Here is a 144,179-nt window from a genome sequence, read left to right on the forward strand (position 1 = left end):
GACACATTGAGACCTCAAGCAGGGTGCTGAAAGGTCAACTTGTTTGGTACCAACTATGACTCAAAAAGATTATTCTCCTGTGAGGTGAAGGAGAGGAAAGAAACGGGGACAGTGAGATTTTCCAGCCACTCCACCCAGAGGGTAATTAATCCAAATGCAACTCGGGTGGGTGGAACTCAAACATCTTCCATGCCCATTCGATCCTCGCTTCCACCCAGGGTTACTAGAACAGAAGCGCCCTTATCAGTCTTAGGGTTGAGTCCCTTACTCTCCCGTAGAGACCCGCTCTGGAAACAGTGACCAGAGGAAAGGTCATGAACACACCGGGGTCCGGAGGGGCTGGACGGGAGTTGCGGACCTAGTGCCTCCGGTGGAGACGGCTCTCAGCCAATGAGATCCTGAGATCTGGGGATGATGAGTGCGGGGCAGCGGCTTGGCCAATCAGGCTCCAGGCGCGGCCAGGGGCGGGAGGAGATGGGAGGAGAGGCCCGGGGCGATGGAGACACAGCTACATCAACAGAAGTTTCTCACCTTGGAGTGCGAGGGACTCTCCCGCATCTCCTGCACATCTTCCCCAGCTGGTCGCAGGAGAAGAGTCTCAAGCTATTTCTTCCACCTCCTCACACTGCTCCCTGCAAGCGATGGGAGGCTGCTGAGAGCCCCTACCACTGCTGGCCTTCTTTTTATGTTGTCTGCAGTGAGGAAGAGGACGAAGGACATCTTAGTGCTGGGGAATTGACCTCTGGTCTGGCGGGCCTCTGGGCTGGGAGGACAGAAGAAGAGTGGCTGGGACTGGAGGAATCCATGCGGGGGCCATGGACAGAGCGGCGCTCCTGGGACTGTCCCGCTTGTTCGCGCTTTGGGCAGCCCTGCTCGCGCTGTTCCCTGGCGGAGCCCAAGGAAACTGGATGTGAGTATGGGGGCAGCGGGACGCACGGAGTATATGACAAGTCAGGTACCCCACCTCAGGGAACTTTAAGCTAAGGAGGGAGCAGGTAGAGGCGGAGACCCTAGGGCTGATGACCTAATTTTGGGGAAAACATTTGGGATTAGGGAGGGCAGCAAGAGAGCGACGTACGATAGGGGCGGCCGTGTCTTACAGGTGGTTGGGCATCGCCTCCTTTGGGGTTCCGGAGAAACTGGGCTGCACCAACTTGCCGCTGAACAGCCGCCAGAAGGAGCTGTGCAAGAGGAAACCGTACCTGCTGCCCAGCATCCGAGAGGGCGCCCGGCTGGGCATTCAGGAGTGCAGGAGCCAGTTCAGACACGAGAGATGGAACTGCCAGGTGGCCACTGCCGCCGCCGCCGCCCCGCCGGGCACCAGTCCCCTCTTTGGCTACGAGCTAAGCAGTGGTGAGTTCCGGGACCCACGGGGCTGGCGCGGGACGGAGGACAACTTCTCCAATTCCTGTATATAAAATAGTGCTTGCGTAGTCCTTTTGCTCTCTAAATTCCAAAAGAGGTCATTTCGTGGATGAGAATTGGGAGCTACCGAAGGCAGACCCAGGGTGCAGGTGTGGTCCTGAAGAGGGTGACTCCCCAGGTCCGGAGCCAACGCTTGGAGACGTAGCTCTTCCTCCTTCCCGCTGTGCCCGGTTGAGTTGGGGAAAAACTTTGATACTCCACCCCGCCGACCCTTCGGACCCGTAGCGCCCCCCTACTTGGGTCACCAGCTGGAGAAACATGATGTCGGCAGCAGGGAATGCTGCTGCTCCATCTGCTTTGATTTAAGCGGCTCCGCTGCTCACCAAGCCCCGGACAAGTGGCTAAACGCAGCGAAGACCCACGTTTATTGGCTCCTCCGAGCACCAGGTACACGGAATAATGATGATTTTTAAAAGGGATTGTCCTGTGCAAACCAACGTGAGGCTCAGCCGGGCACCACCGCTTTGGCTGACCCTCAGTTCTCCTCTCTCCCCTCCTCTGCGCGCAGCGGAGGGCGGGAAGCTGCAGTAAAACAAAGTTCCACGTCCACGTGCCTGGTGACTCGGTAAGGTTAAAGGAACGGAGACCCAGGGTTGTTCCAGGAATATTAGCAGATTCACAGAATTTTAGGACGCGGGCGCTGGAAGATTCGTTGCTTTTCACATTCATTTCCGTTCTCCCTCCACCTTTGACCCTTCCCCACCGGGTCTCTACACCCACAGCCGCCAAAGCATCGCCTTGGCCCTGCTGGGTTTTGGCCGGCACACCCTTCCTAAGGAGCCCTGATCCCCTACAGGGCAAGGGGTTGGGGGGGGGGGGGGCGGGAATATGTGTTCCTCACAGTTGCTGAAATGCAAAGGCATCAGCTGTTGAAAAGGTTTATTGGACAACGGGCGTGAAATTGTTTCTACTCCAATCTAAACATCTCGAAAGAGAAAAAAGTCGCCTGCGGAGTCTCTTCTAGTCCATTTTATTTATGCTTTAATGAGCCTTTAATTTTCCAAGATTTTAGCTCAAACGCTATTGCAGGTGTGCTAAATACACATTCCATAATATTCCATAACATTTTTTGGTGACATTTCAATTGTCTTTTCATTTTAGTTATCTTTAAGAATGTAAGAGGATTAGCCAGTACTATATAAAATATATCATGGTTTCATGTTATTCAATAATGTCAGGACTGTTTTTCACGATGTCCTAGAAAAGAGCAGCCTTACACGTGAAACTAAATTATAATTTATCAACTGATTCCTTTATTGTTGGTTTAATTTTAATTTGCTTTCTGATATATGTTATTTATGTGAACAAAAATTGCACCCAATTTTTCAGATTGTGTTTTGGGAAAACACATTTTAAATTTAAAAACAAGTGTAATCTGGACTCTTTGGGAGCATTGTATACCGTTTCCGGTATCCACTCAAAAGGTTTTTTTAATTTGACGTGTATTTATTGAGCTTTGATTGTCTATTAGGCACTGAACTAGGTATTGACATACATTTCATATTTTAAATATTTTTAAGTATGAGAACAGTGATATCCAATATATGACAATCCCCTCAAGCAGGATACTCAAAATTAATGCTGCTTTTTTAAAAGACTAGAACAATAGGAAATCATCCTTTCTAAATATGTATTCATTAAAGCATCCATTGTAAGCAATTGAAAAATTGCTTCCCTGGCAAGAGGATGAGTAGGAGGCTCCATTATAAACATAAACAGAGAGTGATGTGGCTCTTTCATTTAGCGATTTATGTCTTATTCTAGGCACCAAGGAAACAGCATTCATTTATGCTGTGATGGCCGCGGGCCTGGTGCATTCTGTGACCAGGTCGTGCAGTGCAGGCAACATGACAGAGTGCTCCTGTGACACCACCTTGCAGAACGGCGGCTCAGCGAGCGAAGGCTGGCACTGGGGGGGCTGCTCCGACGATGTCCAGTATGGCATGTGGTTCAGCCGAAAGTTCCTAGATTCCCCCATCAGAAACACCACAGGAAAAGAAAGCAAAGTACTGTTAGCAATGAATCTTCATAACAATGAAGCTGGAAGGCAGGTACGTATTAGAAAATGGGATAAAATCCAGTGCTTTTAGGTCAGTAACACGAGGGTTACACTTGTGCATGAATCTGTTCAAGTAGTTTTTAAAAATACCTGCAGAAATATATGTGCATGTGTGTATACATATTATTATACATGTGTGTGTCATATGTGTAACTGCATTTATATATTTTTTTCTTTCATGCGCCTGTACTGACCACACTGACTTAGTTTAAGTTCTCCATCTAACATGAGTTCAATCTTGTTACAGAATGTGTTTGTGACTGTACACTTCGTATACCTAAAACATGAATTATAAAATGATAAGGTGTACACATGCCTGCTGGGTTATTTGGTTCCACCCTCTTGGCTGATTAGTGGCAAAGCCTAAATAAGATCAACAGTATCTGCCTTCCTAGTGGGACTGGATCAAAGTTCACTTCCTCAAATCTGAACTTTATTATTTTATATGTATTTCATAGTGGGCAATGTCTCCTAGACTTGTTGTCAGTTTTGCCTTTACTTTCTCTAGCAAACATTCTTGAATACGTTCAGAATAGACGATATTTAACTAATTTTTTTTGTAAAACAAAGTCTTTTAAGGGAAATAGATATTTTATTATAAAGCTATGTAGATTCATTGTAAAATTGATATAGATAAATGAAAAGAAGTTATAAGTGTATTAAATATATGCATATTTAAAAATACAGATAAAGATTCAGCAAGAGCAAATTTGAAGTAGCATCATCTAATTAACCTCTTTTATGAATCCTAGCTTTTTTATACTAAATTTTCTTAAAACTGAAAAACTTGTAACTTAATTTAACTTTTATATATTTATCTTAATGAATATTGACACAATAGCATTTGACTTCTGCACTGCAGTTGAATTACTTGGTAATTCATAGTGACTTTCTTGAAACAGCCCAAACTTTTTTATGAATATATATTTTCTATCTTATAATCTTTTCTGGACAGGAATATCAGCACATATTGTATATCACTGTACATGCCCAGTAACCTGTGAAAGTCCCAAAGTTGTCATTGCAATCTGTCACATCCTCCTGAAATAAAACAAGTTTCAATATCTCCCAGGAATAGTTAAAGTATATGTTGCATTTGTTTTACATTTTTTGGGAAATGAATAAATGGAACCTAATCAGAATAGTTTTAAGTTTAAGCCAGTTTTTTTTTTATTTAACCATTTTGGTTTAAAATACAAAAACAGAAATCTCAAGAAATACATCACTATGACACATGAAATTCAAATTTGACTTTTCAGTTCAATTTGAATATTCAGTTAAAAGGTGCAAAATAGAAAATTAGTAAATAGCTATGTGAGCTTTTTATATTTTTGTTTAAATTTTTAAAATTTATCTTTAAAATTTTATTCATTTTTTTTAGAGAAAGACAGGAAGGGTAGGTGAGGGGTGGGGAGAGAGACACATTGATTTGTTGTTCCACATATTCACGCATTTATTGGTCACTTCTTGTATGTGCTCTGACCAGGGATAGAACTTGCAAACTTGGTGTATTGGATCAATGCTTTAACCCACTGAGCTACCTGGACAGGGCTTGTTTAGAAATTTTAAAAGTTAATTTACATCACTAAAGTGACTTGCCTAACACTATAATTATGCATATGTATCTTCTCCTTAAAGTTTTACATTGAAAAATTAAATAAACTAGTTTTTCCTTTATTTTAAATATTATTTAATAAAGGATTTTAATTGTTTCTAATATATAAATATAAAACGATGAATTATAATTAACATATGTTCTTTAAAACTCCAGAGTTAAATCTCCAAGAAAAAAGCACCAAGATGAGTGAAAATAATATATTTTTAAAATAAGAAAACAATTAAATGAATATTTATTATTAATTTAAATCTTATATCTTTTTAAAACATTCTTTAAAGATTTTGTGAGAAATTTTTAAAATTTTAACCAGGAAACAAAACTCAAAAACTCATATTATGATTCTCCTGAATGTAATCAACTCCAAACTTATGAAATGTCCTAAAGTCTTCTAAAATATATTTTATTAATAATAGTAGCCAGCTATTTAGCTTTATTCTTGTTTGAATTTTTTAACTAAATAACAGTATTAGTCTTTGTAACTATTAACTTAGATCTTAAACTATTATTTATATTCTAATTTTATTAAAAACATACAACTATTCAGCATCAATATGAATCCATTGTTGGCAAAACACCATATTATTATATTCTCTGGTCTTTGCTATTATTCTAATCATGCAGAAAAAATTAGCCTATACATTTACAGACATTTTATGTAAAATTTAAATTTTTCTACTAAGATTTTAGATTCTCTAAAAGATTTTCTACTAAATCTTTTTTCTCACATTAGTCTAGATGGTAACTTAAAATATTAAAAAATATTACCTGGGTATTTTGATGTGTTTTATGGTTCTTTTCTCACTAAGTATTGCAATTCAAAGCACTTTTGTATTTTTTTTTTCTTTTGGTGGTCAAAAATATAAAAACCACCACCACTGCAACAACAAACTAACCAAGTTTCCAGCTTATTATCTAACATGGAAGGATAATCAATTCCATTTCTGATATTGGCAAATAGAATTTTAATTTAATGGGCATATTCTGAGCAAAGTTTAAGGTCTGCATTCAATTGAGTTGATTTTCCTAGTCTCAAAATCCCAAACTCCAAATGTCGAAAAGCGTTCAGAGAAATGTGGGTACTGGCGCTTAGTAGTGCTGTGAGCAGGATAGATGATTTTCTAACCGCTGACCTTAAATTCCCACTTGGTTTCTGACACCATTCCTAAAGTTATGACTCCAAGAATAATGTTGCTGAATGGTGATTGGCTAACAGAATGATGTGATGTCTTCCAGGGGCAGAACTTCTGGGAATAATGTGACTTGGAATATTTATGGGTATTTCTTTTGGTGTGCTTAAAATATTTCCATTCTTCCCATGTCCACCTCATAAACTTTTAAGTTTCCCTACCCCATAATTTGTTTTATGATGACTAACTCAGAAAAGTGGGAAGGGCCCAACCCCAAATTTTCATTGACCTGTTTCAAGAATATTTATAAGTATTTGAACAACACATAAGTGTTTTGCTTTTCAGCAGATTCAAATATATTTTTGGACTAAAAGGCACAAAGTAGGTCAGAGGAATAGGAATTCCACATATATCATCCAATCTTATGTCACAGTTTTTGTAAAAACTTAAATCATCTGCTGGTTGACAAAATGAAATGCTCATCACAAAATGTTTCACGACAGTGTTTTGGTCATTTCTGTAAAGTGTGGGTTGAATGACACACTGGAAAACAGTCCCTGCCTGCTGCGTTACCTGAGTCAAAGTTGTGGTACCGTCACTCCTTAGCCCACTTCTCAAACACTTTCTATTTTTATCTTTAAGTATTATGATTTGCCTTTCATATTTCACTTGATTAGAAATGCATCAAACCAAAACTTAACACAAAGGAGCCCAGTAGATTAAATGTTCCCCTCCTAATTGCTCTCCCATAGTTTGAAAATATTCCACCAAAATGGGCACATCTGTTTGCAATAGTTAACAAAACATTCCTCTGTTAATATCGTTATAAACCTTAACAACTCAACTAAAGTAGAGAAAGGAATTTTCTCATAACCACATACAACTCATTCGGTTGCTATTCTCTTACTTTTCCCATTCCCCCAAAATGGCTGTACTATCACTGTGGTTGAGAACAGCTATTTAGCATTAATTAAGAATCGTAGCTGAAAATCTCCAGGATATACTTTTTTTGAAGTGTTATGCAATTTTATTAAATATAATAGCATTTTTCTCTCTACTAAAATTATCCAGCTTCATATAAAGATTTTATGTCATGTAACACCAACTTTCCTTATGTATGACAAATGTCTTAGCCACACTGTTTATTTTTCTGTAAAACTGGAATACTAAGTACATGTTTATAACTACCTACATTTCTTCCTATAAAACTAAATTAAGTAAAATATTTATGAAAATGTACTCTGAGACCACTAAGCTCCATAGTATGTGTGTGTGTATCTGCCTTGAACTCAGCATTTCATCAAATTCTTGTAGAAGTCATTACATTGCTTTATTTTAATCCCTATCTGTCCAAGTTTCTTCCTTGGACATATCATTTAAATTGCATGTCAAGTTATTCTTCTCCTTGAAGTTGATTTGTCTTTCTATGCAAGAATATGTGTATGTAAGATAAAAACACTCTTTCTTTTTTAATACTTATTGATAGGAACAAAAGAGGAATAGAATTAAAAAGTTCTTTAAATACAAGTTCTTTAAAATGTTAACCCTGAAAAGTTGTAGTTAACTCCAGGTATTTAACAGGGCTAGCTTTCTAAGGCAGGAAAATCCCTTCAAAGTTTTGACACATTCAGCATATTATATTATTGAATTTGAAAGTCAGTCTCTCTCTATATTTCAAACCTATAAAGCAGTGTGTCGCTCTTATGGACTCCCACTGTCGATCAAGTTCTTCCAATACCATTGTCCTGCCAGCAGTGACTCTTGTTTTAACAAAGTGGTTTTTATTGCTTCTTCTCAATTCGGATTACCAATAGAGGATGAGTTAAAACCATCTCAGAGAGCGGGACTAATTATTCAATAAGTTTTTGGTGAGCATCTACTCAGTCCACTATGCTTTACAAGTTGGCAACACCGTACATGACATTCGAACTGGTTTGTAAAAAAAAAAAAAAAAGCCAACTCTTCAGTCGTGATCCCGAGCTAAGGGCAGCATTAAATCACTAGGTGATGACTATAAGGAACATTGATCAGATTTAAACACATAAATATACATCCTTAGTTTGGGGGTTTTCTTTGGGCAATTTGTTTTGTTATTACCTGGCATTGATTGAGTGCTTTTTTTCTCTTATGTTTCAGGCACTTAAAATCTGCACAGAAATAGGCAGACTGCATTAATTTTAACATGTCTGTGCCTAGAGACATTTTAAAGAATTGAAGGCTTTGTGAATATCAAATGCCCTATATTTAACCAAATAAGCCTGAGTGCCATACTTTATAAATTGCTTTCATATCATTGAAAGGTACTGTTGCCTGAGTTAATAAAAAGTACACATATCTATTAACTTCTCACGTTTGTGAATTCAAAAAGTGCATACGCATATGTGCTGCAGTCTATAAAGAGTGGGGTTTAAATACTATTCTGTTTATTATTTTAAACACCAGTAAGAAGTATCAAATATTGCCTAAATCAATACCATATGCTCTCATTCAAGTTGCAAATATTATAAACTGTTTGAAATATTCTGTCTAATTAGATGTTCGGAGACTTTGGTTAATTCGTTAGGAAATGTAACATCCCACAAACATGTCAATGTCAGGTTTGGTACAAAATAAATAGCGAAGTCTAAAGCCCTGTCATGTTATAGTTTTGATAAGAACTGTAAGTGGAATTTAAGCTGTGAGGTTTTTCCTTTATTTGGCGAGATTACACACACAATTTCCTAGTTATTGAACGGGGAGATCAATTTTTCACTTTACCCAGCATGTTGACAGACGTCAACTCTGCAGCTAGCCCTGACGATTTATTAATCTGCTCTGCCATCCTCTGGAGGTTGCAGGAAGCTATGCTGACTAGCTTGGTATGCAAGAGATTTAGAGCCCTAAAACTTCTTAAATCTCTTTATTGTTTTTGCACTGTTTTGCCTATTTGAAATTTATCTCCATTTTTACTGTACCTTCTTCAGAGAAAGGGGGCATTCATTTAGACCTTCATGTGTGCCAGGCAGTGGGCTCTTACAGATATTTGTAATCTCATTTAATTTACCAGTCTACATAAACTAAACTCAGCACACAGAAATAAAAAAATACATAGATATTAGCCCCTTTCTATGTTAGAATGGTGTTACTAATCCATTGAGAACAGGACATATGTTTTGAATTAATTTTCCAGAGGAGGGGAAGGATTTTGCAAAAAATCACACTCTTCAGCCCCTTTTTCTTTTCATCCAACTTAAGCTGATGAGTCAGGGTTTCTCATGGGATCTGCGACCAGGGGATAGCATCTCCCCCAATCTCCATGAACGTAACTGCCGGCTACAGTGGTCAGACCTGCGATTTCTCAGTTCAGTCGGGAGGTCTCATGCCTTGGTGAGCAACAGAATCATCTGAGCAGCTTTGTAGAAATACTATTACTGACCCCTACATCGGCCAGTTAAATCAGAATCTCGGCGGCTTGAGCATTGTAAGGTTCCTCTAATGTTTCCATGCACTATGTGAGTTGAGGATGACTCCTCTATCAGTGCTTCTCAACTTCTAATGTGCATATCTGAGTCCCTGAGGATCTGATTAAAATGCAGACTCTGATTCTGAAAGTGCACATTTTTACAAGTAATGCTGGCATTGCTGGTCCCTGAACCACATTCTGAGCAGCCGGGTGCTAAATGGTATCAGGAAATGGAGACATGAGTGAACATTCCCCCACACCAAAAATTAAATGAGATTAGAAATAAAATAGTTTTCCTTTGTTATCTCAGATAATCTCTAATAACGATATCAGCCTTGTCTACTACCTTAAATTCAACACGGAAAGTTTTGCTCTACAGGGTCAGGAGAAGGACAAAACATTTGAACCCTAAGCAATCTGAAAGACCCTTTATGCTCAAAATCATCATTTTTATATAAGAGGGAAAAGACCTAGGAAGTTAAGTAATCAGGTTAGTTTGCGTCTGTTGTTGAGTGAAAGCACTTCACGAGTGATATTTAACTAGTTCTTGTTGGTTTCAGGCTGTGGCCAAGCTGATGTCAGTGGACTGCCGCTGTCACGGGGTTTCCGGCTCTTGTGCTGTAAAAACATGCTGGAAAACCATGTCTTCTTTTGAAAAGATTGGACATTTGTTGAAAGATAAATATGAAAACAGCATTCAAGTCTCAGACAAAATAAAGAGGAAAATGCGCAGAAGAGACAAAGACCAGAGGAAAGTACCGATCCACAAGGATGACCTGCTCTACGTTAACAAGTCTCCCAATTACTGTGTAGAGGATAAGAAATTAGGGATCCCGGGGACACAGGGCAGAGAATGCAACCGCACGTCGGAGGGTGCGGATGGCTGCAACCTCCTCTGCTGCGGCCGCGGCTACAACACCCACGTGGTCAGACACGTGGAGAGGTGTGAGTGTAAGTTCATTTGGTGCTGCTACGTTCGCTGCAGGAGGTGTGAGAGCATGACTGATGTCCACACTTGCAAGTAACCACTCCGTCTAGCCTCTGAAAACACTCCTCAGTGACAACAGCAGAGTGCCATCGTGCAGGGCTGGTGAAGCCCACTGGCCTCCGAATCCCCAAACCCTTGACCCCTCTCAGAGTTCCCTTTACCTGGTCCATGTCCAGTCTGTCACACACTGAGTATATGCATTTGGAGGGATTCTGCAAGGTTTAGGTTCATATTTTGGTGATCTGGAAAATACATATTGACATACAAGGAATTTGGCTCCTAAGCAACAAAGAATCAGAAAGAACCTTCATGTAGAAAGACCTGGTGCATCCTCAAGATAAGATCCTTGACTATGGAACTTAGTTATGGAACTCAGTAGTGGTGGGTGAATATCAGTCACTTTTAAAAGACACCTCTTATAGCAGCAAGGAGCAGTACACATGAATCTCATTTATTCATTCTCTCAGTACTTTAGATGAAGAAATTATATTAAGTATTTGTGCATAGAAACAGGTGTTGAAAAGTTAACAGAAATGATGGGTGCTTACTTACCCTTTCATGCATTTCAAAAGGAAGGCAATTAAAATGAATTTTCACAAGTGATACAATATTCCTAAAAAGTGTTTGTTAGAGGTAATTAGTGACAAAAGGTAAGAATCAAGATGTAAAAAAAGTAAAATGTATAATTTGGATTTTAAGTGGCTTTTAAGTAGAACTGTTCCTAGAAAAATCTCAAGAAGGTATACATACAATAGTAACCTTTGATCTTTGCCTTCATAGTTTAATTGTAGACCAGTTTCCACTATTAAAAAACCCAACTCTGAATTACTGTTAGAGGAAGGGCTCCTGAAGGCAAGTGGGAAAATCAGAGGTAAAGGACTCGCATCCAGTATAAGGAAAAGCACCCATTAAAAGTGTAAAAACAGTATTTTGTATAGTATTTCACTTTAAAAAGTTTTATATTTTGTAAATACACTATTTAAGTTATGATATATATTAAACCTTAAGACATTTATTGCCAAAACCTAAAAGCTAAGGCAATAAAATTATCTCAGAAATAATATTAGCTTCTGTTTCTTTTCATACTATCAACTGACTTTTTTTATATATTGAAAAAGAAGTTATTGAGTAGTTAGTTATATGGATGTGTATTTTTTGCCAAAATGAGTTTTATAAGTGTTATAGATTAAAATATGCTGCAAAATATTGAGGATTGTGTTATTTCAGCAGTCAGATTAGTTGAACTCTGTTTTTAATTAGTTAATGCTTAACTTGTAAAATTATTATAGTAAATTATAGAAAAAGTATAAAAGTCTTAACTGGAAAAAAAGAATCTAAATCAGAATAATGATCAATTTGTGGATTTGCTTTCCTGGATATTTATTATGTTGTATATAATGCTGCTTTTCCATGCAAACATTGAATGGCGTTCCTTGTCTTGGTGTTCACACGTGTATATTCATCATATTTTACAAGGTTCCTAGTATAAACTACAGGGCTATATTTAAGGTTGTATTTTCATGTAAATGCTTAGTTTTTATGAATTGTTAAATATTTCAGAATTATATAGAAAAATAGATTTCTAAGTTCAGAATGGACAAAGAAAGAATATTCTTTTTTTAAAAAAATAATAAGCTAAAGAAATGTTTTCCTGTCCCCCAGGTCTCATTCTATTTCCTTTCAATCCCATTTCCCAAGGCAGAACAATAACTTATGGAAAAGAGTAAACACATGGAAAATGTTTCAGGTCTAATATTAAAGTCAAGGCTAAACTTTTAAATGTGACTCTTAAAGTTTAACAAATTATTATTTGTTGAATGAGATACTCAGAAATGACAAATGGGCAAACATAATGCTTATTTTTAAAAGTGGCTTACCATTGTCTGGCATCCACTGATTAGAATAACCTTAAAAATAGATGCTTATTCTCATGCCTTTTTTCACAAAGTAAATCTATTTTTCCACATGGAAAATACTCACTTTTTTAAAAAAGATGAATACTGTAGCTCCCATTAATGACCAATTTTTTCTATTAGCTGGAAAACTTTTCATAATTACCTTACCAACCAATTGTGAGAATCAGGCAGCCTCTAATTCACAAATACCTGATACTATGTATTCATTGCTGGGCAGGAACTCCTAACTCCCAAGGCCCATGTGTTTAGGCCTGCCTTTTCCTTTTCCTCCCTGGCATCACCATGGAAGCTGTCTGTGAATCTCTCACCTGTTTCACTGACCAACAATCTGGCTTAAGCTCATTTCCTTCCCATTCCGCATCATGGGGTTAGCACAACTGAGTTCTTGAGTACAAATTTGGAGGCCCAAACATTCCTATCCACTCTAGGCTATTTTGCCTGCATAGTTCAGGTCTCTCTATGTTGCAAGTAACAGGAAATGCAACCCAGACTGACAAACATAAAAGGAAATGTATTGACTTAGTAACTGAAATAGTCCAGAGCTCTGCCTGGCTAAAGTGAAGCCTGATCTTCTATGGTGTCATCTTCTACATCAGGCTCCCCCACCCCCATCCAGCAGCTCCAGGGTCTCTGTTTTTGTTTTTGTTTTTTATCATCATGACTGCCACACTTCCAGACCTCATATCCCTCTACCACTCATTCAGCAGCGAGAGGGGTTCTATTCTTTGGAAAGAGAGATCTTTTTTTGTTTTGGCTGCTCATACAGGAGAGAGGAAAAAAGTTATTTCTTAAGAATGCCTAGCAAAGGTCATCACTGGCCCTGATTGGTTAGTGTGCCCATCCCTGAGCCAATCGCAAAGGCCATTGGTTGTTGGCATTGGGTGATACACTGATTTGATGCATGCAGGGGGACTGGCAGTGTGGTTTATTCCAACTAAACCCACATAGACTGTGAATAGGAAAGGAGTGAGTCCGCAGAGAAAAACTAGGGTGTTATTTTACTGTGAAAGGGTATCTCTATATTGGGCAGCACAGTTATTAGATGTCCACAGCTCTAGTGATGTGTTTAGGAAACAGCTTTCTATGGTATCATAAGGGTCAGGCTCACAGCCAAGACAAAGCACTATGGGTACAAAATTCTTTGATTTGTTTAAATGCCCTTTATGGTGTTAAAAGGGAAGAGGAGATAGTTTAGTGTATTAATTTTCAACTTAGGAGTTCAACGTTTTTGTAAATTTGAAACTAAGAGAAGCGGTGATCAGAGCCAATGATGACTCTTGAAATGAGATCAAGACAAACATATCAAGTGGCATTTTCTGTAATCTCTGAATAAGGAAGTTGGCTAATTGAAGCATTTTGCTGATAGTAGTACTTTACAAAACATTAAAAACACTTAAAATTTTTAAAATATAAACAACTGCATTATTTCCTTCTTCTTAATCTAGAGTGACAGTTGTGTTGTTTTTGTTTTTAAGGAAATGATGATAGTTATAGTAAGAATAACAATGGATTTTTATTACATAAGTTAGATGCTGTGACTATCTTGTAGCTTTTGTAACCATGAAATATTCACAGTAAAGATTTTAGAAACACACTTTAATTTGCTGAAGAACTGTCAGTACTCATATGTTTGGTTTTACTCAGCTTAAAATGTGGAACCAGAAAAGCTTTCCATCAAAATATTTATTTATAGGCAATGTGGTGAGCTGTGGGTCCTGTTGCATCACCTCCCAGAGGCCATCAGAGACTGAAGAATTAAACCGACCATTTGGAGCCAGTTAGTTATTTATCCAGAACACTGTAATCCACTTAGCTGACTTGAGGGAAGAAAAATTGCAATCACATCTCCAGGAACCATGAATACTCTTCAAGACAAGCCTTTTTTAAGGAAAGTTGGCTAAGATGCCTTGATTAAAAAAAAATTAGTTTCACTATAGACCAGATGTGATAAGTCATAATATTTCTTGGAGTGGGATGATGCAGTAAGCTGAGAATAACAAATCTGTGTGGCATGGCATGAAAGGGGACACAGGGGTACCCCAAGGACTCACTTCCTGTGAAAAAGAAAATCATGTTAGTAAACACTTAGGTAGCACTTACTATGCACCAGGGGTTGTTCTAATTATGTATACCTAAAGACATTTGATCTTCACAATAACCTCTGAAGGTAGGTACCATTATTGGGGTCCACATTTCATACATGAGGAAACAGACACCGTATTCGTGAGTTAGGCAGCTAACCCGACGTTTCACAAAATGGGCTGGCTTCAAGATCTGTGCCCTTGACTATCCTATCATTACTGTGTGTCTTGCAGCATAGGATGGTCAGTACACTGTGTTTACAGTATGTCATTTAAGGAGTTTGAAGGCTTTATGAATGTAATGCAAATTGCAGGATGTTCCTTCATGGTTTGGTTTTATAAACTTGGCTGAGGAGTGGGAGAGTAAAGTGATGGGAGAATGGAGATCTTAGAATACTCCATAATATAATTAAAATACACTGCCTCTTGATTTCTAAGCTCAAAGTGATTTCAACTGCCTGCTATTTCAGATCCCAGTGCGACTCACAGTTGGATTCTGCAAGAGCCTAACAATCATTCCAAAAGGAAATGACTAGGGGTATAGATCAAGCTAATTTAATGCGACGTTAAATAAATACTTACATCCTTTTTATTGTTGAGCTTACAGCCAATTGTTACATAAGGTGTTATTTTTAATAGATGGGTGAAATTTACCATTGGTAATGGTTTACATTCACATCCAAAGAAAAACCACGAGAGATGGTTCGCACGATTAAACTGAAACGAAGTCATGTAGAAAAAGCAGCCTCTCCCACTGGTTGTAAAGGGAGAGTAATAATGAATGTGGACCGAGTCAACACAAACTGAAGTTTTATATGTGACTTTTTAATTTTCAGAATAAGTGAAAGGATCTGATTTGTGGAGAATTGGAAAAGCAGAAAGAGGTGGATCTAGGGCTGCCTGTTTCCCTCTGTCAGACTGCCAGTGAGACCTCTCAGGGCTTCATCTCCATGGAGGCCAATAGCCTCCCCTTCTGCATGTTAGTAACAACCGAACGCCGGCCATGTTTGACCATGCAGCTCCCGATTACTCTTTGATTAAAGAATTATCAGCAAATTGAACTCTATACATTTACACATACCTCAGGCTCATCATGAACCGAGAAAGGAGTAGCTATACAAAATGTAAGTCAGTAACTACTATTACTATGTATTTCTAATATATAAGCCCTACTTTTAAAATAAGCTCTTAAAATTTTTTCCAGTTGTATTTTTTTCACAGGTTTGAGATATAATTAATATAGAACATTGCATAAATTTAAAGTCTTATTCATTGTACTTGCTTCATCTCAAACCCCCTGCCAGAGAACTAATATCTCACAAGGCTCTGTGCAAGGCAAGAAATAGCATGTGATACAATGGCAAAATGGGAAAACTTAAAAATGAGTTTGATCAATCCTCCTTAACATGCCCCCCCATTTAATAGGGACAGGCTAAATAATTTTACACAATAGTGAAAGTAGACTTTCACTATTCAAAATGAGGAAGTCTTTCCTTTGCTGGATTGGACCCTTTTTCTCCTCCCCACAAATGCCCAATTTATTATTTCTTGAGAAGCTACACTTTAATAAAATTTGTTGACTATAAGAATGACAACCTCAACATTTCAATTGCCACAACTCCTGTGACTGTGCGAATGTCCCCCACACCCAGGGCTGTGATAAGGAATCTGCTCCAACAGAGTATTTCTATAGTAGAATTTTAATACCCCCTTGCAAGGTGTTAACAGGTCCACAAGAATTGGCTTTCAGCCTCATTCCCGAGTTAAAAGTTTCAAATTTCTGTAGCAGTCAAGGTAGAAACTCATTTACTGATCTTAAGCTTCAGGTCCTCTCCCTAAAGGAGAGCAGGAAGTTATTGGGGGGCAGCCTGTGCTCCCCTTGATAAAAGACACACAGGACTTAAGGGCGGGTGCGGCTCCTCACACCCAAGGAAATTCTCACCTGTGACCTTCCACGTCTCCCACCAGGGCCTGCCCACGAGAAGCACAACTCTCAGGGACTACCTACTACTGCCTTCTCCACGAACTGAACCTATTTTGAACTATAGTGCTCAGCACTGCTTGCTTTTAAATCTCCCCTCTGTTCAGAGCTTGCACTTGCAAGACATTCTCCTTGAAGTTCATTTCTGCTCTTGTCAAAAAACCACACAGGTCTTCTCTAATCAGGCTTCCCATCCAGAGGGGTATACAGAAGTCGGTTTCCAAACTGGCCATTGTATTCCACTGGTGACACAGAAGGCTCAGACTCGGCAGGGAATTTGCTGGTCCCAGTTTTGAGCTTATGAGCTTGTTCATCTCATCATGCCACATTCAAGCAGTAGTGACAGCGCAGTGGACAAGCAGAACTGCATTTGAATGCATAATGCATTGCTAAAAATGTGCTTGAACGTCAAATGTATGAATTTCAAATAACAGACTTACTGTTGTGTTGATCCTAGAAAGCCAAAAAATTTCAAATTTCCCATTTAGGATTCCTCTCTTGCCCAGGCTGCTTTGGGTAAGAACCTTCACAGGCCCTCAGCACAAGAAGCAAATGCTAGTGTGCAAGGGTGCTCAGTCCCTGCATCTCCTTCGACCTGATGGCTATCCCACGCGCCCCTGAGCAGGAGTTGGGTGGGTAGTTAGATACTAAGTGCAGGAATCAAGGTCTGTCATTCTGTGCTCCCCCAAACTGGGCTTCAGCAGAGTGTTCCCCTATAAGGATCCTCTGCTGGGGTGGCCACAGAAGAAATCAGAATACACTGCCTGTTGTACGACCATGTGATGATTTGAAATGTTAGCCACCTGGAAATACACAAACACTTGAATTTTGTATGGGATAGGTAGTTTGTGGTCAGTGTGCAGTGAGTGGAAGGGTAGGTAGTATATACTCTGAGGCTTGGAGGTCAAGGGGAACCTCAGGTGAGTAGCTGGATCTTCTCCTATAACCTTAGTGCCCAAGTTAATAATGGTTCCCTTGAGGCTTGGTTTCTTAGTCCCTTGAGGCTGCTCTAACAAAACACCATAGACTCAGTGCCTTATAAACATCACAAGTTTATTTTCCAGTTTTGGAGACAGGGAAGCCCAATATCAAGGTGTCAGCAGATTTGGTTTCTGGCAAGGGCCTGCTTCCTGGTTGACGTACAGCAATCTTCTCGCTCTGTCCTCACATGGTGGAAGGGGCCAGAGAGCTCTCGGGTATGGTTTATAAGGGCACTAAACTCATTCACGAGGGCTCCACCCTCATGACCACATCACCTCTCACAGGCCCCAGCACCTAACACCATCACATCGGGGGGTTGGGTTTCAACATACGGATTCCCGAGGGGAGAAACAGCCCTTCAGACCATAGCACCTGGTATGATGGAACTGGAAAGCTCTAGCTGACTTTTCTCTTGGGCTAAACATTCCTAGTCTACAAGAGCCATAGTTAACGGTTACAGAAATACAAGCAGTTCTGTTTAATGAGTAGTGCCTGCCAGGCACTTTGGTCGCCACACAGTATCATTCCTCCTTTACAGGTGAGGATACCGACTTTCTCAAGGTCCTCAGGTAACAGTGGAACAGAGTCATGCTCAGGCAGGTCTGTACTCTTCACCAGTATGCTGCAGTGTCTCATTCCATAATTCTCTCCTCTTTCAAGTTCTAGGCACCTTTTTTCTCTGGCTATCAAGTGAAACAAATATGGTCTGATTATATGGGACATTAGGAGCTTTTAGGTTCATAAATCAATTTTTCCTAAAAAAGGCAGTATCTTCTAGCAACTGAGCCTCAGCTCTTCTTTCAATATTCCCTGCACTCCAGTGGTAGGCGTAATTTATGCAGAGCTGAGTGGTGAGTTTAGTAATGGCAGCAAGTGGTACCCCTGGACTCCGTGCTGGGGGATTGTCTTCCCTGTGTTGATTGCTTACAAACTGCCTACGGAACAAACCCAAGAGAAACCCTTCTCCTGTCTGTAACAGAAAGGCTGGCCAATCCCGTTCCCTTTCTCAGCACTCCTGGAAGAGACACCCTAGTGTGGAAAGTGTTTCCTGAACGTAGCTGCCCTCCGGTGGTCTGGCCCTCACCAGGCTGGCGGAGGTTCGGATTTCTGGGTGGGCTCTCACCGCGCTGCCTGCACTGTCCTCTGCTGCTCCCTCCAAGCTGCCAAGAGACTGACTGACATTCCCAAGCCACCGGGGTGTCTGCTTTTCACACTATTGCACCCTCATATTGACTGGAACTCAAAAGGGGGATGGGGAACGAGGCAGTAAGCTGTAGGAGAGGACAGGCCTACTTAAATTGAGGAGCCTTGAGGAAAATGGAGATTAATTAGCCATTGGCATGTGACAATGAAAATCTAAGTATATGACAGAAGAGTCGTCCTGGGAAGAGACAGCAAAAGAATTCTTCTTAGGAATGTTCAGAAAAGGTGAAATCGGGCGCTTTATTCCACAACTCAGTTTCCCTGCACTGACTGCTGTCCAAGGCCACCAAAGAGGCGGCGAACCTCTTCCCTGATGAACATGAGTGATTTTTCCTTTTCCTATTTTTAAGTGTTCAAAATACATTCCAGTCTCAACTGCTATATTAATACAAGACAGAAGTTTATCATTTACAAATGGGGAGTATTGCCCTGGCTGGTGGCTCAGGTGGTTGGAGTGTCATCCTGCGCAGTGCAAGGCTGTGGGCTGGAGCTCCAGTCTGGGCACACGCTCGGGAGGCAACCAACCGACTAGTGTTTCTCTGTGTCTCTCTCCCTTCCTCTCCCTCTAATACACGGATCCTCCGGGGAGAATTAAAAAATAAAAGTAAAAAATAAATAAAAATCGGGAGTGTTAAACAAGCTGAATATAACTATCACCTTTTTGGGGATGTCAAATTATTTATGATTTGTATAAACTGTTAGTGTATAAAGTGCAATACAGGCTGAATGCACTGAGCTTCATCTCACAAAGTTATAAAATATTAGCTGATCCATTTAAAAATAAATACAATAAAATATAGGAAGAACAATGATGAACTTTGCTGTAAACAAATTAAAGGCAGGACTATAAAGACTGGCTCAATTTTTCTTTAATTTCCCAAATGATCACTTACTGTCCTACTGTCTTTGTTCAGCATTAGCAGACATAACACCCTTGCTCTGGGAAAGCACCTATGATTACAAATAAAAAAATATGCATTGATAGGTCCTTAAACATGATTTCAAATACCAAAGTGTCCATGCCAAATTTCTGGTTTTAATAAAGAAAATGTTTAACATTAAGTATTGTTTCATGTATAATGCTGATTTTCAAAAGGCATCTGAAAATGTAGTAAAATTATTGCTTCCAAAGTTAAACTGGCACAATCTATTCAAGACAGAATTGAAACAAAAGCAAAATGCACCAAAGCGATTACATAACCAATCTTTGTCCCTTCTTTCAACATTTTATACACCTTTTCAAAGCTATGTATCATTTTGTAATCTTTATCTTGAAAGGGATGTCCTGCTACCTAAATAATTAAATTCTATACATGTTAAGATATATCCTGAGGATACTGGTATGTTTTAACCACAGGAATGAAGTACATTTTACACATTAAGCAGTACAATAAATACTTGGCAAACCTTAATGTGAAGTTCTGTAGGCATATTATTTTGCTAGACAGTACAAAAAAATCACAATGGAAAACTGAAAGTATTTTCATTATCTTCTTTTAAAAAATGCAACATTTTATTTCACAGTCTCTGGAACTGTAAAACACTTCATAATTTACAGAATTAAGGAAAGTATTTTAAACATGAAGATACACATGCTGAACGTGATTTAGCATGTAAGCACCAAAGTCTGAAAAGTTTACAAAAATTGTTGAACTTGTAAGGTGCATTTATTCATGAACTACACTCAGCTTGAGGGGAAAAAAAGTACCGCAAACCTCATTAGTATTTAAGAAATAGCTGAATAGCTTCCAACTTGATTTACAGCAAAATGAAAGATACTGCTTTTAGTTTTTTTTATATAAATTATTTGAAATTCAGATTCAATTTTAAGTGCTGCCTTTTAATGTGAACAGAAGTTTGAACATAAAATCTGTTTGTGTTCCAGTTTAAGATACTTCTTACATAATAAGCATTTAACGGCCTAAAAAAATAAAAACTTGAGTCAATTAGTGAACATCTGAAGTTAACAAAAACATTAGATCTCTACATTTTTATCTAGGATTGGGTAAAAAGTTATTCTTTTATCAAATAAAATTATTTTGTAAATGTTATCAGTCTATTCAGTAAGTAGGTTTTTTTCCTCAATATGTCACTAAATTTATCTTCTGGCAAAAACTGCTATTATGAAGTTAAATGAAGTAAATGCAAATTAATTTCTTGGTTTATAAATCACAATTATTGTGATATTAAAGCATGCCGCTTTCCAAATCACTTTGTTGATGCCGACAATGATTAAATAAGGAAAATATGTCAGTATTGCTCTCCACCGACAGGGCTCAGGGAGGGACTTGGCGGGTTTCCCTGGTTCCGTGGAGCTGCCACCTCCACCCTCTCTCTAAATGGCTTACCCAAAATCAAGTTACTCACATTGCTAAGACAAAATCCAGCAAGCTATAGTCCAGAAAGCCACCTACATTTATATATTTACTTTTTACTGTGTACATTAAAAAAAGAATTTTATTGTGCTTTTCACATGTCTGCTACAAGTTTTCCCATCATTGTATTTCTAGGTTTCCTGGGAAGGAAGGGAAAGTCTAATATGAGAGGTAAATCGAGAGCCAGACTGAAAGTAACACTGCACACACGACCAGCCTGATGTCTTTGTGACTTACAAGGTACTGTCATCACAGTCTCCCTCAAATCCACATTATTCCATGGCAGAGTTTCACAGCAACCAGTATAGGTATCAATACACTTTTCACAATCTGTTCAGTTATTGATCGAGTATGCTTTCAGAATTAAAAGATGTCATTTCCATAGCAGTCTAAACATTGTACTATTTGAGAAATCTGCTTAGAAATGTTACAGTGATTCACTCATTGTGACGACTATTTACAAAGGAATCTATTTACGTTAGCAATAAATAATCCTGATATCAAAAGAGAATGCTCATGCACACACCGAGATGGCTGCATGCTCCTAAAATATGTACATGTGGTTCCTCCACTGGAGCTCTCTCAAGAAGAGTGAAAGTGCATGTCCTTGGATTTTCCCCACGTTAGTCTTGCTTCTGGGGGACGCATCCTTCCATTTCCACCACCTCCGGCCAGCCTTCGTATTTGTTCGTGTCCTTGTTGTTCTTTATGTGCTGGGGGAACATGATCATGGGACACAGTTTAAAAACCTCTGTGGGTTGCTTATCTGTAATAACATACTTCAGTGCCCTCATTTCAATAACACTCATGTCAACAAGGAGTTTGTATAAATTATTATTCAAGATATTAAATGTGCAACCCTTGGGCCTGGCATGTAGTCGCAGACCTTCAAATAACAGCTGGAAGAACTGAACATTGCAGATGTTTTTTAAAGGATCATCTGTTAGCCAAAAAGTAAAGCTTATATTCTATTAAGTTCTAAAGTATTTCCACACTTAGTTGATTATTACCATTAAAAGCTCAATTAACACTTTTAATAACTGATGCTTCCTAAAAGGTATAAGGTAAAAGGAGTCATATGCCAATGCACTATCCTGTAGGAAAAAAAATCCCATGTACAACTTGAATTTTTAAATTTTGAAATTAAACAGTACCGTGGTTATTTCAAATAATTGATTACCAAGAACTTAAAAAAACAACTGACCATGTTAAATGTCTGCTCTAAGTTTCAAATAACTGGGATTAGACTATGTACCAAGCCCCTCCACACAATTTGCTTTTGTCCATTAATGATGAAAATCTGAGACACTTACTTGTTCAAAAGGGCTTTTTGTCTTAATGCCTTTCCCACCGCAGAAGACCCAGTTGTCTCTAAAACCAAGACTGGTAATGGATGTGCTCCCCAGTTCGGCAATGAGCCTCCGCGCCTCATCGTTGAGTCTGGGAGAAAAAGCACAGCACGATAAACACAGTGCACTGGCATTACCTAAGTGACCCTGACTAGGCCAGGATATTTAACATGTAACTCGAGATAAAATGAGGAAATGTAAGCTTAAATAAGACAACGTAAAAAAGAATAAAGACATTTTTTAGAGTAACGGTCCTGCTTGAAGTTTGTTTTTAAATTTAAGTATAGTTGGTATATGATACTCTATTAGTTATATTAATTTCAGGTGTATAACATAGCGATTCAATATTTTTATACCTTACATTGTGACTGCCCCATTAATTCCTACTATTTGAATTTTTTAGTGACAAAAGACATGACATCTAGCAATTAATTTAGGTTTATTTAATTAAGTACCTTTTAGGTATCTTTGTGTCATAATAAAAATTAACTTTCATCTATGCCTGTCAAATACGTAAGGGACACTACAGTGAGCAGATGCCTGTTGAGGCTGATGCAAGGCCTTCGGAAGCCAGTATCTTTGTCAAATTAAATCACTTTGCATCTCCACTAACTCCTCTAAGAAACAGAAATCTAGCTATTTCTAATTCTGTATTTTCTTTACAATAAAATGAACTTCGGCATAGGGATATATTATACTTCAGTAGTAAGTGCCATGTGGTTATTTAATAAAAATGAGAATATTAACCACATAGCAGCGAGGAGGTCAGACAGTGGCAAAAGCCAGCTGCCAAGGAAACAGCTCATTGAAAGGTGTCATCAGTGAGTTTTGTGCAGGTTGTTAGGTCATCATCCTAATGTTGAGCGGTTCTCAATCTCCCCTCTGTCTCAAAGGGAGAAGAAATTCAGCAGGCACATGCCAGCTGTAGAGATGGGAGGGAAAGGAAAGAAAAGAAGACGACTAAAGGCCTCCTGTGCAGCTGCTGCCAGTAAGTCCTTTATTCGCCAGAAAGACGGCCCTACGGTCAGTTTGAGAGGTTTGCTCTGTTAAAAATCTAATGCAAGTTTGTTGGGGGAAGGGGTGGGCTAGGTAAATAGTGGAGGGTCGCTACCTGAAAATAGCATAAGGGTCAGCAAGGAAGGTGTGCAGATATCTTTGAAGCATCCCATGCTAATGCCAGTTAGCATGTTTAAGATAAAAAAAACATTCGATTCCCAGTCAGGGTACATGTCTGGGTTGCAGGCCATGACCCCCAGCAACCGCACATTGATGTTTCTCTCTATCTCCCTCCCATCCCTCTCTAAAGATAAATAAATAAAATCTTAAAAAAAAAACCCACTAGGTCCAATAGTCCTCATTTAAATAACTTAAAAATAAATGGAGTTTTTATGTATATGTATATATGTAGCTTCATAGAACAAGAAAAAATTACATCTATTATTAGTGATTTATGCACCCCCCTCGCCCGGCAGCCAAGGCAGTGGAGCTGTTTTTAGCCACAGCCTGGGTCCTGGTGTCCTTCTCGGGGAGGTTCACTAGAGTCAGCGACAAAATCAGCTGTTGCCCTGGAATGTTTATCCTTTCAGGCTGAAATTTACATAAAGTGAAGCATTTATAAGCGAGTGAAATCAAAATAAACGAAACGGATGTGCCAAAGAACCAGGGGAGTCCCGGCCTCCTGAAATTTTAAGACCTTCACATAGAACCTGGGGCATGTGCCCATGGCTTGCTCCCCAAAGTCGGTCTGGAGCCCTTTCCTGTGTGCATCCTTAACTTCATGAATGAGCTATCACTTCTCATTTGCTAGCGCACTCAATAAACAACTCTTGTTTTAGAGGGGCTCTCCCTGGAAGTATTGCCTAAACCCCATTTTCTTATTTGCAATCAGTGTTAGCATGTATTGGATCTAGAAGGCAGTCAAATTCCACTTGTTAGTTTACCCAGTTCTTCTACATTCTGGCTACTTTCTTAGAACATCTTACTTGCACCATCAGCACTAGTAAGTGGGTTCTGTGGCTGTGACTAGAATAAATAGTACTGAAGTGCAAAGGTTGGGCAGTCAGTTCATTGCAAGGCCTAGTGATGACCTCCTTGCAGAGAGGCCTCGGGGCAGGATTCACAATTATGTCTCAGAAAAATCACACACTGGCACCTCACAGGCTTTAGGGTTGCTCATAAACAGCTGAATGTTAAGTTCAGAAATGCTGAGGGACAGCTATGCACACAAAACACTGCTTACAAAAGTAGGTGGTTACCCAACTGCAGGCCTGGCCCCCTGCAAGAAATTATGTAAATTCTTCCTTAGCTAAGAATTTTGTATCACTTAAGAGATATATTGAAGGGCTATCACTGTTACTTCTGAACTTCTGATTTTCAAGAGTGATCATTTTAATCTGTAGACATAAACTAAGCCAATTTAGCCAGAGATCTAGAAGCAACTTGAAAACTTAGCTTCACATTTGGACTCTGCTGATCTCTTTCCTTACTTTCCCACAAGAACACCCTTGAGCCCAGTGCAGAAAGGCGTTAACAGAGCAGGCCTGAGTTGGCAAGGCTGGGGCTTGGCTGGAGCCTGGAAACTCAAATTTCGACAGGCTTCCACCACTCCCAGAAGTGATGAGAATAGTTCACTGGGATTAAAATGTAAAAAACAAAACAAAACAAAACAAAACAGCCCCAAAACCCGAAATGCAGTTTATGATAAACACCTACTTTCTTTCTGGAAGTCTGGAGTTTTGGGATGTGTTGTACAGTTGGTGCCTATGTGAGTGACCAGCTTCCCAATAAAAGTCCTGGACACTGAGTCTCTAATAAGCTTCCCTAGCAGACAGAGTCTCAGTGTTGTCACAGTTTGTTGCCAGAAGAATTGCACACACTCTGTGTGACTCCACTTGGGAGAGGAATCTTGGCAACGTGGGCCTGGTTCCCCCTAGACTTCACCCCATGCACCTCTGTCCTTGCAGATTCTGCCTTGCATCCTTTTGCTGTAATGAACTGTAACGAACTGTAGCCGTATGTGTGCAGGTCTGTATGCTGGGTCCTGAAAGTCCTCCTAACAAATCTTCACACCTGGGGGTCATCCTGGGCATTCTTGCCACAGGTCCCTACCCATGTCTATCTACCTAGTTTATAAGAAGATACTTCTAAACTTTTCTGATCTGCTTATGTAAGTTTGGTGATTTTATTATTCCTCTTTGATATTTTCTATTCAACTAGATAAAAAAGGACTTCATATTTCAAAAACAATTTTAAAACCACACAATGTAGCTAATATTTCAAGCACTGGTTAATACATGTAGGTGTAAAAATGTCCCATTTTTTTAAAAGGCAGAGTAACTAATATAGTCATACACAGCATGAAGCTCAGAGAGAGGCTTTTTATTCTGCATAGGAATACCATGAGCTTATTACATTTGTTTTAATCTTTACCAATGGTCTTAATTAGCTACACTGCTAAAAATTTATATGAAGTAAGTTATTTTAGTTAAGAATTTTCTTTAAAATACCATAAATACATTATCTTGTAATAGACCATAAAGTAGACAGACAGGAATCCAGTGTCTCTGGAAAAGACTCTGAAGCCACACAGAGTCTCGAGCAGAAAGAGAGGAAGTGGGACGGCAGGGGGCTCAGCTCTGCCACCCGCTCTGCTCTGCGGGGAGAGGCGGGCCATCTAACCAAGCCCGGCTCCCTTTCTCGAGAAGTGCAGAAAGCAAGGAGGAGACCTGATATTCTGGCCTCAATTCTGACTACAGGGGAAAAACCTGTGGGGAAGAACCTGTCAAAGAGCAGAAGTGTCAGGCAGGAACTTTGGGAGAAAATCACCATGTTACCTCAGGAAGACTAGAAAGCTCTAGGCATAGGTAACCATTAGCTGAGACTTTAAATTTCATCATGTGATTGCTAATAATCTCAGGGAAGAAAAAGGAGGATAGTTTCTAAATTAGTGGTGTGATTAGAGTGATCTGTGATGTGCTTAAACTTAAAAAAATGAAGTATGCAAAAATGCAGGGCAAACCCTATTCTACTGATAACAACTCTACTAATGACAACTTTCACTACTACTACCTGGAAGGCCTATAGTGCTTAGAACGTGATGAGACTCATAAGGGCTTAAAGAACACAGAAAGAACTGCTGCTACTGAGTATGAATAATGAAGTGATCCACTGTTTCACAAGAATGATATAATATCAAGATCAAAGCACATCTTTTGCAGGGAGGCAAACACTCTTTGATCAACATGAAAAGGGAACGGTAGTGCAAGAATGTCCATGTAAGCACTCAGAAGTAAATCACATCTCCAGGCCCATGCACGCCACGCACTAAAATTTTTAAGGGACTTGTTAATATAATCTTCAACGTAGTGCAGTTATTTCAGAAGCATCATGGGAAATGGAGTTGCAAAGACATTAAAAGTTAATTAAACATTCCAGCTTTTTAAGAAGATAAGGAAAATTTTAGAAACAGTCCAATAAAACCAATTTCAATTCCTAGCAAAACTCCTGAATGAATTACAAGGAGATCCTGTGAGCATTAAAAAACAGAAGAAAAGAAGAAATATAAAACAGTAAAAAAGAGTAGAAAAGAAGGTAGTGGGAAAGAGGGAGGAACAGTCAAGTTAACGTCATCTCAGCTACTCCAGCTGTTGAAAAGGTTTTCGGGCAGTAGATCAGGGCACTGTAATTAGCACAGTTCATGATTTCCAAGTGAGCTTCTTGATAGTCTCAGAAAATAGCCTCTCTGAGTAAACTAATGAGCCAGCACCTGGAGGGCATTGCTATTAGGGTCCATTGGCAGCTGTTTGAAAAGCAGTTTCTGCACTTGATTCACAGACAAATCTCTTGCAGGAGGCCTCCAGCAGGGTGGCACACTGTGCTGGGTAGGCATCCTCATGAGTGACTTAGACATCAGAACAACTCTGAGAGCATACAAAGCCTGGATCACGGAAACCTCATAGGACAAATGTCAGAATCAAGGCCAAGTGGGCCAAAAATAGGCAAAATTAAATTTAATGAGGATACATGAATTTAAAGTCCTTCATTTAGATGAAATAAAATCAAGTTCTAAGTGGGAAGAAAGACCTGACTTGGCAGTGGTTAAAAGAGGAAAGTCCAGGATCAAATGAAAAGATCAGAAAATTGAACTTAACCAAAAACGCATGAGCCAAAAATGTGATGCGTTTAAGGAAAACTAATATAATACGAGTCTGCATGAATATTCAAAGAAATGTCATCTCCACAACATGGTAAGCTAGCATCTCCATGGTACCCGGGACAGGCCAGACCACACCTGGAACACACTGTGCAGTGTGGGGCAGCGATTAGGAGACAATAATCAACTGCAGAATGCCCAGGAAACGTGGCCAGAAGGGTAAACTGACCTAGAAAATTAACACAACTAACGGTTAAAAGAGCCTTATGTATTGAGCCTGGAAAAGAGACCACTGAAAGAGAAATGCCATTTAGCTTCCAACACTCGAAGTATCAAATGATTTGGGGAACATATTTATTGCTTTGTTGCTTCATTTACCCAAGCGAAGGACTATCAGGTGGAATTTAGAGGGAAACAACCCTGAGAACATAACATTTACTTCAGGATAGTTTTTGTTTTGCTTTATTTCAAACAGAGAAATGACAAGGGTACTGGAGCCATCATGAGGCGAGCAGCTCAGTGGAGGGATTCACAGAGAAGTTCCCAGGGAATCTGGCCTTAAAGATCCCTGACTTCAAGACATCATTTAAATGGTTCACTTAGGCATGATGCTGACAGGTCATGGTGCATTCTCTCCAAAAGGAGACATATGACAGCAAAATTTAGCTTGCTCACTCAAGCTATTACATTCTTTACTAAACAAAAAAAAATCAACTTACTTTAGAGGGGCATGAGGTGGAAAGTAAGCACCATTTGAGACCTGCACTCCCTAAAGTGTAAGTTTTTCTTGGACGTAGGGGTTTTATTTCTGTTTTTTTTTTAAATGTGTTTCCTGGTTGAAATCAAGAAACACTGGGATAAACAAAGGTAAAGTGAATTCTTTAGGACAAAACTTCAGAGCCCCTTATTGTAAACCCCTAAAAAAGTGCAAAATACCAGGCATCATCCCCAAACTTATGTGACCACCAGTTTTAAAGGACTAAGATTCCACTGGAGACACTTGGAAGTGCTGTGATGGAGCCCAGTCCCAACGGGTCTGCTGAAGATTGGAGTATGGCCCAGGGGCTCACAGTGTATGGCAGACACTGGGATCAGAAAGGAAGAACTATGGGGAAATGAGTCCTGCCTTCCATAACCAACACACATACCAACTCCCTATCTTGGAGAGAGCGGGCACATCCATTTTATCCTCTCCACTCCCTTCAGGTATAAGGGGGAGAACAAACCATTCCTTAGCGGGTAAAATGCAGCAGCCTCATGTAAGGAAAAGCCGTAACACAACAGAGATTTTCATTCCCTTATAAAACTGGGCATACCACAACTGATGAATCATTTCCAATGTTCAGACACCTGCCAAGATACATGGCAACATCCTGTTATGTTTAATAGAGGTAGATGGCCCTTCATAAGGATTGTTTGTCCATTTCCATATAAAGGACATGATGCTTGTAGTTTATTTTACTGGTATTTAAAAGAGGGAAGTATTTGATACATCAATTAATGTTCCCCAAATTGAAAATGTATCCAGCTGGAATCCATTTAAATGCACAGAAGTTGACAGTACATTTACACAATAGAATACTATACAGCAGAAAGAAAGAACTCCTACCCTTTGTGACAGCATAGATAGATCTGCAGAATATTATACTAAGTGAAATAAGCCAGGTGGCGAAAGACAAATACCATATGATCTCTCCTATAAGTGGAATCTAATCAACAAAACAAGCAAGCAAAATATAACCAGAGACACTGAAATAAAGAACTGAAAGTAACCAGAGTGGAGGGGGGCAGGGATAATAGGGGAAGGACTATCAAGGAACATACATAAAGGACATATGGACAAAACCAAAGGAGGTAGGTTCGAAGGTGGGAGGTGGGGATGGGTGGGGCAGGGGGCTGTGGTGGGGTGAAAATGGAGACAACTATACTTGAACATCAATTTAAAAAAATGCAAAGAAGTTGACCAAGTGTAAAGATCAAAGTTTAGATTTTTGCTTTTGCCTTATAGGTTGAGCCCTGGTCTGAGGCTGCTTTTGGTGCTTGCGATGAATGAACACCAGTATTAGCAGCTAAACAGATATCATCCTTGCCTCTGTTCTTAGGTATGGCTACAATTTACTATTAGCAGAAGGGGAACAGGTCTGATGCCTATCAGGTATAGTAATGAAGTTACCTGGTGAAAAGGATATGTCTATTCAGGAAAGACTTTTAAAAAATTTCTTTAAACTTCAAATTATCCATGTAATAGCCTCATCTCTCAGCAAAAGCAAATAGTAAGGTACTTGTTTTTGATAAAGAAAGCCTATTATAGTCTATCTAGTTCTATCTAGGAAAATAGCAACGGCTGAATATGCCTGTTTTATTTAACCTTTGAACTATATAAGGAAGTACCTCAAAAAAAAAAAAAAACAGAATTATTTTCTGGAGGGCAGGCCCCTTGTAGTACAGACTTCCCCCACTAGGTCAGTGGTTCTAGGAACCCATCTGTGTCAGTGTACCAGCTGTTCTGAGAAGCTGCATTTGGCTTCAGTTGATTTTTTTTGAAGACTCTTGCAACACATTTGCCCATTTCATGATGGGTGATTCACAAGCACACCTGCCCACATCCCGCTGAGTATTTAGCAGGTTTTGACCAAAAAAAGGCATGACCTCCACCCCCCCCCATTTACTCGATCTTACCCCTAGTAACTTTTTTTTTGTTTTCCTAGATGAAAAAAGTCCTCAGAGAGAAATGTTTTGCCAATGTAGAAGCGGTGAAACAAACAAACAAACAAAAAACAGCAGAAGCACTAAAAGGCGTCAAAATCGACAAGTTCAAAAACTGCTTCGAGCAGTGGAAGTAAGGTCTCAATAGGTGTACTGCATCAGATGCAGAGGATTTTGAAGGTGACTGAAATTTAAACATGTAAGAATAAATACACAATTTTTTATAAATCCATTGTTTTTTGGGGGGGTCCTTCCTTGTAAGTTTAACACATCTTTAGTCGAACCAGATAAAATACACAATGTCAATGAAACTGAAACATTCATAAAATGGCACTGCTTTCTTGGTGGAAATTAGCAATAATGTAACTACACATTAAATATATGTATAAAAAAATCAAAAAGTAGAACAATATGCCATATTCCTGTGTGGAACTTGTAGTTGAAAGGCTTTTCAATTAAAATATGTAAGAAATGTATTTTTACTCTTGACAAAAGTCATCCGAGAAAAGTATCATAGGGAAGGTTTCTGAGAAAGAAGACTATTAAATGGGAGTTTGCCCCACCGAAAAGGTATTAAGTGTACTTACTTTATTTAAATAGTTATTAAAAACTGAAATAGTATCTTATTGAAGCAGGAATAAATAGATGAACAGAACTTCCAGAAACAAAGTCAATTCTACATTTGAAACAGCATCACAACCCCAGGCCAGATCCCTGGCACCTCTCTGTGAATACCTACCTCCGCTGAACAGGCATTGTAAGTCACTACTGAAAAGTCAGTTACAAGGGGATTTTTGAAAACATGTAAAAACAGTGAAATCACTGGAAGAGAAAAATCTACTAAATATTGAGTTTGGAGATAAAAAAATACTTCTCAAGTATTGTATTAAAGTAGAAAAACTAAAAAGGAAAACCCACAGATTCAACTATATAAGATTCAGTCTAAACATCTAAATGTCAAAACAATATAAATTAATAAAATCAAAAGCAAACAATATGCAAAATATTACATTTTAATAGAAGAAATGGTTAATGCCCTTAATATAGGAAAGGCTCATAAATAAATGAGAACCAATCTGAATGGTCAAAAAACTATAAAATAAAGACCTAAAAATATGAAAAAAAATACCATCTCACCAATAACCAAAGAAAGGCATATTAAAACAAAACTCCTTTCTAAATCTGCTAGAATTGGAAGTATTAAAAAATTAACAGTGTCATGGAACTTCTGAAAGACACATAAAACTGGTCCAAACTTTAAAAATCCTTTTAAAAATTGTGTTCATCCTTTAATTCAACAACCTTACTTCAAGTAAGAGTTGTGAGATGAACTGTGTCTTCTTTGTGCTTTTCTGTATTTTCTGAATTTTACAACATATATTGTACGGTTTTAAGTAAGAAGTTAGAAATTACCATCTATTAAACAGAGAATATAAAAGAGAACAGACTTTATGTACGAGGGGATCCTACTTACTCACCAACATATGCATAATGAATACACAGAAAGACAGAAAGAAACAACCTAACAAATGTTCATAGTGTTCATCTGGAACTCTGTTCTATTTCAGATTTTTTCTCAATGAAAATATATTACTTTCATAGATACAAATTACAGCTCAGAAAAGTTGTGCAGCCTTTAAGTTTACATACTTGGTTGCTCCATCATCGTACGTTGCCATTAAGACTATCGTTCCATCCTGTATGGACTTCAGAAACTCAATCAATGGGGCCACATCTGAAGAAGAAGATTGAAGTTTTTGTTTTTAAATGACTGGGTAAACATCATGATAATCTGTAAAGTTAATAAAATAAAATACTAAATTTGTGCCCTGGCTGGTGTGGCTGAATGGATTTGAGTGACCGCCTGTGAACCAAAGGGTCGCCAGTTCGATTCTGGTCAGGGCACATGCCTGGGTTGCGGGCCAGGTCACTGGCCGGCAGGGTGTGAGACGTGACCAGTTGGTGCATCTCTCATAATTTGAAGTTTCTCTCCCTCTTCTTCTCCCTCACTTCCCATCTCTAAAAATGAATAAATAAACTCTTTAAAAATATATATTTTAAAATACTAAATTTGTAAATAAGTTCTAATGTAGTGAAACAAGATAAATCTTATGAACATGTTAACAAATTAAGTTTGTTTCTTAATATCATGCCACCATAACTTAAAATATCCCACTCTGATTCATCCTGTGGGTCTTCTGTACAGACATTCAAGGGGCCAAATGAAAACCCCACAGAAAAGTCATGGTGAAGCATTACTTATAACTTAAAGTAAGGAGCTCGGAGAGCAGGAGAAATGCTCATGGACTCCCTCAGTATGTGTAAATTTGTTTGTGTGGGTACTTTTCTAAAAAGAGGGTACATAAATTTGATCCAATTCACAAAAAGATCTGTAATTTTTAAAAAGTATATAAATGTGTATACTGATTTAAGGGATCTTCTGGGCATAGCTACTTATTATAAACTAAAGGAAAGAATGTAGGTTAGCTAGGTGATGTTTTTGAGGTGAAAAATCATATGTAAAGGAGTCAGTTTAGTCAGTCCAAAGGGCTTGGTTATGCCCATCTTCAAATTACTTATTCTTTTTTTACAATTTCAGACAGAAACCTAAAGGAGTCAAAGGTTTGAAGTAGTTGTCCTATAGAAAATATAACTCAGATTTTTTTTTAGGCTCTGAATTTTGGTACCACTGTTCTTAATCATATACCACAAACAATTTTTATTAAAAAAAATATATATATGATATGACTGATCACTTAAACATAGCTGGACATTTAGTGAAAAGAGAAACAAAGCAAACACAAAAATGAAGCCACACGGCTGCCATTAACAACGGGCTACATTACACCGAGGCGACGAAAACGTCAGCGCTGGCAACGCACCACCACTCACCACTCACACTTACCTCCGCCCCACATGTCAAAATATTTAGTGTCTAACACTTCTCCTGTTTTTCCTGAAAGACATTGAATTCATATCATATTATGCAACTGAAATACACCCCACACTGTACAAAACAAATATTCATAGTCAAAGACTCATGTAAATTATCTTGAGAACGACTTCCATTCTGAAATTTACCATCTGAATTATATATCTCTAAAAGGTAATATTTGGATAGTCTCACTAGTCTTGTAAGCCAAAGAGCAGCACACAGAATTCACAAGTGACTGCGGACAATTAATTCCAGTGCAAAGTTAGACATTGTAGACATCCTTTTATAAAACTTACACTTATTTCCCTTTGTAAGTCTTTTTTTAATTAATAAATAGACAAATAGGTATGGAACCTTTTACCTAAGAAACTGAAGAAACTAGAAATGCAAAATTTTACTTCTTGTTCTGAAAAAAGTAAAAAATATTTCCCTACATTATGGACCAGGAAAGGCAGCTATGTTTTAATCCCCTTATATAGCTTTATCGAGGTATTACTGTAGCAGAGAGAGATCAGCATGCAGGAGGCCTCACTTCATGGGTTCATATTTTCAGATTTGACTCAGGGTCCATAAACTTATTTACTCTAATGAACTTATCAGAAGAATGTGGACAAATATTGAAAAGCCTTGTTTTCATTCCTCTCCCACCCCATCCAACAGTGCATCACCCTTTGTCCTTGACACCCTCTCATTCGTATCAATTTCTCTTCACATGTTAGGGTTCCAACACTGGCAGCAGGATGTCATGGATTTAACATGAGATGGGTTGTATCCTGACAATCCCATGGCAAGCTCTCCATATGCTGCCAAAGAAGCTGAATGCTTCCAAGAAAGCATGTGAAAATCTTCAGACATGAAGCTCCACCTAGAGCTGGATTATTTTAGGGGGCAGTCAGGAAGGCAGGTAGGGTTTTACTGTCAAGAGGGGCGCCTTCTGCCCTGATCTGTTGGTGTTGTTAGAGTAGATTTTACTTTGGAGCATACAAATACCCACCAAATACACCCATCAGCTAAAATAATTATCCTTACCATTTACCAAGGCAACATTGATCCCTCTTCCAACATTATTCTTAACACCACTCATTAAACTGAAGGGGAAAATATCAAGACAAATTTAGAATTAGATATTGTACAAATATACATCAAAGAAAAAACCTTCCAAAAAAATAAAAGGTTGGGGGTATTAATATATATACAATTGTTTAGTACTGCAGAGAAGATTAAAAGGTCTCTACTAAGTCAGAGAAAACAGCCCAATAATACCTTTAAAGCAACGTCCTTAAATAAAATTTCACAATGTCCTTAAATATATACTTCACAGGTAAAAATATGTATTCGAAAGAATTAAGGCAAATTTTTAAAACTTTCTTGCCGCTCTGCTTCAGATGATGAAATACCATTTCAGAAAATCCTTACAACACGAACGTTACGCACACGTTCTGTACCCCCTCCAGCACTTTCTGCAGGACCAACTGTGACATGAAAGCAGAAGTGAGGCAGAGGCTCCCCACACCTTCCACAATCTGAGAGCAGGAAGAGCGGGGAGCACTCTTCGTGAGCGTTTCACCTCACTGTGAGCAGGCTCAGCGTCTAGTTTCCCTATACCCAGAAGAACAGCTAAAATAAAATAGTGGCAATATCAAATAGTGTCAAGTATGCAAAGAAACTGTATCTCTCAAATGTGCTGGTGGGAAAGTAAAATGGTACACTCACTCTGGAAAATATTCAGCAGTTCCTTACAAAATCAAACACATGTTTACCACACAACCCAGGATTCCTGGGCACTGGATGGAAGAGAAGTAAAAGTGTATGTCCACATAAAAACCTGTCGTTCACAGTAGCTTCACTGGTAACAGCCAAGCACAGGAAACAACTGGAATTGTTTGGTTGAAGACAAGAGGTGGTGGATAAACCAACTGTGGTATATCCACACCAAACAACAATGCTCAGCAGTAAAAAAAAAAGAGGGATCAGGTTATTAGTGTGCACTAGTATTTCAAGAGCATCATACCAAGTGGAAAAAGTCAGTCGCAATTGTCACATACTGTATGATTCTATTTCTATGACATTCTCAAAACATCCCAATGACAGAAATGATAAACAGATTAGTGGTCACCAGGGGTCAGTGATGATAGGGGTGACTTATAACAGGGTAGTAAGAAAGATCTTTATGGGGATGAAATAGTTCTGTATCTTAATTGCTGTGTTGGTTAGATGGGTCTACACATTTGATAAATGGCACAGGACTGAACACACACATTGCGCCAATGCCAATTCTGAGGTGCCAATACTGCAGTATAATGACATAAGAACGACCCGCGTGGAGAGAATGCAGGACCTTTCTGCATATTTTTGCAACTTCTTGTGATTTCTATAATTATCTCAAAACAAAAAGTTAAAAAAGACTCTACAATGTCATTTCAAAAGTATTAAGAAACTAAAAAGTGTAAAAATTTGATTTTTAAAAAGTTAATATCATTTAACTATTTATCTACCCATACTAGTTGCCTATCTGCCTTCAAGATTTCACTTGTCATTTTCTAAAATTTACATGTAATAAGGCACAGAACTTTTTATGTATGTGCAAGACCAGTCCTGAGGTGGGCCCAACGATTCTGCTCAACAAAAGAGGGAGTTTCAAAATGCATTTGTTCTGTTCCTTTCAGAAATATGTAAGTGAATTCTATTATTAATTCTATTATTAATAGGCAATAGCTGTGATTAACTTGTTACATTAATAGCTGTCACAGCGTCTTCTCCAAATATACATCATTTCAGATGCGGGGTCTTTTCAGCTAGACCCCTACGCTGCGGGGTCTATCACAGAGCCAAGAAAAAAAGGCAACAAAGAAGCACTGTAACATGGGCTTCCCACAAGAGGGCAGCAGCTTACCAATTTTTGAAACTGAATTCAATCAGGGAAACATGTAATCAAAGACTTTTAAACATATAAAGCTTAGTCGTCACTCTTACTAACACAAGTTGAAATATTTCCTTTTATCCTTCATGAATACGAAGGTTCCCACTCCCCTACCACTCCTTATCTCCAGGCAAAAAGCTAAAGAAAATGATCATATGATCATAAAACCTATAGATAGAGTACATCTTCGGATATAGTTGATTTAAATACCTACTATGTGTTTTAGGTACTACTTCTTAAGACAATTAGTTCAGAGCAGGGTTTAACAAACTACGGCTCATGGGCCAAATCTAGCCACCTGCGGAGTTTGTGTGTGTACGTGTGTGTGTTCGTGTGCACGTTTTAGTTTACTGTGCACAAGTTTAAAGTGGCTTTTATACTTTTAAATGGTCACACGTTAAATAATTATACAGGTACTTGCATAATATTCTTGATTTTACTTCTTGGCCCTCACAACCAAAAAATATTATCTGACCCCAGGAAAAAATAGAAATCTCTTAAAACAATCAGCTATATATTCCTATACCAAATATTCAGATTATATAATAAAAGGTAAAGTATTATTCCTAAAATCAGCTTTTATAAACTGAAATCAAATGAGTGTATGTCCATAATAAAAGCTACATCCTGAACATAAGTTCTATGGGTTCTCTATACAAAAAAAAAGGTACAATTTTTGGTGTTGACACCTTATATTTATACCCAGAATTTTGTGTTTCTAACTAATGAAATGCATCTTAATCTCTATAATATATATCTTGACTGCATGTACTTATCCTTAAAACCACAACCACGACCCTAATTGTAACTATTGTCTTTTGTCCGTATTAGGGTTTCTAGAACTCAGTCGATTTTATGGGCCTGACAATTCATGTGGAGGGGCTCTCCTGGCCCCTCCCCCCCAAGTACACTGCCACAGCTGTGACAACCCCAGATGTGTCCAGATTCTGACAAAAGTTCCCTGGGGAGCAAAATCACCCCTACTGAGAAACACTAACAGTTTCTGAAGTGAGTTGCATGTACTCAGAACACATGTAGGAAAATATTAAAATACCTACTTATGCATTTTTAGTATCTACTTACATATTTTAGTGAGTAACATGTAAAGTCTGTTGCCGATAGTGGGGGCGGGGAGGGCAGGGTCAAAGAGCCGTGGCAGCCAGCCCTTGGCCAGGCCAATCACTTCCCTACCCCACTTCTCTAACCATTTTACACAGCAGTCAGAGGACTGCTTTTCTATAAAAGTGAAATCATGTCACGCCAGAGTTTGAAAACCATCCACAGCTTCTCATTTCACTCAGAAACATACCCCAAGTCTAAGTCCTTACCAGCAAGGCCTACAAGTTCCTACTGGCCTGGTTCTTTATTTTTTCTTTCAATTGCATTTTTGTACTGGTTAGAGCAATTTTCAACCTTTTTCATCCCATGGCACACACAAACTAATTGCTGAAACTCTGTGGCACACAAAAACATATTTTTGCCAATGTGACAAAAAATAGGTATAATTTTGATTGATTTACAAAAAATAATAGTAGTGATTAATTACCTACCCTTTTTGATCCAAAGTGACTTTAATTAAAATCGGATGCCTATACTTGTATATGAGGATTTCTGATACCAAAAACTAACCAATCAGATGCAACCTTATTGTGCAACCTGCCCAATAAGATGCAACTCTATTATATGACATATATTTCAGGTTCAAGATCAGGCATTCACACTGGACAGCTATTGTTGTGTTGGCTGTTATCTTTTTCAAAAATTTTTAAGTCCTCACTCGAGGACATATTTATTTTAGAGAGAGAGGGAGGGAGGGAGGTAAAAAGAGGAAGGGAGGCCCGGGAAAGAGAGAAAGAGAGAAACATCAAAGTGAAAGAGAAAGATCAATCAGTTGTATCCCATATGGATCCAACCAGGGATGAAACATACAACCTTTTGGTGTATGGGAAAATGCTCCAACCAACTGAGCCACCCAGCCAGAGCTGTTGTCAGTTTTTTATTTCACAGTTTAAGGGAAAAGAGGTCAGTGCTCCTGACTTCAATAGTCGAGTATTGAATTTTTAAAAAATTCCTGCAGCACACTGGCTGCAAATTGCTGGTGTAAGGTGTATGCTCAGTGGTTAGACAATCGTATGCAAGTAAATACTTTACACAGTGTTCCCTTGATATTTTCAGTACCCACCCAGCACTATACAGTTATTATGATATTAGTGACTGTATTTCCTATATTTTACTTATATCCTCCTGACTATTTTGTAACTACTAGTTTGTACTTCTTAATCCCTTCACTTCTGGCCTGATTCTCACTCACTCCTTTCTAGCTCTTACCCATCTTAGTACCTTTGAGCATGTCTTCCTTCTGTCCAGAATGTTCTTCCCCTACTTTTCACTTGGCTGTCTTCCTCCTTACCCTTCAGTTCTCAGGCTAACCATCATCCTGTTAGAGAAATTATTCCTCAACTCAATCTAAAGTAGGACGCCTCAACCTCATCTGAGTCCTGCATCCACTCACCCTGCAACTGCACAGCTTATGATGTGTCTCTGGCTTAGATATCACCACCCCTACCAGCTGTGAGGCCCATGACAGCAGGGATGATGCTCAATAATCATGTGATGAGTAAGTGAATAAATCATGCTAAGAAAACTCACACTCTTTCTTTAATCTTTTTGTTGGAAAAACTTTCAGTACAGAAACGGAAGGTATTGGAAGAAGTACAGGTCCCTGAAGTTTATCCATTGGGGATGTCTAGCTAGTCTTTTACCAGGGACTCGATTTCATGACCAAGGCCTTGCTATAGAATCCCATCAATTATTTGAACGGTGGGACAATTCCCACAATAAGGAAGAGTAGGTGACCTGCCTCAATTTTACAGTAAGAGAAACTAAAACACAAATTCTACATGACATTCCCACAAACTAGAATACCCTGGCTCTGAGCCCAGTATTTATTTTACCAGACTCCACTGCCTACATACTTTTTTTTTCTTTTTGGCCTATATAATCTGTATGTAGAAAACCTGGTAGTAAAGAGTTTGATCTCTCTTCTTTGCATTAAAACTTACATACTTCTGGTGGGCAGGGGAAATCTGCAAAGACAATCCCATGCACCAGGAATGCTAAGAAAATTTTCTTACTCTTTTTCAGAATCAAACTTGCAGCCTCTCTAGCCAAACAAAGTAAGATAAGAAAATGGGAACATTTTAAGTTAATAGGAAGAGTATTATTTAAGGTAAGATCTACAAACTAAAATCCAAGTGCTTTTTTACATAATTCAGTAAAACAGAATTATTATAATGAGAAATCAGAAGACAAGGAATTAACAATGGATTATTATTAGCATAAGGGAAAAAAAGCAAATGAGTTGGGACTTTAAAGCTCAACTAGCTCAAGCCTTTAATTTTACAAGAAAAGTATTATTATTACAAGAGGCTATGGAACCTACCTGTAGCTAACTGGAAAAGGGGCTGAGGTAAATATTTAAAAGTTTCTCTATTAAAAAGAAAAGACAAATGAAATTCTCAGAGAAAGAGCCTAGTTTCCTCCCCTCTATCTGTAAAATTACCTCACTCTTTAGTTTCATTATTAATGGCATATTTATTATTTTACATGAGGCCTAAATAAGCTCATATATCTAATTTTCTACGCAAGAACAGATTAAAAGGAAACCAGCTAAAAGAAGGTTTTGTGATTTCAGAAGCAGGAACGTGAACAAGTGACAACTGACACTGAGGTAGGAGACTGAAAAAATCTAAAAACTATACTTTGCAGAGCATCTCGATACAGGGAGCCACTCAGCTTAGCGCTGCTGCCACCCTGAGCCACGCTGGGCTTGAGGCGATTACTGGGTCATTTCACACTTCAACGAGCAGCACTCAAACATTTAGAATGAAAGGTGCTGGTCTGTAAGATAAAGTGCTCATTATCAAGGGCACAGCTATCACACAGGACAGCAATTTTCAACCAGAGTGTAAGAATTTTTCAACTATGCACTACCTGACTGACTATTTAGTCAGGAACCTCTTTCCCCTGAGCCTGTCAAATGAGCCTGGCATGGAAACATGCCAACAGCCAACACAGTAGAGAGCTGGTGTGAGCAAATCAACATTATACCTATTTTTCTGTCAGACAGGCAAAAAATATATTTGTTGGTGTGCCACAGAATGTTAGTAATTAGGTTACGTGTGCCATGAGGTGAAAAGGGATGAAAATCGCTGAAACAGGACTTTGCAGGGACGGACACACTCACTCTCGGCGCTGCTCCAGCCGCAGGCTCAGGCCACATGTGGCTGCTGGCACCTGAAGCGTGGCCAGTGTGACCAAGGAACTGAGTTTAAATTTTAATTAATGTACATGAATTATCCTTGTCCTGTGATTTAATAATCAAAGCATGGGTCTATGGCTACCATATGGGTCAGCGCAGATCTACAGAATTCACTCAGAAAACCCCTCATCTCTCCATGAAACTGGGTGACCACTGCTCTATGTCACTCTTTTCAATATGAAATTCAAGCACTTTTCCCATTCCTTAAAGGCAAGGGAAAAATTGTATCAAGAAAATGAAATCACTTTTCTTCAGTAAAAGCATGCCCAATGCATATTCAAAAGATCCACTACATTCTGGTTCAATTTGCTGTAACTTTATAGCACATCTTATACTTCCAAATGGATAAATACTCACACATTGTCCTCGAGGCAGATTTTGGGTCCCACTACATTGGCTGCTCCACTTGCCATTTTAAAAGCAAAATGCTTCTCAGGACAAGCTTTTGAGATCCCACACTTGTATCTAGGAGGTTTTGTAGCTTTGGGGGAAAAAGTAGAATTTTTAAAAGAAAAGAATGTTAACAGACTCTATAATCAGTTTATTTCAAATTTCAAACCACAAGGGAATTATGTAAATCACCAAGATCTACATTTGATAAAACACACCCTAGGATTCCCCCCTCCCCCACCACCCCTGGGGCTTTCCAAGAGTCTCAAAACAAAACAAAAAGCACTGAGGGACCAAGCTAATAACTGACATTAATGAACCAAATAATATGATCTTGATGAGGGTAAATATATTTTACCTAATTATCTTTGTTTACTTATTGAATTCAGGATGGGTGGTAGGTTTCGAACTGTCACTCTGCATTTTCAGAGCATAAATGCAGAACAAATGGCTGCAAACTAAAAAGCCTAATGCATCACTGAATAATCTGCTCACATACTAGTTCTTTTTACACACTTTCTGTACTAATCATACTGAAGCTAAAAACACTAATGAAACAAAACATTCATTATGAGTAAATACCAAGAATATTGGGCTATCCGATCAAATAGCATCCTTGTAACTTCAGAAAGCAATGTCTACATCAGTTGTGCTCACACTGAACTATCTTTAGTGTTTGAAGGTGAGTTCTCATGTGCCTAAGCGGGGGGAAAGCAAAATACACCATCTGCAAATTATTGGGATGAAATACTTACAACGTGCAGCTGTGTCCAATGCAGACCTTGCTAAGGAAAAAAAAAAAAGTTATCTGTTAGAAGGAATAAGGCTACTGGCAAGTACCTACTTTTAAAACATATTTAGAGCTAACAGACCTATAAAAATAAAAGTGTTTGAATATTGCTCAATATATAATGAATAAAACATGAATATCACTTTAGAAAAACAGTGAGAAAGTAACATTAGGCTACATAATTCAGTATAATCAATTAGTAAAGAAACTATGGCTGGTAGTATTTTATTACAGATAGAACATTTTATGTTTACATTTTGATTTTATTTTTAGTTACTATACACTTAATTCCCAGTCAGAAAGCTATTCTATGAACTTACCACTATTTTAATTTTTTAATATTTATTATTTTTTTGAGAGAGGTGAAGGAAGAGGGAAAGAAGGAGAAAAACATCATGTGAGAGAGGAACATCAATCAGTTGCCTCTCGCACACACCCCGACTGGGGACTGAACCCACAATCCAGGCTTGTGCCATGAGGGGAAACTGAACCAACCACCTTTCGCTTTGCAGGATGATGCTCAACCAACTGAGCCACACAGGTCATGGCAACTTACCATTAGTTTTTTTAACTTATGTTTTCACCTTTATTGAGATATAACAGACACTTAACACTGTACAAGTTTAAGGAGTACAACTTGCTGATTTGCTACATTTATAAACTGCAAAATGATTATCGCAACAGTATCAGCTACTGCTTCCATCACATCACATAATTACCATTTCTTTTTGTGAGAAGACTATTTTAAGATCTACTCTCTTAGCAACATTTATGTATCACAGTATGATAAAGTATTAATAGCTGCAAACACCAGGCTGTATATGAGATTCCCCAACCTGTTAACCTTGTAACTGGAAGTTGTGCCCTTTGAGCCATGGCCCCCACTCCCCCACCCCCACCCCCGATCACCACCATTCTACTGTTTCTCTGAGTTTGTTCTCAGACTCCACATCTAAGTGGTATCATATGTACTTCAAACTTCCTTTTAAATAGCTTTAAATGTATAGTTGGTGACTATTAGGGTGTTTAAAAGTTGCTGCTGCTTTATGGTGTTATGTACATATGCACATAAAGCCCTGCAGTACATACATAAACCTACCTCAGTGCTTAGGCTAGGAGATTTGGACAGTGGGAAGAACACAAGAGGGATGGTGGTTGCAGACAGTTTGTCTCAAAAACAGAAACATATTGTATATAATAAAAAAAAATAAAGGGCATTACTAAGAGTTTTATAATTTATCAGTTCAAGGAAGCCAAAATCTTCTGATCAAATCTTAACTTGAATTCCCCAGACTTTAATCTGATCATCTACACTTAGAGATTTTTAAAAGCACTACCATCTGACCCTCACCCAGGGATTACAGTTCAGAACATCAGTAGCGCTGTGGACAGCGATTTCCTGAGGCGGCTAAAACGTATGCAGTGTCATAAATGTTTGCCAGCTGTTTGACTATAAACACTTAGTTTTTACTTCTGTACTATTTTGGATGATTGTGAATTTCCTGTATCTAAGTCCAGTACTCAAACTAGAGAACAGAAAGTTAAAGCTTAAAAATATAATGTTTAAAAAGAGAAAAATAACCAAGTAATTAAAGACTCATTAACTCTATAGAACACTCAGAATATTTTGCAGGACTGAAGTCGTAAAGGCACTGCAGTAACATAGGAAATGTTAATGCATTTGGAATAAAGCAGGAAGCAAACTTTATCTGCATTAAAAATATTCATGGATACAAAGACCTGAAGGAAACAAAAAACTGGCCAGTTAGTAAATTAGGGTACTGGGGCTTGTGCTTTCAATTTTGTTAATTATGTCACTTTTCCTTAATTATGTAACAAGTGTGAGGGACGAATAACTAAAGAGATCACCTGGTCTAGTGTACTCACTTTTGAAAAGGAGAAAACCCATGGGGCTATTAGCAACCACTGACTAACAACATGTGAACTAAAAATTGTCCATTTTACTTTGTCCCGAACAAACACGTTTACCATGAGGCTCCGGTTTTAAGCTTCTTACAGGGGAACGTTGTTCAAATCAGGAATTGTGGTCTTCCTAACTCGAGGTAGCAAGATTAGAGGAAATGAGGCAGGATGGGAACAGCGTAATGTAAGCTGGGCTTCCGTGTGAGTGACCATGGGTACTTCTCTAACTCGACACACCCGCAGGAAATGGGGGAGGGGCCTGAGCTGTGCAAGCGTCACTGGAGACCTCGCCCCCTCTTGCCAAACATAGTGGCCAGAAGCAGGCAAAAGCCAACAGGGCCGACACAGGCTTTCACTGGTTGGAAGGCTGAGCACTCCCACTTGCTTTCGGTGCATGGGATTCTAGGAGAGGACTTTGGAAACAGAGCACACTGGAAAGCAAAAAGGCAGTTGGTTCTTTCCCCTCCCCTGCTAGTGTGAACGGTCTCCAGCAGGCCTGTGCCCAGAGACCTAGGGGCCGACACTTCAAAAGATGCCTAGAGCTGCACAGCAGCTACAGACCAGCTAAGTAAGCCGCCTACATTCATGATACTTTTGGGTGGGGAAAGAGGTTCCTGGTGCAACCTTGAACTGAGCTGGCAGAGGGTAACAGGGTGATTTTTCTCTGGGTGTCTCAGAGGAAACAGGCTTTGAGGCAGAAACTTGCCATTATTTCCAAAGACCTTTGTGATACCAGTCAGCACTGTGAACAGATTTTTATTCTTGTGTTTTCAGTTTTTGAACCTACGTAGTAGTTATAATGACCGACTCTGACTTTTCCTTTCCCCTTACTTTTGTTACCCGGGTATTTTAGGCAGAAGCTTGCCATTAAATTAAAGATTTTTTTCTTTTCCACTGAACTCCATTTTTGGAGATTTGTCTGGTAGGTGGTGAGTCATGGGACGCCCCCTACTGTTTGGGTTCAGTAACACTTCTGCATATATTATTGGTTTGAGCATCATCCCTGTTTTAAAGAGAAAAAAATGAGAACAGAGAGGTTTACAGATTTGATTTGTTCTAAATCATAATTAGTAATTATCAGAACTAGTTTCCAAAGCCGTATGTCATTCTAGCACCCAAACTCATGTTGCACCACCCCACAAATGAGAATGTCTGAGGCCTTATGATTACATGTACAAAAACTGCTAGTAATGCCAGGAGCAGAAAGCCAAGACATGGAGTTTTCATAACAAGCTTTCTGACTTTCAAGTGTAGGACAGACTGTACAGGGTTTAAGACCTGAGACAAGGAGTCCACATGGATGCTGCTGAAGTAGTCCAGGTAGAAAAGGGTAGCAGTCCAAACAAAGGCCATGAAGGTAGGCTTGAAAGAAGTAGGCAGGTCCAGAACAACTAAGGAAGCAACACTGATGGGACTTGAGAATAGACCAGATAGAGGGATGATGGAAAGAGAAGAATCAAGTTTGTCCCTCAGATGTTTAGCTTTAGAAGCATTCGTTTATTCATTCACATGAACCAAAAATAAATACATACAAACATACATACATACACCACCATCTCTGAATTCAAGATGTTTATAATCTAGTGAGGAGATGGGAGTGGTGGATGGACAGTGAGTTCTGTGTTGGACTTGATAATTTTAAACACTTGGAGAAGATCCAAGTGGCAAAGTCTAGAGGCCTAGGATACCAATATAACTAGAAAATTAGCCAATGACTGAGTGGTGCCACCCAAAGAGAGGGTATAAAGTTAAAAGAGGGCTGAGGCACCAATAAGCACCTAGTGCTCAGAAGAGACTGGTTGAAGAAAGGGAGGTAGAAGGAAAACCAGGGATGAGCCTCGAAAATGGTCAAATTAGCTTGCTTATAAAATTTAAATGTAAAAACAGTAAATGCTACTTAGTTCAAAAAAATTTATTGGGATACATACAACTTTGGAAAAAGCAGTTTCTTAATGATCTGGCTTTTAAGGAAATAACACTACCTCCATTTAATTTGTGTATAAGGGGAGATGCTTAAAGATAAAGAAACATGTGATGTTGGGAACCGCCCTGGCTGGTATCAGAAGCTGAACCCCCCCCCCCCCCCCCCCCGCCTAGGCTAAGGCAACGCCCTTGGAACCGTAAGCCAGCAAGGAGACAAAAGCTTATCTCCCTGGCAGGAATGCTGCTTCTGCTGCTTTATTCATAACTGAACCCCAAAAAGCTTGGTCGGTTAGCCAAAGACGGGTAAGATTCCCCACGGGGGGAACGACCTAAGACAGGCACGATCACGTGGGAGGCCCCCCAAAAGAAGGACTTGGGGCGCTGCAGCAAAAGGGGGTGACGGACCCTCGCTCCTCGGCTTTGACATAGCCTGAGTTCTCATCGTCTGGGAGAAAATCTCCTTATTGCCTTAGTTCCCTTGCTCCAGCTAAGCCTGAAACAATGACAGGGTGGTGTAGCTCTGTGCTGAAAAGGGCGGATTCCCCGGGTGATCATGCCTAAGAAAGAACATGTAAATTCCTGTGAAACCTTCTTTGTTTAGAATGCTCTCAGTTGAATGAGAGGGGTCCAAGGAGGAAGTTAGTTTGTTCCTCAAAGTCTTACAGCTCTTTGACCCCGACTCAATAGACCAGCAGAGTTCCTTGTTTTCTATAGTTCCTTACTTCCCCCTGATAAGTACTGTACTTTACCTGAATTATTATGCAAAATGAGCCCAATAAAAGCAGGTATGGACGGTAAATCGGCACGCTCCCCACTAGGGGGGGTGGCCATTTCGTCCCTACTTCCCCACAGAAACTGGTCTGTCTCTGTGCATGTTCTTTCTCGCATGTTTTCGGCGAGCCATCCGCAGCGTTCTGTGGTCACTGCTGGCTGGTGACCCATGCAACAATGTGAAAGACTTTTCTTTCCAGATGAAAACTATTTTTTATCCAATACTCATCAACACTGAAAGCCCTCGACTAGCCCTGCAATTCTGAAAATTTTAACACCTGGAAGCCAACAGGGTTAATTTTCATAAATAAAACAGGATTATTTCCCACATGCAGCACATAAGTATAGCACACAAACACAAATCCTACCTTTTCTGCAACTTTTATTCCTCAAACTATCTTGATAGCCTTAATTCTTAATTTCTTTCAACACATATAACTTTTCACTTCAAGGAACAATAACAATAAATATTTCTGATTTGTTTTCATCAATGAATGTCTTTCAACAAGTCAGGCTAAAGAAATCAGACAATTATTTTATACTTTAGTTTTTAGTAATGTGAAGTAATTTATGTATATACTATTTCAATGGTAAGTCTGAAAGGGTAAAAATAAATCAATTCAATATAACATTAAGTACTGCAGTAATATGCAAAAAATAACTTGGACTCTGTTCATTACATTCAACAGATGTTAAGTATCCATCCTGAACACTAACACTACATTAAATCGCAATCATAACTAAGACTGGCAGACAGCACCCATGCTGACAGCCTGGTTGTGACACTGTATGTAGTTTTTTTTTTTTAAGATTTTTTATTTATTTATTTTTAGAGAGGGAAGGGAGGGAGAAAGAGAGAGAGAAACATCAATGTGTGGTTGCTGGGGGTCATGGCCTGTAACCCAGGCATGTGCCCTGACTGGGAATCCAACCTGCGACACTTTGGTTCGCAGCCTGTGCCCAATCCACTGAGCTACACCAGCCAGGGCACTGTATATAGTTTTATAAGATGTTACTCAGTGAAAAACTGAGTAAAGAGTATATACAATCTCTGTGTGTTATTTCTTACAAATGCTTGTGAATCTACAGATAAAAAGTTTTATTAAAAACTGTTTTTAAAAAATCACAATCTACTTTGATAATTTCAACTACTAATTGTATGCAACATTTTTCATTCTTCCTTTCTAGAAATAAGTTAATTTTATTTTTCTAAAGCAGTACTATATAATATACCTGAATCTAAATTAATGAAACTATTAAGATATTATATCAACATGAAAAAATGGAAATATTCACCACCAAAAGAACTATAGTTATTAGATTTACCAGGGTGAATAAGTTATATATGTCTAATCACTTATATATATATATATATATATATATATATATATATGTTGTATACCTGAAACTAATGAAATATTTCATGTTGATTGTAATTTTAAAAAATTTTAATTTTTTGAAAAAAAGACACACAGTTAATCTCATGATTCCCTAGATACTGACTTTAGAAACAATCCTAATGTCCAGTTAAACTTGTTACCATTGGGTAAACTGTCAGATGCTAAACAAATGGCAAAACAACTGTATCTCTATCTGTGCTCCATTATTCTGAAATGAGAAGTAAAATATAACCATACAAATTAAATTTTCACCAGCTCAATAGACTGGAATCCAAGACAGGTTTGTGGATATGGTGTATGACTTAAGTTACAACAACAACATCAACCACTTGCCCTAAGAATGCCTCAATCAAACAGCTCAAACACATACTATGAGACCCTGCAGGTTCCAACACCAGGAAAACTCAAAATGAAAATGAAGAGAAACAACTCTCCTAATTCAAGGGGCTCAGCATTTGCTCATAGCTGATGACCAGCAGCTTTTCAACTAACACAGCTTTAAATGAATCCCACTTTGGAAATACTCTTTTTCCATCTAAAACTCCTAATTCGCAATTACCTACATTCATTTCCCATTCAATCAGCATTTATTATTTATGGGTCCAGCACTAGATGCTGGGTGAAGCATCAAGGTATTATTGCCCTCAAGATTTATTACCTGGTAAGAGAAAACAAATACATAAAAAAGATAAAAGAAAAGAAACTATAATATGAGGCAGAATAAAACCAGTGTCCAATTGAGATATAACTACTATGCATTAGGACAAACAGTACAGAAACAGGAGCAATACACTCTAATAGGGAAAAGGGAGGTTCAAATGCAATTTCTATCAAGAGGACAACATTGATGCAGTTTTGAAAATGGACAAGATGAACAGATGAAGGGAGACGAGAAAGAAGTGCGGGGTGAGGCATCTGCAGGGCAAGGGCAGTGGCTAGGGCATGAAAGGGCAGGATTTGTGTCCCTAGATCATGTGCAGATTGGCAAAGTGAGTATGAGACACAGATGGGGAGGAGCAGAGAACAGGTGAGAGAAGCAGAGGTAGGTTGGGGGGTCTGAATGCCATGCTGAGCAGGGAGTGTAGATTTTATCCTTTGGTAATCGGCAGTACTAAAGGTTCATGAGTTTTAGTGACTCTGGCACTGGTGAGATAGGCAGATATCAGAGAGAAAGAACCCCTTTGATGGTGACAGAAAGAGTCACCATCGACAGGCTCGACAGGAAGATCCCAACTAGGGTAAACACTGGCTTCATCCAGACTCTTCTCTCAGAAAACACTGGGCCTTTTCCCCAAAGTTCTGTTTGTACCAATGGTCCTGTTGCCTTCCTTCTCTCAAGGATCCTGCTTTTTGTCAATCTCCACCAGTTTGTAATTCGCTGAATCTTTGTCCAAGGCCTCTAGACAAATGAAAGTCTCTCCATGACTTCAAAAAAGAAAAAAATGTTCAACTTGTTCCTGCCTCAAACTACCATCCCATAATCTTCCTCCTTAATCATCAGCCTTTCTTAGAAGAATTAGTTATACACACTCTTTCCTCAGCAACACTGAACAAGTCCTCAGTGCCTTCAGTGTCTTTCCGCCCCATCATGCAACTGGAACCAGCTCACTCTCCAAGGCCACCAGACTGGGCCTCTGTAGTAACAGAAATACCGTATACAAGAAGGAGTCAGTCAAGGCTCACTACACTTTGCAGTAACTACTCTATGATGAATCTATGTTGAATACTTCATTTTAGGACCTGTGCTGAAAAACAGACAGTTCAGAAGAATAATCACTACATTAACAGAAGTGATTGAAAGGGAAGCTTCCTTAATTTGATAAGATAAAAACTTAAGATAAAAAGATGACCTGAAGGAGTATGACTACAATTTAACTATTTGTGACATCATTAATCTGGAAGAGAACTCCAGCAGGTAGAAGCAAGTGAATTGCTATTATTTACCTGGGAGTATAAAAGGCAGAATTTAGTGCAACACAAGGAAGTACATTTAAGTAGTCATTGTAAGAAAGTCACCTAAAAATGTTTATACAGAAATTGATGACTACACATCTGAATTGTCTAAAGCCTTGACACTCAGAATGTGAACCATGGACAGGAACCTCAGGTCTACCTGAGAGCATGTTAGAAATTCAGACTCCCAGGCCCCACCCCAGAAAATCATTCAAAACCTGCTTTTGCCAAGATTCCCTGGCAATTCCTTTGACAGCAAAGCTTGAGAAGCACTGGTTTAAGAGAGTCTTCTTGTAGTTGCTGTTGTTTTACATGAACTTCAAAATATGTTTATTACAGAATATTTATTTTTTTCATGGTAGCCTTGATGACTCTTTTTGGTGTTTTATCAAATATTGTTGTTTTCCTTTTCTTGTCTTTTTCAAAACTAAGTTTTAGATATATTGGAAGAAGAACGTTGAAAAGACTTTTATAAAAGTTTGCTGCAATTAAACTGACTTGTAATTTCATGTATATTTTTTAGAGATTATAGAATGGTATAGAAAAATGATATATGTTTGTTTTTTTTTTCAGTTTTCTATCATTGTATTTGTTTGCCCAAAGCATCTTGTGCAAACATTAAAGCAGATAAAGAAATATAACAAGAAATTTAACAATCATCTATAATCTCACTCCCACATTTGCTTCTAGATGGGTTTTTTTGTTTCCTTTTTTTTAAAGAAATAAAACATAAAGCTCAAGTCCCCTTACCTAATACCCAAGTCCCACAGATAACTAAGGAATTTGGTGCTTAGCCTTCCCGTTAGTGTTTTTTAAATTTAAATATTTTATTGTTTATGCTATTACAGTTCTCCCAATTTTCCCTCCTTACATCTGAAGCCAGATGTAAGGGGAAGTGAATTAGGTCTTGTGGTTTCCTTCCAAATACTAATTTATGAAAAACAAAATTCATTATTCCAGAGATCTGAAAGCTGTTTCATCCACTTTCTGCCTACTAGGTCAAAATACTGTTAATTGGTTTCATAGCCTCACCTTTCAAGCAATTTTTTAATACCTTCAGCAACTGCCAGAAATTATGCAAACATTTTAAATGTCAATTTAGTTTTATTAATGTAAATATTTTGTTAAAAATTGAGTTAAGGTAGCTTATAGTGGAGTGTTTACAATATAGCATTAAATAAATTGGTAAAAAGAAAAATGCTGCAGAAGGAAAATAAAGGTAAAAAAGCAGAATAGATTTCCGTGGCTGGTATTTAAAATGCATTATCATGACTCCTAACCACTTTTTAACTGAGGTTTAGGTTCGGTTCCAAGTGTTCTAGCAGCCAACTCAAACAGTGTGTGGTACCTTCTGGAATGAACATTTAGAATGTAATGAATAATGACCCTAAGCATGTATGAAATAGATTCCATTAAATGTATTCAGAATGTTGAATGGAAGATTTATGTTTTATACTGAATTAATTTTAAGACTTTCTATTGTGCATTTTATAATATTCTAATGAATCATGCCTGCTGGTATAATTACATTTGCTTTTCTAAACAGACTAAAGAGTAGTGACTCAATGTTGATAAGTAGTAAAGAAACAATTACATCAAAAACAAGATTTAAGAAAGTGAAAAAAATGGAACTTACCAAATAGACTTCCTAAACTTGCATCCATTTTTATTTCAAATACTTGAGAAATAACGTAAAATGTCAGTAAAAATACTGCCACAGCTACCACCAACTTCGCAGCACCTAGGTAAAGGGCAGAAACGAGCTTATGAGCCCACAGGACTTTTATTATATAACATTTCAATGAAGAGTATAAGTTTACAGAAAAAGTTTTAAGACTAACCAATTTTTACTTTCTATCTATTGAACTTAATTTCGCTTGAGTTACAACAAAAATTGTACCAAATATCCATCAAGATAAAGGATTTTCCTGATCAAAGAATTATCAGATTGGCTAGCAATCTGGGCAAAGCACTGCTTGAGTCACCTGCCTGCTTTTACATAGGAAGCCTGACCTGCCAGCAATGCTGGCTGACGTCACAAAGGGTTGTGGCTGATGGAAGAATGTCCCTAGGTATGTTGGCAAACCCATCCCTAATTCTTCCAACTACGAAGGGCAACAGTACTATCCAGGATGACACCAAACACTGAACCTTCTGCAGACACTAACACAACAGAGCAGACTGTCCCCTAACAGGGAGTTCTCAAGTGAAATGTCCTATCACCAACTGACCTTTCTCTTGAGGTGCATGTATGCTCCTGGTATACTGAAGAAAGAAGTATTCCTCCTCACACTTGATACCTAGCTCAAGACAGGCCTTTCCCACTCCTACACAACTTCATCCAGCTCCTACCACAGGTGGTTCACAATGTGGTTACAGGGTAAGCTCCATGAAGGCAGACTCTTGGTCTTCCATACTTTTATATCTCTAACCATTTCTGAGTGCCTTACAAATAGTTAGCATTCCTATTAACTAATTAAGTGCTTAATATTAATCATCATGTGTCCTTTTTCTCCAAAACTATGTAAATCTAGGAAAGCAAAAGTAAAAGACAGGAAAGGAAACGGAAGGTGACAGAAAGGAAACATCTTCCTCTGACCCTACAGATTTCATAGCCATCTTGTTAGGTTATTCAGGAACAATATGAGTATTTCCCTGTCCAATCTCCATCACTCTCTCTTACCTAAAGTTCAATTTATATTGCTACCAAAGAGGTAGCCCTGGTCAGCATGGTTCAGTTGGTTGAAATGTTATGCCGTAAACTGAAGGGTTTCAGGTTTGATTCCCAGTCAGAGTACATGCCCAAGTTGAGGGTTTGATCCCTGGCTGGGGTGCATAGGAGAGGCAACTGATTGATGTTGCTCTCCCTCACTTCCCCTCCCTCTAAAATCATTAAGTGTGTCCTTGGATAAGGATTAAAGAAAAAAAAAGAGGTAGAAAATATCATCAGTTATCTCATTCTCCTTAAGGGAACAAAGGTCCAGAGGTGAGGCAGCTGCCCCAGACTACAGATGCTGTAGAGGCAGCACAGGGACCAGGATCCGGAGGTCCTGCCACAGCCTGGCACTCTGCATAACACTGTTCGAACCCCAAATTACTACATTCTCCCCAAAACTACTGAAACTCAACTTACTGGGTAAGGAAGAATAAAAAAGCACTATACTCGTCTAATTCCATGAATCTAAAGAGATGAAGACTACATCCTCAAGAGGAGGGGAAGGAATGAACAGAGGATGCTCCAAAAGGCCGAGGACGCTGAGAGGCAGCAGTTTCAGAGCTGCTTATTTCTGCTGAGAAACATTCTAAATATAGAAATGAGGTGACAATAAGAAAACCTAACTACTGAACTTATCAACCTCAACCCACTTCCGTTTCCTATCTTCTCCCCTCCCAAAACTGAGCTTCCTCGTTTCAAGAGCAACTGCAAGTTGCCTATATCTGTAGTACATAAGACAGTGAAGTTCCACGAGGCTTTGAAATCTTCTCCCCACGGGATCTAGCAGGGTACCTGGCACATAGTGCTACTCTCAACAGGCCTTTCCTACACAGAGGAATGGTAACAGGTGGCATATTCCTTCTTGATCATTTAAGACCCCTTGGTATGAAGATTATATATTTTCATGATAGGTTAATATCCCATTTCCTAGCAAGCATGGGCCAGTGCAACTAGAGATTACCTTTCCCTGCCCTCTAAAGCAGAGAGATGAAACCCTTGCCTTTCAAGATTGAAATATTAAAATATCAAGTTTATAAAATATAGAAACTCTAGGCTAGATTCAATACCAAGCTGCACCTGAATATACACTAAACAAACTATATACACCATATATACATAAGAAGGTCTATCCAGAAAGAGTCCAACCATTGTTAGTATAAGAATCGTTTGTGTGTGACCAATGTAACCTGGCAGCCAAGGAGTGGACTGGAATGTGCATGTGTGAACAATGATGACTTCACTATACTAGTCAGTGGGGGTGGCAGATGCCACTGACTGAGCATGTGTTCTTTGTAACCACTGCATTCAAAATGACTGAGTGAGGAGAGCAACAAATCTGCATCAAATTTTGCATTAAGCTTGAACATTCCTCCACGGAAACTATTCAGATGATTCAGAAGGCCAGAGGTATGGGCAACTGGTGATTGGCAGCTTCATCACAACAATGTGCCTGCTCATGCATCACATCTGGTACAGAGTGTTTTGATGAAATATCAAATCACCCAGGTGACTCAGCCCACCTACAGCCCAGATTTGATGCCCTGTGACTTCTGGTTTTTCCCAAAACTAAAATCATCCTTGAAAGGGAAGAGATTTCAGACCATCAATGAGATTCAAGAAAATATGACGGGGCAGCTGATGACAACTGGGAGAATTCTGTGAGGTCCTAAGGTGCCTACTTTGAAGGGGACTGAGGCGTCATTGTCCTATGTAAAATGTTTCTTGTACCTCATATCTTCTTCAATAAATGTCTCTATTTTTCATATTACATGGCTGGATACCTTCTGGTATCCATATACAGACATATACATACCACACACGTACACACATACACTATTTTTTTAGTGACTACTGCAGAGCTACATGCTTTATAAGCATAATCTCTCTTCTCAACTTTTCAAGATAGTTATTTTCACTTTACAAATAAGAGAAACAAGACTAAGAATTTAGACCACTTTCCAAAGTTCACACAACTTGTCAGTAGTAGAACTGAGTCTTAAACCAAGGCACAGTCACTTATATTGGACCATCAGAGGGACTAGGAGGACACACACACTCCAAGGAAGAGAAAAGTTAGAAGTGGAGAAACCACCTGGTAACAGAACAAGCAGATGTTCGCTAAGAGAAGTAGGCAGGTGAAGGCTAGCAGAGCCCCCGTAACATCAGAGTTCTCGAATGTCCGTTACAGAGGGTCTCTTCCAGAGCTGATTACCATCCAATTCTGCACTTGAAGGGGCCTACAAATGCCACACCATGGTTCTCATTCATAGCTTTCCATGAGGTTCCCTATTCCTTCTAGCCATGAACTGCACTAATCTGGGTACACCCTATTTTTCAACAACTAAAAAGCATAACACATTTCAAAGCAACAAGGATCTTTTTAAATTAGAAAAGATTAATTAGTTTGAAAGAAATAAACTAACAGCAAATCTTCCTTATTCATTCACTGAAAGCAATCCCTTGAAGAACTATACTAGGAACAGTGCCACACATAAAATAAGTAGTCAGTGAATAGTTACTTATCAATTAACCTTGGTATTAACTGTCAGAATCAGGGAAATGGACTAGCTGACAAAGTTAATTTCAACTAGAATGAATGTACAATTATGTGAGAAAGGGAAACTTGCTTTGATTATTTCAAGTAACTATTTTTAATTAAATAATGTACTTTTAAAATCATCCGGAAATATGTAATCATAGTCCAGCTATATCCAAAGATAATATTTTTGTTAAAAAACATAAGACATTAAACATGTTGTTGTTGTTTTTTAAGCTACAAACAAGCTCTTGGTTTCTGAAAATATTCTTGTTTAGTTATTATATACTCAAAAAATAATGTTTTTGTAAGTCTATGACCAAGTCAAATTTCTACAAAAGCATTAGTAAACACCCCCCAGTTATCTTTGTTTAACAATCATGATTTTTAATCACCTGTAGAAAGACTTATTTGCCCTCCCACTTTGATTTTAGGTTCTTCTAAGAGACACCCCCATAGGAAAATCATTTGTTTGCTGGTGAGAGGATGATAAAAGAAAGACTAATTGATTTTGAGGATTTACAGGTTATCTTCTATGTCGGATACAAACTTAACAGAAATTTCTACACAAAGTGTATACTGCCTTTAGGACCACACTTATTTTCACTCGGAAGAGGTAGGTCATCAGCCCCTCTAGTTATTATGGATCTATTCTTTTTAAGTTTAAGGATAACTACATTAATGCTAGGGACATCAAGCAGTATTTTTAAATTTCCTCAGTATGCCGCCTAAGGAACAGATGTCTCTATGCATAATCTCACTTAGGAAGATTGAACTTGAATTAGTAAATACAGGATGAGGCAGAAGTGGGTTTACAGTTGTACATATGAAAATAATACAATAATTAATAAATAATAATACAAGAATAAACTCTGTTTTGTGTCCTAGCCACTGAAAACCTACTTCTGCCCCACTCTGTACAGTCATTTAAGCAAAAACACATTATTGAATCCTTTACATACACTAGTTTTAATTTATGTATATCCAAAGGGAAAATTTAAGCTTTTAAACTTTACAGCTCCTTTTCCTTAACAAGCTAGAACTTATCCAAAACAAAAATCAGTACCCCAAGGTTGTCAAATTGTTCTTCATATGGACATTATATATTAAAAACAAAAATCAGTACCCCAAGGTTGTCAAATTGTTCTTCATATGGACATTATATATTATTAGGCAAATAAGCTAAATGTATAAGAACATGAACACTGAAACCATAACTTAAACTATTTAACATAAATAATTTCAATGAAAGTGCCCCCACTTATGTAACACTCACAATATGTCCAATTTATGATTTGCCAACTATAAAAAAGTAAAGAGTCTAAATAATGATTTAGCTTGTTACATTTCAGCTTTGCATTTGACCCAGAAAAAGATTATTTACCCTCTCCAAACAGGTTACACAAGAAGCAAAATTATTTCTACTGAATGGACATATTTATCTTACCTGCTACCCTCATGTTTGGTTTTTCAGTCTTTGGCACTTTTCATTAAAAAAGTTCCTAAAATCAAAAGAAAAGGCAAACAGCATTAGGTCTAGAAGGAACATTCCTTCTCAGATTGAATCTGAAGTGTATTTATTAAACTAAGTATCATGACATTCTAAAGATATTGACATCTAATGAAAAAACTCTCATGACTGGGTGTGTCCCGGCTACTGGACCAGGAAAGCTACTGAGGGGAGAGTTGGGTCCTCCACTGTGTCCCCCAGCTCCCAGGGGAATAAACAAATGAGGGGAAACCAGCTATCAGGTTGGTGAAGAGGAGCTAATGCCTTAATACTGTCAGTGATTATGCATCCATTAAGAAACTTTGGAGCCCTGGCTGGCGTAGCTCAGTGGATTGAGGACGGGCTGCAAACCAAAGTGTCGCAGGTTCGATTCCCAATCAGGGTACATGCCTGGGTTGCAGGCCACGGCCCCCAGCAACCGCACATTGATGTTTCTCTCTCCCTCTCTCTTTCTCCCTCCCTTCCCTCTCTAAAAATAAATAAAATCTTAAATAAAAAAGAAAAAAAAAGAAACTTTGGATATTTAGTTCCAAACTTTCAATTTGTAATTGAGGGTCAAAGAGGTTAAGCTGCTTACCCAATCAATCAGGCATGGAACAAATTAATTATAGAAGGGGTCTAGGGTTTAAGGGTCTTCCGACTCCTGCTGCAGGGCTTACTCCACTATAGGATGCCACTTCATTTTTACTGTGACATAATTCAGGTGTCATTATGATAAGCACCCATAGAAAAGCCTTCTTATTTTAATACCAGGCTTCGGTTTCTCTTCATGTTTTCAATTTAAGTTTATAAAAATACATATTAACAAGTGTAGAATTAAAATTTTAAATACTGCAGCAATTATTATGGACAGTGTATGTTAACCATCAATGAAGAAATTATCCTTTGGTATTATCTGAATAACAAATAGATACTGGAAAAGAATCTGTGTATGTATATTTCCCTCCTAAGAAATAACTGAGGTAAAATTTTAAAAAGCAAATGGAAAAGCAAGTAAATGTGATTAACAGGAAATTCATGCCCAAGTTTAGCTAGACAGCTACTGTAGTCTACTCAATCTATTGTACAGGAAAGGAATTCAAAAGGAAATTCTGATTAATGAATCACATTAATCAAAAGCACATCTTGCTCCAGCTGGTGTGACTCATGGATTGAGCTCCAGCCTGCAAACTGAAAGGTCACCAGTTCAATTCCCAGTCAGAACACGTGCTGGGTTGTGGGCCAGGTCCCCAGTAGACAACCCATCAATTTATCTCTCGCACATGAACATTTCTCTCCCTCTCTCCTTCCCTTCCCCTCTAAAAATTTTTTAAAAATCTGAATTTTAGACTATTTTCATACTGGTGTTTGATGAAGTCTGATCTAATGATACACAGATTCTGCTTCAAATAAAAACAATGCCCCACCCCTGAAGGACACTAAAAGGAAGACAGACCTGCAGTTTTCTTATTCACCCACAAGGAGTTAGTGGGGGTGGGGAGCATTCAAAGTGTCAATGCCCTTATGCGAACTTCTTTATTCTGCCTAATTTACCCTGAAGAACATATCAACATTTCACCTAGTACTGAATTGAACATTACTGATTTTTTTTCTTTTGTTAGTTATCTGAACACCTTCCACATAATAGGGAAAGTCAATGTTCTATATCTATTTAAACTCACTGGAAAATACCAAAAGGAAAGAAGAGATTCTGAAGTGTCCACAAAGCATCACGTATAAGCAGAAAAAAAACCTCGGCTTTTCAAATGAAAACTCCAAGTGCTTATAAACTCTGTTTCGACTTCTAGCAAAAATGGACACTATGTTCGTAACACCCACGTGCTTTTCCTCCCAGCTAATGTTCCAAAATAACCTGTTCCTTATCTGAGTGCAACCTAGGAAAATTTCTTTGAAAGTGTGATAAGCAGTTGGACAGACAATGGCTGTGCCATTTCACTGTTCCACTGCTTGCTGAGGGGCCACACTTGCGCAGTTAAAGCCACTGCCTCACACGCCTTCTGTCTCTTTGCAACCCCTAACAAGCCTGCGTCTAAACTGATCACTAGTTAAGACCGTGATATAAGCAACTACAATTGTCTGGCTGAATTGATGTTTTCCATTAAATTTCTCAGAGAATAAAAACACTTAGTAAAATCTCTAAATTAAATTCTCATCAAATTTCAGTTCTAACACATTTTAGTTAGTTTGCTTAAGAAGCTAATTAGTTTTGTAAGCATGTAAATCAGCCTATGGAAAGATTATTGAATATATCTGTGAGCAAATCAAGGAACATCAGCTTACGATGTGTTAATTCCAACTCCTCTTTTGGGAGGAAGGACATTTAAAAACACGGGAAATCATTACACAGGATCATCTTAGGAGGGAAAAGTAAAACAATGGGATCTTGTGTAAACCGGAGGCTGAAACTCCAACAATCAGGGAGGGACAGACCTGGTCCAGAGAACCCGAACACCACAGCAAAAGCGTCAAGAGGCCTCTGCTTGAAATGCAGATCTCATTAATCCAGAAGTTACAGGTGAAAGAATTTATCATTTTTCTTACTTGTTCATTAAAAGGTAGAAATGTAGGTCCACTTACTGAAACTAGAATATTGATGGTAGGAGAAACTATTTTTAGGGCAGATTGAAACAAAAAACAATTCCGAAAGTACATTTGTGAAATACATACAGGCCAAAATAACAAGTTTCACTGTTTTAGATAAATGAGTGAACCAGATGAGGTTGCTAACAGGTAAAGTGCACAGTCCCCTGAGAATCCACTGCAAGGAGGGTCACCGCGAGGCCCTTCGGCAGTGAGACACTGTCCTGGATAAACACTCATTAAGAATGTGACCCAGCCCCAGCCTGAAGACAGCCTAAAGTAGGGTCTCAGCAACACACCGGATTGCTTTGAATGTCTTATAATTTAAACGCTTCCTTCAGCCCAATTATCTATTTTAGTCTAATTTAGGGAAGTTGTGTGAAAATCAGGCCCAATAAGCAGGTATAGTCCTGGAATCAATCAACACCAGGAAAAACAGATAAGTGCACAGGTCGATCCTTTCATTCTTTCCTTGACAAATGGACTCCAGCTCCATCATTTGAATCACAAGGCCACAATTCTATATAAACAAAATGAATGATAAAAATAATCATTTACCAAGGAGGAGAAGGTCTTGGGAGTCCGCATAAACCAGGTAAGAATGCATACCGCAGAGCAATTCACACACCTTCTTATTTTATGCAGTCTTCCCAACAGCCCTCTAGGCAGTGGGTATTAGCATGGCATTATAGACGAAGTCAAGGGATTTGTCTAAGGTCGTAAGAAGGATAAAAGTAAGAAGCTGATAGTACAAACAAATCCACTTCTCTTTCACCCCCGAGGGCTCACTGACATACTCTAATATAAGGAACTTGTTGACAAAATTCTATGCCACTCAATCTGGCTTTGGTAAATTGCTCTGGGAATTGCTACTCTCTGCTGCCAACCCCACTCCAGAGATGTGACAAAATGACTAAGCATGTGTATTAGGACCTTCCTCAAAGACAGAAGAAAGTGAAACACACAAACACATCTGTTGATGTGTTTACTATTAATGGTAACAATTAAACCAGAAAAAAATACTACAAATTAAACTTCATAAATATAAAGAAACTATGCTGGCCAAATGCAATTTTAAATGAATCAACTGAGTGAAATGTGTACGATTCACTTAATATTCATGTGAACTGGGGCTTGTTCAAGAGGACTAGAAAAAAAAGTCAAAGCACAAGACAAATTTAAAGCAGATAGATTTAAAGTATATTTAGGTCCAAAAATGGTTAATTATGTGTCAACTTGACGGGGCCATGGGGTGTCCAGATATTTGGTTAAACATTATTCTGTATGCTGGTGAAGGTGTTTCTAGATAAAATTGGCACACGGCAGTTTGCCCTCCTCAGTGTGAGTGGGCCTGGAGGCCTAACAGAACTAAAAGGTCTGAGGAAGGGAAAACTGACCCTGTCTACTGTCTTTGAGCTGGGGCATTGCTCTTTACCTGCCTTCCAACTTGGACTGAAACTCACACCATCAGTTCCCCAGGTTCTCAGGCCTTTGGATTCAGATTGGAACTCTACCTACCACTGGCTCTCCTGCTTGCTGGCTGCAGATCCTTTGATTCTCAGTCTCCACAACTGCATGAGCCAATTCCTTGTGATATCTACCTGTTATCTCTGTCTCTCTCCCCCTCCTCTCTCTTATTGCTTCTGTTTCCTTGGAGAGCACAGACTACACAGGGCTCCTCAAAATCAAAATGTAAAAAGATTAAACTTTCATTCCAGAACAGTTGAGGAAAAAGTGGTAATACTGAAATCAAAAAAGGATAATGCAACTAAGTCCCCTGGTTTTTCTGATTTTATGTACAAACAAAAGTATGTTATTTAAAGTTATTTGCAAAAAATACCTGAAAGGGTCAGGCCAGTTTCCCAGCCCGCCAGACGACTCAGGACCCAGTCAGGCCAGTTTTCCAACCCGCTGGGCTGCTCGTGACTCAGTAGTCTGGACTCAATTGACAGTCCACAGCTTAACTGAAACTCTCTCCCACCTCCCACAGTAGACACCTGGCACCAGCCACAAAAGCAGTGGTCAGACCGACCTCCTGTACCTGGGAACAGCCTGTCCTTTACCTAACCCTGAGGCACCTGCCCAGAGGAGCAAGAGACTAACCCCTCCCCTATCCCCTCACAAACCCCATTCCTGCCTCCTCCCCCAACCCCCAGGGCTGCAGTTGGTCCAGACTCAGCCCACGTGCAAGCGCAGAATCAAGTAAAGTCACTTGGAACAGATCATCCGGTTCCTCCTGCCTCTATTTCTCACACATTTCTAACAATACCTTTATTTATGTGAATAAAATAGAGGAACTGTTGGCAAACTTTTTCTGTAAAGAAGCCAGGTGGTCAGTATTTTATTTAGGCTTTGTGGACCACACAGTCTCTACTGCAGCTGCTCCGCTCTGCAGTGCAGCTGGAAAGCAGTTGTAAACCGTACATGAACCCAGGGGCTCAGGTGTATTGTGATTAGCCTTTATTTACAGATACTGGATTTGAATTTCATGAAATTGTTATATTACAAAATGTCATTCTTCCTTTGATTTTTTTTAAATCACTTAAAAATGTAAAAACCAATCTTGGCTGTGGGTCATACAGAGCCCATGGGTTATAATTTTGCCAACTTGAGATAGAGGAATAAACAATAAAATTCAAATTAAAAAATATTCTTAAAACAGAGGAACTTACTTTGCTGACCATACCAGCAGCACCAGGTGGAGACATGTCCACAGTCCTGGAGCTGATGGTTTTTACACTACCAGTTTGGGGAAGAAAGATGGAAGTCGTTTTGAAAGAACTTACACTGGCTACAGCTAAAGGGGATGGGGGAAGGTGAGGTGCAGCTAGTTCTGGGATAGGTGCAGAGTCCCTAAGGAAGACGGGTTTGCTCTTTAGGGTTGATGGTGGGCAACAGTCAGATCACCTGTAAGCAGGAAGAACAGGCACCTGGTGGTGGCCTGCTGGACTATGCTGTCTAGGTAACTGGGGAAAGAGCCAACTGGCAGTTAATGCAACGTGTCAAACACATGGTCAGGGATGAACTGTCTTCTGTTGCTATTGCCCTGCAGCTAATTGTTAACTGATCAGCCTGTCTTATCTCCTCCTTCTACCCTGCAGCCTGCTGTAATTCAATTTAGGACACCTCAGAACTTTGCTCTTGTCATAACCAAACCTGACCACACACACTACAATTCTGGGAGCAAAAGTATTTCAACATTGTTCAGCTCAGCATCAAGAATTCCATAGTTACATCTCCCTCAATCAATGTGATTCAGCTAGACACCTCAAGTTCTTACCTCTTCAGAAATGTGGTATCTCAGATTTCAGATACCAGGTATCTTCAGGAATCAGATACCAGATTTCTGAAATATTTCAGTTGATCAACAAGCACTTAACTATGTATATACTTCCAGTGATTAAAAACCAAATGGGCACGTGCTTTGCTTTGCCTCCGTAAGCTAATACGGCTAAGCAACTTTTTCTTGACAAAGTTATTTTCATTTTCCAAGATGATGCAAGGAAGGAAGCACGATGGGCAGGTAGGGCACTGAATCTTCACTCGCACAGATTTGTTTTCACCACCCCAATGTCTCTCCTCCCATTGCCAACATGCCACAACAGCACTCTTTTTCAGCTGGCAGTGAGGGTTCAGGTTTACTCTGACACAGATGTGGTGCTTAACCCTGATTATCACCACTATATCCTAAAACTACTCAAAAGAGGACAGTAGATGGCTGGTATGTACGCTTATAAACAGCTAGCTGGCCTTAATAAGGGTTAAGGGGATGATAAAGATACAAATAAAGTGATCAATCCACACCCAATGTCAACGTAACATTAGGTATTTCAGGGGACTGGAATTACAAGTGGAATGCACTACAGTACAAAGAAGGCAGAAATACGGCCTCTGAACTAGACCAACAGCCTGTAAATGACTGGAAATGGATAGGATAGAAATAACATGGGCCAAACTGGAGTGCCTTATAGCCTACAATAGAGCTAAACTGCATTTTAAAACGGTCACTAGTGCAATCATCATTACAAATAAATGTCAAGTACGTGCACCTTATATTGAAGTTTATTATAAACAAATATTGTACATAGTAAAAGGTCTGAAGAAATGTTGCACTATAATTCTTTTATTTCATTGCTTCTATGCTTCATAATAACCTTTGATGATAACAAAGAGGGGCCTGTGGTTCACTATTTTACTGATTCTACAGTGCACATTAGTTCCCTCATTTAACATGTCTTAAGTCAGGCCTAGGCCTACATTTTTTTTTCTTAGTGTATAAAATATGGTGTACTTCACAAACATCTCCGATTCAATGAAACACCAAATCCGGTTTTTTGAAGCCCTAACTGCAATGTCACCCACAGCATGAACCCCACAACTGTGGGCTTTTTTTCAACACCAATTCCTCAGCCCAGAACCCCTAGGAGTAAGGATTAGAACTCCTGCACGGTTTGGAAGCTCCACAGCTGATTCTCCCTCAGGCTCAGATCTGCGAACTTCAGATCCACGTCAATCCAAACACACAGACAAATCTAGGGGAATTAAAAAAAAAAAATGAGGCAGATCTAGGCCAAAAAAGCCCAAAGGTAAAATTCACACAATGAGAACTTTCATTCTTTCCTCTGCAATGAGTGGCAATGAGCCTGACTCTGGGCCAGGTCCCCTATTCAACTGAGGAGGGAGAGGGCTCAGTTGAATAAATCTGGAGAGAAAACGAGAAAATTCCTGTTTGCTATGGTTACAACAGTGTTCGATAAAAATTACCCAGATGTTTGCTTGCTACCAAAGCAGAATTTTACTTAAAAAGTCATAATCCAGTTAAAGAAGTGAAATGGTGAGAGACTTCTGTAACCAAGAGCACAAAACATCTCCAAAACAGAAAACAAGACAAAAATGACATTTAGTTCTGCCTGTTCCTTCAGAGTTCTACAACTGTTGATGGAACAGTTGTAACATAAACTAATTTAATCTTACACTATGCCATCCATCTACGAGAAGGAAGATGAAAGGATAGAAATAAATAAATATTACAGACAATGATGGCAAAAATCAAACTAAATTCATTTTTAACTATAAGTTGAACATAAGTAGGGTAAAGAAGTGTCCAGTTAATCAACTGCCACAAAAAAGAGAACAGAAAGAGGCACAAATTTACATACAGTATAACTACCTGCATCTCATGGAACTATTTTACATTATATGAGAAGTTACAGGTTCCTATTCTGAATGAATGTTTAAGAATTCCCCTACAAACCCACTGCACTTTAGTGCTTTAAGTAGTCTGCAAAACCGAGACAGCAAACATAATTCCGCCAGTCAGACCTTCTATGTGAACAAATGTAGAAGAGTGGTTCCATTTGCTCAAGAGACCTAGACAGCTCACCAATTCTTACTAAAAAAAAAAGCACACCTGATACCACGATACTACCTTTACAAACCTTGTAGAACTTAGGATGAAAATCCAGGAACTGACTCCCTGTTGTGGATGTCCACATAACTTTTCCTCATAAGCCCACAAAAACTCCCCAGGGTTCACCAACAGATGAATAGCTAAACAAAACATGGCATATATCCACAGTGGAGTATTATTCAGCTATAAAAAGGAAGGAAGTTCTCATACACACAACATGGGTGAACCTGTAAAACATAATGCTAAGTGAAATAAGCCAGACACAAATGACCACATACTGGTTGATTCTATTTACATGAAAAATGCAGAACAGGTAAATCCATAAAGACAGAGAGTGAACTAGTGGTTGCCAGGGGCTAGAGGAAAGTGGCGGGGCGGAGGGGTAACTACTTAATGGACAGGAGGTTTCCTTTCGGGGTGACGAAAACATTTTACAACTGAACAGAAGTGATGACTGCACAGCTCTGTGAATGTACTGTCACTGAATTATAAATAACAAATTTTATGTTCTATGAGTTAAATTTAATTTTTTAAAAAATGAAATGGAAAAAGAAAAATTCAACAGAGTAAAACTAGGAAAATCATGAACAGAAGCAAAAATTTGATTAGAAATAAGGAAAATATAAGTAATATAAGAACAGTTTCAACCAAAAATACTGATGGAGCTGTGAAAATTCAGAGGTAATAGAACACCTAATTTCCTCCTCCAAAAGAAATTCAGCTGACTGTATTTTAGAAGCTGAATAAAAATCATAAAACATTTATGTATTTATTCATTTTTCTTTTATTGAGTCCAGAGAGAGGGTAGGAGAAACATCCATGACAGAGAGGAACATCAATCAGTTGCTTCTTGCACAAGCCCTGACTGGGGACTGAACCCTCAACCCAGGCAAGGGTCCAGATCGGAATGGAGCCTGTGACCTTTGGTTTCTAGGAGAATGCCCAATCAACTGAGCCACACCAACCAGAGCAATCATAAAGCCTTTTAAAGTTTTGAGATCTTGAGAATTTTGCCCAATCTCCCCAATGAGATTAAGAGAACAAGGCATGCATATTAAATAGTTTGGCCAATCCTGTTCATGAAATAACAACATGCAGAGGTATTGTTTAAAATACAGATTATCTGATTCCAAAGAAAAGGATCCTTTGGGACTAAATTCTAGATAATTTTTTGAGACAGATTTTTGCTATTGTATTCAGCTCTGAGCTAGATGGATTTTTGTGAGATCTAAGACCAAAATCTTTTGCTTCTTGGGTCTTGTACCTTTCGGCCTCAGGAAATAAGTACAAAATAAAGAGAGACACAGAATCTTACTGCCTCAAAGTAAAGGAGCTTTGTGAAGGCCCAGGCTGCCTTATTCACAGCCGCCAGGGTACCAGCAATAATAATTGCTGGCGCACAGTAGGCACTCTCACATTTTTAAATATGAAAATTTTTAAATACTGAGACTCACCATTTAAGACATAAAATATGTGGAGAAAATATTAGACCCTCATCTTCCCCTAAAGTTAACACTACTTTTTTTTTGTTGTTGCCATTTAACAGTCTCTTAGCCCCAACTGTGCTTTCCTTTTTAATGTATCTACATTAACCTTGGAGAGTGATGAGTTGACAATGCTTAAGGTAGCAATCTACATTAAAATTCTGTGAAAACATCCATTGAGTTTATTTTTAAGTCACTTTAACCCAGTGGTGCTTTATTCTTAACTCCCTTTTATTTATTTATTTTTAAATTTTATTTATTGATTTAGAGAGAGAGAAGGGAGAGGAAGAGGGAGATGGAGAGAAAAATTGACTTGTTGCTCTACTCACTCATGCACTCATTGGTTGATTTTTGCCTGTGCCTAAACTGGGGATCAAACCTGCAGCCTTGGCGTATCAGGACAACATTCTAACCACCTGAACTTTCTGGCCAGGGCCAATTTAACTCCCTTTTAAACAGAAGCCCCCCTACATTAGGGATTTGAGGGGAACCTGGCCTGTGTCCTTTTTAAAAAGTTCACACAGTGACAGATGAATGAATACTAGAATTAGTGGGGTGATCACATGTAAGTTATAAAAATATCAAGTCATGCTAAAACTAATATACCCAATGTAAGTAAGATGGCATACCAACTACACTTTAAAAAATAAATTAAAAGCCTCATTTGTGCACAATTCTGAAAGGTTCACAGGTTGAGAATCACTACATTGAACTTTTTTACTTTAAAAAAATGTGCTAGTCTTTAATATGCCAAGAAAACATTAGAATTCATGACAGAATTTGTGAAGATTTGTGAAACAAAGCTTCTAACACCTGTATAAAATTGCAAAGGAATGTGACTTAATTAGTAAAAGGAACTCTGGGCAGAGACTGGGACGCCTTTAAAAGAGGTACAGTGAACACCCAAAGCCGGACACTGACTCTGACAATTTCTTGCTGAATGGCCGAAGTTATTAACTTTTATTTTCTAAGTTAAATGGAGATCACTTGGTACTCTGCAAAACCTGTGTGAATAGTCACGTGCCACTTAATGATGGGAACATGTTCTGAGAAAGGTGTCATTACGCGATTTTGTCCTTGTGCCAACATCACAGAGCGCCATTACACAAACCTAGCTGGTCTGGCCTACTGTATGCCTCAGCTATGTGATATACAGCCTATTACCCCTAAGCTACAGAGCAATGCAGCATGTTACTGCACAAGCCAACAAAGGAAGCACAAGATAAAACAGTGCAATCAAGAGATAAGGTTGAGCCTTGGCAGGGTCTCAGTGGGTTAGAGCATGGCCCAACAGGCCAGGGTCAGGGTCAGGTTTGATCTCCAATCAGGGCACATACAAGAAGCAACCAATGAATGCACGAGTAAGTGGAACAACAGATTGATGTTTCTTTCTCTCCCTCACTCTCTCTCTCCCCCTTTCTGTCATTCCTCTCTTTCTCTAAAAATCAGTATGTTAAAAAGAGATGAGGTGAACATGAGATACATGAGGCTACTGCAAGCGCAGTATGACATATTATTTTACAGCAAACCTTTTTTTTTAGTAAGTTACAAGAGTACATGCTAAAATAATAAAAAGTATAGGACAGTAAATACATACACCAGTAACATAGTCATTTATTACCATTATCAAATACAATAGTATGTATTATACATACAGTTGACCGTTGAACAGGGGTTTGAACTGTGAGGGTCCTCTTATAAGTGGATTTTTTTTTTCAATAAATACAGTCAACCCTTCACACCTGGGTATTCAACTAACTGTGGATCGAAACAGTATACACGCACTGAAACAGTGTATTTGATCCACGGTTGGGAGTCTGCAGTTAGGAATGTGAAAATACTTTTTTCAATCTGCAGTTGGTGAAATCTAGGGTGGGAAACCTGACTGTGGAAGTCAAGATTTATACCTGGATTTTCAACTGCGCAGGAATGGGAGCTCCTAACCCCAGTTGTTCATATGGGTCAACTGTATGTGCTCTGCTCCTACACTGTGGGCCGCACAGGCCTGTTTACACCAGCATCACCTCAAACACGTGAGTAATGCCATGCAGTATGATGTCACTAGACGACAGGAAATTTTTCAGCTCCATCATACTCTTCTGGGAAATGGGACCACAGCTGACCAAAGCATCATTATGCAGCACTTGACTAAGTCGTGTTTCCCCAAACTTGAAAAAAGTGATAGAATACCACTAATTCCCCCAAGGTGGCCAAAGGATTTGGGACCTACTGTGAACATCTATCTCCAGAGGAGTTCATATTTTCTCTGTAAAATTGGAAAAGATAGATAAAAGGATCTACTCTTTGGGTTGTAAGAAATAAATAAATATGCCTATGAAACCACTTGGCACAGTTCCTAGTAAGCAATCTAATAGTATCTAGTATTATAGTATCCATATTTTTTTTATTCCACAGCAGCCATCTTTCTTGATGTATCCATATATTTTTTGATAAGTAAAAAGAAACAAAGAAAAGCTTCTGTCCACTAAACAGTGGTTCCGTATTAGAAGAAAACAATTTTTTAAGGTAGAGAATAAAAACAAAAATCACAACTGGATATATTAATATCAAATTGTCAACCCATTCCTAATATTGTTAGGAATTGGATCCAGGGTCATTTATCCTCATACATGGTACAAGCAGTGGGGACAGGCAATAAATGGGGTGAAAGAAAAAGGACGAACAGCCCATTCATCGATGACACCCAACAACAATGGGCTGGAAAGTTTTAAAAATGAAAGTACGTCCAGTTTAAGAGACATTAAAACTTTACTGCAAGTGAGCCAAGACGGCCCTCCACAGTGTTCCAATGCAACATGAACTCCATCCCTGCCTCTTCGGAGCAGTCAGCCCTTATTTCCAAGCCGGTGCCCCTCGTGGATCGTGCGCCCCAGGTGGCAGCCCCAGAGCAGATCCCGGGGCACAAGGTGCAGACGCAGCCCCGCCCTCCAGAGAGACCCAGGAGGGGATACCTGGAGGGAATGACGGCGCAGGGGCAGCAGCCCGGACCCCCAGCCAACCGTGACCTGGTAGCTCTGGTCCTGCCCTTGTCCTCCCCAGCGGAGAGACTCACAGAGAGAACCAGGGCACGCCCCTGCGGCCGGCCCGGTGGCAGGGGTCAGCGGAAGATGAAGGTGAAGGTGGGTTCCCGGCTCCCCAAAGCCTCCCTCTATCCTCCCCACCCTGGGCCGCGGCTCCGTCTGCCTCCCCGACCGTCTCACCGGCCTCCCGCCCGCCTCTCCGCCAAGCTCGCCCGGCTTCCGGCCTCCACGTAGTCAGTCTTGCCGGAGGCCGACGGGAGCAGCTGCCACCTCCCGCAGGTTTCTCCGCTTGCTTCCTTCCGAGCTTCTCCGGCTTCCCTTCACCCCCACAAGTGGCCGGAGGAAGCCAGCTCGCCGCTGGGCCTCCTCCCGCTTCCCGCCCGGACCAATGGGCCCCCACCACCCGGGATGCCGCGCCCGCCCCCTGGCGGTGGAGGACCGAGAGAAGCAGGCCGGAGGGAAGGGCGGGAGAGTCGAGGAAGACTCATGCGACTAGGTCCGCTGCACAAGTCCAGCGCTGAGCTGCGCAGTGTGAGTTTGCCACGTGGGAGTCCTGGCGGCGGGTGTAGTACCGCTGGCGAGAGGAGAGTGTGTCATGCCCTCCTCTCCCCACCCCCATCCCGTTCACGGGCACTTTCATCTGCTGATCTTCCGGCAGAAACTTTAAAACAACCAGGCCCCTTCTAAAGGTCTACCTGGCTAGTGAGTATGAGATGACCATAACAACCTACCACGTTAGTTACTTTTGACTCCTTAAGAGCTAGATAACCTATCGTGAAAATACCACCTGGCCGCAGCCCTAGAATGTTGGTAACCTTAAATATTGCACTCAAGAAGAAAGTGGTGCATGTGTTTTGCGTGTTATTTTGTTTCAATTATTTAGCAATACAACAGTTGGAGATGTTTTTCTCCTCTACACACATTCTTTCCACGATTGTACTGATAAATGGGTGCTCTATCCAAACCCCACTGTACAAAACCTGACCCTAGAATAAAAAAGTGTTTTGTAATTCATATTCATATTGCAGGAAAATTAATAACTATTAACCTTCATTAAGTAGAATACCAGGACAATATGTGGTTGTTGAAATTAAGTGGCATTAAAAGAATAACATAGGGTTTGAACATAGTAAGTACTGTAAAACTTAGCTTTTCTTCTAGAAATATAAAATGCAGAACCTAAAGAATAGCTGTGTATTTTGAAGTTTGTGTTCTATGTACCAGAAGGAAGCAACAAACACGTTCCGAGAGCCTTCTTGGTGCCAGTTTGCTGGACACGAGCCAGGCCTTTGGGTGTGGGTTCTCATTCACTGGTCACAACACAACCAAAGTAGGTATTATCTGTGTAATCCTTTAAGAAATCAAAAAACCGAGACTCCAAAACTAAATTTAAATAACTTGCTTCAAAATACAGTATAGTAAGTTGTGAAGCTGGAATTTCAGCCTAGATCCATTTATCTCCAAAAAGACACTTTGTTTTTTATCAAGAAACACATACTCTGCACATACCTTCTCTAGCTCCCCCTATCCCAGTGAAAGCATTAGTGAAGCCTCTTGAGTAGGCAGGTCAGGCCATATTAGTGAAAGAGTTTTTTGCTCCATGATGGAATTGGCCTGTATGAAAATGACGTATAACATATTCTTACAGCACACTTGAAACAATTCCTGGGCTGAAAGTGTGTTTACTGTCCTAATTCATCAATGACCATAATATATAAGTTGAAACTCTTCAGCAGGTAATTAAGTTAATAATAGTGGGTCAAATGAAATCGTTGTTTCACTGAAGTAGGAAAAAAATAAATCAGAGTTCATAGCACAACTTGAGGATAAGTATTGTTTCATGAAACATTTGCAAGTATTAGGTGTGATTGTGTGGGTTACAGTGTAAATTATATTTCTTAATATGGGTTGCAATGTTTAAAAGTTGGTAAATCACTTTTTTAGAACACATGGTAATCAAACAATTGTTTCTCCCACCTACTTGGCAAGAAGTGTGGGAGGCAGTGGAAGTAATCAGGATAAAGGACTAGCTTTAGTAATACGACATGTCTTTCCAGCTCCAGGAGGTTTAATTCAAAACAGGTGCTGCTACATTACATAATAGATACTGATCATTTATATTTTAAAGCCAATATTTATTGCACATTTATAGTACACCAGGCTCTTATCCAAGCACTTTACATATATTTGATGTCACAGTAAGTCTATAAATACAAAGGAGAAAAGTGTGAGACTGAAAGGGAAGTTCCCAAGGTGCTATTGCTAGTATCTGGCAGAGCCAAGGTTCAAACTGACATGCCCACACAGCCTCAAAGCCCATGCCGTGTGGGTATTGAAAAGAAATTTCATTCTCTCTTCAATAGGTGCAGAGTTTTATATAAAATGAGAACATACTACACAATTTCTTATTGAAGGATTATCTAATATTGTTAAATATAAAACTCAATGAAAAGTGAAAAGCCTTACAATTTTTTTATCCTCAGCCTCACCCAAGAATATGTTCATTGATTACTTATTAATTTATTTTTCCCTCACAGGAGGTCTTCCCCCCAGCCCTTTTTTTTCTTTTAGGGAGAGAGGATTGCAGAGAGAGACAGAGAGATAGAGACAGACAGACGGACAGACAGACAGACATCAATTGGTTGTCTCTCCTATGCACCCGGACCAGGGACCTCTCATATGTGTCCCCACCAAGGACCAAAACCACTACCCAGGCTTGTGCAGTGAGTGGGAAATTGAGCCAGAGACCTTTGGGTTTATAAATGATACTCCAGGTGAACTGCACCAGCCAGGACGAGTCTCAGAATTTGAATCGGACCGATTCACAAGTAGAATATGAAATTTGGCATCAGATTTCTATATGTTAAGTAGCAGATCGTCTGCAAATATGGTCACCAGCAATTCCTCCCATTCCTATAAATGCATGCCAACCTTTACCATGAAAAGATGGAGTCTGCACTCCCTCCTCCTAAGCCCCGGCTGGCCCTGGACTTACTCTGACCCATAGAACACTGTGGAAGTGATGCTGTGTGACTTCTGGGCTTTGCAGTTTCATTTCACTGTCTTGGGATCTAGTCACCATGAAATGCTGACTAGTTTACTGAAGGAGAGGAAACTACATGAAGAGAGAAAGAGAGACCTACTTAGGCCCCAATCATTCCAGCCACTCCAGCTGAGGTGCAAGTGACATCATCCTGCACGTTCCAGCCCCAGCTGAGCCCCTTGCTGAGCACCCCACATGAGTGACTCCAGACAACTACAGGTGGGGACTGCCCAGTGAAGACCAGCCAGCCCATGGAAACTTGAGACATAATTAAGTGGCTGTTTTGAGGTATCTTTTTATAAAGCAATGGATAACTTAAACTTGGAGGAAAAGGTTTGGGGTGGGGGTAGGGGGAAGATGACCTGGTCTGGGAGTAGGGTGTAGGGGTATTTTAATATATTTAAGCATGTTTATATTGGGTTATAAAGTCAAGCCTATAGAGAGGTGGTCTGCAATAGCTTTTTAAGGAACAGCAGCAAGGGGGAGGGGAATAGAGGTAGAATAATTAGAGCAAGAGTAAAAGTGTCAACTCTAATACCTATACTAGATTAAATATCTTACCCAGGTATGGTTTTAAAATTATTGTCCGGAATGTTGACAAAAATATGCATTCAGACCTCTCAAACTTCATTCAGCCTGTTGGGATAATCTATGGGGCAACACACTCCTTTCCTCCCACCAGTTCCTATCCTGCCAAGCCAGGCCAGTCGTCAGACTGAATCCTAGGTGACTATGTAGACTCTAAAATTCCCTGCATCTTTTTCTTTGCAGCTTGAGTTGGCCTAATGAGCCAGCTGGACTTTGCCTAAAGGCCTCACTCTAAATTCCCCTCCTTCCATCTCATCTTTGTTTTTGCCAGGGAGAGACCCAGTTCCCAGATCTATGTACCAGGTCTTTCTCGTTTTTATCGTTCTTTGTGTCAGAGTCCCGACCTTTGTTTCACGTTATTCAAGTTGTTGCAGAAAGTCTGATGGATCAGAAGGAAAGACCTAGTGATGTCCGAGTTGAGTACCTGCACTCAAACTCAAGTAGGCAATGAAGTGCCCTTCAGACTACCATACAACATTTCCTGTGCCTTGAACAGCAGACTCTGCAGAGATACTGAGCACATTAGTGGAAGATAAGGTTGATGTTTGTGATGAAGGACTAGGCCTTTGGAGGAAAAACACTCCTCATTCCCTTGGGTGCCAGCACTGTAACCAAAGGCAGTCAGGGAGTGCTGGGAGTCTCCCACACTGGCCAGGAGGGTATAGGGGGAGGTTCTTACACTGGGTGCACTAAAAGCTAGAGAGGTGAATGGGCAGGTCTCCAGTGCACCAAAACCTAGTAAGGTGAGTGGTGAATGGGTTGGACCCGAGCACACCAAAAGCAGGCAAGATAATTGGATAGGTTAAAAAGCCCTCCCTTCTCCTTCCTATAAGAACCACAGTCTTGAGCAGGAAATGGGGATGGTCTTTTGACACAAAGAGTCCACCATTCTCCCAGGTGGCACCTGAATAAACCTCTTTCCTTCTGCACCAGTACTTGAGTCTGGCTGCCCTTGCGGCAGGCAGCTGAAACTGTGTTTCAGTTACAGCATCCACAAATCAGCGTTGGAACCATTTTTTGGGGGGGGTCTTGGTTTTAGGGTCACCATAACCCATTTTAACTTGCTTTTTGGGGAGTTAGCTATACACATAAACTTTTATTTGTTAATAGTTGTATTTGTTTTAGTTTCTAGGTACCCATAAAGGCAAAATAGTATGGTTTAAACTGAAATAACCACAGATTTCATGGCACATTGGATACATTTTAAAAAAGTGAAAGATTTATACAATCTGAAGAGAAACCAGAGTATGATACATTTGGTATTTTAACATAAATCTTATCATTTCAACCATTTTAAGCGTACAGTCCAGCGGTACTAAGCACATTCACACTTACGTGCCTCCGGCACCACCATCCATCTCTAGGACGCTTTTTCATTCTAATAGACTGAAATTCTGAGCCCATTAAACAAAAACTCCCAATGGCTCTGGCCCTCCAGCCCATGGAAACTACAATTCTACTTTCTGTTTCTGTGAATTTGACCACTTTAGATACCCTAAACAACGTCCTGTAACTTTAAAAGCTGGAATGCCCACAGATTTCATAACAACATATTGATATTTGATACATAAGCAACACAGTCTATACAAAATAAGTGGTTTAATTTACACTGAAATGTATCTAAGATACAATGAAGTCATAACAAATGTATCTGCATGAAGAAGGACTCTAGTTTTCCATCTATCACTACTTTTGTAGCCACAATAAAAAAACTCTGGATACCATAAAAGACTGAATTTTTCAATGATATATTTGATTCTACTCTTTAGAAGATACTGTTTTGGATTAGCTCTTTTAATAGACCTTGCAATGTGGGGCCATTTGGCATTTTTGTCTTGGTTATAAATCATAGTAAATGATATACTGAATATGGTAACCCACATCTAAATTATGCATTAGAATCATGACTATGGAAAAACTTACCTTCCCCTAAAACTATGTACAAGTGTATATTAAATAATTATTAAGTGGTTTCTTTAGAACAATAGTTTATATTTTTACTTTATTACCTCCTAGAAATATTTCTGACTCGGCATTCTAATAAAAATTATGCTTTTTTTTGAAGTTTTTTATGATAATGTTACCTGTTTTTAATGCCAAGCAAAGATGCAGAAACCATGGATCAGCCTACACACACACACATACACACACACTTTGCATATCTATAATATTCACATAGTCTATACAGTATTTTAAAGTACAGGGGTCCGGCAGAAGTAACTCTTGCTTGAGCATAGTTGGTAGGGTAATGATATGGGTGTAACAATTTATAGTTTTAATTTGAACATTTCACCTAAAATGTCATATGGTGTGCTTGAGTGTGATATTGTTATGTTACAAAATTACATGCTTATGACTTTGTAATAAAAGATTTTGTAATAAAAAAGGCATTATTTTGTGCTGGACCCTGTATATATTTATTAGACCTTGAGAGAAAATATTTTTTACTGCCATAGAGCAAATGGGAAAATGTGACTACACCCCCAACATTCAGAGGATTCTAAGTGAATGATTGAATAAGCTTCACATTAAGTCATCCAAAATGACCAGAACACTCTGAGAGGAAGCAAGTGAACAAAGTTTGTTTTCCTAAACTGTAATTGCTTCAGCCTGTAACTTCAATTCTTGTTTAAGAACTGAATATGGAAACCCTTTACTCTAAGTTCCAAAGGATTCACTGACAATGTGGTATTTTTATTAAATATTAAGGTCTCCATTATACTAAATAAAAATGAATCATTTGCTTTGAAAGGCAAAGCAATAGGAATATGGGTAACAAAATAGTATCTAATTGCTGGTATTGTATCAAGACCTGTACTATAGTGTACTCACTAAACATAATTCACCAAAGCTCCAGGAGGCCAAAATCCTATGTGGTTACAGCTGGCCTAAGAAATATACAAGCAGCAAGAGAAACAAAACAAAGCAAAACAAAATCCCCATGCATTGTTGCCATCTTTGTGTGCTCTGTTCATGTAGTTTTATACACACCTTAAATTTGTTCAAACTTTTCCTAAATATTGCTAATTTCAACATCACCTGTTCAGGGAACTCAATGGATACATTGGAATCCCAGAAAATTCCATTGATTTTCAAATCTCACAGGCTTTATGATTTGTGCAAGGCTGCATGATTTGCTCAAGGCTGTGTGCAGAATGTCTTTCTTGATAGACCTGTGACCTAGATAAGGAGGATGAATCAGCCTACATATCCAAATTTGTTTCAGTGACTGGTTGTCAATTTCTATTGACATTTCTTCACTACTCTTTCCCCAAAAGTTATCACATCTGAGCTACTCTGACCTTGTATCATAATCAAATATGAAAGGATATTTATGAGCCTCTTAGGTGTTAGGGTGTTTGCACTTTTATTTTGAAACATTTCTTGTAGAACTGCTGTGACCTCACTGAGGTTTGGTACATGTTTTTAAGTGTAATTTATTTACCCAGAGAAGTTCTGCTCAAATATAGCATCTGGTATTTTGTAGCATTCTATCCAATAGTCAAATTTTCCATCTCTATTCATGAAGCAAGAGCCAGGGAAATTGCTCACTTCACTTTACAAAATCAGGAGTAGAAAATTTAAACTTCAGTTTCTATAGATTCCAAAATAATGTCATCTTTCCGAATTCCCCTTCTCTTCTCTACCTCCAGGACACCCCTCCTGACCCCATCATTGTGTAACTTACTGAAAAGCCTGAGATGGGAGAGCTGGGTTGGATTTGGTGTCAGACAGATGAATGTAGATCCTACGTCTACCAGCTGCTAAGTGACCTCAGACAAATTGCTGAGTCTGCCTAAGCCAGTTTTCTCCCTGTAAATGGGAACAGTAACAATTCCCTCACAGAGTTTTTTAGTCATTGTTTTTTTTCCAAACATTTTCTTTTTGTAGTAGTAGTAGTAGAGAACATTTAGTGTAGTTTTTAGTGTAGGAGATGAAACTCATTTCTTACATATGGCCCCAGAGAATTCTTAAATATCCCCTTGACCTGTGTACAAAACCTTGGTGAAATATCTGCTTACCAGTGTAGGCCACACGTTGTCCTGGAACTTTGCATGATGTTTCTTTAGGGCTCTCTAAAACTCTCAGGACTCATTTTGAAGGGCTTTATTGTTCAACTATTTTCTGTGCTACCTTTTGCACACAGCCTGTGCCCGTTGGTTGGAACTGACACCTCACGGCTCCTCAACCCCCTTGCCAGCCTCCAGCCCAACAGAACTGTGGTGTCTCCATCACTAGTGGTATACTACCTAATATCGTCAGTGGAAAATGAGTTCTTGCAGTGTCACAAGGAAAAGAATTTCCTGAGACCAGCACAGGAGAATGGGGCTATGTGGTGAGTTTTACTAATCATGGAAAACTAAGGGGGTTCCTCTCCTGATTTCCCATCGTTCTGTCTCTGTCCTGCCATGGGAAAAGTCCATCTTGTCTTCAGTAGGGCCAGGGTAAAGGCCACTGCCCAGAGTTTCTGCTCCATATTAAAGTACAGTTCAGTCTAGCAATGGGGTAGCTTAGTGCGTGCTTCCAGCTGCAGTCCATTGCTGTGTTGCAGGATTCAAGCTCCCTCCTGAAGCCTGCATGTGAAGTCCCCACGACCACAGGTCACATGGCTGCTAAGGCCACATGGCTATGGAGAGAACAGGTGAGTGCATGTACCACATGAGTCTGTCTGGAGAAAGAGAGAGAGAGAGTGAGAGAGAAAGAGAGAGAGTGAGAGAGCGAGATTGTTTATTGCCCTGGGATTATACTCACTTGGGCTTGGAACAAACCAGGATTTTTCAAAAGAACCAACCAACTTCCCAAGCTTTCGCTGGCTTTGGATGGGTCCAGGCCTCCTAGGTAGACTGACAGGCCTCTGTGGTTCAATACCTCCCCCTGTGCCACCCAACAGTTTGGGTGGGGGGAAGGGAGGAGTGTTAGTCTCCTTGGCAGAACACTGCTATAAATCTCTGGGGTGTGAAACATGCAGCTTCCTGGTGAAGCAGACCGGCTTATGCTCCCCAGTTTATTAAGCTCAATGTCCAATTCCTCTTTGCTCCCCTTTCCCCTCAATAATCAGCTAAATACCAACGTGACACTAGGAGCTCAAGTTCATCATTGGACTTTTTCCCCTTTTCCAGGAATCCAGAAGCCACGTGGTTTATCATTTACTGTCTGTACCTATGTCTTAAACTGCTTACTCTCTCAGATCCCTAACTCATGTGCCAAATTCCCTCGGTTTCTCACAACTTAATGGAGACAGAACTTTACTTTCTTCTTACATAAACACCATTGTATCTCTTCATCATCCCCCTCCATTTTTGTTTGCTTGTTTGTTTTTATTGTTGTTATTCAGTCATATCCAGTGTCTCTTGGAGCCTCTCATACATGGTGGGTACTTTTTCCTGCCAAAGGGATTAACACATAGTTCAGTTTTAGAAGCTTCTCACTTGCAATCTTAGTACATTTGCTGAGGCAGAGATTGAGTATTTCCAGCATCAAAGTAGTGTCAGGGACACAAAAGGTTTCCCCAAATGTTTATTGAATGAAAAAATTAATTTGCTGTATAGGACAACTTTGAGACCCCTGAAAATTTTTAAATATATTTTGCTTTCAAGAGAATATACACCCCCTAGCAATCACCAATCTGGTATCCATCTCTGAAAGTTTGTCATCTCAAAGAGGTTGTATAAACAGAATCATGTGGTGTGTAATACTTTGGGATTTGCTTATTTCCCTTAGTATAATATCCTGCATATTCACCAATTTATTATCCCCAAGGAGAAGGATGGGGGTGGGGTGCAGAAGGAGATGGGTGTAGTTATAAAAGGGCAATTTGAGGGACCCTCGTGGCAATAGAGTAAGTAGTTCTGTGCCTTGACTGTGGTGATGGGCACATGAACCAACACAGGTGGTCAAATTATGGCAATAAACACATACACACAAGTAAGTACAATTAAAACTGGGGAAATCTGAATAAGATTGTTGGATTGTACCTATTTCAATACCCTGCTTGTGACATTGCAGTGTAGTTTTGCATTACGTGACCATTTGGGGAAACTGGGTAAAATGTACACAAGATTTTCCTTCATCTCTTACAACTGCATTTGAATCTCCAATGACCTCAAAATGAAAAAGTTATATTTTTTATACACAGAACATTTTTGACTAAGACAGAGTTCTTGAGAGTCATGTAATTTGAATGTCAGGTTTTGAAAGAACGTGGGATTTTGCATCAGCCATTTTAAATAATTAAAATAAGTACCTATTATGCAAGGAGCCTGGGGCCATTGTCTCTTTAGCCTTTAAGATAAAAATTGTTCTACTATTATACCCAGATGTGGTGGAGACTAATTTCCTCAAACTGCCCAAGGGAATGATGGATGTATTCGTTTCCTAGGGCTGTCCGTAAGAGATTACTACAATGTAGATGGATTAAACAACAGACATTTATTCTTTCACAGTTCTGGAGGCCAGAATTCTGAAATCAAGGTTTCAATACTGCTGTGCTCCTCTGGAGCCACTAAGGCAGAATTCTTCCTTCTCTCGTCCAGCTTCTGGGAGCTCTAGGCATTCCTGGGATTGTAGATGCATCCCTCCAATCAATGTGTCCGACTTCACCTGTCTTCCTCTTCTGTCTCTGTCCTCTCTTCTTTTGCATATTATAAGGGCACTTGTCACTGGCAAATCCAGAATGATCTCATTTCAATATCCTTAATTTAAGCACAACTACAAGAAATCATTTTCCAAATAAGGTCACCTGTACAAATGCCAGGGATTGGGATGTAAACATATCTTTTCGGGGGCACCATTCAACCTACCATAATGAGCAGTAATTCATCCACCCATTCATTATTTCATGAAATATGCCTTTATCTCCTAACAGGGACATGATACTATCCTAGGAAAGATGACCCATGAATCGTGGCATCTATGAATAGCTTGTAATCACCTTGTGGGGGAAAATACATGCCAAAGCATAATGACAATAGATACAAAGAATGCATACCTACAAATGAAGGCAGGGGTCAAGGGCAGGACATCTGGGAAGGCTGGTCCTTTGTAAACTGACTGTAGCTAGATTTCTCATGGGTTTTATGAGGGAAACATAGCTTGAGATAGTTTTTGAAGGGTGGTGGGTTTCATTTCAGGCTTGAGGAACAATGTGACCCAAGGTACTGTAAGGGAAATGACCACTGTGCCCAAATAAGTCTGCAAGAAACAAACTGACGAGTGGGCGAGTGGCTGGCATGGAGGCACATGACTGAAAAATTTACATGAGGGCTACAGCCCAATGGGTCATGAATGTAGATAAGAAAGTTTAGGATAGAGAAAAGCCGTGGAGTGGTCCTTAACATTTAATGCTTCTTAGAGGATGGCACTGACATTGCATTTGCAGGACTCTCACAGGGAAGTGCCCAAAGAAGAGATTAGCTAGGGAGCTCTGATGCACAGCTGGCAGGAAGAAAGTTTGGAGCTCATCTGGCAATAGTGACAATTAAAAGAAACTGAAGCATGTGGGAGATACCCAAGGTAAGCTTTATAAGGCAGTGCTCAGTCATACAGGGCATACATTACTCAGGGTTCTCTACAGAAGCAGAACCAATAGGATAATATAAATAATTGGCTCATGCTGTTAGGGAGGTTGACAAGTCCCAAGGTCTGCATGTTGAACTGGCAAGCTGGAAACCCAGAAAAGTAGTTCCAGTTTGAAGGCCAGCAGCTTAACATCCAGAAAGAGTCTTAATGCAGGACAACGCCACGCCCCAGTTTGAAGGCAGCAAGGCAAGAGGAACTTCTCACACTTCGAATCTGCTTCACTCAGCCTACTAATTTAAATGTTAATCTAATCCCCCAAACACTCTCAACGCTGGCACCCAGAATAATATTTGACCAAATATCTATGCAGTCTGTGGCCCAGTTGTTACCATAGACAGTCAGAGAGTGCTGGGGAGTCTCCCCACATTGGCCAAGATAGCACAGGGGGAGGTTCTTACACTAAGATAGAATGATGAATGGATAGGGCCTGAGTGCACCAAAAACCAGCAATATAATTGGTTAGAAAAAAGCCTTCTCCTCCCTACCCTTACAAGAATCGTGGGCTTGGGCAAGCAGGGGAGATGGTCTTTGAGATGGGAGTCTATCATTCTCCTAGGTCATGGCACCTAAATAATTATCTTTCCTTTTGCCCTAGCACCTGTGTCAGAAGTTTGGCTTTTGTTGCAGCAGGCAGCTAAACCTGCATTTCAGTTACAGTTTTTGGCAACTCTGCTGGACAGCATGGGCCTCAGTAAGTCCCAAAGGGTTCCAGCTGGGGTCCCAGCTGCCTGTGGCAGGTTGACGCTATGTGAGGAACTGTGGGGATTTCCCAGCAGCTGCCAAGAGCTTTTCTTGGGGAATTTCCCTGCATTCATTCTCAAGGTATCAGCCACCTGAAATGCTTGGCTTGTGAAATAAAACAGGTTGCTTGGGAGCACATGGACCCTAAGACTGGGTAAGTTGAACCAGCATGCACCCTGAGGGTTCTATATTCATGCTGCTTTGGCTTTGTGCCACTTGGGCTTCATGCTACTTGGGCTTTGTGCCACTTGGGTTTGGTTAGGACCATTTGCGATACCCTTTGGTAGGCTATGCCTGCTGCTTGGGCTTTGTGCCACTTGGACTTCATACCATATGGGCTCTGTGCCACTGGGTTTCATGCCATTTGGGTCTGGTCAGGACCACTTGTGATTTTAGTTGGCATGAGAAAAGATGCTAGGACTTGCTTGTGAGCTCTCATTTGGATGAAAGGAATTATGAATACAAGTTTTGTTCCTATGTTCCCACTTTGGGGTCTTTTTATGGCTATGGTTTTGGGTATGTGCTTTTATGCCATCAGGGATTGTTCAGTTTTGACTCCAGAAGGGAGTCCACTAGACCAAATTTTAGCAGATTGGTCCACATACAGCTATAATCCAGTGACTAAGAACAAATTTGTTTTCTATTGTAACACTGTTTGGTATATGTATACTTTAGACTATGGAGAAAAAATGGCCCCTAAGTGGTTCCCTCAATTACTATACCATTATATAGTTGGAATTGTTTTGCCAACGGTCAGGGAATCCCTTATGTCCAGGCATTTATGTCTTTACACAATAGGGATTTGGCAAAGAAAAGAAACAACCTAATGATGCAAAGACAGGAATTGGCTTCAAAATCCGTCCATAATAATAAGACACAGAAAGAAAAGGAAAATGAGGAAGTGGGTCTCTTTAGCGGCCTGAACCCAGGGATCCCCGGGTTAGCAGCAGCAAGACTTTCCCTGCCACCACCACTGCCACTAGGTACTCCTATAACAGGCGTACCTAGTGGCAGTGGTGACAGTCTAATCTCGTGTAATGAAGGAATGGTCTCCTCCATGATAGACCTCTCGGGGCACCCAGTCTGTCCAGAGGCCATCCCTGTCAAGATGGGACAGTTCCTCTGAGATAATACCTTGTAGGTAGGATAAACCAGGACAGCCAACCTGCTGGCCACTACTGAGCTGATGTTGGGGGCCGGGACAAGCCTGAAACAGGCTGATGCAGGATTGCACCTGCACAGACAGGATGTCTGCAGTCAGAAGCCATGCGAACGCCCGACCAATCAGCGCCCTGATCACGCGCCTATCACGCGTCCCTTAACCAATCCCAGCTAAGAGCATGCCCCAAGCCCGCCAATCAAAGCTACTTCCTCTTTCTGCCTTCCTCTATATAACTCCCTCCATTTTGAAATAAAATTTGCAGCTTGATCAGAACTCTTTGTCTTGCTGCCGTTCTTTCGCGCCTCCTGTCCCATCCCTTTTCATCCGTTACAGGTATATCGGCGGACCCCGTTGACTGCCTCGCGGGCCGAGGCAAGTGGCGCCCAACGTGGGGCCCCGCTGACAGCCTGTGTGGACCGCTGTCCCCGTTGATCGCAGCGCTCCGTGAAGGGAGACGCCCGGCTCACCGCGACTACCCGCCCGCGCGCCGGCATTTCCAGACGAGTCCCCCCGTTCCCCGACAGCGGCATTTCAGAGGTAAGGCCCAACCATGGGACAGGCATGCTCACAACGTGATTTATTTGTTGGTCAGTTGAAAGAATCTCTCAAGGTGCGTAAGATAAGGGTTCGTAAAAAAGACTTAAATTCCTTTTTCACTTTCGTTTTTAAAATCTGCCCATGGTTTCCTCAGGAGGGTAGTATTGACTCCCGCGTCTGGCACCGTGTGGGCGACTGTTTAAATGACTATTATAAAGTTTTTGGTCCCGAGACCATCCCTATAACTGCCTTTAACTATTATAACCTCATAACAGACATCCTTAAAAACCACAATAACTCCCCTGACATACAGCGCCTTTGTAAAGAGGGGCAGAAAATTCTCCGCAGACACTCCCCGGCACCCTCAAAGGCCCCCTCAGTTCACGGCCTCCCCGGCGCTCATGCTGACTCGCTTTCGCGACCCCCCCTCACGAGCGCCTTCAAATTGCCCTTCTGTCTCCATCCAGATAGATACAGACCCTCAAGTCCCTTCTCTGTACCCTCCCCTCCAGGAGTTCTATTCCTCTGCTCCACCCCTCAATTCCCAGGACTCCGGCGACCAGTTAGATCCCTCTGAACAGGCAGAATTAGAGGATGAGGCCGCTCGCTACAAGAATCCTGACTGGCCACCACTCGTGGCGGCAGTCCTTCCGCCGTTCAAACCGCCTCCTTATAGTACCTCTCACGCACCCGCCGCCGCCATTTTGCCTTCAGCGCATGGCGCGTCCGCCATTTCACCCGCGGCGTGCACGGCACCCACTACCTTGCCCCTGGCAGCCACCGCCGTATTCACTCCGTTTCCAAAGCCTTTCCTTCAGGAAACCCTCACTTTCATCCGAGATATTAAAACCATTGCCAATGAGCTCTCCGTTCTTATGATCAGTCCCCCTCCCCACGAGACTTTAGCGTTCCCTGTTACTAGATCCCAGACTCGCTCAGTTAGGACCGAGAACGTAGATAGTTCAGCTGCAGCTGCAGCTACCCCCCTTCCTGATAGCGACAACCCCGAGGACTCTGACAGCTCCTCTTCTGATATAGACGAAGCAGAGCCCAGTACAAGACATACTGCGGCCCCCCAAACTTATTCCCACACATACAAGAAACTTAGCCTTAAAGCATTAGAAAAGGTCAAATCTGCTGTAACACATTACGGGCCCACAGCTCCCTTTTCCCTCGCCCTAATTGAAAATCTTAGTGAGCGCTGGCTCACGCCCAATGATTGGTTCTTTCTAGCGAAGGCAGCGCTAAGTGGAGGTGACTTTATTCTTTGGAAAAGCGAATATGAAGACACCGCTAAACAGTTTGTTCAGCGCAATATGCGAAAATCCTCCTCTACAAATTGGACCATTCTTAAGTTTCTTGGCTCCGCCCCCTATCATAGCAATGAAAAGCAAGCTCAATTTCCCCCCGGACTTCTAACCCAGATCCAGTCCGCGGGTCTTAAAGCATGGAGGCGCCTTCCACAAAAGGGCACCGCAACCACCTCTCTTGCAAAAATAAGACAGGGCCCAGACGAGGCATACAGTGATTTCATAAGTCGTTTACAAGAATTAGCTGAGAGGCTCTTTGGCGCGGGCGAAAGTGAAAATGCTTTCGTCAAACATCTAGCTTATGAAAATGCCAACCCCGCTTGCCAAAATGCCATCCGCCCCTATCGCCAAGGAGAGCTCTGTGACTATGTTCGCCTCTGCTCCGGCATCGGCTCTGCCCATGCTCTCGGACTTGCCATTGGTGCCGCCTTACGAAATTTTATGCCCCCACAGCCGGCGCGCCCCCCTAATCGCCTTTGTTACAACTGTAACCAACCTGGACATTTTTCCCGAGCCTGCCCCCAGAAGACCCAAAATCAGACTCAAATTCAGATCCAAAACCCAACAAGGCCTAGTACTAATAGTCCAGGAGCCCCTGCCATGAAATGCCCTCGCTGTAAGAAGGGTTTTCACTGGTCTTCAGAATGCAGATCTAAGACAGACATTTATGGACAGCCCATTCCTCCGAAGCAGGGAAACTCCAACAGGGCCCAGCTCCAGGGCCCCATACCGGGTGTGAACTCCGGGGCTACACAGTTCGTTCCCCAATCACTCCACCCACAGATCCCTGCCCTCCCAGTAATCAATCACGCCGCTGTATCACAGACCTGTGGAGGGCCACAGCAGGCAGCGCAGGATTGGACCTCTGTGCCGCCACCGACACAGTACTAACTTCAGACAATAGTCCCCTAATAGTCCCTACCGGCGTTTCCGGGCCCCTACCGCCTAATACTTTTGGGCTTATCTTCGGCCGAGTCAGTTCTACTCTACTAGGGATACAAGTCCTCCCTGGCATTATAGATAATGATTTTGAAGGACAAATCCAAATTATCCTTTCCACCACTTCAGATTTAATTACCATCCCCAAAGAAACTAGGTTAGCTCAAATAATCATCCTCCCCCTTCAACATCTTAATTCCAATTTTCAAAAACTTTTTCAAGGGTCGAGCCCCCCCGGCTCTTCAGATGCATATTGGGTGCAACAGGTTACTGAGGGCCGTCCCTTACTCGAACTCAGAATTAATGGTAAAGTCTTTTCAGGTATTATTGACACAGAAGCGCTCCTCCCACTCAATAACATTCTAAAAGGAGACTCAGATCCCTTATCTCCGCGTGCCTTAACCCCCGAAGCAGAATATTCCTTAACCATTATCAACAAAGCCATACAATGGCAAAGCGCTCAACAGATTTCCTATAACCTACCTCTAGTATTCATATTACTCCCTACAGCCCATACACCTACTGGAGTTTTCTGGCAGTCAAAAACCACAGACCTTACAAAAAATGGCCATCCCCTTCTTTGGGTCCACCTACCAGCCTCTCCCTCACGAGTATTACTTACTTATCCCTCCCTTCTTGCCACTCTAATTATTAAGGGGCGATCCACCAGCCGCCAACTATTTGGTAAAGACCCTGATTCAATAATTACTCCCTATTCACATGACCAAACAAACTGGCTTCTACAAACTTCTGATGAGTGGGCTATAGCATTATCCTCCTTTACGGGGAATCTTGATAATCACTACCCTAGTGATCCCCTCGTTCAATTTGCTAAAACTCATCAGTTCATCTTTTCTAAACTCACCAAAGCAGCTCCAATTCCTAAAGCCACCCTCGTCTTTACCGACGGATCTTCAAACGGCACAGCTGCCTATATCATTAATAAACTTTTACCATTAAAACTCCTTACTCCTCAGCTCGTAGAACTGTTTGCCATACTTGAAGTTTTTACTTCACTTGCCAACCAACCGTTCAACCTCTATACTGATAGCGCCTATATAGCTCAGTCAGTCCCTCTACTAGAAACAGTTCCCTTCATCAAACCCTCTACTAATGCCACCCCTTTATTCACCAAACTACAAAACCTTATCTTGCAAAGACAACACTCTTTCTATATTGGATGTCTTCGTGCTCACCTTGACCTTCCTGGGCCCTTAACAGAAGGCAACGCCCTAGCTGACTTTGCCACACAGACCATCTGCCCTATTCTTACAGACCCAGTTACTGAGGCCACACAAGCCCATACCTTGCACCATTTAAATGCCCATACCCTTCGTCTTCTTTATAAAATCACTAGAGACCAAGCTCAGGACATCGTTAAAGCTTGTCCTCATTGTATAACCTCAGCCCCTGTGCCTCATTTAGGCGTTAATCCCCATGGCCTTATACCCAATACTATATGGCAAATGGATATCACCCACTTTGCCGCCTTTGGGAAGCAAAAATTTATTCATGTTACAGTTGATACTTTTAGTGGATTTATAGCTGCCACACCCCAAAAAGGAGAGGCGTCAAAAAGTGTAATCTCTCATATGATCCACTGCTTTTCCGCCTTGGGCAAGCCCCACACCATTAAAACAGATAATGGCCCTGGCTATACAGGAAAAAATTTCCAAGCCTTTTGCCAACAACTTCAAATTAAGCATATTACTGGAATCCCTTACAATCCTCAAGGACAAGGTATAGTAGAGCGGGCCCACCAAACCTTAAAGAATGCCATTAATCACCTAACACACTCTCCTCTTGGATTTTCAAAACAACAACCTCGAAATCTTCTAAATCATGCCCTCTTCCAGCTTAATTTTCTTACACTGGACATACAGGGTTGTTCGGCAGCCGACCGCCACTGGCACCCACAAACCGCATCACAACAAGCCACGGTCATGTGGCGCGACCCCCTCACTCACGCCTGGAAAGGCCCAGACCCCGTCCTTATATGGGGGAGAGGCTCAGCCTGCATTTACGATCAAAAAGAAGATGGCCCACGATGGCTCCCCGAAAGGCTAATAAAACATGTCAATCCTCGCCCCGCCCCACCAGTTGAACTTAATCAAATCCCAGGGAATAATAATACGCCCTGAGGAGATTTTCTCTTCTTTCTATTTCAGGCAAAACATGTTCTCCCAATGGCTCTTCTTCCTGTTACTACAAGCACGCTTACACCTAAGAACATATGGAGGGCTTCAAGCGCCGCCTGGCAATATTTACCATGTCCTCTTTGGGCCACCGTGTGAATGCCGTGGAGGAACTACTACCGATTATGCCATCCCCTCGTCTTATACTCAGGTAGTAGACTGCAACACAAAAACAGCTTACCTAGCTTATTCACCCACAGCAACAGGGGGGATGTCCAAACCCACATGGTCCTGCGTACCTAAGCCTTCTATCATACCTGCCATTAATGGAAAGCCAGGACCATGCCCATGTACCTCCTTTTATTCAACAATGCACTCTTCTTGCTACAATAATGTTCAAGAGTGTACCCTTGGCAATAAGGTATATTTTACTGCCATACTCCAGAAAACAAAAAATGCTGCCAACGTAGGAGACTGGGGAGATAGCTCATCACTCATTGGCCTTAGTTCCACCAAATACTTACAAGCCGGCTGCCAAGGCACTGTAGGACAGTCAGTGTGCTGGGAACAAACTCCTCCTATTCACACTTCTGATGGAGGTGGGCCTCAAGATATCATAAGAGAACTCACCGTCCAGAATCAAATAGAACAGCTCATAGAAAATCAATTCCCTAAACTCACCCATCACCCTCTGGCTCTTCCCAAGTCGCGAGGAATAGATCTAGATACCCAAACGACAGACATTTTGACAGCCACCCATCGGGCACTAAATATTTCCAACCCTACACTAGCCCAGGATTGCTGGTTATGCTTAAGCCAAGGCACCCCCATGCCTCTAGCTGTCCCAACCAACATATCAGCCCTGAATGTCACCGAACAAAATTGCACCCTCAGCATACCCTTTAGAGTTCAGCCTATGCTTTTTTACTCCTCCCCCTGCATCTATAAGAACTTACAAAATAATTCTTTTGATATTTCTGTTGGTTTCACTAGCTTTACCAATTGCAGCCACACGCTTAATCACAGCACATCCCTCTGCCCTGGTCAGGACGAGCATTCGTTTGTGGTAATAATCTAGCTTTCACCGCCCTGCCCGCCAATTGGACAGGGCTATGTGCCCTAGCTGCCTTACTACCTGACATAGACATTATCCCAGGGGATGAACCCGTCCCCGTTCCTGCTTTTGACCACTTCACAGGACGACACAAAAGAGCCTTAGCTATTATTCCCCTGCTTGTTGGTCTAGGAGTTTCTGGAGCGGTAGCTACCGGAGCTGCAGGATTAGGAGTTGCAGTTCACTCCTATACAAAACTTTCCAAACAACTTGTCGATGATGTCCAAGCCTTGTCCAGTACTATTACTGACATTCAAGACCAACTAGACTCCCTAGCGGAGGTAGTCCTCCAGAATAGACGAGGCCTAGACTTACTCACAGCAGAGCAGGGAGGCATTTGTTTAGCTTTACAGGAACGATGCTGCTTTTTTGCCAACAAGTCAGGCATCGTCCGGGACAAGATTAAAACCCTTCAAGAAGATCTGGAAAGATGACGAAACGCTCTGACTGAGAGCCCTTTCCTTACAGCCTTCAACGGACTACTCCCCTTTCTTCTCCCTCTCCTCGGGCCTTTAATAGCTATCATTCTCTTCCTGACCTTTGCTCCCTGGGTTCTCAGGCGCACCACAAACCTCATCCGAGACCAACTTAACTCCCTTCTTGGCAAACCTATCCAGATACATTATCATCAGCTAGAAATGAATGAACCGGCACTGACTCGCAGCATTTTCTCCGAGAATGCCCTCGCGCATAAATTCTCCTGTGCACCCCCACCTCTTATGAGAACAGTATAACCCTTGGCATTATACTTTACATGTAAATTGTAATGGATACCGCTAGGTGCAGAGCAAAGCATCGCAAGGAGAAGCTGCCCCGAAGGTGGCCCTGCCAAGTCTCCTGAGAGGCAAGTCGGCTTGCATAGAGGTTAGTGCCCCAACCCTCTCCTCCGAAAAGGGTGCCTCAGAGCTCGGGACGAGCTCAGGAGGAGCCAGACCACTGCCTCCCCTAGTCGGTTAATGTCCACTCCTCACCTTAAAAATAAAAATAAGGGAGGAGATGTTGGGGCCGGGACAAGCCTGAAACAGGCTGATGCAGGATTGCACCTGCACAGACAGGATGTCTGCAGTCAGAAGCCATGCGAACGCCCGACCAATCAGCGCCCTGATCACGCGCCTATCACGTGTCCCTTAACCAATCCCAGCTAAGAGCATGCCCCAAGCCCGCCAATCAAAGCTACTTCCTCTTTCTGCCTTCCTCTATATAACTTCCTCCATTTTGAAATAAAATTTGCAGCTTGATCAGAACTCTTTGTCTTGCTGCCGTTCTTTCACGCCTCCCGTCCCATCCCTTTTCATCCGTTACAGGTATATCGGCGGACCCCGTTGACTGCCTCGCGGGCCGAGGCAAGCTGATACTCCATTATCTACTTCAGATTTACTGAATTGGACGAATTCATATAGGGAGGATCATTAGAAAATGGCAGATCTTATCACCTCCATTTTTTTCCACTCACCATCCAAACTGGGCAGATGTAGAGGCTCTCCTTAACATCCTACTAATGGCAGATGAAAGGCAGCTAGTTATAAATAAATAAGGTTAATAAAGAGACTCACCGCCTTCATCAAAAGAATCCCAATGGGAACACCAACCCAGCCGGGGTGATACCCTTGACAGAGTTAAGCTGGGAACCAAGTGGAGGCAATACAGTCTTCCTAGAACATTACAAAAGGTGCATATTGGAAGGTGTTAAGAAGGGAGTGCCTAAACAAAAGAGACTGAATATGATACAGGTCACTCAACAGAAACCAAAAGAAGATCCTTCTGAATTTTTAGAAAGAATCTATGAGACCTATCGAATACATACCCACAAGCACCAGAAAATGTCCAAATAACAAACATAACTTTTATTGGGCAAAGTGTCCTGGATTTCAGAAGGAAAATCCAATGTTTAGATGAGGTGTTAGGAATGAATCCCTCCCAGCTGTTGAACATAGCCTTTGAAGTTTACCAGGCCACTGTTTTCTCAGAAACAGTGTGAGGAAACCAGAAGGAGAGGTGGGACCTGAAAGGACAAGGGAAAGACCCACTAGTGTCCAATCAATGAATCAATCAATGAATCAATGTGCCTATTGCAGAGGAAGGGTATCTGAGAAAAGACTGCCTGGAACTCAAAATGAAAAATAAAGAGAATAGAAACCCTTGTTGAAAAATGTTAGAAATGAATGATTAATCTGATGATGAACGAGGAGGCCCCGTGTCTTCCCTGGATACTTCCCAACCTGTTACTATTTCCCCACAAGAGCCCCAGGTACAACTGACAGTAGTAAATAAGCTACTTTACTTCCTCTTAGGTACAGGAGCTACATACTCAGTGCTAAATACAAACTAACCAAGAAAAGTTCAGCTGCAGTGATTGTTACTGGAGTGACTGGTGGGAAATTAAACGAACGGGCATTTCTTCAACTTCTAGAATGCCAGCTTGGGAATCAAAAACTTTTGCATAGTTTTCTTATATACCAGACTGTCTCATTCCATTGTTGGGCTGATATTTACTTTGCAAGTTGCATGCACAACTAATTTTTTTCCTTGAGAAGCAGCAATTGTATTTAGGAGTTTCACTAGAACATGCTCTTCAGCTCCAGGTGCTACTGACTTGCCCAGAAGGACCCAGAGTGAAATCTTCCCATCTGAGATCTATGAGAAGTCTACTAAGCTGTTTGAGATGATGGAACCCCAGACTGAATTTGTTGGTCCAGCTGCCAACAAAACATGACTGAGAATTATATGCAGATGGGAGCAACTTCATAGAGAATGGTAAATGACAAACTGGGTACACTGTAGTCACCATAGACAAGGTAACAGAAGCCCAGGGCTTTGCTACAGGAACCTAAGCACAAAAAGCTGAACTGATAGCCCTTACCAGAGCCTTAGGGAAAGAATGTTAACATCTACACTTACTCTAAATATGCCTTCATGGTAGTCCATGCTCATGGAGCAATATGAAAAGAAAGAAGTCTCTTAACCTTGGGAAATGGAACATCAAACATGCAAAAGAGATTCTACAATTGGTAGGCAGTGAATCTACCAAACAAGATTGCCATAATGCACTGCGCATAATGCAAGGAGAATGGTGCCAAACAAGCTAGGAAAACCAAACTGCTGATGAAGCAGCAAGACAAGCTGCCCAGGGCTGCCACATCTTGGGGCTTTTATTCCACACCTGGACTTATTAGAATTTAAATGCCATACACAGAACAAGGTAAAGTATGGACCTGTTAATTGGGATTCTCTAACACTGGCCCTAATTCTATATGGAAGATCAATACTCATCATATGATCTTACTCCCTGAAGCTCTAGTACATCCCATTCTCAAACACCCACATGAAAAAACACATTGTAGAAGGCATGCTTTAATGCACCTCATTAGACCACATTTGAAGTGCCCTCATTTACAAAGAATCATTCAGAAAACTATCCACACCTGTTGGATATGGGCCAAAAACAATCCTAAAACAGAAGATGCCCCAACAGGAAAAGGAGTGCAATATAAAAGGATATGCCCATTTGAGGACTGGCAAGTTCACTACACACTGATGCCTGAAGTGCCTATGGAACTTTAAATTTTTAATAGTTTTTGTAGCCACCTTTTCTGGATGAGTAGAGGCATACCCCACTAGACCTGAGAGGGAAACTGAGGTAGCAAAACTTCCACTCCAAGAAATGATCTCTAGGTTTGGACTTTCTTACAGCATTTGAAGCAGCAATGGACCATCATTCACTTCAAAAATCTCCCAGAAGATAGTACATTCACTACAGATTCAATGGAAAGTACATGCATCTTGGAGACCCCAATCAATAGGAATGACTGAGAAAATGAACCATAAAATAATGAAGACCATGGTGAAAATGTGCCAGGAAACACATTTGAAATGGGACTAGGCACTCCCTATTGCCTTGCTCCAGATGAAGGTAATGCCCCAAAGTGGGTTTAAATTAAGCCTCTTTTGAAATAGTTTATGCGAGATGCTTGAGTTTAGGAATGCCTCCTTTAGATGTGGAACATGGATCAAAAATCAAACAATATGTACAACATTTAGGGCAAACACTAACAACTTCGCACAAGTTTGATCACTGTAGGTCCATCAACCCATCTGATGAGCCCTTATATCCATTCCAGCCAGGAGACTGAGTCTTATTAAAGACCCAGAAGACTCAAGGCCCTGGACAGCAGTTAGCCAGCAATGGACTGGTTCTTATGTCATCCTGCTGACAACAGACTCTTCCCTAAAGCTCACAGGAATCAAGTCTTGGGTCCACCACACACAGATAAAGTGGGCACTGCCTGAGCAGGACTGGGATCTTGACGTTGTTGTTGACAGTGCAAGAGAAAGCTGGACCTGCACTCCTGAAGGAGATTCACAATTTCTCTTTCAGAAAGGGACAGAGGCTCCCAAAGATAAGTGACAAGGTTAGTGTTTATTTTATTACTATTTATCAACAGTTGCTATACTTTATGCCCATGCTGTGTCTAATATCCCAGACACAGCACAATATGTGGATATCCCAGATACTGGCTTTCTCAGCAAACGTATCCCACAGCCTCACTCAGGATTAGGTCAGGGGGCATCCTGTAGTCTCTCCAGTTTCTGATTTCACTACAGTTCCCTCTGCACAAGTAGGCATTCTCCTCACTACATACTTGATTGCTTGTCTACACAATAGATCTCACTTTGGAAGCTCACCCGCAATACCGTCTCTTGAAATATGAAGCAGTCTACCAGCTTCACTTGTCCAGCGTGCCATCCTCTAGGTATCATGTATGTTGCCTTATGAAGACAGAAATCCTTCGTCCTTGCATAAAGGCTTCCCTCCATTTTTGACCCCCTTCTTCCTTTAGTAGATAGAGAGAATCTCTGGACCTCGGGATAGGTAAGACTATGCGTCTCAATAGCAGAAAGAAATGACAGACGGTGAAACCTCCATCATTTACTCTTGTAAGATTACAAAGGTCCAGAGTTTTGAAGGGAAGAATTGTTACCATAGACAGGAAGTGCTGGGGGATCTTCCTCATTAACCAACATGGCACAGGGTGAGGTTATTCCACTGAGCACTGCCAAAAGCTAGAAAGAGGAATGAACAGGGCCCCCACACACCAAAAGCAAGAAAAATTAATGAACAAGGCCTGAGCACATAAAAACTAGAAAGATGAATGGACAAGGCCTGTCAAAAGCTAGCAAGATGATCAGGTAGAAAAAAAGCACTCCCCTCCCTAATTGTTAAGAATCTTGGACTTGAGAGGGAAGGAGAGATGGTCTTTGAGATGGGAGTCCACCATTCTCCTTAGTTGGGGCACCTGAATAAACTTCTTTCCTTTTGCACCAGCACCTGTCTCACAGTTCGGCCTTCTCTGCAGCCGAACCTGCATTTTGGTTACACTCCCACCCCTACTCCCAACCCCTCAAAATTGTGGTTTAATTAGTACAAGATGAAACCTGGGTGCTGGGAATGTTAAAAGCTCCCCAGATTATTTCAATATCCCACATTCCATATTCAAGTATTCAATATTTGGGAACCACCTGCATTTGGTTGATATCATGCTAAATTAGTAAAATGGGATGGCTTAGCTTTTCTATCGTCTGTTTCTCGCAATGGCTGGGCCTAAGCAATGTGGGCAGGATTGGAAGGCACTTTTACTGCACAGTTCAGCTTCTTAATCTGGCTTTGCGTTTTCTGGCTCTGCGTATGGACTCTGACTGACCAATTAATTTTTTTGTTTTTAGTTTTTGTCTTCTCATTTATATGGTGAAGACAACATGCCTACATCATAGGGTTGCTCTCAGGATTAGATAAATTTGGAAAGTTTGGGAAAGTGCTTCATTTACTCTTGATACATTCTAGTCTGGTACCCAGAACTTGATACAAAGTCCGGTACCCAGAACTTGATACATTCTAGACATCCATGTATTTTGTTAAAATTTTGAATCTGTTTCTTGTTTATAAGAAAAAAATTCTTTTACTCTTTAATCCTGAGAAACTTACCATAGGCCTTCCTTTACTTATTATCTAAAGATTTCATAATAAATATATTTCTTTTTTATTACACAATTAATTTTTGAAAAAGAGAAAAGATGCCTTTCTTTCACTGCTGAGACTCTGGTCCTCATTTCCCCACTTTTTCTCCTTCTCTTCCAGTGTCCTGTAAAATGGGAGTGATTTTATGATGCACTGTACAACAGCAATCACACACTAGTGTCTAATTTAATGACCATTATAGAATTTTTACAAACCTTGGTAAAAAGCAATGAACAGAAAACTTAAGGAATTTTATTAATCTCCTAAGTAATAGCAGAGAAACATTCTATATTTCATGCTTTGCTTGGCTTTTGATTAGATATGCAACTCAGGCCGCCTGGATGAAAGCTTATATGTACTTCTGATGGTTGATTAAATCCCAGTTTTGAAGGTCAACAATTTTATTGCTGATCTCTCATAGCAGTCTGTCTCTAGAATTATTATGAATATGCAGTTATCTTTCCCTAATGAATAGTGAAATTCGGTTTTCATCTGTTATTTTGTTTTGATTTTTTAAAATTATTAAACCAATGTAAAATTAAAGTCACATATGCTTAGCTCACCTTGAGCAAAATTCAGATTTTTGGAGTGTGAAGGGAGGTAGAGAGATAGGTGTGCTGATTTGGAAGCAGTTTAGGCAACTCTTGTACCAAATCCTCTGCTGGACCCCAAGGCTTCCCTACTGGCATGCCTTAGTATTTGTTGAACCAAGAGATGAAATACTGGTCCCATCAGCCTGCAGGGCTCCTACCACTATTGGCTTTGTTGCCTCTGGGCGACAGTGACCTTGGCAGCTTATTCCTGCATGCCATGCGAATATTTTCATTTTTCATATGCGCCATAATGTGAAAATGATGGGAAGCACTACTTACATAGCACTATTTCTTTCAATGAATTATATATATATATGTGTGTATATATATATATATATATTCAGATTTTATTTATTTATTTTTAGAGAGGGAAGGGAGGGAGAAAGAGAGAGAGAGAGAGAGAAACATCAATGTGCGGTTGCTGGGGGCTGTGGCCTGCAACCCAGGCATGTGCCCTGACTGGGAATTGAACCTGCGATGCTTTGGTTCGCAGCCCATGCTCAATCCACTGAGCTACGCCAGCCAGGGTGAATTTTATGTATTTTTAATTGATTTTAGAGAGAGAAAGGAAAGGAGAGAGAAAGACAGACAAACAGACATTGATTTTTGCTGTTCCACTTATTTATGCTTTCATTGGTTGATTTTAGTATGTGCCCTGACCAGGGATCGAACCTGCAGCCCTGGCTCATCGGGATAATACTCCAACTAATCTACCTGGTAAGGACCAAATTTTATAGTACAATTAAAGTTTGTTTGGGCATAGACTTGTATAATTCTAATATTCAAAGAGAAAAAATGAATAATTCTTAACTGTTTCAAAAAGTCATCCCATTTTAAGTCATTCTTTTTAATTATGAAAGAAAATAAAATTAGAGTTTGTTGTCTAAATTACATGATAGAGAGGTGCTTTAGCAGTACATTATGGTACCAAACTCTGGGCTTTCTCAGATTGGGAGGGCTATTAATATCATAATGTTTGGATGATTCATTTAGGTCAAAAAATCCCATTTCAGAATTTCCTTGAAAAAATGCAATTAATATCATTTTACTCATGGATTTGGGAGCACTTAGTATGTTTCTAGCTCTGAATAATGACTTTTACACCAAAAAGTAAATTACATCCTTCTTTTTTTCTCCTAGGTTTCTATGTGTTTGGTTTTACTTGAACCTTTTTTTTTAAGATTTTATTTTTATTATTTTTAGAGAGGGAAGAGTGGGGAGAGGGAGAAACATCAATGTGCATTTGCTGGGGGCCATGGCCTGCAACCCAGGCATGTGCCCTGACTGGGAATCGAAACTGCAATGCCTGGTTCACAGCCCACGCTCAATCCACTGAGCTACGCCAGCCAGGGCAGTTTTACTTGAACTTTACTTCAACCTTGAAAATAAATTGGGAGGAAGAAATATGCTTAGGTTTGAGACTGAAATAAATAATGTAGAATTCTCAAGCAGGGTTAAAGTGAAATAATTCAATTAGTTGGGAATGGAATGCGGTATAAATAGAAAGACTATGGAAAGATTGTCCAGAAACCAGAATCTGGGTTCTAGTTAAAATTTTAGAACTGGAACAACCTTAGAAATATTAAATGAGAAAACTAAGGACCATAAAAGATTTTAGATTACATTTCAAAAATAGAGGTAAATTATGTGCTTTAGCAACAGTACTTCCGCCAGACAAATCGCCCCACACTCAAATCTAGGTAAGTCTCTCCAATATCAATCCTGCTGAGATGGGATTTCACAGACATCTGGAAACACCAGTGTTCCGATCTGGCACCAAAGGGCTGACCACTTCCAAACATTTCCCCTTGTTGCCTACAGCCACCGCCACATCTGTCTCATCTCCATTTTCTCCCCTTGACTTCTCTTTCAAAAGTACTTCTCCCCTTGTACTTTTAAAGATATAGATTGCTGTTTTTTAAAGATTGAAAACACTTTCGAAGCAAGACTTAGATCTTAAGCTTTGTATTTAAGGATATAACATAACACTTTGAACCTAATAGTTGGTTATTAAATATTTGTTAAATAAACAAAAAAAATGACAAAGAGAAAAGATCTGAAATCAACCCTAAAGTAGAGAAAAACCCCAAACAAGCAAATTAACATACGTCACTCTCACTGGGCCTGTGGGAAATTGCAGTCACAAACACTTGCAGTCTAAGGCCTCTGCAAGCACCCAGCAGGATTCCACCTCCATCCCCCTGAAGCATTAGCGGTTACTCTGTCACAGGCAGATTCACAGGGGCTTCCAGAGCCACCTGAGTAAGAGCATCATAGCCCCTGCCATCTTGTTCATGACAACAACTAGCAGACATAGAGCCTCGCTTTAATCATTTCTTTCTCGTCAACATTTTTCCCTCTTCTTAGGTATTTTGGTTTGTTCTCACTGTAAAAGTAGTTTAAAAATGATGGATTGACCAAGCACCTTTATCTCCCAACTAAGACCGCATTGACATGATAGTAAAGGAAATAAAATATTCAAAGGACCAAAAGACAAAAACAAAAACAAGAGAGAGGGCATCAGTGGCGGGGAAATTTTGGTAGAGGTTTAGCAGAGGGGAGAGCATGGTGCAGTGGTAACTGAATGAAGGGCAGAGGAAACTGCTTAGGGGAAGGAGTGCACATTTGTTCCAAAGAAGTGCCACAAGGCCAAGGGCCACTGAAGGTAGGAGAGCGTGGTGGTGTAGAATGGGGGGGGTGAATTGAAAAATCTGCAGACTAAAGAGTGGCCCACCTCTCCCTCTGCTTGCCTTACCTAGCTCTGAAGCTGGAGAGTTGCTCAGCATCTCTAGCTGCCTGCTTCCTGGCAGGAGTTCCAGTGCTGCTCTGGAGAGATGGAATGGAAGCATGTATAAGAACTACTGCTCTACTCTCCATTCAGTGGCAACCCACTCAGACCACTAACAGACAAGGATGTCACAAGAGATATTCTCTTTCCCAACACTTTGAAGAAAAAAATCCTGAAATCGCGTCCCATTGGATACATTTGGGTTGCTTGTTATTTCTGAACCAATCATGGCAGGCAGAGGGAATTAATGCTCTGGTAACTAGGCCTGGGTATATGGTTGGTTCAGGGATGGTTCCACCGAAAAAAAAAAAAGGGGGGGGGCTATGTTTAAAAAAAAAGAAATAGGTTCTAGGGAGAAAATAACCTTACCCTTCATATCACTCCCAGTATAACGTTGGATGTGGTCTCATAGTAGTCACTGGTCAGGCTCTTTGTGGCTTAATATGAGCCAGAACCAGTCCCTGGGCCAGCTGGGACCAGACTTGCACATGGTACAAACTATGCGAATATCTGTATAATGAGCTGTACCCGACTCTCCCTCAGAAGGAGTCAGTGACCAGAAAACATTTCACATGGAAACTTTTCTGCTTTCTAATACTTCCAGAAAATATTAAACTTCCTTAATAGCCTGCTCTAGCACAGTTACCATTGTCAGAAAGTTTTTCTTTGTGCTGTTAATTTGATGTAATTCTTCTGTTCTGTCCACAGCATCCTTAATGTAGCTAGATATAATTCTCCGTGTAATTTAAATGCTTATGCTTGAAGATAATTGTAAAATTTTCTCCCTGGATGAATGACTTTCATTTTTAACCACAATATTTTATTTCTCAAACCCTTCATCATCTTTGTGGGTCTCCTCTGAACTTCCTCCAAATTTCCTGTATTTGTCTCAAGCTGTAGAGTCAAATCCTGAATATAATGATCTAGGGATCTCCACAACAAAGTAAAGGCATCTGTTTAGGGACACAGAAAGAATATTTTATTTTTGCAAAGCACTTCATAGTTTTAAAAAGACCTTCCCAGGCATTATTATGTTATTTGAGGTATAAGTGTCTCTCTATTCCCTGCCTGAACTGATGGTTGATGTGGGTCTGTACTGAGTCTGGTCCAGATGGGGAAAGCTCAGTGCTGCAGTTTGGGGTCAGTTTGAAGTCCAAGTGGATTCTGGGTTCTGGGGCTGCATCACAAGTTCATGTTTCTTTACACTTCTCTTGGGCCAGAAACAATCTTGAGGATAAGATCAATCACAGGGGCTTTCCGTGGTCTGGACCAGCACTGCACAGTAGAACATTCTGTCATCATGAAATGTTCTATATCTGTGCTGTCCAAAATGCTGGCTACTAGTCACATGTGTTAAGTACTGGGAATGTGCCTAGTACAACTAAAGAACAGAATGTTTACTTTTTAAAAACTTTAAGTATCTAAGTTCAAATTTCAATAGTTATGTGTGACTATTGGAACAAGCTCTGGACCATCCCTAAGTTTGCTTCTAAGCTGATTTGGTTTCTGAGACGGTGTTATGGAACTTGGTTAGATCTTCATTTTCTAGGAAGAATTTGATGGGTGAGACACATCTTAGTGGAATCCCATTGTTTTCCCACTATATTCCTTTTTATGCATCTCAGTGTTGTTTGATTAGATATATTTTTTCCTTAGGAATGCTAGCACTGTGTGACTTATTAAGTTTTTTCTACAGAAATAGATTAATACAAATACTTAGCTCTTTGCCTGGGACAGTAGATATGTTCTCACATAAATTTACATGGGCACAGTAACGAATGCATGGGGCACCTAGAAGGTGCATAAGCATGTTTTGGTGAAGAAAATAAAATCTTAAGGGAGACTGAATTCTAACTACCTCTCTGAGACTGAGATTGGTACTGCTAAGCCATGGACGGTATAGGATTCCATTTATGCATGATGCATGCATTAGCATGAAAAGGTTATATTAAAGGACATACGTAATATGGAACTTGGTCAATTCAGTTCAACTTCTGCCTTATATTTGGGCTCTGTTTTTATTGAGTTTAGTGTTGAAAGCATCTTAATAGCCAGAAGCAGTTAGCAGACCAGCAAGGAGTCACTCCTCTATTCTTACAGATAGAAACTCCCCAAATTATGAATCTGTAGAGCTTTGGCCTGGGTGGTTCCCCTGTACCCATGGGCCTTTGATAATCATAAGTAGGTATAGTTTTATTTTCTTTTAAAAGTACAGGAACTTCATTTATAGATATGTTTGTTGACTTTATCACCTCTCTTCCTTTGACTGTTCTTTCTTCCAGTTTCGCTTTATTCTTTGAAGTAATCTTAAAGTTCAAACAATCCTTCTACTCTTTATTTTTAACTGATGACCTTTATTCTGATTTCGCTGAGAAAACAGAAGCTGTTAGGAAAGGAGTTTTCTTCCTTCTAACATTGAATCTACTAAAGCACTTGCATCTCTACCCAGTTTTCCATTCCTCTATGTCCCTTTAGAATGGATGAACTGTTCATACTATGAACTAAGGATGAGCTCCTACATATGTACCAGAATCCCTCTGTACCCAGCTATTGATGGGCATTGCTTCTGAAATTATTGTCTTTCTCGTGATCCATCCAAGTTGCCTTTTCAATTCAATTTTCCCATCCTCATAATATACTTGCTTTAAAATCACTCTTCGTCCTACAACAACAATCACAGCAAATCTTTTCCCAGCATCTCTAGCTACTGATTCATATCTCTGCTTCATTTTACAGCAAAAATTCCACAAAAGAGTTCTCTATTCTCAATAACTTTATTTTAATTTTGTTTGGAAAAAATGGGTGAGGTTTGTTTTTTTTTTCATTTTTTGAAAACAGAACAATTTTTTTCAAGCACAAAATGGACAAGTATCATAATGATTGTCTTTTGGTTTTTGGATCACCTTATAACTGGAAGCAATTGTTTCTAATTAAAAGATGTTAAAGACAAAGTTATAAAAACAGGAGGAAAAGAAAACACAAGTATTCTACACACGGTGTGGCAATGTTTGATCATCCAACACAGAAGGTAAATTATGTCTGTCTGTCTGTCTGTCTGTCTGTCTATATAGGAGGCATAAAATGCTGCTCCCAGCCCGTACTGTTCACAAAACAAAAGACTCTCTTCTCTCTGCTCCATGTTGGGCTCCTCCTAGTAGTTTGTGTTCCTTCTTGCTTCAGAGTCTTTACTGAAGAATTTAGGTCAGTATTCTTGATGAAAGTTATTTTTTCTCTAATAATTGAAATTTAATGAACTTTCCATGTCCTTTACTATCTGTTTCTGTGCCCATCGCTCCCCACCTCAACTGTTAAGTAACTAAAATAATCTTGTGTGTATTTTTCCAGAAATTTCGTCATACTCATATAATAAGCAGGTATAAATATCGGTAGAGTGGGGTTTGTTCTTACACGGGGATCATTTTATACCTACCTCTCTGCATTGTGATATTCTCATTTGTGTGGAAATATAACAAAAACTGACACGCTTCAAATTCAATATTTTAATGACTAAATAATATTGCATGGTATGGGTATAACATAGTATTTCAAATCATTACTTAATGGTGCACATTCTCTTTGTTTCTAAGTTTGTAAAACCCCGAAGAGTGCTACAATGAACATCCACCTGTGATAGTGAACATGTCACTGTCTCTGACTAACTCCAGTTTCTGTTTTATATATTTGAATGTTAAGTTTTGGGAACAAATAAATTGTGTAATACTGTCATAAATTTTTGGTAGGCTTTCCCTGTAGTTTTGGTATAATTTTCTACTGGCAACTATTGCCATCTTCAAAAGTCTTCTGTCAGCCTAATTAGTGGTTCTCTGTAAGTGATATTTCTAATAGCTTTGAAGATTTTCTCTTTGTACTTTATGGATCTGCAGTTCCATTATGGAATGTCTAGGGGTAGATTTATTTTTATTTGTATTTCTTTGACACTCAGAGAATACCGTTAATCTGATTCATGCTTTTCCTCAGTTTGGGAAAATTCTTAGCCATCTCTTCACGTATTACTTCTCTGCTATTTTCTTCTCTTTTTCTGTAACACCTAGCAGGCAGATTTTGGAGCATCTGAACTTCTAATCCATCTGTTTCAAGTTAAAAAATGTCTTCTTGTCTCTGTGTTCTGTGTTATGAGTGAATTCCTCAATGTAATCTTTCAATTCACTGTTATCTCTCCATTGTAGTTTTCCCTAGCTCTCAGGGTCTCATTTCCATAATTCTATTGTTTTCATTTCCAAGATTTCTAGTTTTTTGTATTCTGTTCTCATCTCATTTGTGCTTATTTTTGTTATAAGATTTTTATATTACATCTATTGCCTTCAGTAAAATAAATATTTTAAATTAGTATATGATAAATAAAAGGTAAACTGTAATCCTAAGGTAAACTCTAATCCTGACATTTGGGTGCAACTTTGGATCAGAAAATACTTCCTATTTAATTGGAGCCTACCTTCAAGGGTACCCAATCCTTTCAATACAGCCTTGAAATCCACAGAAATCTGGAACTCCTTGGTAATATAGCACTTTCTATTACAGGTCTTTCTACTGAGTCATTATTTTGTTCATCTTGTACAAATCTAAAATTTTTATCCAAGTTTAAAATGAAAATTTATCACATAAATTGATGAAACATTTCTCAATTCACAAATCTACACTTTTTCTTAGAATGTTTTATGCTCACAGATTGCAAATTTTTTGTTGCTGTCATATTTATTCAGTGTTATTTAATTCTCTAATTTTTAGTTCTGTCTTCTCATAACATCACTTAATATTTAACTATTATGATTTAATAATGACAAATGACCATTTTATGCATTACACACAAATATCTCACTTTTTTTTACAACCAGACTAGAACTAACCAGATTAGAACTATGTTCCAAGTAATAGGATTATGCTGCCTCGCATGAAGAGCAGCCTTGGATCTAACCTTGGATTTATCCTTGACAAGGACACAACTGAGCAATGAAAATAGTGTGGTGAGGTTGCTTTCGCAAAGCTGAGATGCTATGGCTTGAGAACCCTGGTTAGCCCAGGGGCTCCTGTACATCATCTTACCACTGAGGAGACGAAAGATGTTCAGGAGACTGTTTCCTTCTTGGCTGTGGTACTGAGAGTCTGTATTACCCTTTCTGATGAGAGGAACAAGTAATCTAATACAATTTGGAAAATTTAGTCAGTTTGCCTCAAAAGCTATTCAACTTTCCAGAGCCTCTGGAAAACATTACTTGGATTCTGAAGAACAAAGTAACTAGAATGGGAGTATCTCAGGGTTTGATCTCTCAGATTACTGAACACTGGAAAAACTCAATTTCCTGCTGTTCACAAAGGTTATTGAAAAAGGTACTGCTTTCTGATAAGTTCCCACAATCATTCTTAAGAATCAAAGGTCATATATATATAAGAGAAAAACAAGTGACAAAAGGCTTTTGGTTTGGTTTTGTGTGTGTGTGTGTTTAACTTTTGAGCTTTGAAAAGAGCCAGTTGGAAGACTTAAAACACAAATAAGCACGTTAATAAGTGACACTCAGCAAAATGGAAGATTCTATATGTATATAGCACTCAAGGAAATGAAAGCATTTGTTAAAAAATTACTTAAGTCATGCAAAGAGTTTGGTTGATAATTTAACCAGATGAGTAGGTGCCTCAGAGGTCTGACTTTCCCAGAAATTTTGTACTGAGGAAAGGGAGAGAATCAGAAGGGCTCTGGGCCAAGATGAGCTGCTAATTTAGTTTTCTATTCTTTACAATGTATTCCTTAACTCACCAACTTCACCATCAATTGTCACAAAAGCATTCATGGATACTGATAGCAAGTATATATTAATAATAAAACAATTAACACACTTATATAATATTTTTCCTCCAGAAAAATTATTTACCTACACAATGATATTGCACTGTACAGGAACAGATTCAGTCTTCCTTGGTGGGAATGTCTATAGTGATACTGCACGTTTGACACCAGGTTTCCCAAAGTGAGATACATTGAGCTACGGACAGAAAGCACCATGCTTTTGAAAGCTACTAAGTAAATAATTACGTGGTAATTAGATAAAGGAAAGTATTTAAAGGTCATATATGTTAATAGCTAAGGTTAAGAAACTCTGGCTTAAGGTATTTCTTCTTTTAATTGACTTTACTGGGGTGACGCTGGTTCACAAAACCATACAGGCTTCAAATGTACTGCTCAACGAAACATCATCTCTACACTGCATGGTGTGCCCATCACCCCAAGCAAAGTCTCTTTCCATCTCCATCCCCACCTTCGCCCTTCTATCTACCCCCTACCCTCCATCCCCTCTGACTATCACCACACTGTTTGTTGTCTGTGTCTATGTGTTATGTGCATATGTTTTTTGGTTAACCTGCCTAAGGTATTTTTAAGTAATAAAAGATGATTCCTGTGGAGGAAAAAGAGACCACACTAGGACTGGCCAGATATTTTAAAAGAATGGATTTCAGAAAAGGCAAAAGAGAGATGTATTAGGAATACTGGCAGAGGGTTAGCCAAATGTGAGTAAGGTTCTTTTACACAAAATCCACTCTTGAAGCCACTGGCTTATGGTAAAAATAAGTCCCAAGCTCATTTGGAACAAAGAGCAAGAAGCATAGCTCATCTAAGGGTTGAGTCAGTTTGAAACTCAACTTTCAGTGAGTTTAACAAGGCAGAGAAAAATGTGCCCAGACAGAAAGCAGAGACTCCCAGAGCAGGGAATGGAGTCTCCAAGTAGGTCAACAGAAGGCCCAAAGGGTCAGTGCCACAGGTGAAACCAAAAAGGAGTTTCTGAGAGTCATCAAAGACAGCGCCCTTCTCTCCCAAGGATCTGTACATGATGTCAGGGCCCAGGAGGAGTGGCTCACCAAGAGTGGGGGCAGCCCCCACCCCCACACTATCATTGTGTGGGATTGCTGCTCTATGATGATAATATAAAGCAGACCAAATTTAGTTGTTTTTATTATTGTTTTCAAATTCTCTGAGAGCCGTGGTCTCCCTGGATGGAAGGCTGTTACCACCTGTGTGCTTACACACCTGCAGAGTGTCACTGTGACCATGGAACTACAGGATAAGACATGTCTAGGTCTGGGGACATTCTGTCACGTGTCTTGAAGGTCAACTAAAATGCACAGCTCTCTTGGAAGAGATCTATGTGGAGGTACAGGCTGAGTAACTTGTGTTGCCCCTCAGTCCAGGTGAGCCAGGATTGTTTCCAGTAGGCCAACTAGAGGGATTACCAGACAGAAACCAGCTGATGAAGAGTTTGAAGAGGGAAGACCAGAGAGATAAGTGGGCACAATAAATGGCATATAAACTAAGGAAGATACAGAAGGAAACAATGGATTGTGGGTAAGCCTCTTACAGTTCCCTGGATTTATCTCTGATGTGCGTCTTTCTCCTCTTGACTTTGGCACTCAGAAGCAGAGGCTGCAGCATCCTGCTACACCAACTAAGAATCAGAGGCCCTGTGATAGTTGGCACTGCTCCAACTCCTTTCCTGCCTCCGATTCTGAGTGGGCCTGAGTGACACTGAGTAGAGGTAGAACCTTTATTTAAGATGAAGAAATATTGAACTTTATTTTCCTTTTTAGCCAGGTGAATTGATCAGAAGTTATACTGGAGGAATTTTGGCAGAGAACCCAAAGTGAGTTTAATATAGAAAACTTGTTAGACAATAAGAGAGACCTTAGTCCAGAATCAGAGATGGCTCCAGGGAGAACAGCCATGCCTTCCCACCAAAATGCCCTGTGGTCGCACCTGTGCTGACTGCTCTGAGTGCGGACTCGCAAGGCATAGCATTAAATTTTCAATGCTAGAAAATAGTCTTCTAGGTCCAAACTTTCAAAAACACACTAATAAGTGGTTATCCTCTCTATTAGCTTTCTAATAGAAAGAATAATGCATGGCATTAGTTTCTGCTTCCTTTACTGCCTTGGGTTGCCTTACCAATCCATCATTTGTATTGCAGTGGGGGTGGGGAAGATGGTGTGGATGGAGCAGTGAAGGAGAGGAGGGAATAATGACCACAGAGCCTTTCATTTGCACACTTTGCCAGTGTTCCCACTGATTAACATCTTAAGTGGTTATCTGAGCATTCTTTATCTACTATCTCTGTTAACACTCACTTCTTGCAGAGATAACATTTATTTTCCATGTTGGCAGCTATCTGAAGTATTCATTTACTTTCCTGATCCCGGTTCTCAGTTTTCCCTGAAGCTCTGATGACTGAAAAGTGAAATGGTCTTCAAATTACAATTTACATCAACTGCATGGCCCATTTGAGAGTAAAAACACTCACAAATCTTTTGTTGCATTTTCTTGAGGGACAGTAATCCTAAACTGGAGTGATGCTCACCCCTCTTATTTTATAGCCAGGGCTACCTGCTCACCTTACAGGCAGCCTGCACTTTCCCTTGATCCCACAGTATTGCTTGGAATTTTAGCTGCTTTGACTTTTAATTTTTTTAACCTGGTGTTATTGCTTCTTGATACCTGTTCCTGTCTTTCACTCAGTTAATTGGGCACCACAGAAACCAGGCCAACAGAAAAGTGACAAATCCTCCTGTAATGTGATTAATTAGGCCTAGGCAGGAGGAAGGAAGCCACATAATTTCCCTCTATCTGAAAGGTGTGATGACAAATGTAAACCATCAGTCAGGGTAAGGTTGTACTGAAATAATACCAATGTCCCTTGTCAGTCCAGGGAAAATATCTGTCAAGCTCCATATACTTGAAATTCAAAGACTATTTTTCAAGTCTCAGCCATTTCATGTATAAATATCCTCATGTAAATTGTCATTGAAAGCTGTTGAACCATAGGACCTAAACACATCATGATCTTCAATTTGAGAATAATCAGCAAAAGGCCTAGAGTATAAATTGAAAATCCTCCTGAGACATTCCAGTGTAATGGATTTCACTAATAGGGAATGTGACATCTTTGCAGATAGTCTCTCATTTTAGCAGTTATTCAAGCACAGTCTGAGATGTTGAAGATGTCAAGTAAGGCCTGAATATTAGTTTCCTGGGACTGCTCCTACTAAGCACCAAACCACGGTGCTGTACAACAATAGAAGTGGAGTCTCTCACAATTCTGAAGGCCCAAGTCCACAGTCAAAAGTGTCAGCAGGACCATGAGCCTTCTGAGACTCTGGAGAGAATCTTCCATGATTCTTCCTAACTTCTGGTGGTGACTGTTCATCCTTGGCATTCCTGGACTTGTAGCTACATGACTCCAGTCTCTGCCTTTGTCATCACATGGTGTTTCCCTGTGTGTCTGTGTTTCTGTCTTGTTTCTTCTTATAAGGACATCAGATATTTGGGAGTAGGGCCCACTCTAATTCACTGTGACCTCATCTTAACTTGATTACATCTGCAAAGACCCTGTTTTCAAATGAGGCCACACGCATAGATATTGGGAGTTAGGACTTCAACATATTTTTGGGGAAACACAATTCAACTCACAAGGATCATATTACTACTAACATCCCTGTGAACATCAAGATTTCATAATTCTTACAGTGGGGTAACATGGTTTCATATACTTTAAACGAACACTTGGGTATGATATCCCTAATTATTTCCTTCAGAGGAAGTATATTAAAGGTATTAAGGAATGAAGGCTATGTTCCCAGATCTCAGACTACAGACAAGTCTCCTGAAATGACTAAGTGTTTTGTTTGCAGCCGTAGAACCTTTTCTATATGACATGGGAAGAAGAGGTACTTCTCATGTCATATAAAGTAATTAGGTTTCTCACCAAAGGATCTGTAGCAAAAAATCATTAATTCATTCAACATATGTTAATGGAATACATTCTCTTTGTCATACACTGCACTAGATGCTAGAGATGCAAAGATGAATAAAATAATTTCCCCCTTAGTCTAGTGGTGAAAAAGGCTTGCAAACAAAAGGTTACAATGTGAGATGTGCTAAAATAGAAAGTTAGGCAAAGAACTTTGGAACCATAAGGACTGTGGGATCATAGGAGCTAGATTTGTTAGAAAGGGAATGGGTGTCTTGAAAGGTAGTGTTTGAGCTGGGAAACACACGGAGTTGTGTGACAGATGAGTCAGGAAACCATGTTCGAGGTTTCTCTGCCTGTGAGGCAGAGAAGGAGCAGATGCTAGGCACAGACATGTTACAAGTCAGGTAACGTGACTGGATTGGAAATGAACGGAGGAAATAACCTGACGTTATATAGGAACAATATAATCAAATCAGGAAGGTCGTAGGAATTCCTGTCTACAGAACTCAGAATTCATGAAAAGCTTTTAAAATATTTGAAGCCAAGCTGCAATCAGGAAGAAATGCTTCATAGCTGTATTTCAGTAAGAGAACCATGTGGTGTGGAAGATAAAGCAGAGCTGAGGGCCAGGAGACCATGTAGGAGTTTCCAGCAGTCATGAAGAAGGTCTGTATTCAAAGAAGGGCAGCAGTTGCAGGGAGTAGCATATGAATTCAATCAACAGTTGGATGGAAAAAATTAAAGGACTTGGTGGCAATTTGGAGAGAAAGGGGAAGGAGGGGATGAAAACTTCCCAGCTATCTTGATTTTTTTCCCTTCATCATCTTAAAACAGATAAAGCATAAAGAAAAACTTGCATTTTTATTAGGGCAAGACAATGAATTCATTTAAAGACAATGGATGGGAAAACCACAGTAAGAGGTCAAGGGGAGATCAAATCTAAATTCCAGCTCCAGTGAAAACCAATAAAGGACTTAGAAATATGTGTCAAATCAGACCCAGGTTATGATTCAATCACTAACAAAGTAATTCAAGTTGTATATTACTTAGCAAAGTTTCAGATATCCCACCCCCACCTCACCTCATTTGCAAAAAAAAGTAGAACAAATTGTATTCTACATACCACTTCAAAAGCAACTTGCCTGCCGACAGGAAGTTCAGTCATTTCCTTTTGTTGTTTAGGTTCCTCGTGGTGGCATATATGTGTATTTGGAGTTCTTTCACCATCTAAAGATTTAGAGATGGCAAATTAGACATTCAAGAAAGTAGTTTCCAGCAACTCTACCTAAATAATACATTAAATGATCCCATAGGGGTGTGAGATATGTCTTCCAAAGTGGTCAAGTTCTATCCTGAATTTAAGCAAAATGGAAGAAGCTTCATGGGACTATATTATTATATTTCCTCAGAGGAGCATATTTTATCTTTCTAAGAGTGTAAGTGCCTTCAAGGGAGAAACTATGTCTCCTCTTCACTAGCTGTTCCTGTAACAGGTTGTTAGATGAAGACTCTATTCCAGTTCAAGTTCTAAAGTCTGAAAAACAAAATACCAAGTACTTCCATATTTTAAAGTGAGGTGTGAGACCATTTATGCAGGACAAACTGAGAGGCTGTGGTTTCCTGTGGCTTCTGTGGGAACTGGAGGAATGTGTATGTGTGCCTTCTCCTCCTCCCCGCTCCACTCCCATCCCTGATGGAACCAGGACACACCCTGGAGGTCTCTAGAGAGGAGAGGACTATAAAAGTTTCTGATGAGTAAAATGGTCAGTTTTGAACATCCAACCCACTCACTAACACCACTGGATAAAACGGTGTCCTTTCCCTAGATCTCCTCTCACTCAGTGTCTGGCTTTGGAGGAATGAGTAGCCCAGCCAGGAACTAGAGAAGAGACAGAGCCAGGAAAAGAGAACATGTCCCTCACATCCCTTCTCTCACTGAAGGCTTCTAATCCCAATAGAGGCTCAGGCTGAGGAAGAAGAGAAATTGTCAGCTGGATAAGATTTGGGATATTTGCCCAACACACTGAGCTTTGCTGATTATGAAATTGTTAGACCACAATGGCTTTTAAATACCAAAACAAAAAGACTAGTTTTTTGTTCTAAGAATGACAGGACACTACCCTAGTTTTCTTTTAGGAGTAGAAAGATCTTGTCTATGGGGACAGTTTGTGTAGAGTTGGAAAATGAGATATATTAGGTTTCTTAAGAGAATATATAAAATAAATAATGTAGAAAAATACAAATACATTTAAAGACTAAAGTAGAGACAGAATACAGACTAGGAAAATGAGACATGGGGGAAATTAGGGCACTAAAATATGTACCATGAAGTCCTGCATAACTACTAAAGCTTGGCTGCGAATTCGGTTCTGGTTCTATATAACCCAGTTACCTATACAATCTAGTTACCTAGCACAATCAGGTCAATGACTGAAGGGATAAAAGGCATCAGTCAGATAATTGGTCTTGAAATCTGATAAAATGTGACTAAACAAGTAAGTGAAGTACTCTGCTAATTATTAGCAGAGGCAGAAGAAAAAAGTTTCACTAAATATGTCATAAGAAGGAGTTGGTACTGTGGTGAGTCAAAACCTCATGCGAACAGAGGTGATGAGGAGCAGATTAGAAGTCAGCAGAGGAAGCCCAGCAAGAGGAGAATGAAGCAGGAGTCCAGAGAGACGCGTAAGTGGATTGTGGACAGAGCCCACACACTGCAGAAGGAAAAGCAAGCAAAGCCCACTCTGCATGATGCCTTCAATCTGACAGCTCTTCAGTGAACTTTCCATTTACATAAACCCTTACAATAATTCCTTTTACTCAAACTCACTCAAATTAGACACTTTTTCCTTGCAACAAACAAACCCAACAGAGACAAATGCCAAGGACATGCTCCCCAAGGCTTTTCATGACATTGTCTCTTTAACTCTCTCCAGAAGCTTACAAGTTTGTTATAATTACCACCAACATAGAATATGGAGATAAAATAAAACTTAGAAAATGTATTCAAATTTATATAGCTACTGCATGTCAGAGCTGAAAATCAAAGCCAGAATGGTCTGGCTCCAAAGTGCCTAAGTTCATTTTATTATTTTGATTTTTAAAAATAAGGTAAAAACAAACAAAAAAACTAATTAAATTTCAAAAATTTCTTCAAAGTTGATAAATATCATGTGTGTCATATATGCCAAGATGGTGTATTTAGGTAGAGTTTAATGGGTAGGCGCCTAAAAGTTAAAATAATAAAAACAAAAAAGACAGTGTCCTTAGCTTTGATTCAAAATTATTTTAAAAAGCAAAGTATTTCAGTAAGAAAAATGCGTTTAACTAATTCATGTTTTTTGAAGAGTAGTTTTGATGTTAAAGTGGAAATGCATAATTTTAGAGATAGACATGACATATAGAAAACAATTTAGAAACCGTGATTTACAAGACAACTTTAGAAAACACTATAACTGATCTGACTTCTGGCCAAGATGGAGGCATAGGTAGATACAATGTACCTCCTGAAACAACCAAAAGAAGGACAACAATAAATTTAAAAACAAAAAGTAACCAGAACAGCCGGAAAATTGAACTGTATGGAAGCCTAACAACCAAGGAGTTAAAGAAGAAACATTCACCCAGACTGATAGGAGGAGTGGAGACAGGCTGCTTGGTTGGAGAGGCTGTGCAACAGGTGGCCCCACATTTACAAGCAGATAAAGTGGGAGGAGCAACTGCAGAATGAGACAGACCCCAAAACCCAGGGTTCTAGTATGGGGAAATAAAGCCTCAAAACCTCTGACTAAAAAAATATGTGGGGGTTGAGGTGATGGGAGAAACTCCCAGCCTCACAGGAGATTTTGTTGGAGAGACTCACAGGGTTCTAGAATATGCACAACACCACCCACCTGGGAATCCACACCAAAAGGGCCCAACTTGCTTGTGGATAGTGGAGGAAGTGACTGAAAACCAGTAGAGAGCTGAATAAGAGGCATTGTTCCTTCTCAGACCCCTCCCCCACATACAGCACCACAACATAGTGATGTGGGTTGCCCTGCCCCCCTGATGAATACCTAAGGCTGGGCCCCTTACTACATAACAGGCATGCAGAGACAAAGAAATATGGCCCAAATGGAAGAATAGATGAAAGCTTCAGAAAAAAATACAACCAAGCGATGAAGAGATAGCCAGCCTATTAGATGCACAGTTCAAAACCCTGGTAATTAGGATGCTCACAGAACTGGTTGAATATGGTTGCAAATTAGATGAAAAAATGAAGACTATGCTAAGTGAAATAAAGGAAAATGTACAGGGAACCAACAGTGACAGGAAGGAAACCGGACTCAGATCAATGGTGTGGACCAGAAGGAAGAAAGAAACATTCAACCAGAACAGAATGAAGAAACAAGAAATCAAAAAAATGAGGAGAGGCTTAGGAACCTCTGGGACATCTTTAAATGTTCCAATATCAAAATCATAGGACTGCCAGAAAGAGAAGAAGAACAAGAAATTGAAAACTTATTTGAAAACATAATGAAGGAGAACTTCCCTAATCTGGCAAGGGAAATAGACTTCCAGGAAGTCCAGGAAGCTCAGAGAATCCAAAAAAAGTTGGACCCAAGGAAGCACACACCAAGGCACATCATAATTAAATTACCCAGGATTAAAGATAAGGAGAGAATCTTAAAGACAGCAAGAGAAAAGGAGACAGTTCCCTACAAAGGAGTTCCCATAAGACTCTCAGCTGATTTCTCAAAAGAAACCTTACAGGCAAGTAGGGGATGGAAAGAAGTATTTGAAGTCAAGAAAGGCAAGCACCTACATCCAAGATGACTCTATGCAGAAAAGCTATCATTTAGAATGGAAGGGCAGATAAAATGCTCCCCAGGTAAAGTCAAGTTAAAGGAGTTCATCATCACCAAGCCCTTATTATATGAAATGTTAAAGGGACTTATCTAAGAAAAAGAACAAAAAAATATGACCAGTAAAATGACCACAAACTCACAACTATCAACAACCGAACCTAAAAAAACAAAAAGAAAAATGAACTAAGCAAGCAACTAGAACAGGAACAAATTCACAGAAATGGAGGGTTATCAGTAGGGAGAGGGAAGAGGGAGAATAGGGGAAAATGTATAGGAATAAGAAGCATAAATGATAGGTACAAAATAGACAGGGGGTCGTTAAGAATAGCATGGGAAATGGGAAGCAAAAGAACTTATTTGTATGATCCATGGACATGAACTAAGGTGAGGGAATGCTGGTGGGATGAGGGGGTACAGAGAAGAGAGGAATGAAGAGAAGGAAAAAATGGTACAACTGTAATAGCATAATACATAAAATATTTTTTTAAAAAGACTATACTGATCCTATCACTTGAATGCTGAGGAAACCCATCAATTTTGGCAGAATGTGTCAACCTCATTCCTTGGCACAGGTAGAGCCACATGAATTAAGTTGTAGGAGAATGTGAATTTAGAAGTCAGTCTTGGAATGGACTCTTACTGCCCTATTTCCTAGCCATGTAGTACACTGACAAGAGCAAAATTCTGAGGTGTCCTAAATTGAATTACAGCAGGCTGCAGGGTAGAAGGAGGAAATAAACAGGCTGGTCAGTTAACAACTAAGTGCAGGACAATAGCAACAGAAGACAGTTCATCCCTGACTGTGTATTGACACTTTGAATTAACTGCCAGGTGGCTCTTTCCCCAGTTACCTAGACAGCATAGTCCAGCAGGCCACCACCAGGTGCCTGTTCTTCCTGTTTACAGGTGATCTGACTGTTGCCCACCACCAACCCTAAAGAACAAACACGTCTTCCTTAGGGACTCTGCACCTATCCCAGAACTAGCTCCAGCTCACCCTCTCCTGTTATAGGACAGACCCAGGGTGGGTGGGTGAATGATATACTATTACTGAATTGACCCACTCTTGTGCTCTGGGGGCCCCCCACACTAGGTTCACCTTGCCTGCTGCCAGGAGAAGATGTCTCTCAATGCCAGAGATTGGTGAAAAGGGAAGGGATTATTTATTTAAAAAGTTATACAGACTTAGAGTAATGACTTAAGGTCTTGATTAAAAATACTAAAGCCCTTTAGAGTATCCACAATGCACAGTCTTTCCTTCTCCCCTTTGCCCAGTCCAGGTACCGTATCTCAGGAAAAGAAGTAGAAGTCTGTGGTTCAGCAGCCCCTTGTCCAGCACCATCTGCTCTGTCACCGCCAAGATCTCCAGTTAATCCAAAACCATGTGGCACCTTCTCATGGCCCACCAGAAAGAATCTTTTCACCCCTTTTTTTCCAGGCAAAGTCTCTCCTGCTTCGTAAGCCACACGGCAAAAGGGGAGCACCCTAAAGCTGCATGGTCCCAACTGTCACCAAAGTCGCATGGTCCCAAATAGCCCCTGGATGGCTGCCGCACCGGGGTTTAAATCCCAGCACCAATCTTCCTCTGCAGCCCCATTTCCAACTCTTCCCACAATCAGTTACACCTGCCAGAATTCCCGTATTCTTCCAGCTTTACTGGGCTGCCAGGTAAGTCCAGCAGGCATGGCCCCATGGCTTAGAGGCAATCATCTCCAAGCTCTCACGCAGGCACCTTACCCAGAGGGAGTTGTCTCCCAGTTATACCAGGGGTTGAAGTCACTCCCATCCCCACCTCAAAGCGTGGCCACAGCTATTTAACATATCTATGAAACCAGTTAAAGGTTATAGATATGTTAAATGACCGTTCCAGAGGTTAGCTGCAAGGCTGTTGCTATTCAAAACAACCCTCAATGGCCCTGCCCCAGCTCAGACTTGTGTGGGTGAGGACATCACACACACACACACACACATTTTTCTAATATTTCCTGGATACCCTGCATTCTGGACCCCATTACAAATCCCCACTAGCCCCTCACCCCCACCTTGGCTGCACCCTATTACACTCCTACTCCCTTTAGCCAGTGTAAGTTCTTTCAAAATGACTTCCATCTTTTTTCCCCAAACTGGAAGCATAAAAGAGCCTCATCAGCTCCGGGGCTGTAAACTGTCTTCTCCGCCTGCCACGGCTGCTGATGGCTCAGGCTGCTTGCCCCAGGACCTGGTCCTTTCTCTGACTAGCATATGGCTCAATAAACCCTCTCTTTTAGAAAAGCTTTCAGCCCTGAATTTTTTTGGTTAAAAACACTAAGAAAGTTTCTTTAGCTTCTGATTTGGGGTTTCTAATTTATAAAAATTATCATTATAATACTGCAGAACCTATCTCAAAAGCTTTTCATGAGAGAGAGCTATTAGAGAACAACTATTTAGTGACATACAATCAACTCTCTGTTAGCAGCAGTTTCCTTGTTTTGTTTTCTTTAAAGATTTAAAAGCCTTTGGCTAGGAAATTTATACACACTTTATTGTCTATAGGAGCAAATTCTTTCCTCATGCTTGAAAGGTCAAAGAAACTTTTATGGTGGTTTAACTATGCAATGGAGAGTGCTTTCAACTCCATGACCTTTCTGAATAATGTAGAATTCAAACCAGTAAAGAAAGGTGAATGTCAAGTAGTTTTTATCAACATCTGGTCTGCTAATATTACTGATTGCTAAATTTCTGCTAAAAAAAGGAGGAAAGAATGTGACAAGACTGTGGGCAAGAGATGTTAACACCTGTTTGGAAGATAGAAAGATAGAGTAGCTGCCGATGGCGACATAAGAGAAAGCAGTCACAGGGCACACAGGAGGAGTGCCAGCAGGAAGCAAGACCCAGAAAATCCCAGCACTGGGGTCACCAGGCAATAGTGTGGGATTTGGGAACAGGAGGAGCTAATATATTGTATTTACATGGCCACAATTATGTGAATGGTTTCATTATTTATTTGGCTCTATGTTTTATATAATAGTCGTTCCATTCATTTATCCAATAGTTATTGAGCATTTACTATATGAAGATACTAAGTAAGCTAGGAATAGGCAATATGCAAATGAAAAGGAGATAGTCCTTCTCTTTCTCTTGTCTCTAGGGATCTCAAAGTTTAATGGCAGAGATAGACATATATACAAAATGTGTAATCTCATTAGGGCAGAAGCGTAAACTGCAATGCTGGGCAAAGAGGAGGGACCATCTCTGCCTAGCTGAGCCAACAGCAACTATCATTAAGATGGAATACTCTAACTGATGCTTGGAATGATGACCTCAAGCTTCCAAGAAAAATAATTGGAACATTCTCATTTCCTAAAGCAGGAAAGATATAATTTTCATTAAAGTAGTCAAAATAAAAAATGTTTTAAGACTTAAGTGTTCTTAGGAAGATGGTTGATCAGAAATGTTCCAGGGGTTATCCATTAGTGAAATAGGCTGGTCAATTGGAATCTGCATTCAGGATTGGGGGATGATAAAATATAGAACTCAGCCAACCTAAGCTTAGATGGTAGAATAAGAACTCAGTAAAGGAGCCTTTGGCAATAATGTCAGTGTGTGCCTGAAAAAAATAGTTGAAAGCTTCAATTCAATGGCAAGGAGAAAATTTCTTTCTGTAATATACCTCATCAGTCCACAGTTTATAGTTTGAGTTTTCTGCGCACTGTGGTGCACTTAATCTAACTGTGTATAGAGGCAGGGAAAGGTTATCAGCAAAGTTGAAGCCAAAATGAGTAAGAAAAGTGAGATGAGTTTGTGGAAGAATGTTCCTTATTACACTATCAATGATTGAGAGTGAAACATTACTCCACGTGTTTTGATGAAAGGAGTGAGGTATAATTTGCAAACATATTTTTACCTCCATTCACTCTGAAGACCCCATTATCAGGAGTGCAAAAAAGTTTTCAAGAACTCATAAAGCCCCAAGAACATATAATTTATGCAACAGGAGATGGCAGGTGGAAAACTTGGGAAGTTAGGAAGCAGTCCATGGTCAGTGGTCAGTGATTTAGCAGATCCAAGAAAGCCGACTGCTAAGGGATGATGGGTAAAAAACAATTAGCTACAGAAGCCTCTCAATGTTCAAAAAGTGGGCAAGACGAAAAGAAGAGGATTGGCTGAAAGTTTCCTTCAGAGCCCTGAGTCCCCCAGTTCTTCTCAATCATACACAGCTAGGGGAATGGATCTTCCCACTGGAGGTTTATCATCTGGTGAGAACAAAACAGAGGTCCAGTTAAGAACCAGGATACCAGATAGAACAGAGGGAGATTGCGTGAAAGTTTACATCCTGAATGTTGAGGTACTCAGCTTTCTCCCCCGCCCCCCCCCCACACTGATTCCTAGATCAATGGCAGTAAGGCTCTAGGTAGAAGATAGAGACCCATTTTTACATTAATTTGACCAGTACAAGAAGAAAGAAACTGACCTGAGATGACTCCTTACAGCAAAGTTCACTGTCAACGAGCCCTGTTCATGGGCACAGAGTTTCTGATCAGCTTCTCAATGTTTCCCCCTTAAATTTGAACAGTCAGGCAGAGAGCAGCAGCTACCTCTCAGGTGGAGGTATTAACCTTGCACAGGTGCAGGACACATCTCCTACTGAAACTGTCGTGAAAGAGAACAGCATATGTGCAAAGAAAAATAATGGAGGAAGCAGGAAGATGGAGGAATTTAGCCTTAGTTGTGTTTTTGAGTAGGAAGTAAAATCATTTGAAGAAGGCAGAAGATAACAGTGCTAGAGCAGGTGTTTGGGAATGTGGGGATGTTGGCTACTGTAAACATTGGAAATGGAGTTGCTCATCTCAGCTTTGATTACCACATGTGTGCCAATGACTCCCAAATTGATGTGTCTGATCTAGACCCCGCCTCTGAACTGCAAACTACCTGCTTGACACCTCTTATTGGACATGTGTAAAACCTCTTAAACTTTACGTGTCCCTGACAGAAGTCATGACTTCCCCTCCTGCCTAATCACTCCTAGACCTGGTCTATTTCTAGTATTCCCTATATCAGTGGGTGGTGTTATCATTTACTCCGTTAGGCAAGCCTTGACTACCGCCTGCCCCCCACTTCATTATCTTTTGATTCCAAACTAGCAATCTGATCAAACTATCAACCTGTTCTAGACACTCAAAAATACCTCTTAGTTATTGCTTAAGTCTCTCAGTTTTCCTTCACTTTTAAAGTGTTTTAGTCTGATGGTTTCCCCTTTGTGTCCAAGTTCCTCTCACTGTGGGTTTCTCCCCATTCTCTAAACGCCTGCCCTTCCAGTAACCCTCATCATAATTTTCTCTCTGCTTGGAATGTTTTTGCCTATTTTGTCATTTAATTTTCTCATTTAACTCCTATCTGTCCTTCAAATCTCAGCCCAAGTAGCACTTTCTAAGGGAAAATTGTATCACTCAAGGTTTTTCTTTATAAGCAACAGAAGCTTTTCTGAACTAAGCAGAAAAAAATGTGTTAAAAAGATATTTTTGTAATTCACAGATGGGATGCTTGTGCAGACTGGAGAACTAAGCTCCAGCATCCAAGAATAATGTGCCAACCACCCCTCAGAAACTGATCTTGGGGAAAGTCCTCTCCCAAGTCTTGAGCCTTGGTGTGCTTGAGTTTGTAATGCTGCCACTGCTGCACAGGGTAGTTATCTTAGAGGAACCACAACTGCTACAACAATTTGAGAGAGGGGCAGACAGGGGAGTGGGAAGCCTATGCATGCTAGCCAAAAGAAGCTGGGAAGACAAGTATCTGACACTTTCAGCTGTAGTGGAAGGTGGTTTCTGACTCTCACCAAGGCTTATAATGCAAATTCTGTAAATATTGGAAGGGAGCTCAGATGTCAGATACTGAAAAAGTATACATCTTCACTATAGATTTCTCTGATCTTGATTAGTAAAATTCCATTACCAATTCTCATTGCAACTTGTACTTCTTACAAGAACTTGTAACAGGTGGAATTTTACATTTGTGAGTGTGGTCACAATTTGCCATGTGCTTACTCTTTATTTCCTCTGATAGTCTGCCAATTCCCTGAGAGAGAGGCACTGTGCCTATTTTTGCTCACCTGCATATTCCCAACATTTAATACATTGTAAGTGCTTGTGCATGAGGTCAAAGAGTTGGGGGAATTTGACTAGTAATAAATGACAAAGATTTATTCAAGGGTCTTAGCATTTGTAAACCAAAACAAAACTAGGCAACACCCAGAGCATTCCAAAGAAGAAAAACAGCTGAGAGTTCTTATAGGAAGAAGTATATTCTTTTTTAAAAAATATTTTATTTGTTTTATTTTTGGACAGAGGGGAAAGGACGGGGAAAAAGAGGGGGAAGAACATCAATGTGTGGTTGCATCTCATGTGCCCCCTACTGGGGACCTGGCTTCCAACCCAGGCATGTGGCCTGACTGGGAACTGAAAAAGCGAACCTTTGCTTTTCAGTCTGGTGCTCAATTCGCTGAGCTACACCAGCCAGGGCAGGAAAAAGGATATTCTTGAAAAGATTCAGTTATGTATTTTTAGCCTCTGAATTGGTCCATGATGATAGTCTTCAATATATTCAATTGTCACAACAGGTAAGAATTCCTTCTTTTTTACTGCTTTGTAGTATTCTATTGTATAAATGTACTGTAGCTTTCTTCTCCACTTACCTACTGATGGGCATTTAGCCTGTCTCCAGATCTTGACTATTGTAAATAATGGTACTATAACTGGAGACTATTGCGCTAAGTGAAATAAGCCAGTCAGTGAAAGACAAAGAGCATATAATCTTACTTATAAGTACAATCTAATGAACAAAATTAACTAATGAGCAAAATAGAACCAGAGGTATAGAAACATTGAACAGACTGACAGTGGTAAGAGGGGAGGGGAGAGGAGAGGGCTGGTCGAAAGAAGGTGAAGGGATTAGCCAAAGAACATACATGCATGATCCATGGACAATTGTATGGAGATTGCCTGTGGGAGTGGGGAGTGGGGGAAAGGGGAGAAATGGGACAACTCTAATAGCCTATGGACAATAAAATATTTTTTTAAAAAATGTCCAATAGTCTGGGTAATGAAACGTTCTTTTCTGAACTGTTAAGAATGGTATCTCTGGAGTCAATGTATATTAAAGCATTGGTGTGCAACCAAAAAGTTCAAAAGTTTAAGTTTCCAGAGTCAGTTAAAATGAAAACAGAATCATTTTCTCATGACTCAGTCTAATTGAGTTTAATAATTTAGCAGATTAACTATAGTGATTTAAATTCATTTCTTTACTATTTTTCTCTGACTTGACAGATTTTTAAAAAGATTTTGTTTATTTTTAGAGAGAGGGGAGGAAGGGAGAAAAAGAGGGAGAGAAACACTAATGTGTGGTTGCCTCTTGTACGTGCCCCCTGGGGACCTGGCCCACAATCCAGGCATGTGCCCTGACCAGGAATCAAACCAGCAACCCTCTGCTTTCCAGGAGGACACTCAATCCACTGAGCCACACCAGCCAGAGCATCAACAAATATTTTTAAAAGGAGGATTTATCCTATAAATTTTATTTCTACTTATGTAGAGTAAATAAGCATATAAGTTACTCTTATTTAGTGAACATACTTTATGCCTGATGGGAGAAAGCACCTTCCTGCTGTCCTATGATGAGAGAAACAGAAATTATTCAGTTTGTAGTCACTCCTTCACAGGGAACAGCCATTTGGAAGAATTTTAAAATGCCTTTCCCTGTGAGTCAGAACATACAAAGGTTTGTTCAATCTCTAAAGTAAATATGGTAGTAACTCGAGCATTAAGAGACTTTAATACAAAACTACATTGTGTTCCTGGCACATTTTTCTTTGATTCTCAGCTCATGAGTGTTTTTTGGCTTCATTCATTGTGCTTGAGGGTGTAATAGCTACACTCGCTCTTAATTCTGTCAGTGGTAACAGACAGAAAATGAGAAAGTCCTTACCAGACTTGCTTGGTGAAGTTAAGGCAGTTCCAGAAAAGAAATCTTCATATCAGGAGGGCTTTCAACAATTTATTTTGTTTTTTTTTGTTTGTTTGTTTGTTTGTTTTTTATGGCCGAATAGCACTTAGACTCCAGGGGCTCTTTCAGAACTTGCATTTAAGCTTAAAATGTAAATAGTCCTAGAGAGATAATAAGTCCTACAGGATACACATCCTGGAGGCACTAGTTTGGTATAAATTTTTCCATGGGAATATACCCTATTAGTTTGCTAGTGCCGCAGTAACAAAATACCACAAACTAAGTGGCTGAAGCAAGAAACTCGTCTCTCAGTTCTGGAGGCCAAAAGTCCAAGATCAAGATGTTGGCAGGATTGGATTCTTCAGAGGGCTGTGCCTCTCTTAGCTTCTGGTGGTCTCGGGCACTGCTTGCATATAGCTGGCACTCTCCCTGGCTTTTCAGTTCTTTCCTCTGTGCTTGTTTGTCTGTGTGTCCAAATTTCCCGTTTTTGTAAGAACACCAGTCACATTGGATTAGGGCTCACCCCAATGACTTCATTTCAATTTGATTACTTCTGTAAAGCTATCTCTAAATAAAGGTGCAGTCTGTGGTATTTGGGGGATTAGGACCCCAATGGTTATTTCTTGGGGGTACAGAATTCAACCTTTAGAGTTAATCTGGGAACCCCATCAGCAGATAACGTACTATCTGGAGAATGCAGGATGGGCCAAATCGTGCAGCGGCTGACAAAGGCAGTGGGCAGTGGGCAGCGGCAGCGGCTGACAGGTTAAGAAAGAGCACGGCAGACAGGATAGGCTCAGCTACCAACAGCCATGGTCCCTGATAAAGGGAATATTGTACCTGGGGAAGGATTCAGCCTCCCCTCGGGGCCTCTCAGTTTCACTCATGCCCTCAGATAGCAGCACCAAGAATGTGCTGACTTTCAGAAATAAGGGACAAACCATTGATCTAATCTTGTACAGTTTTCCAGATCAAATTAATCATTAATTAAGGAATTAAACATTATGTAGTGGCTATGTGAAATTCCATATAACTTAGTTATTTTCTTACAGAAGAGGATAATGACGTGGAGCTGCATCTTCTGGGTCATCCTGGGGACTGAGCATGCAGTTGTGCTGACAGGTTGAACCACCCATTGTATTCTCTCATAGCCCAAGTTACCCTTATTGCAGAGGCCCCGCCAAAGATGAAATTTTATATTAATTTACAGGATTCTTGGATTTGTGTTTGTCTGCCCCACTGGAATGCTACCTCACTGCATTTTTGTTGTTTTTTTTTTTTCATTTTTTAATTCCTATCAATGACATAGGATGGCCTCAGTAAATGATTATCTATTATGAAGGAACAGTGAGATAGCATTTGGATAGATTCATTTATTACTGAGTCAAATACTGATCATTCATTCATCCAATCATTCACAATTAATAGTATTTATTGTTCTACAAGTGTAGTTTGAGAGGATCTAGAGAGTTTACAGTGATGGAAAAGAAGTAAATTTTTTTCTCAGATCATTTAGGATTACAAGTAGAATAAATTTTTTTTAAAAAATCAAATGATACAAATATCAAGTGATGATGAACTATAAGAACAATGAGAGTGCTGTAGGCATTCGGAATGTGGGAGGGACTATCTATCATAGTCTCAGAGAGCAGAGGAAGTTCCTTCAGGAAACATTTGCAGTAGGTCTTAATAAATAAATAGGGTTTTGAGAAATAAAAATGTGAGTCAAGGAAAAACAGGGAGAGAAAGGACCCAAAGTGATGTTATTGTAATAGCAAGTAGCCAAACTGGCAGAAAAACAAAACAAAACACAACAGAAAAAAAAAAAAACAGGGAGTTGTTAACAATAAAAATCAAAATTATACTGGGACCTGCATTTGCTAGACTGAAGGGTTTAGACGATGATTATGAGGGAGAGACAGTGGAGACTTGTTCAACAGGGTAATGACCGGGTCACAGTGTATCCTTGAAAACTGCTGGGTAGTGGCGGGTGTAATGGGTCAAAGTGAGGAAGATAATTTAGGAAGTTGGTACATGAGACCAGTGCAGGCCCAAAAAGGGCTGATCCAGTTTCTGTGGGGCCTGGAGCTAGCTTACACAGTTGGACACTAAAGTAATACAAAATCAAATATTAAAGTGAACACTTGTTTAAAGGGAAAAAAATCATATACTTTAAAAAGCTAATAAATACCATGAACATGAAAATCCAGAAAAATATTGAACTTTTTAAATTTTTTAACATTTTATTTATTTTTATTGTATTTTTTCATTACCATTTATCCACCATCAAATTTTTAAAATCAAGTTGACATATATTCATAATGTCATTTTCTTACATTTTTCAGCTGCATACTTACCTCCTCTAATGACAATAGTATTGTAACCTAATTTTCTATAGAGAGAACAGAAAGATGATTTGCATTTTTATGTGACACGATAAATCAGAGTTTAAAAACATTATTGATAAGTTAGAAAAGTCTCTCCCAGTTTTCTAACTTGCTACTGATGATGTCATACTAAGATGGATTCTAGTATGATGTAACACATAAACACCCAACGTCCCAGAGACACTCCTGCTTTTACTTTGTACCCAGGAAACCTACTGATTTTACTTCAAAAATTACCTCCCAGAAAAAAAAAAAGAAAACCTGTGCATTTACGAGTATAACTCCGTATACTGAATTATTGAATATATTCTTGATGAGATGGAACTTGTTTTGACTGAGAGGTGATGAGAACCAAATTCTCCATTTGTAACTGCGCACATCTAACGATTGAATTTCCCCGACATTAGCTTCAGGCTCTGTACCTTTTAAATCTTGTGTCTTGGCCCTAATTCTGCTAGTACTGTAAACTTTCATATCAAGATATGACCTCCGCTCTGTGTTGGAACACTCGCTGAGTCAGCATAGTAGTAATTGTGTAAACCATTCCTATGCCTGAGTAACTAGCAATAAAGTGGCCACACAATGAAATATGCTGCACAAGGAACCATGAGTATGAACCATTTAACACACCAAACCAAATATGCTTTAAATAACCTCCAACTTTATTTCTTCCTTTCTGTATTACAAAATTTCCATGATAATTCTGATTTCCCTCCTGACATAGGGGGATGGGTTCTGCTGGGGAGAGTGACAGAAGGGATGTTGAAATAAAAAGAAAAATGGTCTTAACCAGTTGCAGTTAAAATGTTTTATCTTCGCAAATTTTATAAAAATATATGACTTATATTGTTAGGGTCTTGTGGCAGACATACTCTAAAATGGCCCCAGGGGTCCCTGCCTCCTGGTATTTATGCCCCTGTGTAGTCCCTTCCCCTGGAGTGCAGGCTGGCCTAGTGACATGCTTCTAAACAACAGAATGTGACAAAGGTAATGGGGTTAAGTTATGAAGGTAGTCACTGACATGGTGCTAGAAGACTCTCTCCCTTGCTGGCTTTTATAAAGCAAGTTGCCATTTGGCGAGGTCATGAGACTGATGTCTGGCAAACAGCAGATTAGAAACTGAAACAGGAGGCTGTGAGTCCAGTGACCTTTGAGGAACTGAAAATCTGTTCTCAACCACATGAGTCTGGGTATCGATCCTTTTCAGCTTGAGCCTTTAGGTAAAATTCCAGCTCCGGCCAACTCCTTGATTAAAGCCTCATGAGAAACCTTGAGTCGGAGGACCCAGCTAAGCCATGCCTTGATTCTTAAACCAAAGAAGCTGTGAGATAAAACGTGTGATGTTTTAAGCTGCTAAATTACAGATTCATTGTTACAAAGCAACAGAAAATGAACACAGTTTTCTGCCAGGGGCTTGCAATTGGTACAAATGAAGGGCCTCAAAATGGAATTTATTTGCTTCACGGTAAGTCTGCCTTTGAATAGGACCTAAACCAGAGTTGTGGCCATGGGAACAGCACAGTACAATTTCACACAATCAAACTTTATACTTTGTCATTATCTGCAGCATTTTATCTCTGGGAAAGCAGCGTGGCTTTTGTGCTAGTGAACTTTCAACTGAGTAAAAGATAAATCACTGGACAAAGGTAAGAGGTAAAAGGGGTTTAAGGAGAGAAGGTGTTTCTTTAAACCACTTTGCATCAACAAGAAGTGGTAAACACAAATTAGGGAGAGCAGAGCAGGCACCCAATTAGGAAGCACAAATTTAACAATCTCAAAGGCATACTTTTCTTACCTTCTTCAGCGAAGTCTGGCAGCTTTGGTGTGGAAGCTGATAAAGAGAAAGGTAAGAGTTACCTAGTGGTGGTAATTTTTGATGTGATTAAGGGGTTCTGGCTCAGTTGAATGGCAAGTGAAGTTAGAACAATGTGATATAATACAATAATAAGACAACATACAGGACCTGGCAGTCACAGAAGGTGAGGAAACAGTTTCAGTAGATATGACAAAGGAAGAAGAGACGAGAAAGAATGACATGGGAAGAAAAGGCATTTTGACTTCGGGAGCTTGGAAGTGGAATACTTGGAAGGAAGACAATGAGTTGGGTTTGGCCATATAAATGGGTGACTGAAATAGAGACAAAAGAAAATTCATTGGCATTATGACATCAAGGGTATCGAAATTGTCATCACTACTTTTTGAAGTTATTAAAGAAGGCTACAGGGGACAAGATGTTCAAAGATGACTGAACTACATATTTTCCATCAGTGTGATCCTGTCTATTTTTCACTTCTGAAAAGGTACTTTTGGTGTGGTGTACCTAAATCCAAACACATCCTATCATTCTATCAATAATGAGACACTATAACAAAGGAAATTATAACCCATATGGTGACTCATTTTCATTTTAAGAAATACAAATAATACTTTTCCTAAGTTAACAGCACATTCTTTAGGAGATCTTTTGTATCACATCTAATTGATTTCAACCAAATGATTCGTTAACAGACACCGTGGACAGTCTGTAAACAATTTTATATGAAATTGCTTATCAGTAGGGACATAGGGTCAGAATTCCTGACCTAATCTCATCTCTTGATCCTACAAAGACTAAGGTCAGCTGAGCTGTTCTGGCCAGTGAGCACACCCTTCTGGATGACGGAGTGAAGATTTCACCTAGAATTAAGGAAAACAAGATTTCGAAGCTGAGTGTTGAAAGGCAAAGCGGAGATTAATGGAGATTAATAAGTCACAGCAGTGAGTCTGAATTGGTCTGTAATAATGTAGTTGTAATTTTAAAAGCCAACCATCATCTTTGTGAGACTGTTCAGTGTTTGAAGAAATGCCCAACAATGGGTCCTGCCTCTTTGCCTCTCTAATTCCCACTTGCCGGCAGACAAAACACAGGCACTGGGCTGGAGCTATGTCTATCAGAAGTAACTGAAAGGCATTGTCCTTGAGAAGAGGTTCCATTTTGGCTTGGACCTGTGGCAATGGATGCATTGAACTCCAGCCTTGGCAGTGGCAGGGGCAGCTGGCCAGAGGGTCCAAAGCAGAGTTCCTGGCACAGAAGTAGCATCGAGGGGGCAGCAGCTGCCAAGTTTCCTCCAGTGCTCAGTGGTGAGGAAGGCAGCAGTGGCAGCAGGTTTTTTCATCAGGCCAATTCTCTTGTGAGGTTTTGGCTTTTATTCCTGAGAATTAGCCTGAAGTCTGGTTCCCCAGCCTTCCCAGCAATTTTGAGATTTTTGAATAGGCTTTGAATAAACTCCTTTTCTTTGCTTAATAAGTCAGAATTATCACTGTTGATTGCAGCTATGAACCCTGGCGAACTTTTCATTTTAGGGTGGGAATATTATAAGACCCTCAGATGGAATTTCTAAGCAAATGCTTGTGTTTGAGGATTTTCAGTGTTCATTTCCCACTGTGGGTGGGGAGGTGAGGAGGGTGGTTTCATGTAAATGACTGGAGATGGGTCAACAACCTCTCAATTCAGACTACTACTGCTCCAGGATAGATATTACATAAAGCCTACTAGAAGACCATGGTCATTTACGAGCACATTTATTCAGCATATTGCTCACTGAAGGATTACTATGTGCCAGACCATTGCTATACTCTGGAAATAAAAGTGCAGAGAAAAGTGACTTAAAGAAGAAAAGAGTTCTATATGTAGATAAAAAATCACAATGTAACACAATAGGAGCTATTAAAGCAACTTGAATAAAGTGTTATGCATATATCTTCAAGTATATCAAGTGGCCACATTTTAAAAGTATATCTTTATGAAATACTAAAAATATAAAGGGAACTCACTCTGTCCTATTTACCCAGAAGTTTCAAGAAGGATTGGTAGAATGCTTTAAGAACTCACAGCTTTATGAGTCTCGTAAAGAGTTAATAAATTGCTTAAGGAATAGCATCCAGCTAAATAATAGTTTAAAAAGTAAACAGGAGGACACTGGAGAGAGGTGAAGCAATATTCCATCCTGGCAGCTCACGTGCAAACTTAATCAGCAGTAGGGGTACGGGAATAGCATGGAGCATAGCATTTGAAGATGGAATAAGGAGATATTATCACTTAAAATCTAGAGTATTAATATACTTTTGCTCAGGACTATGAAAGAAGGGTGCCTTTTTGATGAGAGAAGAAAGCAATTTGGGCATTTGTGTGGTTTGAGGGGATGGAAATACCTTTATTTTAGAGGCAGATTTGGCCGTTGTGATTTGTAGAGAAGGTGGGGCAGAGGAGGAAAGGGGCCAGCAAGAAGAAAGCAAGGTGCCAGGATTCTTTTTTCATTTCCATTTCCTTTTTAATGATTGGGTCAGTTCACCAACTAGAAAAAGAAGCTGTACAGCTATGTATCTATGGGCAAGTTATGTAAATTCTCAGAGCCTGTCTGATCATCCATGAAATATTGGTGGCCACACCAACTTTGTGGCACTGTTTTGTAGAATAAATGAAGCAGCATATGTAAAGTGTCTTGCACAGACCCCCACACATGGTGGGTATCAAAAAGATATTAATTCCTGAGGCCCTGGCTGGGTCACTCAGTTGCTTAGAGAGTTGTCCCAGTATGCCAAGGTTGTGGATTTGATCTCTGGTCAGGGAACATATAAGAATCAACGAATGAATGCATAAATAAGTGGAACAACAAATCAATGTTCCTCTCTCTAAAATCAATAAATATACAGGAGGGGGGACCTAAAAATCTCTGGGATTTATTTATTAAAAAATTGTATATTTATTCTTACACATTTAAACTTCAATCACTTTCAAAGTACATTCCATCTGATGCATTACACTTACGAAGACCTTTTCCCACTGCTCAAAACAGGTTTTGAACTCATCGGTTTTGATGCCTTTAGTGCTTCTGCTATTTTTTTTGTTTCACTTCTTCTACATTGGCAAACTGTTTCCCTTTGAGGACTTTTTTTCATCTGAGAAAACAAAACCAAATCACTTAGGGGCAAGATCAGATGAATAGGGAGGGTGGGGTATGGGGGTCATGCTGTTTTTTTGTCAAAAACTGCTGAACACTCACAAGGTATGGGCAGGTGTACTCATAAATCACCCATCATGAAATGGGCAAACGTGTTCAACTTCAAAAGAAATACATTGAAGTCGACAACAGCCTCTCACAACAACACCAGCTGGTGGACTGATACTGATGGGTTCCTAGAACACTCACTCAACAGGAGAAATCCTCAATATGGGGCCCACCCTCCAGAAGATAATTCTGTTTTTTGAGAGGTTCCCCATCATATTTGGGATCAAACTGCAGAAAAATAACACTTAGTCTCATATATGTGCTAGAAATTGTTGTAAGTATATTTACTAGTTAGGTCTCCAAACAATCTATAAATGGTATAGTCTACTGTACAGTAATAAAAGATACTGTTATCTGTGCTTTGCAGATGAAGAACAACTCAGCTGGTAACTGGCCGGTCTGGGATTTGAACCTAGATAGTGGGACTCCAGGGCTTTTGTTCCTAATCACTATCCTGGGCTGAATCAAAGAGCCTAGTAAGCAGTGTCCAAAACCATGTTAAACAGAGCAGAAGAAACAGTTAAGTAGGAATTTTGTCATGTGGTCTTCATCTTCCCTGCAGTTGTTGCACAAGAATCACTTTCCCCCGTACAAGATCCATTCAAGCAGAATACTGACTATTATTTCGGCATATTCTGGTTGGATATATATATATATATATATATATATATCCAACATATATATCGTCATATTCTTGCTGGATATATATATATATATATATATATATTATTATATATATATATATAATTGCTATATCAAGCATATGTATAACTTTAGGAGATACTACAAAATATTCAAGTGGTTGACCACATTTTCTCTTGACTTAGCGATAAATTGAGAATCCCAGTTTTTCACAAGTCTTTCCAACACTTGGAATTATCAGTTTGTGTTTGTGTGTGTTTAGTTTTTAGCTATTCTGGTGGCTGTTTAGTAGCATTTTACTCTGATTTTAATGTGCTTTTCTCTAACAGATAATGATGTTCAGCCCCTCTTCATGTTTGTGGCATTTAGACATCTCCTTTTGTAAAGAACCCATTTGTGTGTGTGTGCGTGTGTGACTTGTTTGAGATGACTTTGTCTACCTTGAAAACATGAAGATCCCTCCTATGTAAGTTTAGGCGATTTTTGTTTCGACTTTCACATTCACCACACAGCCAGGACAGATTTCTGAGTGTGGCGTGAGGCAGGGTCATGGTCCTCTTTATACCATGCGCACACTGTTGTGCAGTTAGCTCACTGTCCTTACTGTCATACTCTTGTCTTAGCCTGTTTGAGATGCTCTAATAGAAAACTCTGGGTGGCTTATACACAACATAAATATATTTCTTACAGTTCTGAAGGCTGCGAAGTACAAGATCAAGGTGCTGATAGATTTAGTATCTGCTGAGAGCCTACTTCATAGTTCATAGGTAGCTTCTGTCTTGCTGGGTCCTCACATACTGGAAATGGCAAGGGATCTCTCTGGGGTCTCTTTTATCATGGCATTAATTCCATTCGTGAAGCCTCCACATTTATGACCTGCCCACCTCCCAAAGGCCCCACCCCTGAATACCATCACATTAAAGTTTCAGAAAATGAATTTGGGGGGACACAGTCTGTAGCAACTTTGTATTGTGGCATTTATTATAAATTAATGTTTGTTTATGTGCCATTGCTTTTTTAGAGCCTCTATTCTTTTCCCTTGATTTATTATATTTTCCTTATGCCAATACTACTCTCTTTTAATTACTGTCACTTTATATTAATTACTGATATTGGTTAGGATGAGTCCTCTAGCTTTATTCTTACTATTTTAGCTATTCTAAGCCTTTGAATTTCATATACAGTTTAGAACCAACTTACCCATTTCCTTAAATAGCAATCAAACAAACAAAACATTAATGAGCTTTTTATTGGGATTGTACTAAACCTATAAATCAATTTGGGATGAATTGAGATCTTTACACCATTGAACCTTCTAATAAATAAATAGAGCATATGCCTCCATTTATTTGACAACTAATTTCTGGACCTGGGGAATCCCAGAGCACCCAAAGGCAGAAGGTAGAGCCCAGTGTTTATGACACTGGAGGCAGGAACTAGAAAGTCAAGATCTGAGGGCACGTTCTGACTCTCAGGGGCATTGAATTCTCTTTCCTCCCTCCCTCCTCTTTCAGTCACCTTTTGCCCATCCTTCCTGGATTTCAGGCTACGTCTTTGAGCTGCTTGTGTTGTCTGTAACCATTACAACTGCCCAGAGGACACAGGTTTTTCAGCTCACGTGCCTATTCCCAACAAATGACAGATTTTTTCTCCTAGCTTTAACTGAGAGAGAAAATGTAATGTATTATTAAGAGGTCAATGCATTGTTTGTCTTGGGTAAGGTGGGTGTCAAGAAGAGACATGTGAGAAGGGAAAGGTCTCTGGAAAAAGAGAAGTTTATGAACTGCTGTTGACAATTTAGACTGTGTCTAGAAAAGAGAAAGAAACCCGTGTTTGAAAGTTCATTTTTATTTTACTTTTAAAAGATTTTATTTATTTATTTTTAGAGAGAGGGAAAGGGAGGGAGAAAAATATCAATGTGTGGTTGCCTCTCATACTCCCCATACTAGCAACCTGGCTGGCCACCTGGGCATGTGTGCCCTTACTGGGAGTTGAACTCGCAGCCCTTTGGTTTACAGCTCAATCCACTGAGCTACACCAGCCAGGACTGAAAGTTTATTTTAAATTCAGCCTTTGACCTTTGTGATTGTCCTAAAGGTGTATGATTTTTACTCTTCAGTACCTATTTTGCTTAGTAATCTAATATAGCTAATCCAAGTAGATATTAGGATAAGATAGATTACATTGTAATTGCACATCAGTTACAGCTCTAGCTGTTTTATAGTTTAGTTTTCAAATCCATAAAAGGACAGTAAAATTATTTGGGGTAAGATATGAAATAGTACATGAAAAGTCTTTAATATCCAGCATATAATAGCATTCAAAAAGTTGTTTTATTATTGAATGTGGCATCTCAAATGGTTGGTTCTAGACCTTGGCCCTTTGCCTGATTCCTTGGAAGATCCTCTGCCCTTAACTTCCTCTCTGATAGTTTCTGTCAACACTAGTCATCTGCACTTGATTACCACCCTAACTCTCCCCATTTCGCATGTCCTTTGAGATAAAGCAAACACTTTTGGAAGCCAACTGGAACCATTATTCTATCTCTACAAAACCACTGTTTAGATTCTCATGGATTTTGGCTTCTACTTTTTTTTTTTTGCACATTTTTTTTGCTGCATATTTAAAAGAGTGTAATAAAACCAGAAAGGGCAAAGAATGCACATGTTTGAGGTCAACGATGGCATAAGAAAAGTGGGCTGTTGGATGGCTTGGTCTGACTCAGAGTAACCATTCTTAGGTTGCAGTGGTTCTAACGGGGTTTTTAATTTCAGTCCTTCTGAACACGGGTATTTCTGGTCTGCTTTCCTCAAGTCTTTTCTTTCCCCCTTGGTTTAACCCAGCTTCTACCCTCAGTCAAACTATCAGGCTACACGCCCTTGTTCTTTGTGGGCACAACGGTCCTCTGTTTGCTTTGAGGAGCCTTCAGACTTCAGGCCAAACAGAAGTCTGCTTATTCTAGACACTGCGGAGTCTCTTTTTCCCTTTCCTCCCACCCCAATCTTTCCCTTTTAGTCTTTTGGGTTCATTGATTCTTTTTTATATTATTATTATGATGCATATTTCTCTACTTTTTCTTAACCCCTGAATTTTAAGTATTCTCTTTAATGTGTAGCTCTCTACAGATTGGAACAAATTAATTCTTATACAATGTGTTTATTAACCTAAGGTTAAGGATCATAATATATTATTTAAAAAAGTGATCTTAGAAGTAATCAAATCCAAATGCCTTATTTTACAGCCATGAATGCTGAGGTTCATTTGGTCTATTACTTAGGATAGGCTGCTGTAACAAATAGACCATAAAACATCAATGGCTAAATACCATTCATGTATCAGTCCTGTGAAATTGTTTGTTTGTTAGGGTATTTTTCTTCTCCACACAATCATTTTAATACCCACGCTGATGGTGCCTATGCCATTCTAAAAATATTAAGTTCAGGAACAACCTAATGATTACTATCCCCATGATCCAAAAGAAGAAAAGAGCTAGGAGTGGCCTAATGGAACACGATTTATATTTGGAAGTGGCCCATAATCACTTCTCACGTTGCACTGGAGAGAATGTAGTCAAAAAGCATATTTAACTAACTGCAAGGTTGGTTGTAGAAGGGAAACATATTTTGGGAGACATTTAGTGGTTTCTGTCACAATGATCATAGGTCAGTAGTTAGTGGTGTCCCCTACAACACAAGAGCATATAAATAAATGTAGGGACTTTTAAAAATCCACATTTTAAGAAAAAAGAAAAATTATTATTCAACATGCATGGGAGATGTAAAGGATGGAGGGTGGAGAGTATGTGTCACTTCCATGGACTAGTCTTCCGAAAAAATATGTAATAACATTCCCTCAATACCTCTCTAGGCACCAGGCGCCTCCACGTACAGTCTGTCCTTTCATCATCAGAGAAACTGAGTGGTTGCTATTCTCATCCCTCTGTTTACAGGGAAAGAAACTGAGGTGCAAGCAAACTTAAACTCTTTCCTGAGGTCATACATTTATCAGTAGCTAGAGCAAACTTTTGAATTCAGGGATGTTGATTATAAAGGCTATGCCCATTTTCCTAGACCACTTGATTAAATAAGCAATTAGAGTCTATAAGCAAAGTTTTAACACCACATTTTTCTTATTTTGTATAATTTATATAATTACATAATTGAAGTCTCTGAAAATGTTTTCATATATGTATTTTATATATCATAATTTAAATACATCCTATAGAAAAATACCGTAAGTAAAATTTACTGACAACTATTTGAGATGGAGAGCTATCTCCCAAAATGTGAAGATTTAGATAAAGTATACAATAATAGAACATTTGTATTTATATTTTGTATATAATATAGATATTATTCATTCATTTAAAATATTCATTAGCTTTTTCTCAGCTGCTGCTAAGTTGCTTGGTCTTCCCGGAGACTGTAAGGCTGTGCAGAGGGGAGGCCCTAACTTCCTCTTTCTAGAGGCACCACGGCCAGCAGCTGCTACCTCACCATTTCCCTGCAGCGTGACCGAGCTCCAGTCTCACTTACATTTGTGCCCATTGGGGCTGACAATGAGGAGAACTTCACAGGGGATAACACTGACACCTGCAGTAAACAACCAGGGTAAATGCTGAAACTTTCTGTCCTATGCAAGTCTACCAACCTCTACTTTCTACCTCTTCATGGCACAGGTATGAATTATTCTCTATTTGTTTTCCGGATTCACCTGTCCTCTTTGCTACAACTTTCTCAGTTTCTATCTTAGCTTTCATTGTTGTGTATGTGTCATGTAAAGAGCTCTGAGTCATTTGAAGAATAAAATGGAGAAGGAAGTAAGTGGGGAGGGGGGCAGAGGGATGGAAGAAGGTCAACAAGAGGAGAGTAAGGGGAAAAGAAAGATGGAAGAATAGCAATTATCTGCACTAGGAATTCATTCTGTGCTTTTTCTCCCATCTTCTATGAACTTCCATTAATCTGTCATTAACTCTTCTTTTCTAAATGTATAAATTTTATCCCAATGATTTATATACATTTACTGCTACAAATCATTCAAGGAAAAAGATACATTGCAGTAGAATGTTTCTCTATATCCATCCACCTGTCTATATCTATCTATCATCTATCTATCTAGTCCATCACAGACCCAAGGTATACCTGCTTGTTCAATAGACATGGATATCTCTCAATTTTGTATATAATTTTCTATGTATATCTGCTTGCATCCAGAAGGCCGTTATTGATTTTAGGTTTTTTATCTGTAGAAGGAAGAAACACTGACTATTATTATTAGCTGCATTTCTAACACTTTCTAAGAAAACCCCCATTCTATGTTTCAGTTAAGAGGTGATAAATTTGTGAAATCATGATCCAAACTGTCTTTAACAAGTTTCAACACAAACTATAAATAGCCAAGCAGTACCATCTGTTTCACATATTTTTGTGTCAGTGGTATGTGAAAAAATTTACTTGAAGTTGCCGACTTGAAGCCCTTCAGAATTGTCTGCTGTCCCTCAAGCCTGTGCTAACATACCTTTTGCTTCTGTCACAACCTCCGTAAACTGGCCAGTATTATCTATGCATACAAGAGATTCGATATAAGATTTGTTTTCAAGAAAAAAATGTATACTGACTAATTGGGTCTAAATATCCTCCTTGACCTGTATTTTCTGTTTTGTCTATATGCTGGTTGTATAGAAAAGAGAAATGAGTTTTTCCTTGTGAATTATATCATAATGGGGTGGTTAGATTCCCAGATTTGAGCATAGAAACTTTCTTTCTTCTCTTCCTTCTATTATTTGTCTCCTTCCAAACCCTACTACATCTTCCTTCTTAACTTTGACTGTGTGGAGTGGGATTTTAAAGTTTTTATTTATTTATTTTTACAGAGAGGAGAAGGGAGGGAGAAAGAGAGGGAGAGAAATAAATATCAATGTGTGGTTGCCTCTCATGTGCCCCTACTGGGGACTTGACCCACAACTCAGGCATGTGCCCTGACTGGGAATACAACTGGTGACCCTTTGGTTCGAAGGCTGGCACTCAATCCACCAAGCCACACCAGCCAGGGATGGATTGGGAGTTTAAAACATCAGATAAAATGAGGTCAGATGGGGGAAGTGTAAGAGACAGCTGTGTTTAAATGCAATAGTATTGAGCTGGAGGATAGGACTGTGCTACACTGGAGGGAAATGCAGGGGTTGTATGGGAATCTGAATACCTGTTTGGCACAACCTTTCATATAAGAGACTGGGAGTTTGGCTCACATACACTGAGGATTGCCTCTACCGTGCCATGGAACTTGGCACCTGACGTTCACAGTAATGACATTTCTCTGTACTGTTCTGACTCCCATCTAGAGTCCAATCCTGTTATCACATCTCAGCCTGTCTTGTGTGGGACTGTTGCAGGAGACACCTCACGTGCTAGGAGTAGACTACAAATTACTGTGACTCAAAGAAGTGAGTTTTTTATTTACTTCTAAATGTAAATTTCATTTGGTTTTGGAATTAATACATCAAGATGGTTCAACATTCAAATGGAACAGAAGACTATTATAGTAAAAATCTCCCTACCATTCTTGTTACCCTGCCAACAAATTCCCTTCTCTAGAATTAACTAATATTAAACATTTTTGTGTGGTATTTTCAAAGAAGCACCTTTTGGTTTCATTCATTTTCTATTGTTCTTCTGTTTTCTATTTCATACATTTCTGTTCCTACATTCATTAGTTACTTCTTTCTTTGGGTTTAATTTTTTTCTTTTTCTGTTTTAGTTAGGTGGAAGTTTGTATAATTGATTATGACATTTCTTTTTTACTACTATAAGCACTTAATGCATTTTTTTTCTGTAAGCCCTTAAAAAGCATGTATGTTCTTCTAATTAGGGCTATAGTTTTTTTAAAGATTAATTAGGCGAAAGTGATTGAAAGTGTTTAAATTTTCTGTATTGATATTGATTTGTTTGCCATGTCAATTACTGAGACTGGTGGGTTGAATATCTAACTGTAATGATTCATTTATTTATATTTCATATTTAAAATTTATCTAGTCTAAAAATAGTACATAGTTTGTCTTGCTTTATCATCCAATCTGATAATCTCTATATGTTAATGGCATTTTACTTTATTTATATACTCTGTTTCTTCTCTTATTTTATTTATATTTAATATAATTCTTTATATATATGGGCTTGTCTACTACTTAGTATTTGTTTTCTATTTGTATCATCTATTATACTATGTCTCTCCTGTCTTGTCTTGATTTGAACTTTTACTGATTTATTATCTCATCTATTGGCATTTTGGCTAAAACACTTTTGGAAAAAACATAGTTTTACTACAGATTGTAATAAACACTTTAACTTACAGTTCACCTTGAATTAATACTGCATCATTTATATAATGTAAAATTATTCCAATGATATGCTTCTGATCTTTCCCTCCTTCCATTGTTATGCATTCTTTCTAAATATCTTAACCCTCTCCAAATAGAGAGTTGTTATTCTTGCTATAAACAGTCACTTGTTTAAAAAAAATCAAGAAATAAGAAAAATTCTGCTATAGTTGCCTGTATATTTTCCATTTCCTGTGCCCTAATTCCTTCATTTCCACATTTCCATCTGGTATTTTGTTCAGCCTAAAGTGCTTCATTTAACTTCTCTTGTAATGTTGGTATGTTAATGATAAGTTCTCTCAGCTTTTGTTTATCTGTATATATCTCTGTTTTGCCTCCATTTTCAAGGATATTTTCTTTGACTCTACCTTCTTTTTTAAAAAAATTGATTTATATTCTACCCTGCATTATTTCTGATAAAAAGTCTGTGGTTATTCTTACTATTGTCTCACAAACATGCTGTGTTTTTCTCTGCTGCTAAGATTTTCTGTTTATCTTTAGGGATCAGCAATTCAACTCTGCTATGCTTAGGTGTGGTCATCTTGGCTTGGGGACTCATGAGATTTTTGGATTCCTGGTTGCATTTTTTAAAATTGAATTTGGAAAAGTGTTTGCCTTTATTTACTTAAATATTTTTTTTCTGCTTTATCTCTCCTTTCTTCCTCAGACTCCAGTTAGGTTTGTGTTTGATGTTAGATTGCTTTATATTTTTCCAGAGGTCACTTAGGCTCTGTTTATATTTTTAGCCTTTTTCTCTCTCTGTTTTAGTTTGTATAATTTCTATAAATTTAACTTTAAGCTCATTAACCTTTATATATAAAATACATTATGGTTTACACTGTCTCTTAATACTTCTAATAAAAGTCAGGACTAGAGACTTTTTTACTTGACTGTTATGATCTTTTTTAAATTTGTTTTATTTTTTATAAGATTTTATTTATTTATTTTTAGACAGAGGGGAAGGGAGAGAGAAACAGGGGAAGAGAAATATTGATGTGTGGTTGCTTCTTGCACCCCCCCGCTCCGTCCCCACTGGGGAGCTGGCCTGCAACCCAGGCATGTGCCCTGCCTGGGAATTGAACTAGCAGCCCTTTGCTTCTCAGGCTGGTACTCAATCCACTGAGCCACACCAGCCAGGGACACTTTTATGATCTTTCATATATATATATCTCTTTTCTCACATGGTGAAAATTCTTATTAATTATATACTTTGTCCCACAATACAAATATAAGACTAGCATGTCCGACATACTAGTCACAAGGCTACCATGTCAATAGGATGTCCCTTAAACACAATTTAATATTCTTTTGCAGACTTTTAAAAATTTTTTATGGTACATACCACTAGAAATATACAGTTAAATTACTGAGTTTTAAAGTCACTCGGTATAGTGATGCCACCAACAGGTTCAGTGTCATTTATTTAACTTTGCTTTAAATATTTAGGGATTAAAACATGTTTATTTTATGAGTAAGTAAAATAATTATATGGTTTCAAAGTCAAATCTACAGAATATCATATATGCTAAGAAAAGTACTTCTCTCCCATCTTATTTCCTTTATGTCTTTATTGATAATTACATAAATATGTATATAATTGTCCCATTGTCTTAAGTATAAGGAAATTCAGAAATTCTCATATCTCCATTTAAGCCAAATAGTAGCATATTATGCATCCTTTTTCTTTATTTTACTATTTTAATTCAGTATATCCCAGAGATAACTATACTATATAGAAGATCCATTTTTTATAAATTATAATTATTTTTACAGATACATAATAATCTATTGTGATGTGATGAAACATAGTGTATTCAACCAGTCCCATAGTCAGACATTTGAGTTATTCCCATTCTTGAACTATTATAGTAAAATGACAGTGAATCATTTATGCATATGTATTTTCAACTTTTGCCAGTTTATCATTAGAATCATGTTCTTTAAGTGCATGTGTACTTTTCAAAGGTATCATCAAATTTCCTTCCATATGCACAGGGTTCTGACACTTTGCAGTTCCACCAGGTTTCAGTTAAGGACACTGTTTCCATGTAGGTTCACCAGCAGGATGGGTTTTCAGACTTTTGGGGTTTTACCCATCTGATGGGTGCGAAGTCACATCTTGGTGTAGTTTTGCATTTCTCTCTTTAAAAATACATTTTTTATATTTAAAAATTACGACTTTTTACCATTTTTTATATTTAAAAATTACCTGGCCAGTTGGCTCAGTTGACTGGAGCATCGTCCCATACATCTAAAGTTTGCGGGTTCAATTCCCTGTCAGGGCAACTACCTAGATTGTGGGTTCTATCCTCAGCCGGGGCACATATGGGAGCCAACTGGTTGATATTTCTCTCTCACATCAATTCTTTCTTTCTTTCTTTCTCTCTCTCTCTCTCTCTCTCCTCACTTTCCTCTATCTCTAAAATCAATAAACTTATTAAAAAGTTACCACCTTCTCAAAGGTCATTTTTCTTTCAAATTTTTAGAAAATGGTGAAATTTCTATTTGTGAAGTCTGATTCTCATGTATACAGAACATCATTTAAAAAGAAAATAAAAGTTTCCTTCTCCTGCCAATATCTTGGGGTTTTCATTTACACTGAAAAGAACAAATTGTAAACCACTTTGCATAGTGTCCCAGCCCCAAAAATGAGGGTTTGATTTACCATGTAATTTATTTCTGGTTCATATTTCTGTTCTGAACAAGCTTTTGGGTTTGAGGTTATAAACAAAATAATTTGACTGTTTACTTGTGGTTAAACAGATGGCATAAATATATGTCAGGGAAAGATCCTTTTTGAAAGATAAAAAAATAGGACAATAGTTTCCAACACGATCAAGATCTATTTATTCAATAAATGTTTGATTCAGTAATGCTGTAGAAACTCTTTGTTCCTGTCACAATGCAAGGTTATTTTTTCCTAGTCAAAGAACTTTAGTGCCTTGATAAGATGGCCAAAAAACTCTGGTAGGTATTTCTTTTTGTGGTCATCTCATGAGTTTGACTTGGCATGGACATTCAGACCTCATTTCCTGTTGCTTTTTTTCCCCTTCACTTGTTTATATTTCATTCCCAATTTTCCTTAAACTTCTTACTCAAAGTCTTTTATATATTTTTCTCACCTTTTAAAACTATTGGTTTGTACTCTTTCCTGTTCTCATGTCTTCTAGAGGTTGTTCTAGTTAACTCTCTGCATCTTTTCTTTATTTCTTTGATTAAACAATATGGTGCTTTGTCCATGTGTCCTGTACACATGTTCCTTGACAACCCTTACCCCTTTCACCCCCAATATCCCCTCCCCCCTCCCCTCTGGTTACTGTCAGTTTGTTCTTAATTTCAATGTCTCTGGTTATATTTTGCTTGCTTGTTTGTTTTGTTGATTAGGTTCACTTACAGGTGAGATCATACGGTATGGACAAAGTCAAAAGTGGGTAGGATCAAGGGTGGGAGGTGGGGATGACTGGGGTCCGGGAGGTATGGTGGGGGAAAATGGAGACAACTGTACTTGAACAACAATAAAAAGTTAATCAAATAAAATTATCATCTAAAAATACATTATAGTGCATCTATTAAATGCCAACCCCTGAACCCCTGAACTAGGCAGCAATGTTATATAAATATGAGTTCTTGCTCTGAAAGTGCTCACAAACTGACATTGATTGATTTCAGCCACAGCCTATAAATATATAGGGCATTCTAATTTCTGCTGGTGACCATCCTCTCTTCCCACCTCCACATGCCTTATTCCTACTCACCATTCTACCTCAGTTGCTACATTTTACAGAAAGCCTTACTGACTCCTCCTTTTTCTATTCCCAAAGCTGTTTGGTGCCTGTCCTGGAGGCTCCCAAATCACACTGAACTTTCTCCATTTTATTACATTTTACCACATTGTATTATAACTTTGTCCTTCTCTAGACTAGTCACTCCATTAGGGCAAGAACAGCTCTTTATCATTAACTCTAAGTCTCCAGCCCCCAACACAGTATCCACAGCATGAGACACTCAAAAAATGTTTTTTGAATAAATGGAGGTATATATACCCATACCTATATATTCTGTGCATGTAAAAAAGAGGTCAGTAGAAGAATTAGAAAGAAAAAGTATACCTCCCAGTGAAAATGGAGTAAACAAGGGTGCCAGAGTAGAATAACCTCCTCAAAGAATGTTCCAATGATTATTTTGCAGAAACTGCCAGTTCTAATAATAAGTACCTTTGAAATGTGTTTTTAAACAGTTACCAGTTTGTTTAACTTCCGTTAGTGCTTGCTATTGATTGTACACATGAAGTACTAAAGGATAACTCATTCTGACATTTACAGACAAGCACAATGGTTAGATAAGCCTAATAAATGTCACCTAGTACTTTCCACTATTTCGATTGCAGTTGTGCCTCACCAATAACTTTAAAGCCAAAGTGAATTGTTAATCCGTCTGTCCAGAGAAAGTCATAACTACAAATAATAAAGCCTGTGGTAGAGGAAGGAAATTGTCTTCTTGTAGCACACTGCTGTTTTTAGATGTCCAAACATCACAGAAAGCAGGTTTTAATTTCTGAATGGGTCTATTAATTTTTCTACTTGTTGTACTTTTTTTAAAAGTTTTTTAAAATTTTTTTTTCAGTATTGGGAAAGCATTGGGAACAAATGAGATATGTTAATGGCTACAGACTTTTTTAGCTTTTGATTATACCAAAGAGGAACCAATTTAATTCTTATTTCTAATACTTTCAAAAATATCTTGGTTTAAAAGCTACATGTCAAGTCCTGGCTGGTGTGGCTCAGTGGATTGAGTGCTGGCCTGCAAACCAAAGGGTTGCTGGTTTGATTCCCAGTCAGGGCACATTCCTGGGTTGCAGGCCAGGTCCCCAATAGGGGGCATGTGAGAGGCAACCACACATTGCTGTTTCTCTCCCCATTCCCCTCTCTCTAAAAATAAATAAATAAAATCTTTTTTTAAAAAAACTACATGTTGCTATTCCTGATTTATTAATTTTCTCATCTTTTCCCCCCTTTCTTATCTTTTTAAAATCACTGTTTTCCCTGTCTGTGTCACACATTTCTATGCCAAATGAGTTTGACTAAAACTATAAGATCAAGCTAATAAGAGAATAGACGAGGTCTGAAATGGGTGGAAATGACCAGTTATTGTGTAAATGTAGTATCATTTTATACATAGGAACCCAGAGGAAGCCAGAATATGAAAAAGCATTGTACCTAGAATTCCACTGACCATGTGTGAAAGTTTTATCTGTGCTCTTATCCATCAACATAAATTTGCATAGGTTTATTCACAAAAATAATGAATATTTTTCTTTAACAGAAACTAGCTAAAACCTTTCAAACAAAATTTAGAATAAGAATCTTAATTAAAGGAACTGCAAGATACAGAAATCAGGGACTATGTATACTTACATATTCTAATTTTTTTTTTAAATTTTATTTAAATTGTTGTTGCCGTACAATTTTCTATCTTTTACTCCCATCCCAACCTACCCACCCAACCCTCCTCTCCTCCCTCCCATTTCCACCCGCCCCTAGTTTTTATCCATGTGTCCTTATACTCGTTCCTATAAACCCTTCCCCCTGAAATTCCTCTGAAATTCCCTCTCCTCTCCCCTCTACATATTCTAATTCCTAAAGAGTCTTCTATAACATCAATGAATCAGAAATAATTTTTAAAATATTGCTGAATATTTTTTAAAAAGGGAGTACCTGACATCATGTTGATTTTTAAATAAAATTAATGCAAAACAAATGGTTCCTAAGTTTAAAATCAAAATTTCATTTGTTTGGGTGTGCTGATTAGTTCCCAATGGAAGAGTTACTTCTCATAACCATGATAGAAAAGGTTGACAAATCATGAAACAAATTTAACTAAATGGAATCAATAGCTTTAAAAGAATTCAGTAAATTTTATATGATATACAAACATTAAATCTTATGTATTTCTCAGGCTGGGTGTAGGCTCAAATTTGTTAATTCTAAGATGAATTAAGACTTAAGACTTAAGACCTGGAAGGAGTTCCGGGTGAACTCCTGAGTCCATCCCATATCCAAGCCTCCTTCATTTTTGGTACCCAAAGCCACCCGACTCCCCAACCTAACAAAGTTTGACATTGAACTGTCAAATGCCATCTCTTCAAATGTATTGCTTTTAAAACCTATAGACAGGACAAAGCTGTCTTGTCTTATTGTGGCAAAGAGGAGAAAATGCCACTTGACAGAGCTTTGGCTGTGTCTTAGAAGGCAAAGTCAAGGCATGATGTTGGGAATTTGAAGTTTGGTTGAGGGTGGGCTTTTGGATGTGGAACTTTGATTAGGATGAATAAGGATCATGATGCACCAATACGTCCTTTTTTTTTTTTTTAACTATTTTGCACCTCTTTGTAAATTGCAGGTAAGTGATGGAAATGTAAACTGTTTTTTGTTTCATTGAAGTTTAATTGACATCCTTGTCTGCTGTGGAAGAATAGTTTTGTTACCTACACGAAAATTGGACTGGATACTGTCGCTTTGCACAATTGCCAAACTTTACCCACTTTTCAATTCTTTCCGTTTCCTTCATTAGCTGGCTGACCTTTCCAACTTTCCTTCCTCCCTCATGACTTGGCATCACTGGGAACAAACACCTGACTGCACAGACTTTTACTGAAATTTTAGGTTACATTGTTACTGGCCTTTACTCCCCAGATCAGGAGGAGCACTTGTGAGCTATGAAGCCTGAAGACATGACATCCACCTTGAAATACTGATCACCACAACAAACCACACGTGAGCCAAATTTCTCCTGGGACAAGTTGCTGTCTGGGCTACTAAGCAGGTACGGTGAAATGCTTGGGTCATGCATATCCTTATATGAGAAGTAACCACAACTGGACAGCATCAGTGACAGCACCAACATCTTGACTTCAATGAGCAGTATTGCATAATCAAAAGATTTCCATCCATCAACTCTTGGAAGCCACAGGACCGAAAGTTCTCAGGACTTAACTTGTGCTCTTTGCTTTAATCTAGTCTTTTGTATTAATATTTTTGTTTTTCACTTAAGGCATTTCTCTTTAAGATATCTGATCTCCAGAACTCTAAAACTAACCTGTGCCACCACCTCTCAGTACATGATTCAATTATTTTGCAGATACAACCCCAGTAAGAACTCTCAAAAGAGTATTTCCTAGACCCCAGTTCACCTCACTCAGGAGATTTATGGCTACCTCTGTCTTGTTCAGCAATGAATGATATTTGTTTGTGTTGAACAAAAAGGGAGAAAGGATTGACAATGTGGAACTTTCTGGAGCCTTGTCCTTCCAGAAAATAGTGGTGATTGAGAAATCTCTCCAACACTTTGTTTTCTGAAATCCCTCACCATTTTGTGTCCTGAAAAACAGCTTAGTGAAATGAACCGTCCTCTGGCATATGACTTAGATAAGAATAGCTTTTCACTCTTTCTAATGATTCTCAGAAAACTCATAGATGAGATGACTCCCTTGTTTACTTGTGATAAGGCCAAAAGCAGACACTTTGCCTTTTGCCTAAAGCTGCTGGCAAAGACAGACACAAAACCTTCCCCTCCCTACTAGCCAACTTTCTGTTCTTCGTCTCAGGAGTGATTAGCTAAGCTTAGAACTTTGTCCTCCTGAAACTAGCTAGACAGAGAGACCAATATTTCCTGTTCCTTTGATTGCAAATCAATTCCAACAGTAAATCCCCTTGCTTGTAACTTGTCTGCTCCTCCCTGAAAACTCGAAGGCAACACTCCCCTTCCAAGAGCATCTTTTCTGGTGCTCTCTGCCTATTGCAATAGCACAAATGAAATCAGCTTCTTAATTGCCTGGTTCATTTTGTCTCAACAAGTAGTGATGGGAAGTCCCTGTGTGGTGTGGGGAAGTGGGTGCCAGTGGCAGCTGCATTCCCCTTTCTTTTCACTTTTCAGGCAAATAAAAGAAATGGAGGCAAAAAACTGTCAGCTTATGGAACCATTAGAAAAGGCTATGACAGATACTGGCATAGTCTGTTTGCATAGCTTCTACTTTGGAGGTAGCAAAAGTAGGAAATTAAAAGTTTTTAAGGAAATTTATGTTGCTCCATTTTAGTGAATCTGCCCACCGACAAAATAAAGACTGTTATATTATTTTCAAATGCTGTTAATTTAGTGTATGTCTGTCTGTTTTATTATTTATTTATTTGTTTGTTTATTTATTTATTATTTATCCTCAGCCAAGGACATATTTTTTCATTAAGAGAGAAGATGAGAGTGAGAGACTATTGAACCCACAATATGTGCCTGGGTATGTGCCCTGACTTCAAATAGAACCCTTACATTTCAGTCTAATGTTGACGCTCCAACCAGCTGAGCCACACTGGCCAATGGCATGCCTGCCCATCTAGATAACACCCCATCACTGGGACTGACTTGGAGAGTTGGGAGAAATTTACATTGTCTGAGCTTCTGACACGTGTTGGCCAGAGTTTGATATCTAAATTTACCAAATCCTTTTAAGGTAGGTAGCATCCCCATTTAAAGGCAAGGAGCTGGGGCTCAGAGGTGTTATCCCATTCAGGATCACACATCTGATAGTTTCATGCTTTTTCAATATCTGATATGCTTTCA

General features: G+C 39.6%; 3 protein-coding genes across 4 annotated transcripts; 2 read left to right on the forward strand and 1 right to left on the reverse strand.

Annotated features, from left to right (window-relative positions):
* Positions 1 to 575: 575 nt before the first annotated feature.
* On the forward strand, positions 576 to 11,741 carry WNT16 (Wnt family member 16). The gene is made up of 4 exons (XM_028525823.2): positions 576 to 910; positions 1,103 to 1,353; positions 3,190 to 3,476; positions 10,232 to 11,741. Exons 1-4 carry the CDS (start codon positions 816 to 818, stop codon positions 10,694 to 10,696), a joined length of 1,098 nt encoding a protein of 365 aa, XP_028381624.1. The 5' UTR covers positions 576 to 815; the 3' UTR covers positions 10,697 to 11,741.
* Positions 11,742 to 19,666: 7,925 nt separating this feature from the next.
* FAM3C (FAM3 metabolism regulating signaling molecule C) lies at positions 19,667 to 69,420 on the reverse strand. Of its 2 annotated transcripts, none has more exons than XM_028525696.2 (10): positions 69,187 to 69,420; positions 56,429 to 56,483; positions 51,366 to 51,470; positions 41,725 to 41,754; positions 40,937 to 41,060; positions 34,368 to 34,426; positions 33,309 to 33,359; positions 32,054 to 32,138; positions 22,510 to 22,636; positions 19,667 to 21,909 (listed from the first exon to the last, which is right to left on the reverse strand). In XM_028525696.2, the coding sequence occupies exons 2-10, from the start codon at positions 56,439 to 56,441 to the stop codon at positions 21,820 to 21,822; spliced, it is 684 nt and encodes a 227-aa protein (XP_028381497.1). In that variant the 5' UTR covers positions 56,442 to 56,483; positions 69,187 to 69,420; the 3' UTR covers positions 19,667 to 21,819. The 2 variants fall into 2 exon arrangements, with proteins under 2 accessions (XP_028381497.1, XP_035866745.1); XM_036010852.1 differs by lacking the exon at positions 69,187 to 69,420 and adding an exon at positions 59,630 to 59,750.
* Positions 69,421 to 82,579: 13,159 nt separating this feature from the next.
* On the forward strand, positions 82,580 to 89,132 carry LOC114507321 (syncytin-1-like). The gene is given in 3 exon segments (XM_028525206.2): positions 82,580 to 82,655; positions 87,073 to 88,061; positions 88,064 to 89,132. Coding segments are annotated over 2 exon segments (1,806 nt in total). The 5' UTR covers positions 82,580 to 82,655; positions 87,073 to 87,079; the 3' UTR covers positions 88,888 to 89,132.
* Positions 89,133 to 144,179: the final 55,047 nt, after the last annotated feature.

The sequence above is a fragment of the Phyllostomus discolor genome, chromosome 10 (genome assembly GCF_004126475.2).
Source record: "Phyllostomus discolor isolate MPI-MPIP mPhyDis1 chromosome 10, mPhyDis1.pri.v3, whole genome shotgun sequence".
Classification (NCBI taxonomy): Eukaryota; Metazoa; Chordata; class Mammalia; order Chiroptera; family Phyllostomidae; genus Phyllostomus; species Phyllostomus discolor.

What these genes read in the sequence shown, in the direction of transcription:
- FAM3C (XM_028525696.2), bottom strand. An exon ending in ATTGGACACAGCTGCACGTT is followed by an intron (nt 41,061 to 41,724) that starts GTAAGTATTTCA and finishes TTTCCCCCAAAG; the next exon opens with CTACAAAACCTCCTAGATAC. An exon ending in ATCTGCCTCGAGGACAATGT is followed by an intron (nt 34,427 to 40,936) that starts GTGAGTATTTAT and finishes TTTCCCCTTCAG; the next exon opens with TTTAATGAGTGGTGTTAAGA.
- WNT16 (XM_028525823.2), top strand. Translation starts at nt 816, where the DNA reads ATGGACAGAGCGGCGCTCCTGGGACTGTCCCGCTTGTTCGCGCTTTGG. An exon ending in GGAGCCCAAGGAAACTGGAT is followed by an intron (nt 911 to 1,102) that starts GTGAGTATGGGG and finishes CGTGTCTTACAG; the next exon opens with GTGGTTGGGCATCGCCTCCT. An exon ending in ACAATGAAGCTGGAAGGCAG is followed by an intron (nt 3,477 to 10,231) that starts GTACGTATTAGA and finishes TGTTGGTTTCAG; the next exon opens with GCTGTGGCCAAGCTGATGTC.